Source organism: Lethenteron reissneri, chromosome 63 (genome assembly GCF_015708825.2).
Source record: "Lethenteron reissneri isolate LAM-NWPU_2019-01 chromosome 63, ASM1570882v1, whole genome shotgun sequence".
Classification (NCBI taxonomy): Eukaryota; Metazoa; Chordata; class Hyperoartia; order Petromyzontiformes; family Petromyzontidae; genus Lethenteron; species Lethenteron reissneri.
In genome coordinates, this window is record NC_083841.1 from 9746537 (window position 1) to 9890715 (window position 144179).

The 144179-nt window shown below is 49.7% G+C and overlaps 2 protein-coding genes and 2 long non-coding RNA genes across 6 annotated transcripts in view; all 4 read right to left on the reverse strand.

Moving 5' to 3' along the window:
* Nucleotides 1-9367: 9367 nt before the first annotated feature.
* On the reverse strand, nucleotides 9368-19944 carry LOC133358647 (uncharacterized). Of its 2 annotated transcripts, none has more exons than XM_061577039.1 (4): nucleotides 18844-19944; nucleotides 18509-18699; nucleotides 16582-16685; nucleotides 9368-9658 (listed from the first exon to the last, which is right to left on the reverse strand). In XM_061577039.1, exons 1-4 carry the CDS (start codon nucleotides 18875-18877, stop codon nucleotides 9412-9414), a joined length of 576 nt encoding a protein of 191 aa, XP_061433023.1. In that variant the 5' UTR covers nucleotides 18878-19944; the 3' UTR covers nucleotides 9368-9411. The 2 variants fall into 2 exon arrangements, with proteins under 2 accessions (XP_061433023.1, XP_061433025.1); XM_061577041.1 differs by lacking the exon at nucleotides 9368-9658 and adding an exon at nucleotides 11808-12247.
* A 28856-nt stretch (nucleotides 19945-48800) lies between these two features.
* LOC133358648 (uncharacterized) lies at nucleotides 48801-60933 on the reverse strand. Its single transcript, XR_009757106.1, has 6 exons — nucleotides 60866-60933; nucleotides 54502-54638; nucleotides 53344-53426; nucleotides 52201-52276; nucleotides 49879-49998; nucleotides 48801-49203 (listed from the first exon to the last, which is right to left on the reverse strand). It is a non-coding gene; the product is annotated as an uncharacterized LOC133358648 (long non-coding RNA).
* Nucleotides 60934-73072: 12139 nt separating this feature from the next.
* On the reverse strand, nucleotides 73073-118181 carry LOC133358856 (UMP-CMP kinase-like). 2 transcript variants are annotated; one of them, XM_061577310.1, is made up of 8 exons: nucleotides 117652-118181; nucleotides 117366-117491; nucleotides 113960-114142; nucleotides 113764-113843; nucleotides 113171-113267; nucleotides 98854-98967; nucleotides 98221-98409; nucleotides 73073-73246 (listed from the first exon to the last, which is right to left on the reverse strand). In XM_061577310.1, the coding sequence occupies exons 1-8, from the start codon at nucleotides 117736-117738 to the stop codon at nucleotides 73232-73234; spliced, it is 891 nt and encodes a 296-aa protein (XP_061433294.1). In that variant the 5' UTR covers nucleotides 117739-118181; the 3' UTR covers nucleotides 73073-73231. The 2 variants fall into 2 exon arrangements, 1 of the variants encoding a protein (XP_061433294.1); XR_009757132.1 differs by lacking the exons at nucleotides 73073-73246; nucleotides 98221-98409; nucleotides 113171-113267; ... (2 more) ...; nucleotides 117366-117491; nucleotides 117652-118181 and adding an exon at nucleotides 101300-110297 and having other exon boundaries at nucleotides 98856-98967.
* An 18172-nt stretch (nucleotides 118182-136353) lies between these two features.
* Nucleotides 136354-144179, reverse strand: part of LOC133358850 (uncharacterized) — a 9235-nt gene continuing 1409 nt past the window's right edge. Inside the window, exon 3 of the long non-coding RNA XR_009757129.1 lies at nucleotides 136354-136992. This is a non-coding gene — a long non-coding RNA (uncharacterized LOC133358850). The remainder of the gene's footprint in view (nucleotides 136993-144179) is intronic.

Below are 144179 nucleotides of genomic sequence, written 5' to 3' on the forward strand. Positions count from 1 at the left end.
TGCAGGTTCTCCACAAGGCACGTGATGCCCTCTAGTGGACGAACGCACAACTACAGCTGCTGCTGCTGCTGCTGCTGCAACGCAAGGAACAAGACAACCGGCTGTACAGCCTCCACATCGCCACTTCTCCACGCACACAAAGCGAACCTTCTCAGAGTGCATCTCATCATCATTAACTCAGCGCAAACAGCACCCTGAAACAGGCTTCATCTCTCAGTGTCTCATCAGCAGTCAGGCTCGCTTGAACCAACACTGGTGAACTGCCAGATGTTACTGACAGGGAACCACTCTGTTAGACGAGCCTTTTGCCCGTCCAAGGACGGGTGTATTGCAGTAAATGTGAAACTTGCAAGCGACAAAGCAGACCGCGACGTGATATTTATTGCATCCACTCGTGTGCAATCTGTAAGGCCGCGGTGACACGGACCTATTTCATTTACAGGTTATCATCCCTTGTTCATCATGACGTCCTTTTTACTTTGATGTCTCAACTGCGTTATGCAGATCGCGTCACGTGAGGGTTGTTCTGCCTTTGTTGTCGTGAGGGTTGTGAGTTGACGCCGAGGAGGGGGGAGGAGGCGCCTCGGCTCCCCATGTGGAATGACGTCACCCACTAATTATTATGAATGGGGGGGGGGGTGTCCATGTGGAGGACGTCACCTGCTCATGAATATTAATGAGGGGGGCTGGTGGATGTGGAGTGACGTCACGAGCGTTAAGGACAGACATTCCTGGGTGATGAGAGTAGATCTATGGGCCTGCTTCAGCACAGGACCGTGTAGCGCAGTGGCAGGAGCCTGGCGCTGCTGCTGCTGCCACTGCGGTGCACGGCGGAGACGCGGCGCCCTCTCGTGGGCGAGTCTCTGGGGCTGCAGATTATTGGGTGAAGCTGCGTTGGCAGCGACGCACGAACGCAATTCAAGACGACAAACTCAACACATTGGCCAATCACCCTGTGGCCTGAAAGAACCTCGACAGGCGGGAAAGTCGCGCCATGGGACTTGTGTCCAGCCCAGCGGCTCTCCTCGTCACCAGCGGGGTGGAGGTGGTGGAGGTGGTGGTGATGGTGGTGGTGGAGGTGGTGGAGGTGGTGGTGGAGGTGGTGGTGGAGGTGGTGGTGGTGGAGGTGGTGGTGGAGGTGGTGGTGGTGGAGGTGGTGGTGGAGGTGGTGGTGGAGGTGGTGGTGGCAGAGGTGGTGGCGGTGGCGGAGGTGGTGGTGGAGGTGGTGGTGGAGGTGGTGGTGGAGGTGGTGGAGGTGGTGGTGGTGGAGGTGGTGGAGGTGGTGGTGGTGGAGGTGGTGATGGAGGTGGTGGTGGAGGTGGTGGAGGTGGTGGAGGTGGTGGTGGTGGAGGTGGTGGAGGTGGTGGAGGTGGTGGTGGAGGTGGTGGAGGTGGTGGAAGTGGTAGAGGTGGTGGAGGTGGTGGCGGTGGAGGTGGTGGAGGTGGTGGTGGTCGTGGTGGAGGTGGTGGTGGAGGTGGTGGTGGTGGAGGTGGTGGTGGAGGTGGTGGTGGTGGTGGTGGAGGTGGTAGTGGAGGTGGTGGAGATGGTGGTGGTGGTGGAGGAGGTGGTGGAGGTGGTGGTGGTGTTGGTGGTGGAGGTGGTGGTGGTGGTGGTGGAGGTGGTGGTGGAGGTGGTGTGGAGGTGGTGGAAGTGGGAAGCGAACCCTGGAGGTCTCCTCCTTCTCGTGAGCTAAACGACCTCACCTGCTAAACTTTAACCGAGTGTCCATGTCGTGAGGTATCCGAACTCTGCTCACTGCAAGGGAGTAAAAATCGACGGACGCTCTGCACGCGTGACGTCATTTGTCCGCCCTCGCTGCTTCCTATTGGAAACCGCATTGCTTACGATCTACGAGTTTATAAAGGTCTTTAACATAGTTGTAAGTGATCATACGGATTCAACATTTGTCGTAGTTATTTTATACGAGCAGATTCGTACATAATTATTCACCAATCAATAGTCAAATGTAGAGTATAATTTCACACATGTATAAATCACCTCACTACACCCCGCTAATAACCTAACGAGGAAGAAGGTCGCGCAAACGAGTCGCCTTGTAACGAGTGCGTGGTCTCGGTGCGTGCGTGGTGAAGTCGGCGCGGGAGGTCGGGGGGCGTAGACGCCGCCGCCGCGTGTCGTCTGCGGAGTCCCTCTCGCGTCTGTGGCCACAGCGAGACCCCCGCGACTCGACGGCGGCGCCAAGTGGAGACCTCGGGTCGGCCCTGTGATGTCACCGCCTTGCCACGCGGTGGCGCCACAGCGCGGCAGCAGCGGCAGCAGCGGCACCTCGCGGTTTTGTTGGTCGTAGCACCGAAATAAACTTACTAGCGTAGCAGCTACACGCTGTGGGGGCTCGGTGCGTGGGTGTAGAGGGGCTTGTGAAACGTGGACCCCCCTAATGGAATATCTGCGCCGGTTAGAAACGTCTAGGCTGTCCTGCCTACGATCCATCCTGGGGTTAACCAGGCTGGATCGTGTGAGGAGCTCACAGTTCCTTGAAAGATCTGGACAAAGTCCCTGCAGGCAAGGCTGCGTTGGCTGGGTCATGTAGCCCGCATGCCCAGCCACTGCATGGCCAAGCAGCTTCTGTTTGGCCGGATAGACGGGCCTAAACGGGCACGACATGTTCTTTGGGTCTTTCGGTAAAGTCACGTAGACAGGTTCAAAGAAAGAAGCAGTCACGAAAGCGTTAAGTCAAGATTTGGGCACGACATGGGCTGGAGTAGAGATTAACTGATGCGGTACGGGAGCATGTGGAGCTGAGTGGTCTTGCCTCTCTCCATTGTACCCACTACATTAGTATGTTGAAGGGTGTGTGTAAGTGTGTGTAAGTGTATAGAGGTGTGTGTGTATGTGTGAGTGTATAGAGGTGTGTGTGTAGGTGTGAGTGTATAGAGGTGTGTGTGTAGGTGTGTGTAAGTGTATAGAGGTGTGTGTAGGTGTAAGTGTAAAGAGGTATGTGTAGGTGTGTGTAAGTGTCTAGAGGTGTGTGTGTGTATAGAGGCGTGTGCGTAGAGGTGTGTGTGTGTAGGTGTGTGAGTGTATAGAGGTGTAGGTGTGTGTGAGTGTATATAGGAGTGTGTGAGTGTATAGAGGTGTGTGTGTGTATAGAGGTGTGTGTAAGTGTCTAGAGGTGTGTGTAGGTGTGTGTGTGAATGTATCGAGGTGTATGTGTAGGTATGTAAGTGTATAGAGGTGTGTGTAGGGTGTGTAAGTGTATAGTGGTGTGTGTAGGTGTGTGTGAGTGTATAGAGGTGTGTGTAGGTGTGTGTAAGTGTATAGAGGTGTGTGTGTAGGTGTGTGTAAGTGTCTAGAGGTGTGTGTAGGTGTGCGTGAGTGTCTAGAGGTGTGTGTGTAGGTGTGTGTGAGTGTATAGAGGTGTGTGTAGGTGTGTGTGAGTGTATAGAGGTGTGTGTGTAGGTGTGTCTGGAGTCTGGGACTAGGAAAGGCACCGGGCAGAGATGATCTCCCAAGCGAAATGCTCAGGGAGGGTGACGTTTGTGCACAGACTGCCCTACATGACATAACAACAGTTTGGACCACTGGACGGGTTCCGCAGGATTGGAAGGATGCCCTGGTGGTCCCCCTCTTTAAGAAGGGGGACCGCACAGACTGTAACAACTACAGGGGCATATCACTCCTCAGTGTGCCAGGAAAGGTCCTGGCAAGGATTATTCAACATCGCCTTGCTAGGCACGCTGAGGAGAGGCTTGCGGAGCCCCAATGCGGTTTCAGGAAAAGGTGGTCCTGCACGGATGCCATATTTTTTGTCCGTCTGCTACTGCAGAGGTGTAGGGAATTCCAACAAGACCTACATCTCTGCTTTATTGACCTGGTCAAAGCCTATGATACCATCAGTAGGCCTGGGCTCTGGGTTGTTCTTCGTGCTTTCGGAGTCCCTGACCCTCTGCTCACGCTCATTAAGGACCTTTATGATGGTGAGCGGGCCTAGGTAAAACTACGTGGCCGGGAATCAGAGCCTTTCCCTGTACACCTTGGGGTGCGATAAGGATTTCCTCTGGCTCCCACATTATTTAACATCTATTTTGACCGCGTAGTTCGTCAAGCCTTCAATAGCTGTGCCGGGGGAATTTCCATTTGGTACAGATATAATGGGAGGCTGATCGATGCCCGGGTGCGATCAAGGGATGGCTCCCTATTGGTCAACCACGTTATGTATGCCGAAGATTTGGTAATAGCTGCTCATTCAGAGGAGGAGTTGGAGACGCTGCTGCTGAGACTGGAGCGTGCCACTAAGAGGTGGGGCCTTACCATCAGCCCCACCAAAACTAAGCAACTGTCTGGGTATTTTGTACCATCGGGCACTCCACCCCCACAACTCCCAATCGGTGATGGGGCAGTAGTGGAGAGAGTGGAGAGTTTCCCATACCTGGGCAGTGTGTTTATGACCGGCTCCAGTTTAACAGCAGAGGCCTCACTCCGAATCAGTCGAGCGGCAATATCTTTTCATCGGTTGCGTAACGCTGTGTGTAAGCTACACGGTCTGTCGCTCCGCACAAAGCTTCAGGTCTTCTCGGCCACAGTCATTCCCTCCCTTCTCTATGCTTGCGAAACGTGGACCCTCCTAATGGAACATCTTCGTCGGTTGGAAACATTTAGGCTGGCCTGCCTACGATCCATCCTGGGTTTAACCAGGCTGGATTGTGCGAGGAGCTCACAAATCCTTGAAAGATCTGGGCAAAGTCCCATCGATGAGCTCCTCCGGCAGGCAAGGCTACGGTGGCTGGGTCATGTAGCCCGCATGCCCAGCCATCGCATGCCTAAACAGCTTTTTTTCGGCCGGATCGAGGGGGCTAAACGGGCGCGGCACGGGTTAGAGAAGAGATGGAGTGATGTGGTACAGGAGGACGTGGAGCTGAGTGGACTTGCCGATGACTGGTACCAGCGGTGTCAAGATCGGCCTCTGTGTAGGAGGCTCGTGAAGGACGCTACTGGGCAGTTGGAGGCAGTCGCCCTCCAACAACAACGGAGTGATGGAGGAGCGACGCTCACAACAACGAGCGGAGCGCCGGGTGGCTAAAGCACAGCAAGTTGGTACAGTAGGGGGCACAGGTGGTGCATCAGCCAGTCATCTCGGTCATCTCAGTCAGTCGACCCGTGGCATCTGGGTCTGCCCCGTGACCTCCTGCCAGCGGGCGTTCAACACTTCACGTGGCCTCAAGGTGCACATGGCCTGGCACAAGCGTCGTGGTGACGTCACCGCCACTTAGTGGCGAATGGCGGTTGTTGTTGAGTGTATAGAGGTGTGTGTAAGTGTATATAGGTGTGTGTAAGTGTATAGAGGTGTGTGTAGGTGTGTGTAAGTGTATAAAGGTGTGTGTGTAGGTGTGTGTGAGTGTATAGAGGTGTGTGTAGGTGTGTGTAAGTGTACGGAGGTGTTCGGGTGAGTAACCCTGGCAGCGCAACGCTGCTGGCGTCTCGTGCTGCCGCCTGTACCGCACCTTGTCCACCAGAGGGCATCGCCTACCCACGGGTTGTGTGGCGTCAGGGTGAGAAGTGGAGGGTGGGGGCTGCTGCTGCAGCGCTCAGCAAGGGGTCGTGCTTGGTGCACCACTGCCAATTCTTTATTGCATCGATCTATCTCATTCTTTGTCTCTGCTTCTATTTCCTTGCGCCCGAGTATGCACCGCTACTTGTGGTACCCTCTCTGTACTCATTAACCACTAAATCTTCTTGTTTCTTGTGTGAAGCCCTCTCCAATATTTTATTTGATTTCTGCAAAAGGGCTGCTGCCATGACTGTGGAATGGTTGTCACGATTGACTTAAAATGTCGCGGTTCTATCTCCCAGCCTGGCCTTGAAAACATTGACCAGGATTCTTACAATGCCGTTTTTGTCCACCCACAGTCCATCGGTGGGTCGCGTGCAGTGGGCTAAATGGCGAGTACTCCCACCTCTTTCAAGACGTATGATCAGTGTGGAAAAGTCGGCCAAAAAATACCCACCGGATCGGCACTCTAGACCTCCCTCTCGTGGAGGTTCTTTCACCAGCAGTTGCATGAGCAAGTAATTGCAGGGCTGCAGAATTAACCTCACGTGTACAACAATAATCTGGTTTCCGTGCATTTCAGAACTCCTTGATCCAGACCCCAGCATCCCAGTGCTGCAGGCTCAGTGCTCTGCATCGGTGTTACCATTGCGCCGTTGCTCCTCTGCAACCCCGTGCCACCCGTTGCCGCGTGTATCGTCGCTGCACCCTGTGCACCGCACGTGTCCCCAGCCCCTGCCGCTGCTCCGCCGGGACACCGGCTTGATGCTGACGATGTCTCAGGAGCAGGCCGCCTGCCTCCTGGCCAACGCCTTCTTCTGCACGTTCCCCCGGAGCAACGCCACCGGGACCCGGAGCGAGGACTCTGCCTGCCCCGACATCAACGTCAACAGGTGCAGCAGCAGCAGCAGCCCATCACTGTGCATTACACACTGTACACCGTGTGTCATGCAGTACACACACACAGATGCCATGCTCTCTCTATGTAGAGTATTTCTTGCTGTATATGTAGCGTCGGAAATGCAAAGCACACACCACACTGTATGTTTACCTGTAGTTGCAGGCACGAGTCGACAGGGGGTGCCACCCTGAGTTAGAGAGAGAACCGGGACCGTTGAGAGGCCGAGTTCCCCCCCCCGACCCCAGGTGAGGGGTTGGGGGTTATTCCAGAGCCACCTGGAAGGTTCCAGAAAGGGGGCGGTACCGAGAGTGGAGAGTCCCTGAGGTGGGTATAAAAAACGGACCCCAGGACGGCCCGAGGCAGTGCTCTGAAGACGAAGACTGAAGACCAGCTAGGCTCGGACCCTGGGACCCCGGGACCCCGGGACCCCGGGACCCGACGTCCTTTTATGGGCCGGGGCCGAGCACGGACCAGTGGTCGAGACCCGCACCTTGGCTGGGTCGGGTCAGCATAGCCTCCCCGAGGCCACCCTTAGTCGGAGGACTCAGAGCCCGTAGCCCCAGTGATAGGGCACGTTAGCCCGGAGGCCATACCTCCCCAAGTAGTGGGAGTAAAATGGGCTTCTATTATAAGATTTAAATAAACCGTGTTGCCTCTAAGCTACGTCTCCAGTCTCCGTGGGAACCCACTACATATACACAAGAAATGCTGTTCTACACATAACGGCCATGCCACGTTTCAGTTCAAAGTAACGCTGCAGTACGTGCACAGGCTATGCTCCTTTACACATACTCTGTATTATACGGCACACACTTTTATGGTGCTGTATACACGGTATATGATGTGTTACACATAGGCCATGCTGTATTATAAACTCCGTGCAAAGTATCAGTTTATACGTAGCCAATGTCACTGTACAAAGACAAAGATCCCCCTCATAGCCTTAACATATTTTTGAGGCAAGTGGTGTTAGTGAGGACCTAATGAGGACTGGCACAGTACACAGGGGAGTGGGTAGCCAACACCACGCCCAGCCGCATTTGTCTCCCTCGTGGTGATGTGTACACACTGCATCAGGTACTCATTTGAGGCTGAGTCGACCAATGGGAGGCCCAGGACTGGTTCAGATATTTCCCACTGTTATACCGGTAGGAACAACAGGTTCCACACTGCCCACCAGGGATTATTTGTCTGTCGTGCATATGGGGAGGGGAGGGTGGGGCTGGGTGGGGAGGGTGGGGAGGGGCTGGGGGAGGAGGGGATGGTGGGGAGGGGCTGGGTGGGGAGGGTGGGGTTGGGTGGGGGGTGGGAGGGGTGGGGCTGGGTGGGGAGGGGCTGGTCACCCCGTCGTGCCCTTATAAAACTCAACGTTTAACCTACACACTACACTATACACTACACGATACACTACACTTATACAAGTGTAGTGAGTTCTCAGGGAGACAGACGACGTAGTTGAGGCACACTCTTTTATTTAACCAAAAGGCGGTAACATTACTTGAAGGGGTAACGACCCCTTCACCCGTACTCAATGGGAAACACCCCTAGCACTATCCCCTGACTTCTATTCCCAGTCCTCCGCTATGAGTGCTAGGGGAGGCTATCTGATCCGGCCCTGGTCAAGCACGGATCCCGGCACCCAGCTAACCAGGCCGTGCTCTTGCAAGAGCAGCGGTCCTCGAGCTCTTGGGGCCGCGCCACTTGCCCTGCTCGGCCCTGACAAGGACAGCGAGCCAGGGGAGTTCCAGGGCCTATTCTGCCGGTCTTCAGTCTTCACGGGTAAGCTTCTCACACACGGCCTCGAGCTCTCTGGCTCCCCGACTTTTATAAGAATCCTCTCCGAGGGGTGGGGCTATGGGGGATCACAACGCCCCCATGCCCCCCCAGGGTTAACCGATGCGGACGTGGATGTAGACACCCGTGTGTGGGTCCAGACACCCTTGTGTTTCTGTCCACCTTTCTTCCCGTAACAACCCCTACATTTGTATTTAGTGTTGAAAAACTGGCAGGATTTTACGTACTTTGTGCTTATTAAATCCTTTATATTAAGTTAACTTGCTTGCTTGCTTGCGTGCTTGCGTGCTTGCTTGCTTGCAACCGTGTAAATCTTTCGGTCGTTTTTTAACCCACTTCCCGTGATCCAATCGAGCTGACATTTTGCACACAGACTCGTTGTGCGTGACAATTAATTTTCGTGAAAACATTTTTCCAAAATTTTACACTGTGTAGGGAATTTTTAAAAAATATTTATTTACCAATTGCTTAATGGTGGCAGACAATCATCTGACCCATAGGTGGCAGCCATCTCAAGCCAGAGGACGAGAGGACTCTAGCCGCCACGCATATAAAGGATTTAGAGTGAAAAACTTTGTTTTTACGGGTTAATTTTTATGCTCAGTTATTTTGTGACTTGCTTACATTTTTACACGTTGCACTAATTTTCTTTTGTTTGTTGTTGTAACTTGCTGACCCTGTGCCTCGACTGCAAATCTGTGAAAGAAGAGCTTCATAGCTTATCGGATTCCTCTTCATCCAGTCTAAATAATTTATTCTGATTTTGGAAACCAATGCAGAATAAAACGGGGGGGGGGGGGAGGTAGAACACACTCCACATTCCACATGGAGAAAGTGGCCCAAGTTTGGGCATCAAACCCAGGTCCCTCTGTGAGTTCCAGCCCTGCCACCTGCCAACGAACACATGTACAGTTCAAACCCCACGTGTACATTCGGTTATATACGGATGTATTTTTATAATTGGTTTCTGGGTGAGGACAAATAATGAAGCAGCCATATCTTTGCTATGTAGCCTTTCATCCAGTGTGATATCGCCAGACTGATGCCCATTTTGTAACCAGACCCACGATGGGCAAAGGTATGCTGCGTTACTGCAGCATCGTTATTAACCTGGTTAATCTATCTCCGCACGATGGTGGGGGGGGGGGGGGGTGGGAGTGCGATCTCTGCTATAGCAGGAAGTTGGAACGGTGTCGTGCGCATCTATTTACAGAGCGGAGCCGGCGCTGCCCCCATCCTCCGCGCTCGCCCAGGCCTCTAAATGGCTGACGGTTGTTGTGGAGGAAGAGGAGACTCCGGTGGAGGAGCTGTTGGTGCAGGAGGAGGAGACCCTGGTGGAGGAGCTGGTGGTGCAGGAGGAGGAGACCCTGGTGCAAGAGCTGGTGGTGCAGGAGGAGGAGATCCTGGTGGAGGAGGAGCTGGTGGTGCAGGAGGAGGAGACCCTGGTAGAAGAGCTGGTGGTGCAGGAAGAAGAGGAGATGAGGGGGGAGACAGAGGAGGTATGGACGAAGGAGCAGGAGGAGGAGATGGTGGTGCAGGTGGAGGAGACATTGGTGGAGAAGATGGTGGAGAAGGAGATGACAAGGAAAGAGGATCAGGCGATGGTGATGCAGGAGGAGAAGAGGAAGTGAGGGAGTCTGGCCCGCATAGGGAGAACCATCCGTTCACTCCTCCGACGCGTGCTGCTGCTGTGTGGTGGCCGGTCCACCACACAGTAGAGGTGGTGGTGGTCACGGATCGTTGTGAACCACGACCACTATCACCATACCCACCACACACACCCTGCACCCATTCACTCCCCTGTGATACCCACCACCCACCGCACACCACACACACCCTGCACCCACCCACCCCATGATCCCACCCCCACCACATTCCATAAAAAGGGTTAGGGGTTTAGAGGGTTAGGGATTTATAAAGTTAAGGGTTTAGAGGTTTCGGGTTATTTCAGGGATAAGGGGTTTAGGGATTTCGAGGGTTATAGGGTTTAGAGGTTGAGAGTGTTAGGGGTTGAGGGGATTCGAGAGTTAGGGGTTTAGAGGGTTAGGGATTTAAGGGTAAAGGGGTTTAGAGGATTAGGCTATTTGGGGTATAGAGGTTGAGAGTGTTTTAAGGGTGAAGGGTTTAGAGGTTTAGGGTTTTAGAGGGTTAGGGTTTTCAGGGTAAAGGGGTTTAAGGATAAAGGGGTTTAGAGGGTTAGGGGTTTATAGGGTTTTGGGTTTACAGTGAGGGAAAAAAGTATTTGATCCCCTGCTGATTTTGTAAGTTTTCCCACTGACAAAGAAATGATCAGTCTATAATTTTAATGGTAGGTTTATTTTAACAGTGAAAGACAGAATAACAACAACAAAATCCAGAAAAACGCATGTCAAAAAGTGTTATAACATGATTTGCATTTTAAATGAGGGAAATAAGTATTTGACCCCTCTGCAAAACATGACTTAGTACTTGGTGGCAAAACCCTTGTTGGAAATCACAGAGGTCAGACGTTTCTGTAGTTGGCCACCAGGTTTGCACACATCTCAGGAGGGATTTTGTCCCACTCCTCTTTGCAGATATTCTCCAAGTCATTAAGGTTTCGAGGCTGACGTTTGGCAACTCAAACCTTCAGCTCCCTCCACAGATTTTCTATGGGATTAAGGTTTGGAGACTGGCTAGGCCAGTCCAGGACCTTAATGTGCTTCTTCTTGAGCTACTCCTTTGTTGTCTTGGCCGTGTGTTTTGGGTTATTGTCATGCTGGAATACCCATCCATGACCCATTTTCAATGCCCTGGCTGAGGGAAGGAGGTTCTCACCCAAGATTTGACGGTACATGGCCCCGTCCATCGTCCCTTTGATGCGGTGAAGTTGTCCTGTCCCCTTAGCAGAAAAACACCCCCAAAGCATAATGTTTCCACCTCCATGTTTGACGGTGGGGATGGTGTTCTTGGGGTCATAGGCAGCATTCCTCTTCCTCCAAACACGGCGAGTTGAGTTGATGCCAAAGAGCTCCATTTTCGTCTCATCTGACCACAACACTTTTACCCAGTTGTCCTCTGAATCATTCAGATGTTCATTGGCAAACTTCAGATGGGCATGTATGTGCATTCTTGAGCAGAAGGACCTTGCGGGCGCTGCAGAATTCCAGTCCTTCACGGTGTAGTGTGTTACCAACTGTTTTCTTGGTGACTATGGTCCCAGCTGCCTTGAGATCATTGACAAGATCCTCCTGTGTAGTTCTGGGATGATTCCCCACCGTTCTCATGATCATTGCAACTCCACGAGGTGAGATCTTGCATGGAGCCCCAGGCCGAGGGAGATTGACAGTTATTTTGTGTTTCTTCCATTTGCGAATAATCACACCAACTGTTGTCACCTTCTCACCAAGCTGCTTGGCGATGGTCTTGTAGCCCATTCCAGCCTTGTGTAGGTCTACAATCTTATCCCTGACATCCTTGGAGAGCTCTTTGGTCTTGGCCTTGGTGGAGAGTTTGGAATCTGATTGATTGATTGCTTCTGTGAACAGGTGTCTTTTATACAGGTAACAAGCTGAGATTAGGAGCACTCCCTTTAAGAGTGTGCTCCTAATCTCAGCTCGTTACCTTTATAAAAGACACCTGGGAGCCAGAAATCTTTCTGATTGAGAGGGGGTCAAATACTTATTTCCCTCATTAAATGCCAATCAATTTATAACATTTTTGATATGCGTTTTCTGGATTTTGTTGTTGTTATTCTGTCTCTCACTGTTCAAACTAACCTACCATTAAAATTATAGACTGATCATTTCTTTGTCAGTGGGCAAACGTACAAAATCAGCAGGGGATCAAATACTTTTTTCCCTCGCTGTAAGGGTTTAGGTGAAGGGTTCAGTGGGTTAGAGGTTTGGGGGTTTATGGGTTAGGATTTTAAAGGGTGATGGGTTTAGACCGTTATGGTTTTAAGGGTAAGGGGGTTTTGAGAGTTGGGTTTTAGAAGGTCTACAATCTTGTCCCTGACATCCTTGGAGAGCTCTTTGGTCTTTGCCTTGGTGGAGAGTTTGGAATCTAGAGGTAAAACCTCTGACCTGACACGGGAGATTGAGAGGTAAAACCTCTGACCTGACACGGGATATTTAGAGGTAAAACCTCTGACCTGACATGAGAGATTGAGAGGTAAAACCTCTCACCTGACATGAGAGATATAGAGGTAAAACCTCTGACCTGACATGAGAGATTTAGAGGTAAAACCTTTGACCTGACATGAGAAATTTAGAGGTAAAACCTCTGACCTGACACGAGAGATTTAGAGGTAAAACCTCTGACCTGACACGAGAGATTTAGAGATAAAACCTCTGACCTGACATGAGAGATTTAGAGGTAAAACCTCTGACCTGACATGAGAGATTTAGAGGTAAAACCTCTGACCTGACATGAGAAATTTAGAGGTAAAACCTCTGACCTGACACGAGAGATTTAGAGGTAAAACCTCTGACCTGACACGAGAGATTTAGAGGTAAAACCTCTGACCTGACATGAGAGATTTAGAGATAAAACCTCTGACCTGACATGAGAGATTTAGAGATAAAACCTCTGACCTGACACGAGAGATTTAGAGGTAAAACCTCTGACCTGACACGAGAGATTTAGAGATAAACCCTCTGACCTGACATGAGAGATTTAGAGATAAACCCTCTGACCTGACACGAGAGATTTAGAGGTAAAACCTCTGACCTGACACGAGAGATTTAGAGATAAAACCTCTGAACTGACACGAGAGATTTAGAGGTAAAACCTCTGACCTGACACGAGAGATTTAGAGGTAAAACCTCTGAACTGACACGAGAGATTTAGAGGTAAAACCTCTGACCTGACACGGGAGATTGAGAGGGAAAACATCTGACCTGACACGAGAGATTTAGAGGTAAAACCTCTGAACTGACACGAGAGATTTAGAGATAAAACCTCTGAACTGACACGAGAGATTTAGAGGTAAAACCTCTGACCTGACACGAGAGATTTAGAGGTAAAACCTCTGAACTGACACGAGAGATTTAGAGGTAAAACCTCTGACCTGACACGAGAGGTATAGAGGTAAAACCTCTGAACTGACACGAGAGGTATAGAGGTAAAACCTATTCACCCACCCACGCAATCTCGAACCCACCAATTCACTCATCCTCTCACCAACCCACCTTCACCCACTCACGCGCTGCCCCACCCACTCACTCACCTCAACCATTCACAAACCCACCCACTCATTCACTCAATCACCCACCAACCACTCAATCTCTAAACCCATTCACCCACCCACCCACTCAGCCACCCACCCACTAACTCACCCAATCAATCTCTAACCCACTCACCTACCCACCCACTCACCCAGCCACTCGTCTATTCACTCTCACACAACACACCAACTCAAGACACCCATGACTTACCCTATCACCCACAATCTCTAACACACTCAGTCACCCACTTACCTACTCCCTCAACCACTGAGCCACACTCACAGACCCACCCACTCTATGTGTAGTCCTCACCTCTTCTGGTAATGTGAGATATTCTTCCTCCCAGCGGTATTTTACCCAGTAAGGCCCACTGAGCTATAAAGATTGTTTTCAGAAGCACCCTCGCCACAAATGATAGTTCAACAAAGTCGCTGTATACATTTATTGCACCCAATTACTCTTATTACATGTTTCTAAATGTGGAGTGAAATACACAGGCATCAGGGTTGGGATCGAACCACAACATTCTGTATAACAGGCAAGGTAGTTAACATCTTGCCACCGTGGCGCTCAATTCTTTGACTCACCCACTCAACTACTAAAGCCACCCACCAACCTACTAACCGACTCAAAAACCCACTCACCCTGCCACGCACTCAATTTCTAACCCACTCACTCAACCACTCATCCACGCACCCACCTACACACGCACTCACTAACTCACTCACCCAACAACCCACCCACCAACTCACCCACCCACTCACTGACCAACTCACGCACCAACCCACCCACTCACACTGTGACCTACTCCATATCTAACCCAACAACTCACTCACCCAGCCCCTCACCTACTAACCTAACCACCCACCAACTCACTCACCCACCTACGCACTCAAATACCCACTCACCCAACTGTAAACAAATATTTTTTTTACAAGGTAAGGCCCCCATAGCTATATAGATCTTATTCAGAAGCAACATGGCCACAAATGATGGCTTAACCAAGTGGATTATCACGTAGACATTTAAAGCATCCATATCCTCTAAATGCACGTTGATAAATATGGAGGGAAAACCCAGAGGACTCGGAGAAAAATCCATGAACCACGAGGAGAACATGCAATCTACAAATATACAGGCATCACGATCGAGACCGAACCCACAACCTCCTGTACAAAAGGTAAGGAAGGTAGTTAACATCTCGGCACCATGGGGCTCCACTCTCTGACTCGCAGCCACCCACTCACCTACCCATTCAGCCACCTACCCATTCAGCAACATACCCACTCAAAGACCCACCCACTAAAAAACCCACACACCTTTCTAACCACTTACCTACGCACCCACCTACACACCCACTCACTGACTCACTCCCTCAACAATTCATTCACCCATCCACTCACCATTTCACTCCCCCAATCATACACCCACCCATCCACCCACTCTATCTCTAACTCACACACTCACCAGTCCACCCACTCACCCAGCCACTTACCTACTCACTCACCCAGCCACCTACTCGACCTGCAACAGGCCTACCGACCCAACGAGCCACCTACCCCCTAAACTAAACTACTTTATACTAGGCGAAGCAGTGAACATCTCAGCACCTTGGCGCCTCACTCTCTGACTCACTCACACGCTAACTTACCCACTAAACCTCCCACATCAACTCACCCACCCACTCGCTGACCCCACTCAGTCAACAACTCACCCACCCACCCAACCACTCACTCAGTTAACCACTTGCTTACCCACCGATTCACCCTACGACCACTCACCAAGCTACACACTCACCTACCAACACACCCATTCACTCACTTGCTCACCCACCCACTTACTCGCCAACCACTAACTGACCCACTCACCCACCTACAAACTCACGAACAAAAAACACACCCACTCAACCCATCGCTCACCTAACCCCTCACTCATCCACTTACTCAATCACCCACCCACGCACTCACCGACCCACCAACTCACTTCACCCACCCAACACTCACCCAACCACCCACTCAATCTCTAAACCACACACCAACCCTGCTACTGAGAGAAAACCTGGAGGACCCGGATAGAAATCCACACGACCACAGGGAGAACATGCAAACTCCTTATATACAGGTGGAAGGGATGGGATCAAATTCACAAACTCCTGTATACTAGGTGAGGTAGTTAACATCTCACCACCGTGGTGCCTCACTCTTTGACTCACCCACCCACCCACCCAATCACACACTAACTCACCTGCTCAACCTTCGATATTCACTCACCCACCCACTAACTGACCCACCCACTAACTGACCCACCCACCCACTCACCCAACAATCTACTCACCCACCCACTCACCTATTCACTCATTCACTCAACCCCTCACTCACCCACTCCCCCACACAATCACGCACTGACCTACCCGCCCACCCACACAGTCACTCACTAATTCACCCACTCACTCAACCATCCACCCACTCATGCTCCCATCCACTCACTTATCCAGGCACTCACCTACTTACTCATCCATTAAGCCACTCACCCACTCACCCACCCAATCACCTAGTTACCCACACACTCAATCTCTAACCCACCAATTTACTCATCCACTCACCAGCCCACCTCTCACCCACTCAATCACTTCAAACCATTCACTCACCCACCCACTAATTCACACAATCACCCACCACCCACTCAATCTCTAACCCACACCCACCTACTCACTCACCCAACGACTCACTCAACAATTCACTCAAATTCAACACACCCACTTCTCTAACACACTCACTCACCTACTCCCTCAACCACTCACTCACCTACTCCCTCAACCACTCCCTCACCTACTCCCTCAACCACTGACCCACCTACTCCCTCAACCACTGACCCACCTACTCCCTCAACCACTGACCCACCTACTCCCTCAACCATTGACCCACCTACTCGCTCAACCACTGACCCACCGACTCCCTCAACCACTGACCCACCTACTCCCTCAACCACTGACCCACCGACTCACCCACCGACTCACCCACCGACTCACCCACCGACTCACCCACCGACTCACCCACCGACTCACCCACCGACTCACCCACCGACTCACCCACCGACTCACCCACCGACTCACCCACCGACTCACCCACCGACTCACCCACCGACTCACCCACCGACTCACCCAGTTAATCACCCACTAGTGGAGTCCTCACCTCTTCCAGTATTGTGAGATATTCTTCCTCCCAGCGGTATCTTCACAACAACGCCCGGTGGGGTGGGCAAGCCTCTCAACGAGCCGGGCGAGCGGGGCAACAGTCTGGTCATGTTGGGTTCATAGCGCAGTGCGGCACACACATACACACAAGCAGACCACACACATATGAACACAATAACAACATTGGGAGCCACTCACGCGATAGGGATGGGCCGCATGGTCCACTCCAGCTCGATGTACGGCTTGCCCGGATACAATGTTAACTACCTCGTCTGGTATACAGGAGGTTTTCGGTTAGATCCCAACCCTGACACCTGTATATTTGGAGTTTGCATGTTCTCTCCGTGGTCAAGTGGATTTTTATTCTGGTCCTCTAGATTTTCCCTACACATTTATAAACAGGCATTTAGAGTAGTTGGCTGCTATAAATTTCCACATAAGGCACGTTGTTGACCTATCATTTGTGGCCAGGTCACTTCTAAAAAACAGAGCTATGTTACTCAGTGAGATGGTTGAGATACAAGTGATGAGCCTGTGTGTGAGTGGTTGAGTGAGTGAGTGGTTAAATTAATGATTGAATGACTGATTGGTTGAGTGAGTGGCTGAGTGAGTGAGTGAATGGTTGAGTGAGTGGCTGAATTAGTGGTTGAGTGAGGGAGTGGTTGATGGAGCGATTGGTTCAATGAGCGAGCGAGTGTTTGAGTGAGCGAGTGAGTGGTTCAGTGAGTGAGTGGTTGAGTTAGTGAATGGGTGGCTGAATAACTGAGTTATTGAGTGAGTGGTTGAGTGAATTAGTGAGTGGTTGAATGAGTATTTGAATGAGTGAGTGAGCGAATGAGTTAGTGTTTGAGCGCATGAGTGTGTGGTTGAGTGAGTGAATAAGTGAGCAGTTGCGTGAGTGTCTGAGTGAATGAGTGGTTGAGTGGGTGGTTGAGTTAATGACCGAGTGAGTGATTGATTGGTTGAGTGAGTGAATGGTTGAGTGAGTGAGTAGTTGAGCAAGTGGTTTAAATTTCGATTTAAAGCTTTCGTGACTGCAGGGATTCATCTTCTTGGTTCTTTCGGTAAAGTCACGTAGAATGGAAATAATAAAATAATACAAATAAAACATAATCAAATAATTCTCACGACGTTTCGGCCACAACACAAGCAGCCGTCCTCAGGTGAAGAACAGGTCTGTCAAGGAGACAGAGTCTGAATGACAACCCCAGGCTTGGAGCGTCTTTTTTAAGCTGGGATGGAGGGGGGGAGAGTGCCTTGACAAAATAATTTGCGAGAGAATAATAAGAGAATAAAGTTTAACTGGAAGCATATTACTGCAGATACATATTATTAACATTCCTTCTCTTTATTAATGCTACCACTACCCCCTCCCTTTGATGCTGCTAATCCTGCATAATGCACGGGCATAATGACTTTAAACCCCTCGCCAAACCTCCTACGCATTTCACAAGTAGTACTGATCGCATATCTGCATTTCCCATAAATATGCTAAATTCCTCTTGATATGCAAATTATTTTGTCAAGGCGCTCTCCCCCCCCTCCATCCCAGCTTAAAAAAGACGCTCCAAGCCTGGGGTTGTCATTCAGACTCTGTCTCCTTGACAGACCTGTTCTTCACCTGAGGACGGCTGATTGCGTTGTGGCCGAAACGTCGTGAGAATTATTTGATTATGTTTTATTTGTATTATTTTATTATTTCCATTCTACGTGACTTTACCGAAAGAACCAAGAAGACGAGTGGTTTAAGTTAGTGGTTGAGTGAGTGAGTGGCTGAATGAGTGAGTGGCTGAGTGAGTGAGTAAGTGGTTGAGTGAGTGGTTCAAGTTAGTAGTTGAGTGAGTGAGTGGCTGTATGAGTGAGTGGCTGTATGAGCGAGTGACTGAGTGAGCGAGTGACTGAGTGAGTGAGTGGCCGGCGCGCACCTTGGCTGCGTTGTCCAGGGTGTCCCGCTGGTGCCGCCCCACTGTGTTGCTGTACTCCGTCAGGGTGAGAGCGGCGGTGCCGCGCAAGCAGCTGCTCCAGCGACTACGCCATCTTGCCCAGCCCCTCCTGGCGAGCACGCAGCATGCCCTGGAGCTCCCGTCACATGGTGCTGGCAATCTGAGACACCCGCCTGTAGCACACACGCGATATGGGAATGGATTAGGGCAGGGGTCGGCAACCAAAATAACAAGAAGAGCCATTTCTTTCCAATTCGGTACAAAATTCAGTATTTCAAGAGCCGCAATGCATCTGAGTACATACTGTACATACGTACATATCGTCAAGAAGCAGCCCGTAAAGAGCCGCATGCGGCTCCGGAGCCGTAGGTTGCCGACCCCTGGATTAGGGTGACCCGGGTGACGAGATGTTCACTGCTTTGCCCGGTATTCAGGATGTTGTAGGTTTGATCCAAACCCTGATGCTTACATATGAGGAGTTGCGTGAATTTTTCTTCGGATCCTCTGGTTTTGCCCTCCACATTTATAAATATGCATTGACAGTATTTGGCTTATTTACATTTCATCGTGATAAGCCACTTCATTGGGCTATCATTTGTCGCAAGGCAATTTCTGAAAAAAAGCTATATAGCTCAGTGGGCCTTACCTGGTAAAATAAAATAGGCGAGTGGGTAGGTGAGTGAGTGGATAGGGAAGTGGGTATGTTAGTGGAAAGGTCAGCGAGTGGGTAGATGAGCGAGTAGGTAGGTGGTTGAGTGAGTGAGTGGTTGAGTTAATAATTGAGTGAGTGATTGTTTGAGTGAGTGGCTGAGTGAGTGAGTGGTTGAGTGATTGAGTGAGTGGTTGAGTGAGTGGTTGAATGAGTGGTTGAGTGAGAGAATAACTGAGTGAGTGAGCGGCTGAGTGGTTGAGTGAGTCATTGAGCGATTGTGTGGCTGAGTGAGTGAATGGCTGAATAAGTGGCTGAGTGAGTGAGAGCGTGATGGATGAGTGAGAGAGTGATGGTTGAATGAGTGAGAGAGTGATGGTTGAGTGGTTGAGTAAGTAATTGAGTGAGTGGTTGAGTGAGTGAGTGGGTGGGTGGGTGGTTGAATGATTGGTTGAGTGAGTGAATAGCTGTGTGAGTGAGCGGCTGAGTGGTTGAGCGAGTCGTTGAGTGAGTCTGTGGCTGAATGAGTTTGTGGCTGAGTGAGTGAATGGCTGAATGAATCACAGCTATGATAAAAATGGACATCAGCATATAAGTGGTCTTGTTTTCACTCACTAAATGAAGTTAAAAATAAAATTGTACACTCACAGGATCGAGTAAAAGATGACAGCGAATCGGAGTAAACTGAATCGCGGCAATGATGAAATTTTGCATTAGCATAATATTGATTTATAAGTCTACAAAAGGACTTTTTGCAGAGCGATTTAACACAAAAGTCTGATAGACTACATGAAAAAATTAAGATAAAAAGTACATACAAATCGGGCATCAATACCGTTGCTTTGTATGATCTGTGAAACGCCGAGGATTTTAGATTAAATCGCACATTTTGAGCTTGCTGCCGGATCGACTGAGTGGAATCAATACAATTAGTCTCGATTCATGATCAACAAAGACCATATATGGGAAAATCTCTGATCGGTGATTTTGATTGCATCGTATTGCAGCGCCCCTTTGATGATGTTATAAAGCACATGCCCCAACAGTATGTTAAAGACTTACTTACACATATTTGGACCATCTTATCTGACAGGCACTATTTTACTTTACTTTACCGAGTGTTAACATCCCCAGTGTTTAACAGTACTCTCTTCATTGTTCAGCCAGCACTGGTATAAACATGGGCATTTTCGTTATTTTCTATCATGTGTATCAACAGGTGCTTGTACACACACATGTCCACGTACACTTGCACCCCACACTCTCTTTTGGCCTCCCCTCCCCCTCTCTGTCCAATGCGTTGGCGTGTGCAGCAGTAGTTGCTTGCGCACAACCACGTCCACGCCGCCGACTCTCGTGTACCACGTCGTGCATTCTTTTGGGCCCGCCCCCCCTCCCTCTCCCGATGCGTTCTACATGGCACGTCGTGCCGTCTTTGAGCCCCGCCCCCCTCCCTCCCGATACGTTCCATTCATTGGCTACCACATTCTGATGAGCTCCCCCCCCCTCTCCTCCCCCCTCAACTTGCTTTTAAGGGATTACATCTTGAATCATTGCCTCACTTGATGCAGCAAATCTGGCTGTGACGGTCTCACCTGATGACGGAGACTTGTGTTGCCTCCAAAACGTCGTGATTTTTATTGTTTTATTTTTATTAATTTCAACTTTTTTACCTACGTGACTTTACCGAAAAAACTAAGAGTATGAATCCTTGCAGTCACGAAAGCTTCAAATCTAGAAATAGTATGTTAAAGGCTACATGGGGATCTTTGTGTGCGAGTAGCTCACAGATCCTTGAGAGATCTGGACACTGTCCGATCATCAGCAAGCTCCTCAGGCAGGCGAGACTGCGTTGGCTGTTGTCTGTGCATTATGAGGTGATAAATATCCCACGCAGAGGAGTCTGCTTACAGGACAGATAAGAGGTTCTTCACTGACCGTGCCCCGTGTCACCTGAACGTTAAATGGGGTCTCAGTAATTCAGTGTCCATCGCTGAATCATCTTTCACCATCACCACGCGTCCATTAAGGCCAATGCGACGAGGCCATAAATAGACGCCGCGTTATAACGGGGGGGGGGGGGGGGGGGGAGCAGGACAAACGTCGTACTACGTGACATCACAACACCCTGCACACAGCCATAGTGGCTGATTAGGGTGCGCATCGTTCACGAATATGTGGTTTAAGTGGTTGAGAGTAGATTTTGGTGTAAATTGATCACGATGCATTGCGTAGCCTGCATTTAAAATTTAATGCGTGGGTGTGTGAGCAGATATGAGTGGGTGAGTGCGTCAGTAAGCTGGTAGGTGAGTATGTGGGTGGATGGAGTGGCTGGGCGGGCACGGCATGGGCTGGAGTGGAGTGGACTGATGCGGTACGGAAGGATGTGGAGCTGAGTGGGCTTTGCCGACGACTGGTACCAGCGGTGTCGGGATCGGCCTCTGCGGGGGAGGCTCGTGAAGGACGCTTCTACTGGGCAGTTGGAGACAGTCGGCCTCCAACAACAACGGAGGAGTGACGCTCACAACAACGAGCGGAATACCGGATAATAAATATGCAGCAATTTGGCTCAGTACGGGGTACAGGTGGTGCATCTGCCAGTCATTTCAGTCAGCCAACCCATGGCACCTGGGTCTGTTCCAGGACCTCTGGTCAGCGAGCCTTTGACACTTCACGTGGCTTCAAAGTGCACATGGCCTGGCACAGGTGCCGTGGTGATGTCACTGTCACTTATTGGGGAATGGCGACGGTCGATAACGCAGCGGTGGTTGTGAGCAATGCCATTTTGAGGTGGGGGGGGGCGCCAACCCTGACCATCTGTGAACATCACGTCGCCTCACAGCCACCACAGTGGCCACAGGGAGTTCTATATGGGTGCGAGGGGCTGGTAACCCCCCTCCACCTTCAACTAAATCACTACACATTTACATGCGAGCCCTTGGGTCTCTCTGCGAGTCGATGGATCTGTGTGGTGAGTCTATGGGTCTCTGTGAGAGTCCGTGGGTCTCTGTGAGGCGAGTCTGTAGCGTGGAAACACGTATGCACACACCGCCTGTCCACTTACCTGCAGTTACGGCCAGAGGTCTGTAGGCGGGGCCAGCCTGTACAAGGGGATAGAGAGAGAGCCTGGATTCCCCTCCCCTACCCTAGGTGAGGGGCTGGGGGGGCGTTCCAGGATCCACTGGAAGATTCCAGAAAGGGGGCGATACTGGGGACGGAGAGTCCCTGCGGTTCTCTGGTCGGTTCGAGGCAGTGCTACGAAGACGAAGACTAGCTAGGCTAGGATCCTGGAACCCGGGACCCGACATCCTTGTAAGGGCCGGGGCCGAGCGCGGACCAGTGGCCCGGACCAGTGGCCCGGACCCGTACCTTGGCTGGGTCAGGTCAGAGTAGCCTCCCTAGCTAGGACCCTGGGACCCCAAGCCCGACGTCCTTGTAAGGGCCGGGCCGAGCTTGGACCAGTGGTCGGGACCCGTACCTTGGCTGGATTGGGTCAGTTAGCCTTCCCTAGGGCACAGATAGCCGGAGGGCTGAGAGCCAGATTACCCAGTGCGAGTGCACACTAGACCAGATGCTGTACCTCCCGAGATAGTGGGATTTAAGGGAGTTCTGTATTGTAGTTTACAAGAAACCGTGTTGCCTCTAACAGACGTCCCCAGTCTCCGTGGAACCCACTACAAGTCTATGTGTCTCTGTTTTTGTGAGTCTATAGGGCTCTGTGCGAGTCTGCTTGAGTTGGTGGTTCTCTGTGTGATGAGTCTTTGCGTTTTTGTATGACTCTATGTGTGTCTAGGTGGTGATTCTATGGGTCTCTGTTTGGTGAGTCTATGGGTCTCTCTGTGAGTCTATAGGTGCAAGTACATGGATCTCTCTGCGAGTCTGTGGGTCTCTGTGGGGTGAGTCTATGCGTCTCTGTCTGATGAGTCTATGGGTCTATGTGGTGAGTCTGTGGGTCTCTGTGGTGAGTCTATGTGTTTGTGTGGTGAGTCCATAGACCTCTGCGAGTCTTACTCTGCGAGTCTGTGGGTGTGTTTGAGTCTGTGTCTCTGTTTGGTGAATCTATAGGGCTCTGTTTGAGTCTGTGGATCTCTGTCTGATGAGTCTATGGGTCTCTGTGGCGAGTCTATGGTTCTCTGTGCAAGTCTGAGGGTCTGTGCATGGTGAGTGTATAGGTCTATGTGTGATGACTCTATGGGTCTCTATGTGATGGATATATGTGGTGCACATATCCTGGCACAAGTGCCGTGGTGTCGTCACCACCACTTAGTGGAGAATGCTCCTCCCCCTGCTCCTGCTTGTTGTTGTGCTCGGGAAGGAGAGACAAAACTAGACTAAAATCTCAACGATTTTCATTTTACCAAGTAAGGTCAACTGAGCTAAACATCTAATTTTATTACACGCTTTTATTTAACTGACTCTGTTGTTGTCGTATCCTCAAATCTTGTAACTCAATTTTAACCCACTTCCCAATGTGGTATCGACTGCAAACTTGGTATACTTATGTCATACTGATGACAAAACTAGATTCTATCAAAAAAAGTATTTTTAAACATTCATTTTTATATGTTATGATTCGGCTTGGGTCTAATTGTCCACGCTCAACTGACGTTGGCTGTAAATCACCACGGTCCCTTATGTTATCGCAAGCCTCGGGGCCACTTCCTGGAGTCGTGGAGTTCTGCCATTACTCGTACGGTACATTTCATTAAAGCGAGTTAAAAAAAAAAGTACTTTTAAATATTACTTATTCAGAAGCGACTTGGCACCAATGATAGCTCAACGAAGTGGTGCATCATCACGTGTAAATTACAGCAGCCAAATACTTTAAACGAATATTCATATTCTTGGTTCTTTCGGTAAAGTCAAGTAAATAGAAAAAAATATATATTAATAAAATAAATATAATAAATTGCTTTTATTATTTCAATATATCTCATTTTGTATTTTTATAAAAAAATATTTTAAAAAAATATTTATTGTTTTCTATTTACGTGACTTTACCGAAAGAACCAAGAATATGAATTCCTGCAGTCAAGTCAAAACTTTAAACGAATGTTTCTAAATGTGGAGGGAAGACCCGGAGGACCCGGAGAAAAATCCACGCAACCACGGGGAGAGACACAGACACGCAAACTCCAAATATACAGCAGGCATCAAGGTCGGGATCGAACCCAAACTCCTGTATACCAGGCGAGGTAGTTAGGGGGGAAAGCAGAGACAGCGAGAGGGGGGAGAATTAGTCAAACTCACACTCAATATTACTCACTAACCATGATACACTCACCATGATACCATCATACTCACGCATTCACCATCTTACTGACACACAAGCCCACACACATCAACAGTCGCCATTCACCACTATGTGGTGGTGACGTCACCACAATAACTCAGGTGCCATGGGTTGACTGCTCTGCCTGGCTCGGTACAAGAGGAGGGCTAGACCCTGGTGCTATGGGTTAACTCGTGTGCCACCACCTGCACAACCACCACAACAACCACACAATTAGAATCACAACAATAACCACGACCAACAAGTGTAACCACAACTATAATGTAACCACAACTATAATGTAACCACAACTATAATGTAACCACAACTATAATCCCCATCAGCCACACGGCCGTCTGGGAGTGCCTCTCAGCAGCAGCAGCAGCAGCAAGGCTGAGCTCTGCTTGAAGCTGCGCCGCGAACTCCGCAGAACGTGACGGCTGTGGGCCAGGCGCCTCCTCTGTCTCCCCCCACCGCCGCCGCCACTGCTAATGTGGACACACCGCGCGAGGTTCTCACCTTCAGGCTGAGTCAACGTAGAGGAGGCCCAGCAAGCCGCCGCTTCAGAAGCTTTCGCGAGTCACTGACAGTGGCCGTGAGCAGGAATTCAAATCAGCCGCTCACCACCCACAATCCACAGCGCGCGCCGCCTCCACTCGGCCCCGGCCTAAGCGGAAGTAGCAGCGGGGGGGAGGGGGTGGAGCTTGGGGTGTGAGGGGGCGGGTCGCGAGGGGGAGGGGCATTGGCGTGGGTTGCCAGGAAGGGGGGTCGCGACGGCGGGTCAGGGGGGGCATGGGGGGCAAAAGGGGGGTCACGATGGTGGGGAGGGCGGGGGGGGTCACGATGGTGGGGAGGGCGGGGGGGGTCACGATGGTGGGGAGGGCGGGGGGGGTCACGATGGTGGGGAGGGCGGGGGGGTGTCACGGGGAGGGTCAGGGGGGTTGCAGGGAGGGGCAGGAAGGGGGGTCGCGAGGCGGGGCATGGGGGGTCACGAGGGGGGCAGGATAGGGCATGGGGTGGGTCACGAGGGGGGGCATGGTGTTAGTCACGAGGGGGGGGGGGGCTGGGGGGGACAGGGAGTCGCGAGGGGAAGGGTAGGGGGCATGGGGGGTTGAGTGGGGGCAAGGGGGGGCAAGCGAGGGTCGCGAGGGGGGGGGCGGCATGGGGGGTCACGAGGGTAGGCAGGGGGGCATGGGGGGCATGAGGGGAGCCGCAAGGGGGAGGGCGGGGGGCATGGGGGGGTCACGAAGCGGGGGGGCCGGGGGCATGAAGGGGGTCGCGAGGCGGCATGGGGGGGATCACGAGGGGGCGCGCGGGGGTCATGGGGGGGGGTCGCGAGGGGGGGCATGGTGGGAGTCACGAGGGAAGGGCTGGGGGGACATGGAGAGGGAGTCGTGAGGGAGGGGCATGAGGGGGTCTCGTTGCGACGCTCGCCTTAAGGGTGTCGGCTGGTGCGTAATTCAAGCACGTGGTGCTGCTGGTGGTGGTAGTGGTGGTGGTAGTGCTGGTGTTGCTGCTGGTGGTGGTGCTGGTGGTGCTGCTGCTGGTGGTGGTGACTGCGCCCGCACATTCATACAGCGATTTTTAGCGCGAGTCGTGGGCAGCAGAGTGCATGGGTACGCACGCGCAAGGAGTCATCTCTGAGCATTTTTGGCGCGTGCACGTGGTGGGCAATGAGGATGGGTGGCTGTGCGTACACGTGGTGGGCAGCAGGTCCGGGTGTGCGCGCGCCCGCAGTCCCCGCAGCGTGAGTGCTGGTTTACGCGGGGGTGGGGGGGGGCAGATTAACGTGAGGCGGTGGAGGGCCAGCCACGAGCCATGTTTCACAGGGAGGGAGCTGGTGCGGGGAGGTCAATGACTCGATCGGTGGCAGCCCGGCATGAAAAAGAGGAGGTCGAGGGGGAAGAGGAGGAGAGGGGCATCAGCCTCCACAAGACTCTCTGTGTGAGTCTGTGTGTGTGGAACGGATGTGTAGCTGACAGCGCGCCGCGCTATGAACCCAGCGACCCCGAGTGGGATTCCCTCTCAAGGCCAACAGCAGTGACGTTTATCTGAACCGGTGCTGGGCCTCCTCTAGATCGACTCAACCTCGAATGAGTACCTGGTGCGGTGTGTAAAGATCGCCACTAGGCAGACAAAGGCAACCGGGCGTGGTGCTGGCAATCCAACCCCCTCGTGTGTTGTGCCGGCCTTCATACGTACTGCTGGCTAACAGCACTTGCCCCTACAGCTTGTTATGACTCTACGGGGATGTTTGTCTTTGGTGTCCCATACTGGCAGGGGGAGGAGTGGTGGTGTTAATGTTGGTGGTATTAGTAGTGGTGTTAGTGAGGTGGCCGGATGCCCTGGTGGTCCCCATCTTTAAGAAGGGAGACCGCACAGACTGTAACAACTACAGGGACATCTCACTCTTCAGTGTGCCGGGAAAGGTCCTGGCAAGGATTATTCAACACCGCCTTGCCAATCGGACTGGGACCTGTTCATCCCGGGGGTGCTGGCCGCGTACAGGTTGGCCTCTCATGCCTTGACGGGGTTCTGTCCTTTTTACCTCATGTATGGGAGAGAACCCGAGCACCCGATGCATGTCCAACTGGACCTTGGGCCTTCTAAGAAGGGTTCGCCTGTCCCTGCCCCCTTGAGTGTCACGCTCGATCAGCTGCGCGAGGCACGGCAGGCAGCTGTGGAAAATTCGGCCGGCCGGCAGGCGGCTAACGAGCATGAAGCTAGCTGTCCATGCAATGCAATCCTCAAATTTCACCGAGTTGGAGTTCTGTAAAAAAAATGGGCCAAATTTCCTCAAATCTGAGGTGAGAGACTGACCAACGGTTACAGGAAACAATTAAGGTGTTTGGGTTAGATCGCATTATTTCTAAATGTGTCACAACTCTCCACCACCCGACACGGCCAATCAGTAAAAAATGTGTCACTTTGACATAAGACAAATATTTCACTACTTTAGCGCACTAGTGTGTTGAAGAGTGGATCCACAACATTTATAATTTGAGTACAACGTTTCGCTGGAAATTACATCCAGCATCTTCGGGCGATTTGCCAGAATATTGAAGCCATTCACCTGATTCCGGTCTTAAATAGTGCAGGATGACGTCATCATTGTTGAACCCCATCAGGATTCGAGATCAGAGGCGGAGGTGGGGGTGTATGCATGTGACTCACCTGTAAGGAATTGCAATATGTGTTGTATATTACTTAATAATACGCTTCCAGGCTGCGCTGAGTCTATAGCTATCACAGCGATTAAAATAATTTTAATTCTTCTCAATTTCAATTGATTAACTAATCTTGGCCAGTAATAATTATTTCTGCATAACACTTCAACTTTATCAAAATCAATTGAATGTCCTTGTTGGCAAGCATGCTCTGCCACTGCTGACAGCTGTGTTTGGGATAATTTAATGTTCCTTTGGTGTTCTTTTAGTCTCGCACTAATGTTACGTCCCGTCTGTCCAATATTACATTTACCGCATAAGCAATTGATCCGATATGCACCTTCTGTTGCTAACTTCGGTAATTCATCTTTAGTACAAGACACGAGTTTTTATTACACACTTTTATTTAACTCACTTCGTCTGTTGTATCCTCAAAAAATAAATATTGTAACTACATTTTACACACTTCCCAATGTGCTATCGACTGCAAACTTTGTATAAGTATGTCATACTGATGACAACACGATATTCTATCATAAAAAAAAATCCAAAACATATTTTAAAACTTTTGACACGCTTTTATTTAACTTACTGTATGTGTTGTCATATCCAAAAATCTTGTAACTCAATTTCAACCATATTCCCAATGTCGTATCGACTGCAAACTTCGTATAGCTATGTCATACTGATGACAATACTATATTCTATCGTTAAAAAAAAATTTGAAACAATCTTTTTAACGGCTCTTATTGTCCACGCTCAACTGACGTTGCCTGTGTAGTGACATAGAACGGTCACTACTGTGTCGGCCCGTACGAGGGCTGGGGGCCCCAAGGGGGTGCCTGGGGGGTCACGTGGTGGAGGGACCCGGACCTTCCCAGAGGTGGGGGAAGGGAGGCGTGGCCTGGGAAGGGAGGCGTGGCCTGGACAGAGCCAGCCACGCCTGGGCGGAGCCGGCCACGCCAGAGGAGATATAAGCGTGGTGTGAACGCAGAGCGAGGCGATGGGGCCGACGCTGCTTCCCCCTCACCAACCCCCCACACAAACACACACGCACACACCCCCACATAGAGCCTCGGGGGAAGTCGCCTGGCCCACAGGTTTTCAACCAGGAGCCCCCCTCGTAGGGAGGGGAACGTTCTGCACGGTTTTCTCTGAGGCCAGGGAATTGACGGAGGCTTTCCCCAGGCTGAATTACACTGCGTCGCCGTAAATTAACATGGAAATGCACGATCACGGCGAGGCTGCGCAGCCACCGCGGATAGAAAACACACACGGGTCGGCGGGCAGGTAAGGGGGGGGCGGAGCCACGAACGGCGGGAAAACGGAGCCGTCCCTCTGATTGGTCGGGCGCTCGGCAAACAAACCGGGAGAAGTACGTAGCTGGAAAGCAACGGCAACGATCTGATTGGCCAGCGGGTTGGCGCCGAGTTATCTTTGATGTAGAGAACAATAAAAGGGGCACGGAGGGTGAAAGAGGCTCTCTTATGCTCGAGTGGGGATCGGGGTAGTCACCTAGCCGGCCACTGGAACGTCCGTGAGACGTGTCTCAGCGCAGCCAGGCCCCAGGAGGACTCCGTGCAACCTCACCCCTCCTCGGCTCCCCATACATCCGAGGTGAACCGTGAGTACGTGAGAGAGAGTGGTAATTTAGAGTAAAATCGGAAGGAGGTCTAATTCCAAGGAGACCATTAAAATCGGGTTTAGACGGGCGGGGGCTAACCTAGACCTGCCCTGCTGACCCAGGCTGATCCGGGTGAGAGTATCTCGCAGACGCGCCGGAAATAAATTGTAAGCGATCGATAAACAGCCTTGTGTGATTTTTACGAGCGCGAGGGAAGTGCGTGGTGGCGTGTGTGTGCGCTCGCCGTAACATGTGTGGTTTGTGCTTCCACGGGTGCACGTTTCGTTCTGTGGCTGAGGACACCCGTGCTGCGTACGGGCTCACACCCACCGCGAACACCCGCCCCCACGGCCCTTTAAACGAGTGCTATTAACCACCCACGGCAGCCGCGCGTGTGCGAGCGACGTCACTGCCCTCCGACCTCTGACCCCTCGTTCAGCGCGTGTGATTGGTTCCCGGGGTTGTGTGAGCCGAGATATCGCGTTTGAGTGGCGGTGCGTATACGTGTGAGGGCTGTGGTGTGCCAAGGGAGTCTCCTACTAATGTTTGAGGGAATGCACGTAGAGAGTGGGTGTAAATGACCCGAGGTGGCCCAGGACCAGCCAGGAGTTATGTTTCGCAGGGGGGAAACGGCAGCAGCGAGGGGAGAAGAAGAGGAAGGGGGAGAGGAATCGGGGGCCAGCAGCCTCAACAATACTCTTTGGTTCTTTCGGTAAAGTCACGTAGTTAGAAATAAAATAATTTCTTTTATTTGATAAATAATTTATTTTATTTTATTTCTGCAGTCACGTAAGCTTCAAATCAAGCTTTAACAGACTTTATGTGATGTTATTTTAACTGCGTTTGGTATTACCTTTGAATATCTGCACCTTTTGAGGAACGCTAGTGAAGAAATCAATTTAACCCGCTTAATGCGGAGTTTCTCCAATCTTCTGGTTTTGAGAAAAGTATGCTCCCCATAGAGGTTAGTCAGTTTAACACGCATGCTTTAGCGTCCAGTATTATTCATAATAAAGGTTTTTGGGTTAGATCACGTTATTTATAAATGTGTCGAAGATGCTGGATGTCATTTCCAGCGAAACGTCGTACTCAAATGGTAAATGTTGTGGATCCACTCAACACACCGGTGCGCTAAAACAGTGAAATATTTGTCTTTTGTCAACGTAACACATTTTTTACTGATTGGCTGTGTTGGGTGGTGGAGGGTTGTGACGCATTTATAAATAACGCGATCTAACCCAAAACCTTTTATTATGAATAATACTGGTCGCGAAAGCCGACGTGTTGAAAAGGAAACACTTAGTTGAAGTCATTGCTGCTCAAGGGGGTGTCACCAGTTTCTGAATCTAAAGGTTCACGTGTTTAGTGAATGTAGAATTATTTGAGGATAATTAAATGTTCAAAAATAATCATGTTTTGTGTAATTTGTTTAATCAGGTAATCTTTATCTATTATGATTTAGATTAAGATCTAATAACATTTTAGGTTTGAAATACGTGACAATCCTAAGGGGTTCACAACCTTTTTCTCGGCACTGTACCAGAACTGTTAACACGTGCTGGCTTCTCTGCATCATCTAAAGTCCAACTACTCTTCCACCTCGAAAAACTTCGGGGAGTTAACCTGCTGATCCTCAATAATTTGATCATTCTCCTCCTGCTTTACACTGCTTCCATCGATGTGAACCTTGGGTTTTGGAGTTTAATCTTCATCTTTATATTTCACCTTCAAGTCTTCTCATTTCACCTTTACTCCGAGCCACGTTACCTAGTTAGGATTTTATGCTGGATCCTATTTCACGAGAGATGCTCATTACAGCACTTACTTTCACATCGTTTTCAGAATCTGCTCCTGTGGACTTTCTGATTCGTGATTTGGTGTCTTAACTTTCCAAACGCTTTCCCACACACAGTGCACTTTGAAGGGTTTCTCTCCCGTGTGTGTTGTCTGGTGTTTAAGAACTGAGCGGTTGCAAAGGTTGCAAGCTCACAGTGTTCAATTTCGATTTAAAGCTTTCGTGACTGCAGGGATTCATCTTCTTGGTTCTTTCGGTAAAGTCACGTAGAAGGGAAGTAATAAAATAAAACATAATAAAATAAAATAATTCTCACGACGTTTCGGCCACAACGCAAGCAGCCTTCCTCAGGCGAAGAATGAGACACTGCCAAGCTAGGAGCTTATATATAAGCTAAGTTGGAGGTGGAAGAAGAAGAGAGCCTTAACAAAATAATGTGCATATCAAGAGGAATTTAGCATATTCATGGGAAATGCGTAGGAGGTGGGCGGGGGGGGGGGTTTCGAAGTCATATTATGCCCATGCATTATGCAGGATCAGCAGCACCAAGGGAGGGTGCAGGGAGTAGCATTAACAAAGGAAAGGAATGTTAATAGTATGTAGCTGCAGTTACTAAACAACCACGTAGAAAACTAAAGTATAAACTACATAAAAACTAAAGTATAAACTGCATAGCACCATCAGTATATTTACTATACTCTACAATAAGCTGAGTTACGAACAGCAAGTAATACATTACAAATTTCTACGTCGTAAAAATTATTTAATATGCTTCCATCTAAACTTTATTCTCTTACATCACACGAGCATACACCGTACTGCCATAGATAAACCCAACATTAAATGATATACTGTCTTGCTATAAACCACCCTATACCTTATACATTTTAATATAACACTATATATTATTCTACCCACCCTAATGTGTATCACACTGCTATATGTTTACTATACAATTACGATACTATATATTACTTTGTACATTGTATTAAGCATATAAATGTTATACTATTTGTTATTATACACTATACCATTGACCGTCGTGTCAATGGGTGAGTCGTGGGGGGAAAAAACTTGCAGCGGAGCAAAGAATCCATTCCCTGCGGAGAATACAATGCCAGTGAGTGGAACGCGGTCTGAAAGTCACCGTAAACGTGAACACAATCAGTTAAGATCCGAAATGGTTTATTACGTCCTTCCAATGATTGCTAAGCCAGAATCCATCTTCTCGGTTGAAATTGTCTCTGTGTTTGTATATGTGGATCGCCTCATGAATGAATCTCTCATGATAGCCAGATGGCTTGCAGAGAACCTCTGTCTTGGAGAAGTCAATGTCATGTGAGCCCACTGAGTTGTAACAGTGATCTGCCACTGCTGAGGTGTTTGTCCTACCGTGTTTCAGGTCTGCTTTATGTTCACGGATGCGGTCCGAGACATGTCGTTTGGTTTCCCCAATGTAACTGCTACCACAGAGGCAACTTAGTTTGTAGACGCCAGGGTACTGTATGTCTGGAACCACATCTTTTACAGACGGGACCAGATCACGGATTTTACGTACTGTGTTGAATCGGACCTGGATCTTGTGTTTCATCAGGATTTTGGAGATCTTTTTTGTGACCCCAGCAATGTAGGGTAAGGTGATGGTCTACAGGAAAGCCACCCATACGGATGCTTACCTAAAACCGGATTCCCACCACCATCCATCCCAGAAGAATTCTATCATCAAGACTCTATACCATAGAGCCCAATGCATCTCCGACCAGGAACACATTGCCAGTGAACTCAAGCACGTACGCCAAGTTCTTAAGGCTAATGGTTACTCCGACTACACAATCCGCAAAGCCATCACTCCAACCATCAAGAAGGATCCTGTTGAGGAGCCTTTCAAGACCATCACCTTACCCTACATTGCTTTTTTCCCCCCACGACTCACCCATTGACACGACGGTCAATGGTATAGTGTATAATAACAAATAGTATAACATTTATATGCTTAATACAATGTACAAAGTAATATATAGTATCGTAATTGTATAGTAAACATATAGCAGTGTGATACACGTTAGGGTGGGTAGAATAATATATAGTGTTATATTAAAATGTATAAGGTATAGGGGTGGTTTATAGCAAGACAGTATATCATTTAATGTTGGGTTTATCTATGGCAGTACGGTGTATGCTCGTGTGATGTAAGAGAATAAAGTTTAGATGGAAGCATATTAAATAATTTTTACGACGTAGAATTGTAATGTATTACTTGCTGTTAGTAACTCAGCTTATTGTAGAGTATGGTAAATATACTGATGGTGCTATGCAGTTTATACTTTAGTTTTTTATGTAGTTTATACTTTAGTTTTCTACGTGGTTGTTTAGTAACTGCAGCTACATACTATTAACATTCCTTTCCTTTGTTAATGCTACTCCCTGCACCCTCCCTTGGTGCTGCTGATCCTGCATAATGCATGGGCATAATATGACTTTGAAACCCCCCCCGCCCACCTCCTACGCATTTCCCATGAATATGCTAAATTCCTCTTGATATGCACATTATTTTGTTAAGGCTCTCTTCTTCTTCCACCTCCAACTCAGCTTATATATAAGCTCCTAGCTTGGCAGTGTCTCATTCTTCGCCTGAGGACGGCTGCTTGCGTTGTGGCCGAAACGTCGTGAGAATTATTTTATTTTATTATGTTTTATTTTTATTATTTTATTACTTCCCTTCTACGTGACTTTACCGAAAGAACCAAGAAGACTCACAGTGTTCATAAAGGTAGCCAGAATCAGAATGCTTATACTGGTAGGAACCTCCTGGTTACACCAGTCCACAGGGGATTATTTTGTCCGTCCGTCGTGCAGGGAGGGGCTGGGTGGGGAGAGAGGGGCTGAGTGGGGAGGGGAGGGTGGGGAGGGTGGGGCTGGGTGGGGAGGGTGGGGAGGAGCTGGGTGGGAAGGGTGGGGAGACGCTGGGTGGGAAGGGGCTGGGAGGGGAGGGGCTGGGTGGGGAGGGTGGGGAGGGGCTGGGTGGGGAGGGGTTGGGTGGGGAGGGTGGGGCTGGGTGGGGGGTGGGAGGGGTGGGGCTGTGTGGGGAGGGGCTGGTCACCCCGTGGTGCCCTTATACAACTCAACGTTTAACCTACTCACGCCGGCTTGTGACCACCCTCAGTTGGGCATATTTGCGAAATACACCACGTCGCCATTGACCCTGGCCATTGACCGAGCAACCCAACGTTCCTACCAGCTCCCTCCGCAGGAATGTGTTTTATTCTGGATAAATCCAATGAGCTATGAAGCCCTTTTTTCACAGATGTCCAGTAGGGGCGGGTCAAAAAGTTACAACAATACAAAAACACAATCTGAGTGCAATATATATGAAAGGAAAGCAAATCACTAAATTAATACGTAAAATAAAATATATATACAAGCGATCCCCACACCTATGACCTAATTGGTTCCTGGACAAGTAGCAAGTTGAGCCGTCGTAAGTCGAAGCCTTATTTCACAAAGGCGCAATGTTATACATTGAGGGTCCGTTCCTGGAAACCCATTACATACCATTAAAATACCAAAATTGACCACGGAAATAAATTTAAATAACCCTAACAAACATTTATTGTAACTTAACATAACTCTGACAAACATTTATCAAGTAGAATCAAACACTTTCAATAAAAAATCTTAATTATTTTTCTGCACATGCATCATATTTACTCTTCTCAGACATAGCGAAAGGCGAACATTTTCCTAAATTTGAATAAAATGAAAACGAGTTAAGAGCGTTGCTAAAGATACGTTCACTCGAGGCGCAGCTGCGGAATGACGGGCTATACTGTATATACGCATATGGCGGAAGAGCAAAGCAGCGCCATTAGGCGACAAGTCTGCGCATTATGTGCCAATCGACTCGCATGACATGCGCAGACTGAGCGCCAATCGACTCGGCATCGGTAGCAGTCATAGATATACGTTTTGGTCCTTACTTTGGGGGGTCTTACTATGAGAAATTTCGTAAAAGCAGGAAGTTGCAAGTCTAGCCGTCGTAAGTCAGGGGTTCCCTGTAAGTAAAAATTTCACAAGTAGACCAAATCACAGGCTGCAAGGAAGCAAAACAACATCAAGAACAGTTCCAGACCACACTAACATAACACAGTCCCTGTGATGCCACGGAGCCACTCTGCCAACCCCCTCGCAAGCCCCCCATACGAACGCACGCACCCCTCCCCCACCCACTGAACACCCTCTCTCTCTTGTTCGTCCATCATAGTTGATGATGCCCATGGCACGTTTGTCATTTTGTTGGGTTTTGATGAGTGTGCAGATGGCTGAACAGGCCAATCCGAGCCCGGAATTATCTGTGGCACACTGTACAGGTCAGGGAAGATGTAGAGCTCTGAGGTGCAGCCACAAGTCCTTTCTTGGTATATTTGCGCTGCTGCCTCTTCAAGATAGCACAGGAGCTTCTCCTACTCTCACAGAGGACTGCACCGTCCTGTTCTTTTCTTCTCCAAGCAGGTCGGTCCTGTGCTAGGGGTTCCCAGCTTTTCAGGTCGAATCCAAAGCTCTTCAAGGAAGCGTTAAGGGTGTCCTTGTAGCGCTTTTTGGGGCCACCTTGTGCTCGCTTGCCATTTTTCAGCTCGCCAAAGAAGACTTGTTTTGGAAGTCTCGCGCAGGGCATTCTGGTCACGTGGCCAGTCCATCTAAGGCTTCTAAGCTGTTCCTTCGCAAGCACGGTGTAGATGCTGGGGATATTGGCCTTGCTGAGGACTTCCGTGTCAGGGATTTTGTCTTGCCACTTGATCCTCAGCAGTTTCCTCAGACACCTCAAGTGGAGATGATTCAATTTCTTGGCATGGCTCCTGATTGATGCCAGTCCTTTCCAATACTGAGTCACGTAGACGTCCAAAGGCTGCACTGGCCATGACAATCCTGATGTTAACTTCATCATTTATGTGCACAGCGCGAGACAGAGTACTACCTTCACCTTTACTCCGAGCCCACTGTCAAAACGGTAGATGAAGCTAATCCCAGTGTCGTGGTTCTGGAATGAGTCTTGCAGCATGGCAGAAAACACCATGCTGTAGACTTGTAGTGTTGGCGCTAAAACACAGCCTTGCTTCGCCCCGTTTGTGATTGGGAATGGATCAGAGAGTTATTGTTGGTCTCTGACGCTGGCCATCATACCATCATGGAGATTGCGCACGATGCCAATGAACTTGTCTGGACACCCATACTTGGCCATTATTTTCCATAGGCCCTCCCGGCTGACTGTGTTAGATCAACGAAAGCCATATATAGATCAACATTTTGTTGTTGGCATTTCTCCTGTAACTACCGGGCAGTAAATACCATGTCAGTGGTTCTGCGGTCTTTTCTGAAACCACACTGACTCTCAGGTAGCAGACCCTGGTCTAGGTGGACAATTAGGCGGTTCAGAAGGATTCTTGCCAAGACTTTGCCAGCGATTGATAGTGTAATGCGGTTGTAAATGGCCCTCCGGAGGTGCCGTCATGGGGGGAGGAGTTAGGTCACGTGGGGGGGAGAGGGGTTGAGTATAGAAGGAGGGGAACCGGAAGAGGAAAGGGAGTGACGGGGAACCAGGAACAGAGGAAGGCCACGTAGGGCGAAGCGGGGTGTGGCGAGATCGCCACGAACACGGGGAGGAACGAGGATCGGCACCGTTGGCCAGCGGTGACCGACCCGAGGCAGCAAGGAGGGCTGCAGTCGGCAGCGGGGCTGCAGAGAGAGAGTGGGCAGCGGGTCTGCATACAGTGGCAGCCAGAGGATCTGCACATAGGGGTAGCAGCGGGAGTCTGCATAGGGGTAGCAGCGAGTCTGCAGGGAGGAGGTTACAGTAGATGAAGCAGAGAGTCAGAGGGGAGAGGAAGCTATAATAGCAGTGAATAGCCGGGGGCTACAAATACAGAGTTATAACAGAGTGCCGTGTGGGTGAAGACGAGAACCCAATAAAAGACACGAAGACAGAAAGAAGTGTCCGAGTCCTTTTATTACACTGGAGTCAGAAGTGAAACGGCATGGCGAAACAACTGAGGAAGAAGAATATCCCATCTCCGGCGTCGGCTTCATCATCGGACGACGACGATCTTCCTCCTGAGGTCGGCTTCACTTCGGCGGAGGGAGAGATCCGTGAGGGCCCGGGTGTCGAGGAGGTTGCCGCTGCGTCCGACCCATCTGCGTTGAAGGACGAAGATTTAAGATGGACCCGGATGGCGGAGCAACTGGCAACCCTAAAAACCGTCATCACGGAGTTGTGTGACCTTGTCACGCCAAGGGCGGCGTTGGAAGGTGATGGTGGTGATCGGCAGGAGCCCGGGTCGTCTTCGATGGCGCCGCCATCGGCCACGCGGCGTGAAGACGCCATCTTGGGCGTGGCGCACCACGGAAGGCGGGAAGCCGCCATTTTGGGGCCGCCGCGAGGATCGTCCGCCATCTTGGCGACACAGCGTTGCGACGCCTTGCTGAACTTACCGCCGGGAGAGTCAGCGACGGACGGAAGCAAGCCAAGGAGTCGCAGTCGTCACCTTACAACCGTCAAAGAGTTCTCCATCGGGGGCGATTGGAGTGCGTTCGCCTGTAGATTTTTGGCGGCGGGACGTACGGCAAGGTGGACGGACGCTGAGGCACTGGAGGTGCTCCCGACTCTTCTTGATGATGAGTCCGTTCGTTTTTTTCGCTCTATAAAAGCTGCGAAGAAGAAAACTCTGCGAGGGGTGTTCGATGAAATGGCGGACGCGTACGAGCCACCGGATGACGCCCATCGCCGATTCGTGCAGCGGCAACGCGCACCTGAGGAGTCACCTGTAGCGTACAGGGGCGCCGTGTTGGAACTCGCTATGGCCGCTTACCCGGAGACGGAGCCAGACCTGCTGGAACCACTCATCTTGGGGAAGATGTTGGAGTTGTCCCGAGATCTCGGCATTCCTATGCCGGCGTGCGGTCACGAAAAACTCACGTCCCGGACCGCGGCCAAGTGTTTGGACGCCCAGTTCAATCTCCGCCGCTGGAAACAGGTGACGGCGTGGACGGGCGGTCCTGTCGTCGATGGGGGGGCCGTAGGGTGGGACCCTACGAAGGCCGTGTACGTGCCGGATGCGACCGGCCAGAAGGAGTTGTCGGCTGCCTCTGCTCTGTGGCCGGCCCGGAGCGGGCCGGGGCCGCGGGCTCCGCCGCCGGTGCGGCCGCGTCGGGACGGGGTGCCCGCTGCGCGCCGCCCTGACGTCGACTGCTTCCGCTGCGGCCGTCGGGGCCACTATGCCAGGGACTGCTGGGCCCGGGTTCCGGGGCCGCCCCAGCAGGAGGCCTCGACAGCGGACGCCCCAAAGAAAGACCCTCCGGCACAGGCAAGTCGGTGCGCACCAGACACCCGGCAAGGCCCGACACCTCACTCATCGCCGTTGGTATGCGACGCGGATGTTGTAAAATACGGGAGGCCAGTATCTGCGCCTTGTCGTTCGATAACGCAGTGGCGTAAGCTGGCTCGGCGGGTTGTCGCGGCCGCTACCGGGTCGTCCACTGTACCGGGGTCGATTCAAGGGGTGGACGTACGTATTTTGGTGGATTCCGGGGCGTCCGCGACCATTATTTCGGATGTGATATTCCATCTTTTGAACATCCCACCGGGGGCCGTGAGGCCGGCTTACGCTTCCTGCATCGCTGCGAACGGGGGTAGTATGGGCATTGTGGGACAGGTGGACGCTAACATTTCTATCGGGGGTGTCTCGGCCTCGGGCGTTGTGTTAATTTCAAGGTCCCTGGCGGTTCCTTGCCTGTTGGGTACGGATTTTTTGGCTAAGATGCCCATTCTAATTAGAATCAATGAAAATTGCATTGAACTACCAGGGGGCCGGAAATTGGCGTTTTTACAGTCCGCCTGGGGGCGGCCGGCTCCGGTTGCCCAGGTGCAGGCGTTATCGGAAGTTTCGGTTGATATTCCACCTGGCTCGCAGATGCTCATTCCCTTACGATACCGGAAGCCGGTTCCGGGTCGGCAGGGTGCTTTTGGGATTTTGCCGTCACCGTCCGCCGCTGTTACGGGCGGATTGGCACTGGTGGGGGCGCAAACCATTGTCCGTCCGGATCAGCGCCCGTTTTTGCAGGTGTTAAATGCGAGTACTGAAAGCGTGTGTGTGCCGGCTGGTACCGTTGTGGCACACGCCACTACGGCGTTTACGGCTCAGAGTGACATTCCGGACGGGGGGCTGGTGGGTGGTGTTTCACACGATGGAGGGGTGGACGATCGTTGGATCGCCGAACTATGTGCGGAAAATTCGGCCCTTTCCACCGAGCAGCGTTGTGCGATTCATAAATTATTATCGAGCTATTCCGATGTGTTTAGCTCGGACGATTTGGACTTGGGACGCACCTCACTGCTCTCTCATCATATCGACACGGGGGACGCTGCCCCTATCCGCTTGAACTCGCATCGGATGAGTCCGGCTGAGCGTGAGCATGTTCGAGGGGCGGTGGAAGACATGTTGAAAGCGGATATTATATCTCCGTCTAATAGCCCGTGGGGCGCGCCTGTTGTGTTGGTTAAAAAAAAGGATGGTAAATTGCGATTTTGTGTGGATTTTCGGAAGTTGAATAAAGTGTCGGTGGCAGATGCGTATCCCCTGCCGCGTATGGACGATTCTCTCGACGCCTTGTCAGGGGCTAAGTTTTTTTCAACGCTAGATCTCTCTTCGGGCTTCTGGCAGCTCCCCCTTGACGAGCCCTCGCGGGAAAAGACAGCTTTCCGTACGCCGCAGGGGTTATTCCAATTTAACTGTCTGCCGATGGGGTTGAATGCAGCCCCTGCCACTTTTCAGCGATTGATGGAGTTGGTATTGACGGGGTTGCAGTGGGAGACATGTCTCATTTATTTAGATGATATTATTGTCTTCAGCCGCACATTTGATGAGCATTTACTGCGGTTGGAGGCTGTGTTTGCCAGAATGCGTTCTGCTAATTTGAAATTCAAGCCTAAGAAATGTCATCTACTGCAACGCTCCGTTCGATACTTGGGACATATTGTTAGTGCGGACGGGGTGGCCACGGATCCAGAGAAAACTGCGTGTGTCAGGGATTGGGCGACCCCGGCCACGGTGGGTGATGTGCGTCGGTTTTTGGGGTTCGCCTCATATTATCGGAGGTTTGTTCCGAATTTCGCTACTATCGCCAGGCCTTTGCATCTCCTTACTGGGAAGGGGCATAAATGTGTGGGGACCGCCGGAGGAGGCGGCGTTTCGGAGCCTGCGCGATTTATTGGCTACTGCGCCGACGTTGGATTATCCGGATTTTGAACATCCCTTCATTCTGGATACTGATGCGAGTGACACTGGTATTGGGGCGGTGTTGTCCCAGTCAAAAGGTGGTGTTGAGCGTGTGGTGGCGTATGGGAGTCGGGTTTTGTCTCCCGCGGAAACCCGTTACTGCGTCACTCGCAGGGAACTTTTGGCTATTGTGTTTTTTCTCCGCCAATTTCGACCGTATCTGTACGGTCGGTCGTTTATTGTCCGAACGGACCATGCGGCCTTGCAGTACGCTCTTAAGATGGACCAGCCATCCGGACAATTGGCGAGATGGCTGGACACGTTGCAAGAATTCTCCTTCCAAATTCACCATCGGAAGGGTGTGCGTCACGCTAACGCGGACGCACTGTCCAGGTTGCCGCAACAATCCCCTTGTGCGTGTGCGTCGGGGACGCATAGGTGTGGACCGACTCAGCCCCCCCCTCAGCCTGTCGCGCTGGCAGTGGATGTTCTCGGAACTCCGCTTACACCGGGACCGGTTGATGGGGGACCGGCTGATGGGATTTTGCGTCTTCCGAGGTCTGTGTGGATTCGGGAGCAAATGTTGGACGATTCTTTGGTGTCGTTACGAAAACGAACGGAGAAGGCGGGTAAGGAACTCGGTGCGGGTGGTATTTCGGAAACTGCTCTCCGAGATGGGTTACTGATGTGGAGGGAAGGGATACAGGGACACTGGCGTCTCGTTGTGCCTGCGTCATTGCGGTATGAGTTGATTAGATCTTTGCACTGTGACACACTTTTACATCTGGGGGTGCAGAAAACCCTATTGACGCTACAACGAGACTATTATTGGCACGGCATGACGACGGATGTCGTCGGTCACGTTCGCGCGTGTCCCGATTGTGCCCGCCGTAAACCGCCTAAACATCCATATGTTCCGCCGATACAATCGATTCAAGTATCTCGGGTTAATGAGCTGGTGGCGTTAGATATTTTGGGACCCTTTCCGCCATCCGCTAAGGGAAATAAGTATTTACTGGTGGGGGTGGAGTACCTCTCTCGCTGGCCGATGGCCTGGCCCTTGCCTGACCAGTCAGCGGCGTCTATCACTGACGCCTTTCTATTTGGGTATGTAATGGACAAGGGGGCGCCGGAGAGGCTCCTTACAGATCAAGGGCGTAACTTTTCGTCCAAATTGTTGGGGGAGGTGTGTGCGGCTCTTGGAACTAAAAAGATACGGACGTCCCCCTACCACCCACAAACGGATGGTATGGTGGAACGGTTGAATCAGACTCTGTCCGCCATGCTGTGCCATACAGTCGGGGAAAATCAATCTGATTGGGATTTGCATATCCCTGGGGTGCTTTCGGCGTATCGCATGACGCCGCACGCGGCTACTGGATACTCGCCGTTCTTTCTTATGTACGGCCGTGAAAATGTGCCGCCGATTAATGAGCAGTTGGGAACCGGTGCGAGGGGACCTGTTAAGCCTCTTCCTGAGTATATTCAGGACAACGTTCGCCGTGTCACTGAGGCAAGGGAAAGAGCCCGCATGGCTACGGCCAAAGCCCAGGCCAGGAATGAGCGGTGTGCCCGACGTTCGAAGGGAGAGTGCCCCTGGAAAAAGGGGGACCTGGCCTGGCTTCATTGCCCACAGGTGCGGCCAGGTACCTCTCCTAAATTACATAAACCGTGGCAAGGTCCGGTCCGCCTCATTGAGGTTCCCAACCCACAGTCGGCGCGTGTTCAGGTTGGTTCGCGGCGCTGGTTCGTGCATACATCCCGGTTGAAGCCATACATTGCCCCGCGGCCGGATGCGTCATCTCCCGAAGTTGCCTTGCCGGGGTCTGTTGCTGCCGACTCGCCCTTGCCTGTGTCTGCTGACCTTGCGAGAGCGCCTGTAGTACCCTTCACAGACAAGCCGGCCGTGACGCAGCAGGAAGGAGGACGTTCCGCTCGTGGGATGCCGACCGGAGCCGCGGATCCAACGGGACCTGCAGCTCTTCCTATCCCTCCGCGGACGCGATTACGGGATGTCTCTGGACGCGACCGGGACAGTGGCGGGCCTCCAATGGCGACGGATGAACTCACTCCCGTCGCCCTTAAAACCCTTCCACGTTCCCGCTCGGCGGGTGGGCTGCCGACCGTCCGGGACGGCCCGGCTACCCGTACTCGCTCGAAATCCCTCACGTTTCGTTAGATTGTGTTGTGTTGTGTTCATTGTATATTGTTCTTCAATGCTTCGTGTCTTTTTACGTGTTGGCCCTTTACACCCGCATTGCTTTTCAGGTTGCAATTCAGCCGAGGTCGGCTGGATTTTCTTTATGGGGGAGGGTGATGTAATGCGGTTGTAAATGGCCCTCCGGAGGTGCCGTCATGGGGGGAGGAGTTAGGTCACGTGGGGGGGAGAGGGGTTGAGTATAGAAGGAGGGGAACCGGAAGAGGAAAGGGAGTGACGGGGAACCAGGAACAGAGGAAGGCCACGTAGGGCGAAGCGGGGTGTGGCGAGATCGCCACGAACACGGGGAGGAACGAGGATCGGCACCGTTGGCCAGCGGTGACCGACCCGAGGCAGCAAGGAGGGCTGCAGTCGGCAGCGGGGCTGCAGAGAGAGAGTGGGCAGCGGGTCTGCATACAGTGGCAGCCAGAGGGTCTGCACATAGGGGTAGCAGCGGGAGTCTGCATAGGGGTAGCAGCGAGTCTGCAGGGAGGAGGTTACAGTAGATGAAGCAGAGAGTCAGAGGGGAGAGGAAGCTATAATAGCAGTGAATAGCCGGGGGCTACAAATACAGAGTTATAACAGAGTGCCGTGTGGGTGAAGACGAGAACCCAATAAAAGACACGAAAACAGAAAGAAGTGTCCGAGTCCTTTTATTACAATAGTATAGAAATGCCTCTGGTTGTCGCAGGCCTGCCGATTGCCTTTCCTCTTATGGAGATGGATTATAGATGCATCCTTGAACTCCTGGGGAACGGCTTCTAATTTCTTCAGAGACTGGAAGAGGTCGGTCAGTTTCTCGACTAAGCGAGGCCCTCCAGCCTTGTAGATTTCTGCTGGAATGACATCGGACCCTGGAGCATTGCCTGATGAAAGGAAGTTTATGGCTTTGCTGGTTTCCTCAATGGATGGTAGAACAGCAAGGGACTGGCTTATTTCAACTTGAGGCAGTCTCGCAATTGCCTCCTCATTTATGCATGATGGCTGGTTGAGGACTGTGAGGAGTGTTGTTCCATCTGCATTCAGGAGAGGTAAAGTTCCTGATTGTTGCGGACCATAGACCTGCTTGAGTGCATCATAGAGGCACTTGGTGTTGTTACTGTCAGCGTAGGATTGAATCTCCTCAGCTTTTACGCACAGCCAGTTGTCTTGCATGACTCTGAGTCTCTGCTGGACAACTCTGCGAATGTTGAGGAAGGCAGTTTTCTTTAAGCTTGAGCTGCTGTCATTCAGATATGCTTCATGCAGGCGGTGTTTTTCGTCAAGGAGTGCTCGGATTTTTGCATCGTTCTCATCAAACCAATCTTGATGTGTACGTATGGGAACACCAAGTGATTCAAGGGCTGTAGAATGCAGCACGGTCTTGAAAGCAGTCCAGTGTGCCTCAGCGTCTGTATGCTCGAAGCTTAGAGACTCCAGGTGATGGTCTAGAGCAGGGGTCGGCAACCTACGGCTCCGGAGCCGCATGCGGCTCTTTACGGGCTGCTTCTTAACAGATGCATTGCGGCTCTTGAAATACTGAATTTTGTACCGAATTGGAAAGAAATGGCTCTTCTTGTTATTTTGGTTGCCGACCCCTGGTCTAGAGCCTAAACAAAGGCCAGTCTGGTGTGTTCATGTTGTAGGCGAGTGATGTTAAGACGCTTGACACGCCTTTTTCCTTGAAGGCGTCTGGGAGGCTTAATCCGGATGTTAAGTTTGGAGATGATGAGGCGATGGTCAGTCCAACATTCAGCACCACACATTGCCTTGGTCACCCTGACATCGTGCCGGTCGCTCCTCCTCATGATGACGTAGTCAATCAAGTGCCAGTGGTGTGAACGAGGATGCATCCGTGAAGTTTTCTTGCGCTTTGGTAGTTAATTCATCATTGTGCCAAGGTTGTGCGCGCCAATCCTGTTGTTGTTCATTCATCGTGTCTAGGTTTTGCGCGCGAATCCTGTTGTTGTTCATTCACCATTGTGCCCGGTGTTTGCGCGCGAGTGCGTGTTTGCCCCACGCGTTTTACGCAGTGGGGTCTCGTTGCGACGCTTGCCTTAAGGGTGTCGGCGGGTGCGTAATTCAAGCACATGTTGCGGCTGGTGGTGGTAGTGGTGGTACTGGTGGTGCTGCTGGTGGTGGTAGTGCTGGTGGTGCTGCTGGTACTGCTCGTGGTGGTTGTTGGTGGTGGTGACTGCGCCCGCACCCGCGCATATTCATATGCCTATTTTTAGCGCGAGCCGTGGGCAGCAGCGTGCATGGGTACGCGTGCGCCAGGAGTCACCTCTGAGCATTTTAGGGGAGTGTCCGTGGGGAGTGTGTGGATAACTCCAGGCGGCGGAGGGCCAGCCTCGAGCTATGCCCCAGAGCGGACGTGGAGGCGGGGGGGCCGATGACCCGATCAGCGTCAGCGCGGCGGTAAGGAGGGGAGAAGGAAGGGGGAGAGGAGGAAGGGAGCATCGACCCCCACATCCCTCAATAAAATTGTACATTAAAATTTAACTATGGATATGTAATGCGAGCGTAAACGGGGTTTGCTGCTGGGCTCTGGCCCGATCACACGGCCCGGGGTATTGGGGGGCGGAGCCCAGTATGGGGGGCGTGTGGGAGGGGCCGCCATTCACCTCGGGTCCAATTGGAAGCGAGGTGAATGGGGGTGGAGCCAGCAGAGCAGTATGGGAAGGCCGGATCTGACGATCAGGAAGGGGAGGAGTCAGGGTCACGTGGTAAAGAGGATATAGGTGGGAGCCCGGAAGGGATCAGGGTCAGTTGCGGGAGTTAAGAGGCTGTGCCACGTTGGGTGGCCGGAGGGGATCCGCGCCATCGGCCACGTGGCTGAAGGATCTTTGGCACGCCGTCGGCCAGCGGGGTGCGGAGTGGGGGAGCGGAGGAGCTGTTGGAGGAGCGCGCGTGGGCGCGCACGAGGAGACGCTGGTCCGCTGTCAGGACCAGCGGGGTGCGAGGAAGAGCGGAGGAGCCGACGAGGGAGCGCATTCGGGGCGCGCGCGAGGAGACGCTGGTCCGCAGTCAGGACCAGCGGCGTGCGAGGAGGAAACTAAATAAAGACCAACGGTGACCAGCAGTGCCTAACGAAGTCTTTTATTACAGATACATGGGCAAGGATGAAAGTTAAAACCACATTTGCAAACGGTTAATGGGGCAACAAGGCAAAGGCTGTCACCAATTCCAATCCTTGTTTTTGGTAGGTTTAGGTTTCTTGGGTTTGACAATGGGGTTAATGTATTATACAAATATAGCAAAAAATTTGCCAATGCTGTTCATTCATCATTATCATGTTATGCATGGACAGGGCCCAATTTAGATGTAATCTTGCATAAAATAACGTGCTATTGGATTTAGTGTTTAATTAGTAGCTGATCTATAAAGCAGTGTCACAGTAGTCAAAAAGTGGTAGAATGATATAGCTTCAACAATTTTCAGGAGCAATCAGATAAGAATTTTTTTTTGTATTTCTGATTAGCACGGTTAACTACATACAGTGCGAAAGATATTCAACAAATATACATACAGAAACCCATTATTGTCCTTTTCTTGGAGATCAATATAGTTTTTAATCAAAAAGGAAACCCTAGTATTTGAAGCACATTCAGCATCGGGCTGTTGTTGAATAAACATTAATTTATTAATTACTTTAAAAGAGATTTAACAGACCAAACGGGTTTCCTTAAAACCTTCTGCTGCTAAACCACTCAGATTATATGGCTTACCAAAAATCCATAAAGGTGCACCCCTTCGTCCCATCGTCTCCACCATTGGCTCACCCACCTACAAACTAGCCCGATTTCTGATACCTTACAACCATTCACTGGTAAGACCACCTCAGCTGTACTTAACTCAGCTCACCTGTTATCGTCAATTAAAGACATCTCACTGTCCCCAGATTTGCTCGTTAGTTTTGATGTAGTTTCTTTGTTCACCAAAGTTCCTGTGCCAGATACCATTGCAATCATTTGAAGATTTGGTCCAACAAGGATTGAATGCTGATGTGCCGGCCCTGGTGAGACACTGCCTCACCAATACATACTTGACCTGGAACGGAACATTCTACAAACAAACTGAAGGCACCCCAATGGGTTCTCCCTTATCTCCGGCTGAAGCCAATATTTTCATGGAAAATTTTGAGATGGACGCCATCCAGGCATCCACTCTATGCCCATACTTTTGGAAGAGGTACGTGGATGATCCCTCAACCACATCAATTCCATATACCCAGCCATCAAATTCATCATGGAGGTAGAAAAGGATGGCATACTACCTTTCTTGGATGTCCAAAATCAAAAAGAGACCAAATGGCTCAATGAACCATTCTATCTCCTGGAAAGTAACCCATACTGATGCCTACCTAAAACCTGATTCCCACCACCATCCATCCCAGAAGAATTCCCTAATCAAAACGCTACACCATAGAGCTCAATCTATCTCCGACCATGAACACCTAACCAGTAAACTCAAACACGTACACCAAGCTCAAGGCGAATGTATATTCTGACAACACAATACGCAAAGCCATCAACCCAAACGTGAGGAAGGAGCCATCTGAGGATCCAATCAAATCCATCACCTTGCCATACATAGCAGAGGTAACCAAAAATATTTCCAAAATCATGAACACAAGATCCAGGTACAATGTAACACATTACATAAAATTCGTGATCCGATTCCATCTGTGAAGGATAAGATTCCTGACATGCAATATCCCGGCGTCTACAAACTAAGCTGTATCTGCAGTAGCAGTTACATTGGGGAAACTATGCGACATATCTCGGACCGTGTTCGTGAGCATAAGGCAGATTTGAAACACGGTAGGACCAATACTTCTGCCGTGGCTGATAATTATTTTAATGTGGCTGGTTCACACGAAATTGATTTTTCTAAGACGATGGTACTTTGCAAGCCTACTGGTTATCAACAAAGATTTGTTCATGAGGCCATACATATATCCAGACACAATTTCAACTGAGAGGATGGTTATAAACTCAGCAATCATTGGAAAGATGTCATCAGCCACTTTGGGACATGACTTGATTTGTTTTCTTGTCAACCTCCACCGTCAGCAGTGTGGGTATGTGCAGAGAGGTGCAATGATTGCCTGGCGGCCCTTTGATTGGAGTAGACCCACTGCGTTGGCATTGCTTTCTCCTACATTTAAATTATCTGCCCCGCCCATGCTGCTGACACACTTGGGCTACGCCCATCTCTAAACCATTATAAACAGTTTGCCTTTAGAGGCTAATCCCCTTTTCCTGATGACCACTTGTGTTGTGATCAAAACTTCGTGGTTTTTGTTTTTATTGATATCTTATTATATTTAAATTGCTGAAAAAACCAGTCTGTAATGTAGACTGTGGCCTGGTTCTTAATCTGAGTGAGCGTACTGGCAGTCTATTATGTAGAACAAGTCTACATTATAGACTGCCAGTACGCTCATGTAGAATAAATCTACATTATAGACTGCCAGTACACTCACTCCGATTAAGAACCAGGCTACAGTCTACATTAGTGTTTTTTTGTTTCTTATTAACTTTATTTTGTATTCATATTTTTCTATCTACGTGACTTTACCGAAAGAACCAAAGAATAACAATGTCCAATAGTTAATCTATACTAAGCATTACCTTATACATAACCAACACATTATAATGCTAAATTATGTTTAAACGTCACCCCTATTACTTGCGGATTGACAATACATCACTAATCCACTGCTATTACATGATATTTACAGAAAGTTCTTACCTACACTCACATGCACTCTTGTAATGAGGAGTGTGTTAATAAGGTGAATACCAGAGATTACTTGTCTCAAGCTCTTGGTTGCACATATTCCAAGACCCCATTTCACATGTGCTGGACCCTCCTACTCTCCTTTGTCCAAAAAGTCCACCCACACCTCCACATCCACAAACTGCTGGGGGTAGTCTCGCTCTCCCGCAGAGTCCGAATTCTCCTCCTGCTTCACGCTGCGTTGATCAACCTGGTCGGCGTATCTGGGAGTAGAATCTTCATATTCACATTTCACCTTCAATTCTTCACATTTCACTTCTTCACATTTCACTTTCACTCCTGACCACGTTGGAAAGCTGTTTTTTTTATCTGCTTCTTGTTTCATGCAAGATGGAATGATTGCAGGAGTTTGACTTTCAAATGGGGATTTCACTTTCCTCTCACTGTGGCTCTTCTCATGTCTAGTTCGCACTTCTGAAAATGAAAATGCTTTCCCACACACAGTGCACGTGAATGGCTTCTCAACCGTGTGTGTTCTCTTATGTTTCTGAAGATGTGTTGACTGTAAAAATGTCTTCTCACAGACGGTGCACTTAAAGGGCTTTTCACCTGTATGTGTTTTATGATGATTCTTAAGAGTTTTTGAATGAGCAAATGCCCTCCCGCACACAGTGCACTTGAAGGGCTTCTCACCCGTGTGTGTTCGCTGATGAATATGAAGAGTTTCTGAACGAGCAAATGATTTCCCACAAACAGTGCACATGAAGGGCTTCTCTCCTGAGTGCGTTCTCTGATGATTTTGAAGGTGTATTGACTGTAAAAATGTCTTTCTGCACACAATACACTTGAACGGCTTCTCGCCCGTGTGCGTTCTCTGATGTTGCTTCAAGTGTCCATTGCTATCCGTGCTGTATGAACAATGTCCACATTGGTGCCTTTTAGCACCGGGCTGTGTCGAGGCTCTCTCCTTCATGTGCTTGATTCTGCAGATATACATAACATTATACACACACATTAACAAGACAAGGATCCCCTTTATAGCTATAAAATACTGTTGGGGCAAGTCCTTTTAGCGAGCACCTATGAAGGTCTGCACGAGGGGGTGGGTGGCCAGCATCATGTCCGGCTGCCTTTGTCTCCCAATTGGCGATGCTTACACATAATTTTAGGATATGTAGACCTAGGTGAGGCCCAGGAACAGTTCGGTTCATCGTCACTGGTGTAGGCCCTGAGTAGGAGTTGAACTTGGGTCTTCGGGTTCAGAGCGCAGCACAACAACCACTCCACTACTGCTCCCCACATTACACACACACAGTACACTCACACAATATATGTACTTATTACACACTTGAACACAAAGTATGCCGACACGAGTATACCGACACAAAATATACTGTTTGTGCAAGTGTTGAAAGCACCCATTAATGCTGGCATGGCACACAGAGATGTAGTGTGGCCAAAACCATGCCCGGCTATTTTTGTCTCCCAATGATGTTTACAAACTGCACGAGGTACTCGTACAGAGATGGGATGATTGCACCACTGACTTTCAAATGGTGATTTCATTTTCCTCTTTTTGTGGATCTTGTCATGCCTAGTTCGCACTTCTGACCTTGTAAATGCCTTCTCACACGCATTGCACCTGAAGGGCTTCTCACCTGTGCGTGTTCTCTGGTGCTGCTTAAAGTGTTCAGTGCAATCCGTGCTGTATGAACACTGGCCACATTGGTGCCTTTTAGAACTAGACTGTGTCGAGGCTCTCCTCCATGTGATTTATTCTGCAGATATAAATACAAATTATACACAATATACACATACACATTGCAAATAACTCACATAGCCTTAGCAGACTGTTGGGGCAAGTACTTTTAAGCGAGCACCTAAGAAGGCCAGCACATAAGGATGTGCTGGCCTTCTTATGTGCTAGACAAAGGTGTGGGTGTTGACCATTCATCCCCTTGGATGAATGGTCAGCACCACATATTTGTCTACCCAGTGGCATAATGCATTAGGTACTGATTTGAGACTGAGTCGACTCAGGGAAGGCCCAGGACTGATTAATATAATCGTCACTTGTGTTGGCCGTGAGCAGGAATCGAACTCAGGTTTTTGGGATCATTGCGCAGCGCGCTAGCCACTGCACTACCGCTCCCCACTATACACACCTCTACACAGACACACAATACAGTCAATGAGTTAATGTGGTCGATTAACTACTACAGACACTACATATACACCAATACCCGCCATTCGCCACTAAGTGATGGTAACATCATGACAGCGCCTGTGCCAGGCCAGGGGCACTTTGAGGCTACGTGAAGTATCGAAGGCTCACTGACAGGAGGTCATGGGACAGACCGAGGTGCCATTGGTTGACTGAGATGAATGGCAGATGCATTAGCTGTGCCCCCTACTGTGTCAACATATACACACAACACTACACACAGAAAATACTCAATCACAATCAGTTAATGTAGCCAAATTAACTACTACAGATACTACATACTACACTACATACACAATACTCTTTCACACAATATTCACCCACACATAAAACACTACACACTGGGGAGACAAAAGCGGCCAGGCGTGGTGTTGCCACCTACCCTCATGTGCTTTGCTGGCCTTCATAAGTGCTCGCTAACAGCATTTGTCCAAACAGTCTGTTAAGGCTATACGGGGGATCTGTGTCTTTTTGTTTGTCCATGAAATGCTTACACGGCAAAGGCGCAACTGACTGCCTCGCATCCCTCGCCCGCCCCGCATCACGGTTTCAGCAACACAACACCATCACTTGAGAAGCTTCGAGTGATACTTCCGTGTATATCATCGAAAGGACAAAACTTACCACTTGTGATAACCAAATTGAAAAAACAGAATGCTTGACCGCGACAGGTCGAATCCGTGAACAATAAACCCATGAAAGCCAAGGGGTTTCTGAGCTCACTCGCAACGAGTTAATGTAGCCAGATAAACTACGACAGATAGTACATACACCCACAAAACTCACAAATACTATATACAATACTCACTCATACAATACAATCAAGGAGTTAATGAAGGCAATATTAACCCCTTCCCGTTCTGAGAAGTCTGCAAGTATCAAAGTAGGTCTTGTTCACTGCTGAATCTCGGAACGTGCAAGCGGTTAGCGTTAATTTAATTTAGAGAGGCGTAGCGCTGCTGTTTTTAAAGACATTGTACTGTACTCACCACAGAGAACCATAGCGACTTCGACTGTACTCTATGATAGCCAGCGCCAAACTGTATCACACACCCTCTGGCATGGCCATTTACTCGCGATTCCATTCAGAATCGATTTGATTCTGTTTGTAATAAATTATGTTCTGATGACGTAAACGTACGGAATCAAAAGAAAAACTTAAAAAGTCCACGTACGTCGTCGGAACGGGAAATGGTTTTAATAGGCTATATGGGGAGTCTGTCTTTGTCCGCAAGATGCTTGCACGGCAAAGGTTGAGGTGCCACTGACTGCCTCGCGTCCCTCGCCTGCCTCGCCCACGGTATGAGCCAATGATACAGTACTTCTTGATACAGTACTTCTTGGTACTGTATCCGCGTGAAAGGCCAAAACTAACCTTCGTGATATAAAAATTGGTATACAAAGAGGTTGCCCGCAATAGGTCAAAACCGCGAACAATAAACCTGTGATATTCAAGCATCTCCTGTACTGTGTGTGCATTGTACATGTATGTTGCGTGTGACTTGTGAGTGTGATTTGTAGTGTGCAAGTGTACTGTGAAGTAAACAAAATAAAAATTAAAAAAGACATTGGGGAGAACTGCAGAAAGGCAAAGGCACACATGGCAGCCACTTTAATGGCAATGTTAAAAAATTACCGTATAGAGTCAACATTACTTCATGTATAACCATCACATTTTTCGTGCAGATTATGAATAAACTCCTTTAAAAAAATTCTTTAAAAACAACGGTTTTATTAACAACTTCGTTTAACTCACGGTCGAGAAGTACGTCAATGGCGCCTGAGATACGCGGCGCCTGCTTTGTGTGCAAGCCGATTCCACAGTTTTTGACCTACACAAATATATATAAATAATAAGGTGTCCATACAAAATGTACATTGCTTTCAAGTAGCTAAATAATTGATTAATTGATGCCGATTTTGATACAGGCATGCTTTGTCACAGGACCTGAGTATGTGTGCAAAATGTGGAATTGATTGGACAACGGGAAGTGGACGAAATTTTGATTACAAGATTTGACGACGACAAACAGAGGAATCAAGTTAAGTAAAACCATTGAAAAAAGGCACTCCTTTGCAATGACATTTTACTACAACATAGATTGCATCAGATTTACTGAAAGCTCATGTCTGTGCTTTTCACGAACATGATGCTATTGCCTGTTACATGTTAACTTATGAATATAAAAAGAGAGGAACTGTGCAGACATCTCTTGGCAACTTTTTCAAGAGAGTAGAGAGGAAACACGAGCACCAAAGGGAGTTAGCATCTACATCTGCAGAACATAAAGAACTAGTGGCATCTACATCTGCAAAACATGAAAAACCAGTGGCATCTACATCTACAAGAGATTATACAATTTTTAAAGCCATTCGCCATGCTTAGTGTATATGCCGTACAAAATGTGTAGAGGAGTATTGTTAGCAACCACGAGGGGGCGAAGAGAGGGAAGTGCGAGCGAGTTGACAGCGGAGGATGACGTCCAATCACGGGTGCGGTAAGGGAGTACCCTTCGGGAACAAAGGCGGGTCCGAGCTAGGGGGAGGAGCGGCTAAAGGGGTACTTAAGGGGGACCCCCGTGATGAAGGCGGGGTCGTTGTGGGGAGCCAGGATAAGGATCGGCTGGAAGAGGTCTCTCCCTCCTCGTCGCCGGGCGGTGTTGGATGAACCCCCATCCCGTGCAGACGAGAAGGAGAGCGAAGGGGATAGCCGAGAGCAGGGCTCCGAGTATTGAGTAAGAACCAGCTGAGAGAGGGTTCTCTCTCCTCGTCGCTGGGCAGTGTTGGATGAACCCCCGTCCGGTGCAGACGAGCGAGAGAGCCCCAAGGGATAGCCGAGGGGAGGATAATAATAGAGTTCGGGGGTCCAGGATAAGGACCAAGAATAGAGAACACCTACCTCTGGTGTGAGTAAATGTCGTGTGAACAGTGTTAATAAACGGCATCAGCCCTTACAGTGAATTCCGTCTTCGCGTGGTTGTTCTGCACAACACGTTTGGAACCGACAGGAGTAAAGTTGGACTTAGGAACAAATAGACTTACGAACAGACCTCTGGAATCTAACTTGTTCTTCAGGAGACGAGGTCCTCTACAGTAATAATTGATTATCCAGCAGCTTCGGGGGGGAAGGGGGCACCAGATTTTAAAAAATGCCAGATAATCACATCATAATTTAAAATAGCTTATATTTTCACATTCTTTTATAACATTGTTTTAAGGTGTTGTGTACATGTGCTTTTTGTGTTTTAAAATGTTTTACTATCAAATTGGAATAAACATACAAAGACAAAAATAAATATCCTACTGTAAAAAGTTACTGTTTTTACTGTGCCGTACTTAGCATTCCAATCTCAAAACTATTGTTTCAACAACAGGTGTTTGATGATGGCCGAACTGATGCAACCTTGAGATCGGTGCTCCGTCGAATGCTGAATTACACGTCCTTTTTGCCGGATCATTATTTAAGATGCTGTATGTAGTGTATATTGTACTGTATATAATATTTGACACTAAAATCAAGCATAGCTACTTTTTTGTCACGCACAGTGCCGATGGCTGGACTAGTATAGCCTTTGAAGTGGTTTTGCCGGTTCTGTCAGATCTATATGACCACCACAGGGAGAAAATGTAGACTCCATTCACTCACACTCAATTAATCTTACTCACACAAACGAACACACTCACTCACACTCTTACTTACACAGATTAAGACACTTACAGACTAACACACTCAATGTCCCTCATAGACTAACACACTCTCAGACAGACTAACACTCAAACTAGCCCATTCACTCACTGCCACACTCACACACTCACACAACACAGACTAACACATTCACTGTCCCACTCACAACACTCACACAGACAAACAACAACCTCCGCCGCCATTCTCCACGAAGTGCCAGTTATGTCACCACGGCACTTGTGCCATGCTAGGTGCACTTTGAGGCCATGTGGCATGCCAAAGGCCCACTAGCAGAAGGTCATGGAACAGACCCAGGTTTATTGACTGAGATGAATGGCCGATGCACCGATTGTGACCACTGTGCCAACTCACTGCGTTTTAGCTGCCCGGCGCTCTGCTTGTTGTTGTGAGTGAAGCCCCTCTGCCCTCCGTTGTTGCTATCTGTGGAGGGAGCTGAAGGTTCGAGTTGCCAAACGACAGCCTCGAAACCTTAATGACTTGGAGAAGATCTGCAAAGAGGAGTGGGACAAAATCCCTCCTGAGATGTGTGCAAACCTGGTGGCCAACTACAAGAAACGTCTGACCTCTGTGATTGCCAACAAGGGTTTTGTCACCAAGTACTAAGTCATGTTTTGCAGAGGGGTCAAATACTTATTTCCCTCATTAAAATGCAAATCAATTTATAACATTTTTGACATGCGTTTTACTGGATTTTTTTGTTGTTATTCTGTCTCTCACTGTTCAAATAAACTTACCATTAAAATTATAGACTGATTATTTCTTTGTCAGTGGGCAAACGTACAAAATCAGCAGGCGATCAAATACTTTTTTCCCTCACTGTATTCTTATTATGATGAGATGCAGGTCATGTAAAAATTCTCTACACCTCAGCTGTAGCATACGGACTGAGAAAATGGCATCAGTGCAGGACTGCCCTGGTCTGAAATTACATTGGGGCCTCCGCAAGCTTCTCCTTAGTATGTCTGGCAAGGTGATGTTTAATAATTCTTGCCAGGAACAAACACTCACTCACAGAGAATAACACACACATTCAATCACACACTCAGTCAAACCACGAACATAGTCAAATCCACTCACTCACAAGATCCCTTGTATAGCTGCCATTGTCTCCCTAGTGGCAATGTTTATTACACACCGCACCAGGTATTCATTTCAGTCTGAGTCAACCTAGGGGAGGCCAAGGACTGGTTTAGATTATCGTCGCTGGTGTTGGACATGAGTTGGAATCGAACTCGGGTAGCCAGGTTCGTAGAACAGCGCGATAACCGCTAAACTACCGCTCCGTACACTGACTAACACACTCGCTCAATCACACACCCACTCACAGTCTGCAGAGCAGGGTGTGAACATAAACACTCAAAATATATTATTTGGGTCTTTTGGTAAAGTCACGTAAATAGGTTCAAAGAAAATAACAAAAACCAAAAACTACGACATTTCGATCGCAACACCAGCGTTCGTTATCAGGAAGAGGGGGTTTGGTTCTAAAGGGTTAGCTTCTAAAGGTAAACTGTTTATAAATGAGCGTAGCCCAAATGTCAACAGCCAATGTTAATGTAAGAGGTGGGCAGCGACTGCGACGGTGGTGGGTTTTCCTATAAATCAAAGGGCTGCTCGGTAAAAATTAGCATGATAATTTAAGATCGTTCAGTAGCTTCCACGGCGGGCACCCTGAGCTGGCTATGTTAATGTGAGAGATTAGCATGTTAATGGCAGATCGCAAAGCAAAAACCTCGAGCTCGGTGAGCGAGGTGGCTGTGTTAGGGTGAGAAATTGAACCTGTTAATTTAACATCAGAGAGCCTAAAATAACAACTAACATCGGAAGGTGGTAGGATGGGAACATCACAGCCAGTTACGACTTAAACTGATTCATAACGTCCTTCCAATGATTGCTTAGTTTATGTCCATCTTGTCGATTGAAATGGTGTCTGTGTCTATATATATGGATGGCTTCATGAAGAAATCTTTGTTGATAGCCAGTGGGTTTGCAAAGTACCTTCGTCTTAGAGAAATAAATTTCGTGTGAGCCCACCGCATTAAAACAATGATCAGCCACGGCCGAGGTATTGGTCCTACTATGTTTCAGATCTGCCTTATGTTCACGAACACGGTCCGAGACATGTCGCTTTGTTTCCCCAATGTAACTACTGCCGCAGACACAGCTTAGTTTGTAGACGCCAGGGTATTGCATGGCAGGGATCACATCCTTCACAGATGGGATCAGATCACAAATTTTATGTACTGATCTAAATCGCACCTGGATCTTGTGTTTGCTCATGCTTTTGGAAATATTTTTGGTGACCCCTGCTATGTATGGCAAGGTGATGGTTCTGATTGGGTCCTCAGATGGTTCCTTCCCAACGGTTGGGGTGATAGCTTTATGGGTTGTGTAGTCTGAATATCCATTCATCTTGAGAGCCTGGTGTACGTGTTTCAGTTCACTGGCTAGGTGATGATGGTCGGAAATACATCGAGCTCTATGGTGTAGAGTTTTGATGAGGAAATTCTTCTGGGAAGGATGGTGGTGGGAGTCAGGTTTTAGATATGAATCCGTATGGGTGGCTTTCCTGTAGACAGAGTGTCCCATTGAGCCATCTGGTCTCCTTTCGATTAAAACATCCAAGAATGGTAGCTTGCCATCTTTTTCCACCTCCATGGTGAATTTGATGGCTTGGTGTATGGAATTTATGTGGTTGAGGAATTGGTTCAGAGCTGGTCGGCCATGTGGCCAGATGACGAACATGTCATCCACGAACCTCTTCCACAAGGATGGACGTAGAGTGGATGCTTGGATGGCATCAGTCTCAAATTTAATTTTTACCAGGCAGCCCTTTGATTGGTGGGAAAACCCACCACCGTCGCGGTCGCTGCCCACCACTTACATTAACATTGGCTGCTGACATTTGGGCTACGCCCATTTCAAACATTTATAAACAGTTTACCTTTAGAAGCTAACCCTTTAGAAGCTAACCCCCTCTTCTGGATGATGAACGCTTGTGTTGCAATCGAAACAACGTAGTTTTTTGTTACTTTCTTTGAACCTATCTATGTGACTTTACCGAAAGACCATAAGAATATGGGTGAGTGGGTGGGCGGGAGAGTGGGTGGGCGGGTGAGTGGGGTGGCGGGTGAATGGGTTGGCGGGTGGGTGAGTGAGCAGGTGGGTGAGTGAGCGGTTAGGTGAGTGAGCGGGTAGGTGAGCAGGTGAGTGGCTTGGTGAGTGGGTTGGTGAGTGGGTTGGTGAGTGAGTGGATGGGTGAGTGGATGGGTGAGTGGGTGAAAGGGTGGGTGGAAGGGTGGGTGGGTGAATGGGTGGTTGGTGAGTGGGTTGGTGAGTGGGTTGGTGAATAGGTGGGTGAGTGGGTTGGTTATTGAGTGGGTAAATGGGAGAGTGGGTGAATGGATTAGTGGGTGGTTAGTGAGTGGGTAAGTTAATGGGTGAGTGGGTGGGCGAGCAGGTGCGTGGGCGAGGAGGTGTTTGGGTGATTAGGTGGGTGGGCGAGTAGGTGGATGGGTGGGTGAGTAGGTGGATAATAGGGTGGGTGAATGGGTGAGTTGGTGGGTATATGAGTGGGTAGGTGAATGGGTGAGTGGGTGAGTGAATGGGTGGGTGAGTGGGTGGGTGAGTGAATGGGTTAGTGGGTGAATGGGTGGGTGGGTGAGTGGGTAGGTGAGTGGGTGGGCAGGTGAATGGGTGGGTGAATGGGTAAGTTGGTGGGTATATAAGTGGGTAGGTGAATGGGTGAGTGGGTGGGTGAATGGGTGAGTGGGTGGGTGATTGGGTGAGTGAATGGGTGAGTGAGTGAGTGAATGGGTGAGTGGGTGAATGGGTTAGAGGGTGAATGGGTGGGTGGGTGAGTGGGTGTGTTAATGGGTGGGTGGGTGAATGGGTGGGTGTGTTAATGGGTGTGTGTGTGAATGGGTGGGTGGGTGAATGGGTGGGTGAATGGGTGGGTGGGTGAATGGGTGAGTTGGTGGGTATATGAGTGGGTAGGTGAATGGGTGAGTGGGTGAATGGGTGGGTGGGTGAATGGGTGGGTGAATGGGTGGGTAAATGGGTGGATGAATGGGTGAGTGGTGGGTGAGTAGGTGGGTGAGTGGGTGGGTGATTGGGTGAGTGAATGGGTTAGTGGGTGAATGGGCGGGTGGGTGAATGGGTGGGCGAGTAGGTGGGAGGGTGAGTAGGTGAGCGGGTTGGTGAGTGAGCAGGTAGGTGAGTGAGCAGGTGAGTGGGTTCATGAGTAAGTGGGTTGGTGAGCGAGTGGGTGGGTGAATGGGTGAGTGGGTGGGTGAATGGGTGAGTGAATGGGTGGGTGAGTGAGTGGATGCGTGAGTTGGTGGGTGAGTGGGTGGGTGAGTCGGTGGGTGAGTGAATTGGATAGTGGGTGAATGGGTGGGTGGGTGAATGGGTGGGTGGGTGAATGGGTTAGTGGGTGAATGGGTGGTTGAATGGGTGGGTGAATGGGTGGGTGTGTGAATGGGTTAGTGGGTGAATGGGTGGGTGTGTGAATGGGTTGGTGGGTGAATGGGTGGGTGAATCGGTGAGTTGGTGGGTATATGAGTGGGTAGGTGAATGGGTGAGTGGGTCGGTGAGTGGGTGGGTGAATGGTTGAGTGAATGGGTGAGTGGGTGGGTGAGTGGGTAGGTGAGTGAATGGGTTAGTGGGTGAATGGGTGGGTGTGTGAATGGGTGGGTGGGTGAATGGGTGGGCGGGTGAATGGGTGGGTGAATGAGTGGGTAAATAGGTGGGTAGGAGAATGGATGGGTGGGTGGATAGGTGAATGGGTGGGTGAATAGGTGGGTGGGTGAATGCGTGGGTGGGTGAATGTGTGGGTGGATGGGTGGGTGAATGTGTGGGTGGGTGAATGGATGGGTGAATAGGTGGGTGGGTGAATGGGTGGATGGGTGAATGGGTGGATGAATGGGTGGGTGAATGGGTGAGTTGGTGGGTGAATGGGTGAGTTGGTGGGTATATGAGTGGGTAGGTGAATGGCTGAGTGGGTGGGTGAGTAGGTGGGTGAGTGGGTGGGTGATTGGGTGGGTGATTGGGTGAGTGGTTGGGTGAATAGGTGAGTGGGTGGGTGAGTGAATGGGTGGGTGAATGGGTGAGTTAGTGGGTATATGAGTCGGTAGGTGAATGGGTGGGTGGGTGAATGGGTGAGTGGGTGGGTGAGTGGGTTAGTGGGTGAATGGGTGAATGGGTGGGTGTGTGAATGGGTGGGTGTGTGAATGGGTGGGTGAATGGGTGGGCGGGTGAATGGGTGGGTGGGTGAATGGGTGGGTGGGTGAATGGGTGAGTTGGTGGGTATATGAGTGGGTAGGTGAATGAGTGAGTGGGTGGGTGGGTGAATGCGTGGGTGGGTGAATACGTGGGTGGGTGAATGCGTGGGTGGGTGAATGCGTGGGTGGGTGAATGCGTGGGTGGGTGAATAGGTGGGTGGGTGAATGTGTGGGTGAATGGGTGGGTGAATGGGTGGGTGAATGGGTGAGTTGGTGGGTATATGAGTGGGTGGGTGAGTGGGTGGGTGAATGGGTAAGTGGGTGGGTGAGTGGGTAGGTGAGTGAATGGGTTAGTGGGTGAATGGGTGGGTGAATGGATGGGTGTGTGAATGGGTGGGTGTGTGAATGGGTGGGTGGGTGAATGGGTGGGTGGGTGAATGGGTGGGCGGGTGAATGGGTGGGTGGGAGAATGGGTGAGTTGGTGGGTGAATGCGTGGGTGAATGGGTGGGTGAATAGGTGGGTAGGTGAATGGGTGGGTGGTTGAATGTGTGGGTGAATAGGTGGGTGGGTGAATGCGTGGGTGAATGGGTGGGTGAATAGGTGGGTGGGTGAATGCGTGGGTGAATGGGGGTGTTGGTGGGTGAATGGGTGAGTTGGTGGGTGAATGGGTGAGTTGGTGGGTATATGAGTCGGTAGGTGAATGGGTGGGTGGGTGAGTTAGTTGGTGGGTGGGTGAATGGGTGACTTAGTTGGTGGGTAAATGGGTGAGTTGGTGGGTGGGTTAATGGGCGAGTTGGTGGGTGGGTGAATGGGTGAGTTGGTGGCTATGTGAGTGGGTGAGTGGGTGGGTGAGTTAGTTGGTGGGTGAATGGGTGAGTGAATGGGTGAGTGGGTGGGTGGGTGAGTTGGTGGGTGAGTTGGTGGGTGGGTGAGTTGGTGGGTGGGTGAGTTGGTGGGTGAGTTGGTGAGTTGGTGGGTGAGTTGGTGAGTTGGTGGGTGAGTTGGTGAGTTGGTGGGTGAGTTGGTGGGTGGGTGAGTTGGTGGGTGGGTGAGTTGGTGGGTGGGTGAGTATAATAGTGGAATGTTTTGATGTCTGATTCGGAGTTAAACTACTGGACTGGTGGCATCCAAACATTCCAATACTGAAAAAGTTCCTGCAGATTACTCAATCGAGGATTACGCGCAGAAGCACCCCCCCCCCAACCGACTGCAAAACCAACTGGGCAGGACGCTTCTGAATTAGAGTAATGAGACTTAGTGAGTTAAAGTAGTCAGCCAGGTGAACACTAATTTAATTTAAAAAGAAAATGTAAGCAAATTAAACCAAGCGAAGGCAAGCCCTGCATGGCTAGGCCTCGCGTTGCAATGTTCTAACCTAGACATCGATTCCATACTTGCTGATACTCAATTGATATCCCTACGAGAGAGAAGAAGCGATACTTTACCCGGGTAAACAACAACAACAACAACCACCACATTGTGAATATCTCACCTCGGAACTCAACGAGTGACGGGAAGAGCTGCAGCTCCTCGGATCTCGTGATCTCAGGCCAAAGGGAGTGGCGGGGGAGATGACATGACGTCACCAGCGGGCGACAACCCCTCCCTCCGCGGAGCGGCGGCGTAACTAAACATATTATATTTTAATTATATTATTGTATTAGACCAAACCCATATATAGAGTGAGTGTGGTTGGCTTTGCCCAATTAAGTATTTTATCGAAACATGAATCGACAGTAACCAAACAGACATTACGTCACGCGCAGGAGCGCGGTGGGCGGGGAATTCCTTCATAACATGACGTAATAGCTGGCTACATTTCACCCTGGCGTCTCGCGCCGATGACGTGACACGGAGTGGGAACGTCAGAGACCAGGAGAGAGCGGGGTCAGGCGGTGATTGTGGTGAGGAGTGTTTTTAGAGTTTAATTTTACGTAGATTACTTTTACATTTCTTCCTCTATTATACAGAGATCCCTTGGGTGCCTGAGCTCAGCAATAACGTGAACATTATTGTGTGTGTACACTGTACATTATGTGTAGGCTATGTGTGTGTACAGTGCGTGTTTACACTGTGTGGTGGGCAGTCCGGGTAAAGCTACATGGCTGGGAGTCGGCCATTCCCTGTTCACCTTGGGGTGGAAGAGGAATGTCCTCTCGCTCCTACATTATTTAACATTGTGTAGGGGACTGAACAGAGAAAGTGCTAAAAGGCACGCGTTGAGATAATTGGATACAGGTGGCCGGAAGGCAGTGTAATCGTTATTCAATCAAGGACACACGTGTCAGAGTAAAGTGGGGTGGCCACCATCCTACAGGGGCGGGACTGACCGAGTATCTGAGGGGGAGCGAGGCGCGCAATCGGGGCGCTTGCTTTGGAACGAATCGACGACCAAGGTGTAAACCATTGGGACTGACTGCTCAAGAAACAACTTGGTATAAACCATTGGGCTAAAGATAGCCGTAATAATTACGAGTGTGGCGGTTGTTACACTCGGAACTGTAAATACATTACACTAGTGGCAGTGGTGGGAAGCAGTCTACGGTATCCCAAAAGAAGACTGGCAGAGAAGCTCCCTTGGAGGAAGAAGTGTCGTCCCTAAGCACCCTGGGTCCCTGAGAACCAAAACCCAGTGTAAGCCGGACCCTGTTGGCATGTACGTTCCAAAAAGAGATAAAGACCCCGCCTCAGACCGGGGGAACCAGAATCGCCGAGACAGGAGAACTGGCAATTGATCGGCTGCTGACGGCGAACGTTGAAGCAAGGGGAAGGAAGAGCCGATGCCGCTGCCTCCACCCACCACGTGGCAAGCTGAAGCTCCGGGGATGCAGCCGCCGCCTCACCTCACAGTGCAGCGAACAGACACACCTGAGCTAGAGCCGCCGCCACTCGACATGTGGTGAGTTAGGGCTCCGGGGAGGCAGCAGTGGCCACTCCTCACGGAGCCGATCAACCTGTTTGGCCGCTGTTACAAGCTGCATCACGGACCTCGACCACCTTGTCCACGCAGGAGCTACGCCCAACGGGGATCCCGGATGGAGATGTGTCGCACGAGATACCACCGCGGACCTTCACTGAACCAACCTGAGGTCCGGCGGAGCGCACACACGAAGGCTGGGTCCCATGAAGGAATTTACGGCGACCGGAGGTGATTGGGTGGCATTTGTCAAAGGATTCGAAGCTACCATCAAAGTCCGCAGATGGAGCGAGAAGGAGGCCCTTCGAGAGCTGCCCACGGTGTTCGACAATGGAGCGCATGGCGGCCTTCTGCACGATTTCTGAGAATCAGCGTCCCACACTACGACAGGCCTACGAGGGGATGGCAGAGATGTTCTGCCCTTTGTCTCGCGTAAGGCATCGATTTTCATCGCGGCGGAGAGGAGGTAATGAGTCACTGATGGCATACTGTAGCGCCTGGTTGGCACTCCCAATTGTGTTCCCGCAGATGGATGAGGTTGCCCGGGACGTGCTGTTGGCAGAGCGGATATGAGGCCTCATCCATCGGAGCGGCTTTGCGTTACCGATTGCGCCAGAGAGCTAATAGATTTTGATGTGCTTCGTTAAGTGCCTCCGAGCACACGAAGAAGGAAGAGCGCCATTTTAGATGGTAGCACAGGTGTCAAAAATGATGGAGAACGGAGGAGCCAGAGGACCAGCGGAGCCAACAGAAACAGCAACGACAGTGGCCACTGCCGGGCCCAGCATGGGTAATGATCTTAAGGCGACCTTGGAGTAGATGGCAGCGGCCATCCGGGAATTCGGCAGTCCAAGGCATGATCAAGAGCGGCAGCGACCATGGCAGACCCACGGGGGGAGGCCGGGCCACATCGCAAGAAGATGCCAGGGTAAAGTCAACCCGAGACAACCAAGCCAGCTCTGGACAACATCACGTGACTTCCCAAGAAAGAATCGGGCTAGCTGCGACACCCCCGACACCCGGCCAGACCATACACACATCATCAAAACCCTCATCACCATTTACACCTGCACACCACTCGATCACGGTGACCCACGGCGACCCAGGGAAAATTTAGACAACATCTAAATAAAAATGGAAAAAACTTGCGAGACGGGTTGTAGCAGTGGTCATGGGGTTATTGGTACTAACAGGAACGATAGGGGGAAATCCCGTAGGGGTGTTGGTCGACACGGGAGCATCAGTCACCATTATTTCTGCGCTCGTGTTCGATATGTTACCAACAGTTAAATGCCGCCTAGAACGGGTTTATAGTAAATTTGTTGCGGCAAACGACGGTAGCTTGGGAATTGTCGGTAAAGTTAAAACAAATCCACATCGAAAAAATTAGTTTATTGGGCCCGGTATTGGTCGATTCGTCCCTAACAATACCATGCTTATTGAGAACCGATTATTTAAGTCGGCTACCCATTATAATACTGATGGACCAGGGCTGTATAGAGATTCCATTGGGAGGATGTATTTTTTGCGGCCTGACGCAGACAGGGAAGGCCACCAGAATAAACACACTGGTGGGAGAGTCGATGATGATTCCGCCACTAGCACAGGCGTTGGTCCCCTTGCGATATCGATCACCATTAATTACCTCATGGACAGACACGCCGATTATAGTGTCACCACTAGTACCAAGTTTATTCGGTATTCATTAGTGGTGGCGGACACCATTTTAAGACGGAACCAACGATTGTGCATACAGGTTTTGAACACATAGGAGCATGCGATTGCACTGCGAGAAGCAAAGGTAACAGCCTAAATTTCTCCAGCAAGTGAAATACTGGAGGATGAAGTGGTTGCGGAGATACAAGAAGTGATGGATGGGGTAGGGTCCCCCTGGGCGGAGGAAATCATTCAGCGGAACCTTGAGTTGACTCAAGCTGAAAGAGACCGACTTAAAAGTCTCCTTCACGAATTTGATGATATTTTCAGTAAGGGCCTGCATTATCTAGGGTATACTGACTTGATGCAGCACAACATTGAAATGGGGAGTGCTCAACCCATAAGACAGAACTCGTATAGAGTGGGACCGACAGAAAAGGAGCAGATCCGTCGAGCTACAGACGAGATGTTAAGAGCAGAGATAATTTCTCCATCGACTAGCTCCTGGGGAGCACCAATAGTACTGGGTAAAAAGCCAGATGGCTCCATGAGGTTTTGCGTTGATTTTCGGTGACTAAATAAAGTTATGATTGTGGACGCGTATCCCCTGCTCTGTATTAATGACTCACCGGACGCATTAGTGGGAGCTAAATATTTTACTATGTTGGATCTGTCATCAGGATTTTGGCAGCTCCCCCTGGATGATGAATCCAAATTAAAGACGGCTTTTCGGACACCGCCTCATGGAACTAGTACTATTGGACCTACAATGGGAGATATGTTTCATCTATTTGGATGACGTCATTTTATTTAGTAGGTCGTTTGAGGAACACCTGGTGAGATTACAACAAGTTTTCTTAAATATGCGAGCTACTAGACTGAAACTGAAACCATCAAAATCTCATTTTGTACAGAGTTCCTTTAAATATTTGAGATATGTCGTCAGCGGGAAGGGTGTAGCAACAGAGCTGGTTCGCTACCATAGTGAAACCCTTGCACACCCTCACCAAAAGGGGTGTGATTCCGGTGGGGGGAGGAAGAAGAATCGGTACTTCAAGTGCTTTGTTCGAGGTTGACTGATGCTCCCACACTAGCATATCCGTATTTTTCACTACTGTTCATTCTAGATACTGATGCTAGTGATGTCGGTATGGTGCTGTGTTTTCACAAATACAAAGGAAGTGGTAATTGCATACGGTATCGCATGCACTTCACCGCTCCCTGACTCGCCGGAACAGGTGACGTCAATAAATGCAGCAATACAGTGGTACCCCGGAGATCGAACTTAATTCGTTCCAGAAGGCCATTCGAAGACCGAATTAATATTCCTCTTAAGAATTAATGTAAATTACATTAATTGGTTCCAGATACAAGAAATTTCTCATTATAAAGCATTTTTCACGAAGTTTACAGTCATTACATGCATAAAATCATACAAAAAAACAAGAAACAGTAAATAAATGGAATAAATATATGGAATAAATGAACATTGAACTTCACTTTACCTGTAGTAAGGAGAGTTGATGGCTTGGGGGAAGGTGGTGAGGAGGAGGAGGTGGTGGTGTTATTGTTTGGAAGGGGAGTCCCCTTCCAAATAATGTCGGGTAACTGCCCTTCTGGGGTTCTTTCTCTTTTGTGCCTCTTTTCTACCACTAACTGTGAGTCACTTGAGCTCTTTCTGACTTAAAACTTATCTAAAGAGGTTTGTTTCTGCCTTCGTTTTAGGATGTTTCGAAAATAATACCGAAATATCGTTCAAACACCGATTTGTTCGAGTTCTGGTGCGTTCGATCTCCGAGGTTCTACTGTATATGAAATTGATCTTGCCACCCTTAGATCATGATCCTGGGCTGATAAGGATCACATGGATCAGACTACAGAAAGATGATGACTCACTGGAGTCCTTTGCTGCATTAGCAGCTGAATCTGCTAAAAATGGTCAAGCAGGGGCACCATTTGTAAAATGGCGAGGCTTTTTGATGAGGTGGGACGCTAGGATGCAGTGTCGTTGCCTGGTGGTACCCACCCCCCTACTATAACTGTTGTTATTAGAAGTGCAAGGCGAACAACTTATGCACTTGGGTTACCGTAAAACATTGCTCGTGCTGCAATCTCGATATTTTTGGCCGGGAATATTGAAGGATGTGCGAGAGTGGGTAAGTCGTCAAGATTGTGCAAAAAGGGAAACCTTTCCAACCCATACAGCCTCCTCTGCAGTTGATTGCGGTATGAAGGGTGAACAAGCTGGTGGCATTGGATATCCTGGATCCATTCCATTAAACATCAAGGGGAAATAAATATTGCTTGTTGGGACGAAGTATTGCACTTGTTGGCCCATCACATGGCCACTATCAGACCAAACAGCTGCGCCTATAGAAGAGGTCTTTCTCCACTGGTATGTATTGGATAAAGGCCCCCAGGGTCGATATTTTTCTGCTAAACTGTTTGAAAACCTTATAAGGAACCATTGACACAAGGTATCATTCAGGTCCAGAAAGGCCAGGTCTGGGGGTGTCATGACGAAAGCCAGGGACAAAGACGTCCTCATCGGGAAAATACTGCTTCTGCACTCTCTTCCCCTCTTCTCAGGAACGACCACAATGAAGATCAGCAGGAAGGGGGAGGCCGACGGAGTCATCCAAGAAAGTGTGGGGGATGAGCATCGCCAGAAGAGACATATAATTTAATCACCCACACACATTAACGAATGCCAGTGGATGTCAGGTTAGGTTGCGTATTGCCTTATGTTAAATGTTCCCCCTGGCAGGGTAGTTAATGTTAAGGTTAGTTTAGTTTACCATACCTGCGGTACGCAATGGTAATTTTTGGTCAATGCTTTCCTCTGCTTCAACGGCCTACTTTATGCGTTGACCTAGAAGTTTAATATGATTCATCCCATGCCCCCTGGTAAAATTCCCTTGTGAGATCCCATAGCCCACTTGTGTTCAGATCTCTATTGTCATAATTTGAGTTGTAGCCAGGATGGCTATGTTTTTCATCTGGGGGGTGATGTAGGGGACTGTACAGAGAAAGTGCTAGAAGGCATGCATTGAGATAATTGGAAACAGGTGGCTAGAAGGCACTGTAATCAAGATTCAATAAAGGACACACATGTTATAGTAAAGTGGGGGGCCACTGTCCGATAGGGTCAGTGCCGAGCGAGTATATAAGGGGAGTGAGGCCTGCGATTGGGGTGCTTTCTTGGGGACTAATCGACGACCAAGGTGGATGACATCGGGGGCCAACTGTTCGAGATCAACTAAATGGAAACCATCAGGGCTGAAGATAGCCGTAGTAATTATGAGTGTGACGGTTGTAACACTCGGAACTGTAAATATGTTAAGTCGGACATAAATCTCTACTTCTACAAAAATGGACGTCTCAAAGGAGCGTATTTACAATTGTAGCGGTGTGGATGAATGCTGTCGCTAAGGGATTAGCCGAGCAACACGAGTTTGATTCCCACTCACGTCCACCAACACCTGTGATGATTATCTGAAACAGCCCTGGGCCTCCACTCGGTCGACTCAACTTAAAATGAATATCTGGTGCAGTGTGTAAACAGTGCCACTGGAGAGACAAAGGTGTTCGGGTGTGGTGCTGGCCACACACCCGCTTATGAATTTATTGTTAAGACTATATTGGAAATATCTGTTGCGTGTGTAGTGGGTTCTAATCAGGCGCACACCAAGACTTGGAGGCAACACTTTTATTCACTAACACAACCAACACTGCTCAACGTTCCAAGGTTAACTATGTACATTCCGGGTAACTATGTACATTTCGGGTTAACTACGTAAGGTGGTGGCCACTGTTCCTAACCACCTCACCACTTTAATGGAATCACTATATGGTTGAACCAGAACAGCCGATACGCCGTCGGATCATCGTGTGAGCAGAGACTTAAGAGCGAGGATCGAAGAAGGCGGCTTCATTCCCGGATCGAATAGCCACGCTCCTTCTCGGGACTCGGCTTATATCCCTCCCCTGTGGCGTGACCGGGCTCCGCCCCTGGTCACACCCCATTCTCGATCCTTCACTGAAGCTCTGGGTCCACATCACCTGGCCCGCTCACCCCCTTATGGGGGTCCCTGTGCCCCCTCGTCTGTTTTTAATTGACTGCTAGTGTAGAGTAATAATTAACCTATTTTTTTATTAGCGTTTTTATCCTTTGTGGTTTTGCAGAGCATGTTTTGGAAGCGTGTTAGCATGCTTGGTACCTATCGCGCATGTTCGTGTATTTGAATGTGTGTTTGTGTGTATGTATGTGTAATTGGCCTGGCACAAGTGTCATGACATCACTGCCACTTAGTGGCGAATGGCGGTTGTTGTTGTATTTGTAATTGTTGGTTTTGCTATGCCTTAAACATTTGAGGAAGTAACCACCACTTAGTAGTTAATGGTGGCTGTTTTATTTACTTAATTTGTTACAGCTATAAAGTATATTGACCCGATTAAACACCAAGGTATATTCAAAGCAATATATTTTTCTTTTTTTATGGAACATTTGTAATGACATAGCGCTGACCGTTGTACAGCAGCCGCAGGTGGGCACTTAGCGCACACACCACTGAGCATATACGCGGGTGTACCGGCAGGGCAGAGGAACTGGGGCAAGGGTCACGGTAGACCTCGTGGGGAAGCCCCTGGAACCCTCTGGAGGGTTCGAGAAGGGAGGCGTGGCTAGGGTCAGAGCCAAGCCGTGTCGAGGGGAATATACGCAGCAGAGAGCTTGAGCTCCGGGCTGCCGGTTCTGGGATTGGACTCGTCTTGTCGTCGCTGTCGCTGTCGTCGTCACCGCCCTTGTCGCTACCGCCTTCGCCCGATCATTGCGCGGCCAGACAGTCGGCTGTCCCAGTCGACACTGTCGGTGCAACACGGACAGGGTCGTGTCTGGGACGGGTCTTGCGTCAGTGTGGTTGTGAGAGAGAGAGAGGCTGCCCGAGTGGTGACATGAACTCAACAACAATAAAAGGGAAGGACGGTGCCTTTTGTGACTTCTTCGTCTCTGAATGGGTGTGTTTGCGACGCACGCTACCCACACACACAGACGACACTCCACATTTGCAAGCATGGAGAGTGCTGAGGATATGAACAGCATATACGCAGCTGAAGTTACATCTGTCCATCCAAGTATTCAAGCAAATCTGAGCCTGGCTGTGGACCTGCAAGTTGCAATTGAACATGAATTTGTCCATTTTGCTAAATTTCTGCCTAATACAAAGTTTTATTTTGAACACCCTTTGCTATTTTAGCAGCATTTTGCTTAAGAGAATATTTATTCAGTAGCCAGAAATACCCACAATTGTTTACGTGAAATTATGGTTACCATTTATATTGATGATACGCGGGCCTCCAGGCATAATACTGACTACTTGTGTAGTGTAGCACAGTCGGAGACGAGGTAGTTACAGGAGGCACCTTTATTGTAACACCCATCGGCCATTCACACAGGATCGCCACATTTGGACACATATGGGGCCAAAACAGACATCAGAAGATCCACATGGAGCTGAGGCTGAAATCGACATGTGAAGGTCAAAGTGCTACATGAAACAAGAACCAGAACAAAATTCCAGATATTCATGTGTGTGTGTGTAGACCCACAGGTAAGTGATGCTACAAGTCACTACATCACCCCCCCTCCCCATGTAAAAATACAGCCGTCCCGGCTGTGACAATACAGAAAAAAATACAGTGTGCCTCCAACAAACAACGTCAATAAGTAAACCGGCGACCGATAATAAATACCGCGAGAAACACATGTACACACCGAGAGGGGGGGGGGGGAGAATGTATGGAACGAGGGGAACCAACAACAACACATGTACATCAAGAAGAACTGGTCAACCCGCTTATCCCTCAGTACAGCCCACCCGTGTGAAATTTTACGCATGCACCGACATATGAATGTGACTGATAAAGGTGTAGGCAATCAACAAGGTGTGTGAGAGTCATGTACAGCGGCCAGTCTTCGAACGAGTTCGCGTGGCCGAGCCCCCAGAGGAGGCGAGCACGCTCTCCCTGGAGGTCCTGAGGGAACTTGAAAAAAGCCCAAAAAGGGCACGGCCCCTCCCCAGGAGTTGAGCAACAGGAAGAGCCAGAGTGACGGACGGGCACTCCACTCCCCCCCTCAAGTCCAAATCCGGTCAGCACAACTGGCGACTCCAAGGGTGGCAGGTGCTGGAATCATGTGACGAGAAGAAGAAATCGAAACCTCCTGAGGCACAGCACCACGAACACGTGCCACAGCTCGTCGGACACGACAGCCACCCGGCTCCAGGGTAGTGGAGATGATTGTATTCCGCCCGGCGAGAGAGAAAAAAAATACACAGATTCCGACACGTTGGATGCACAACCATCACCGGTAATCAAACCGAAATCACACACCAACACCACATGGATGGCAGTGTCTCACACCGCCCTGCTACCGTTCCACCCCTCAGGTGGCAATAGGGCAAAGACCGAAATGTCTATCACCCACCTACACACACCATTTCACATTCTGGACGTCTTCCTACGTCCCGGGTTGAGAAGTCGTACTTCAGGGTCGACCCATGTACTGGCTCAAGGAAGTCACGCTTCAAGGGAATGATAGATAAAGGAGTGGGGGGTCGAGGGGGGGGGGATGTGGGAGGAAATGAGAAGTGAAAGAGGGGGTAAAAGATAGATAATAGATGACAGAATGGTAATGAACGACTGACGAATAGAGAGGTAAGGAACAGAAGGGATAGGAAGGGAATAAGATAAGGAACAGATGAGATAGGATATGAGATGGGTGGTTATAGAGGACTAAGATACAGAGACACAGTTTTAGAACAGGAGAGTAGAGAGGAGTCAGTGGAACAGAGAATAGAGGCAGAAGAAGATGCAGAAGAGGAGGCGGAAGGCAGGGAGTATGTGGGTGACTGAATGATGTAACTGCGATTACACATGAACATCTCGTCCCGTTTAACTGAAGCCAGTGGCCTTTTTCCAGTCCAGACAATCCTCTTTGTGTATCAGAAAATATCTAAAGCAAATCAATGTGTATATTTGCAAAAACATGTTATAAGAGATTATACATCCCTCACCATCATTCTGCAGACCAATCAGCACTGGAATATTAATCGTGCAGCAATAAACCATTGAACACCTTGTTGTGAATCGCTGCTGTAAGTCGTATGTACTTGGTGGCGCACACCTGTGAGTAAGTGCTGTGGAGGCAGTAGCAGCTGTCGGTCGATCACACATGGATTTATCAAAACTCCTTTCTACCCTGTGGGTGGAAGTCGAGGATCCATACACTGCCTCTGCCAGACAACGCGACACAGCAACGTGTTTAGACTAATCTCCATCTGTTCGGCGCTCCCTTCTACCCGTATGTGGGCGTTAGGGAGGAGCCGTATTTTGGCTCCGTCAGAAGGCAGTACAGCAAAGTGTGCGGACTAATCTCCTTTTCTTCCACATTCCCTTCCCCGTGGGTGGGTGTTGAGGAGTCGTATCCTGGCTCCCAGGAGAAGAGGATACATCAAAGTGTGTGGACTAATATCTGTCGTTTTCATCTGTATGGGATAGTGTTGTCTCTTCTCTCATACGTAGGGGTATTGTCTGGGTGCTCCAATCAATAATATTACAAATAAACTAAAAGTATTCATAGAAACTCTATGTCAGTATCTCTAATAAACATAAAACTATTCAACGGTCTTTTTGGTATATCCATTATCGGACACCCTGTACTTTATACCTCATGCTGCTATATAATGGCCATTGCTAATCCAGTCTCTAATTTACAATTGGTCACTCAGGAAAATTTAATTATAGCATCTCTCCCTGCGTTGCTCTGAATAATAAATTAGATTTGTCAGAATCTTTACACTCCTTAGTAATCCTGTCTATGGGCAGTGGGCAGTGTTGGTATATGGGCAGTGTTGCGTCTGCAGACAGTGTTAGTCTATGGGCAGTCTTGATTTTAAGCTTTCGTGACTGCAGGAATCCATATTATTTGGTTATTTCGGTAAAGTCACGTAGTTATAAATAAAATAAAATAAATCACGACGTTTCAGGCGCAACACAAGCGTTCGTCATTAGGTAGGACAACCACAGCAAGAAAAAAATTGCTGAAGTGGGCGACAGAGCTTCCGTGGCAAGAGGTTACAGTGAGGGAAAAAAGTATTTGATCCCCTGCTGATTTTGTACGTTTGCCCACTGACAAAGAAATGATCAATCTATAATTTTAATGGTAGGTTTATTTGAACAGCGAGAGACAGAATAACGACAACAAAATCCAGAAAAACGCATGTCAAAAATGTTATAAATTGATTGGCATTTTAATTAGGGAAATAAGTATTTGACCCCCTCTCAATCAGAAAGATTTCTGGCTCCCAGGTGTCTTTTATACAGGTGTAATGAAGGACTCTTTCACAGTGTCGATCTCCGTTGTCCTTTATTTGAGTTCGTGTAAATCTCGCTCCCACGGCGTCCTCGCTCAGGCCCGCGTCTCCTCCGTCGAGCACTCCGCAGCCACACTGCTGCTCCGCCCTGCAGCCACACTGCTGCTCCGCCCTGCAGCCACACTGCTGCTCCGCTCTGCAGCCACACTGCTGCTCCGCTTCTCGCTTACGGCCAGCCTTCCACAGCCCGCTAGCCCCCCTGCGCCCGGACACCGATGGCCCACGGTGCCGAGGTCTCCCAACACGTGGCGATCGCGCCACCCTCCCAGTACTGCCCAGCATGGCCTCCTCCCGTTTCCACTCCGTCTTCTCTCCCTGATCCCTTCCGGTTCTCTCCCTAAATCCTCTCCCCCACGTGACCCTAACTCCTCCCTCTCCTCACGTGACCCAGACTCTGCCCCCCTCAATCCTTGCTCGCATTACACGACCCCCCCCCCCCCCCTGATGAAAAACCCAGCCGTCCCCGGCTGCAACAGAACAAAATAATGCGAGCAACTTTCAACCATCGGGCAACACCGGACCACGGAGATTATAACAAGATGATAACAAAGAACAACAAGAACAATCAACGAAAGGAAAGGGATTTGGAACGCGTGCGGGTCGCCGGCCCGTCCTGAACGGGCGGCGGCCCCCCCCACAAACCGAGAACACGACGGGGTTTTAAGAGCGACAGGATTAGAACCGCCCGCCGCTGTTGGAGGCCCGTCAACGCCAAGGTCCCGTTCCCCAGAGAGACCCGAGTCCGGGGTCTCCCGCAACCGTGTCTGTGGTGGGGTTGGAGGGGCAGCGGGGTCAAGTGTCCCCGTCGCCGTGGTAGGCCCACCCAGAGCAGGATTCGCTGCATCCGCCTGTGTCACAGCCGGTTCGTCTGTAGAAGGCACGACAGGCGCGCTTGCAGGGTCAACAGGCAAAGGCAGAGGTACGTCGGATGCAACAGACACCGGCAAGGCAACATCAGGAGATGACGCATCCGTCAGCGGGGCCACGTAGGGTTTCAACCGAGACGTATGGACGTACCAGCGCCGCGATCCGAACCGAACATGCGCGGACTGCGGGTTAGGAACCTCAATAAGCTTAACCGGCCCCTGCCATGGTTTGTGCAGCTTAGGGGAGGTCCCCGCCCGCACCTGCGGGCAGTGCAGCCAGGCCATGTCCCCCACTCGCCAGGGGCATTTCCCATTCGAGCGCCGAGCGCAACATTCGTTCCGGGCCTGGGTCTTGGCAGTAGCCAATCAGGCCCCCTCCCGTGCCTCGGTGACGCGTCGAACAGTGTCTTGAATGTACTCGGGGAGAGGCTTAACAGGACCCTTCGCCCCCGTACCCAGCTGTACGTCCACCGGCGGCACATTCTCGCGGCAAGTATATTAGAAAAAATGGAGAATACCCTGTCGACGCATGAGGCGTCATCCGATACGCGGAGAGTACCCCAGGGATATGCAAATCCCAATCAGCTTGGTTCTCGTTAACCGTGTGACATAGCATGGCCGACAGCGTCCGATTAAGCCGTTCCACCATGCCATCCGTCTGCGGGTGGTAGGGAGACGTACGAACCTTCTTGGTTCCCAGAGCAGCGCACACTTCCGCCAACAATTTAGAAGAAACCCTTGATCCGTGAGCAGCCTTTCCGGCGCCTCTTTATCCATTACATATCCAAACAGGAAGGCGTCCGTGATAGACGGCACCGACTGGTCGGGTAAGGGCCAAGCCATCGGCCAGCGGGAAAGATATTCCACCCCGACCAGCAAAAATGTATTTCCCCTAGCGGATGGCGGGAAGGGTCCCAAAATATCCAACGCCACCAACTCGTTAATCCGAGACACCTGTATAGTCTGCACTGGCGGCACATATGGGTTTTTAGGCGGCTTCTGCCGGGCACACTCGGGACACGCCCGAATGTGTCCGACGACATCCGTCGTCATGCCGTGCCAGAAGTAGTCTCGCTGCAACGTCAACAAGGGTTTCTGCACCCCGAGATGTAATAGAGTGTCGCAGTGCAGAGTCCGAATCAATTCGTACCGTAACGACGACGGTACTACCAGACGCCAGCGATCGTGCAACCCCTCCCTCCACATCAGCAACCCATCCCGAAGAGCGGCCCCCGGCGTCCCACCGGACAGCAGTCCCCCCGTTCCCTTCGCAGCCCGACTCCGTAAGGCCCCCAGCGAGTCATCAAGCAACTGCTCGCGAATCCATACCGAGCGCGGCAGGTTCAGAACCCCATCGGCCGGTCCCGGGCATACGGGAGCCTCGGGCACCTCGACAGCTGACACAACAGGCCGAGGGGGTTGCTGAACCGGCGTACACCTATTCGTACCCGAAGCGCAAGCGCAAGGGGACCCCTGCGGCAACCTGAAGAGCGCGTCCGCGTGACGCGACCCCTTCCGGTACTGAATTTCGAAGGAAAATTCCTGCAGGGTTTCCAACCATCGTGCCAGTTGGCCAGATGGTTGGTCAACTCTCAGGGCATATTGCAAAGCCGCATGGTCCGTGCGAACAATAAACGACCGCCGTATAGATACGGGCGATATTGGCGGAGAAAGTAGACAATAGCCAATAGTTCGCGGCGAGTATCGCAGTAGCGGGTCTCTGCCGGAGACAGCACGCGGCTACCGTAGGCTACCACGCGTTCCACACCGCCCTTGGACTGTGACAGAACGGCCCTGATCCCGGTGTCACTAGCGTCCGTATCCAGAATAAAAGGGCGATCAAAATCCGGATAGTCCAATGTCGGCGCCGTCGCCAAACGATCACGTAGGCCTTCAAACGCCGCTTCCTCCGACGGTCCCCAGCTGAACCTCCGGCCCTTCCCCGTAAGGAGGTGCAAGGGCCTAGCGATTGTAGCAAAGTTTGGAACGAACCTGCGATAATATGAAGCGAACCCAAGGAAGCGACATACGTCCCCCACCGAGGCCGGGGTTGGCGAGTTGCGAACGCACGCCGTCTTCTCTGGGTCCGTGGCCACCCCGTCCGCACTGACTATGTGTCCCAAATAGCGCACGGATTGTTGCAGTAGGTGACACTTTTTGGGTTTAAATATCAAATTGGCGGAGCGCATCCTAGCAAACACCGCTTCCAATCTCTGTAGATGTTCTTCAAACGTGCGGCTAAAGACGATAACATCGTCTAAATATACATAATCAACGTTTTTGGGTTTAGATCGCGTTTATTTATAAATGTGTCGTAACCCTCCACCACCCGACACGGCCAATCAGTAAAAAAGTGTCACGTTGACAAAGACAAATAGTTCACTGCTTTAGCCCACCGGTGTGTTGAAGCCACAAAATTGTAAATGTTGTGGCTTCAACACACCGGTGGGCTAAAGCAGTGAACTATTTGTCTTTGTTAACGTGACACTTTTTTACTGATTGGCCGTGTCGGGTGGTGGAGGGTTACGACACATTTATAAATAAACGCGATCTAAACCCAAAAACGTTGATTATGAATAACATTGGTCGCGAAAGCCTACGTGTTAAACTGATCGTCTAAATATATCAAACATGATGTGTCTCTGGGAGTCTTCCGCTCCATCCCGGCGTCCAAGAAGAAGACACTGCGGGATGCGTTCACAGAGATGGCGGAATTTTATGACCCGCCGACATCGGCCACCAGAAAATTTATGTCGCGTCGCCGAGCACCGGAGGAATCGCCGTTGGCCTATCGGGGGGCGTTGATGGCGATGGCCATGGCCGCCTACCCCGACACAACGGCCGAGCATTTGGATCCGCTCATCCTTTCCCGCATGCTGGAGTTGTCTCAGGAGCTCAACATCTTTCTACCAGTGTGCGGCCACGAACCGCTTTCATCGCGGTGGGTGGCGCGCTGCCTGGACGCTAAGTTTAATATCAAGCGTTGGGACCAGATGGCGGCGTGGACGGGGAAACCCGAGATCGACGGGCCGCCTCTGGGGTGGTCTCCGCGACGGGTTGTCCACTGCTCCGACGACTCGGGCGAAGACGACATGCTGGCTGCTGCTGTCCCGCGTAGGATTCCGGGACGGCGGCTGCGCGACCAGTGGGGCGACTACACGGGCCGGCCGCGTGCGAGGGCCGGGTCGTCCGACCACCGGCCGACGTTGGCCGCGTGTTTCAAGTGCGGCAGACGGGGCCACTTCGCCCGTGACTGCCGCTGCCGACCTCTGCTGTCGCCTCTTCCGCCAAGGGGACCTCCATCTCCTCTACCTGCTGCGGAGCTGCAACAACCTCGGGCGAGTCGGCACAAATCGGACACCCGGCAGGTCGTGTCACATCACTCATCCACTCGCACTCATTCTTACACTCCTAAGGATAATTTTACTTCTCCTGCTCCATTGACACGCTCTGCTACACAGTGGAAGAAATTGGCTTGCAGGATTGTGGCTGCGGCATCGGGCTCGTCGACGGTACGAGGTACCATCGACGGCGTTGACGTCCGTATCTTTTCTGATGTTATTTTTCATTTGTTGTCCATTCCTGCGTCGCGGATACGCAAGGTTAATGATGCGTGTGTTGCCGCCAATGGGGGGAGCATGGGTATCTGCGGACAGGTGGATGTGAGCATCGCTATCGGAAATATTACCGCCGCAGGACCTGTGTTAATTTCTTGCTCGCTAGCTGTTCCATGCTTGTTGGGTACGGATTTCCTGCGCCGGATGCCGCTGAGAATACGGGTCGACCAGGACTGTTTGGAAATGCCGGGGGGTCGTAGGATGGCGTTCCTGCCTTCCCTGCTGGCCAATGCGCCTACAGGTAACGCAGTTACTGCTGTCGTTGCGGCTACGGTGGAGGTTCCATCGGGAGCGCAAATGCTTTTCCCGCTGCGTTACCAAATGGGAAGGGATGCGAAGGGCGTGCTATTATCCCCATCGAATTCGGTATCAAAATCTTTTTCTTTGGCGGCGGCACAAACGATCGTGCGCCCAGGTCTGGCACCTTTCATACAGGTCTTGAATGGGGGACCTGACCGCGTTGTTGTTCCGGAGGGATCGGTGCTGGCTCACGCCACTACCGATTTCGCCTCTTGTGACAAACCGCCGTGCGCTCGGATGCCCGCGGATGGGCCTCCGCATGATCGTTCACAAGAACGCTGGATCGCAGATTTATGCGGAGAGAATTCTTCCTTGTCAAATGAACATAGGAACGCCTTGCGTTCGCTATTGCTGCGGTACGCTGATGTTTTCAGCAGAAATGATTTGGACCTCGGCCGCACGTCGCTTTTGTCGCACCATATTGAAACCGGTGCGGCGCCTCCCGTCTGTATGCACCCTCACCGCATGAGCCCGGCGGAAAGGGAACACGTGCGTGGGGCAGTAGATGAATTGCTGGCGGCGGATATTATTTCGCCGTCCAACAGCCCTTGGGGCGCGCCCGTCGTTCTGGTTAAGAAGAAAGATGGTGGTACGAGGTTTTGCGTTGATTTCCGCCGGTTGAACAAAATTTCGGTAGCGGACGCGTACCCCTTACCGAGGATGGATGACTCATTGGATGCTTTATCGGGTGCTAAATTCTTTTCCACCCTTGACCTGTCCTCGGGCTTCTGGCAGCTTCCCCTCGATGACGAGTCAAAAGCCAAAATGGCATTCCACACGCCGTAAGGTCTCTTTGAATTTAATCGGTTGCCGATGGGCCTGAACGCGGCTCCGGCCACGTTTCAGCGGCTCATGGAATTGGTGTTGGCGGGACTGCAGTGGGAAACGTGCCTCATATATCTAGACGATATAATTGTCTTTAGCCGCACGTTCGAGGAACATCTCCAACGCCTTGAGACAGTTTTTCAAAGAATGCGTGCGGCTGACCTTAAGTTTAAACCGAGGAAATGCCACCTTCTGCAACACTCCGTCCGTTACCTGGGTCATATTGTCAGTTCGGACGGTGTATCCACTGACCCTCTGAAAACGAAGTGTGTACGTGAGTGGCCCACACCCACCTCGGTGGGTGATGTTCGGCGGTTTATTGGATTCGCTTCCTATTATCGCCGCTTCGTTAAGAACTTTGCGACGTTGGCAAAACCATTACACGTTCTAACTGGCAAAAATCAAAGGTTTAAATGGGGTGCGGAGGAAGAAAGTTCCTTTATGGCACTTCGGGACCACCTTGCCACGGTGCCTACGTTAGATTACCCAGATTTTTCACAGCCGTTCACCCTTGATACGGATGCTAGTGATATCGGCATTGGGGCCGTTTTGTCGCAACGCAAGGACGGGGTTGAGAGGGTGGTGGCGTACGGCAGCAGGGTTCTATCCCCTGCGGAAACGCGATATTGCGTGACAAGGCGGGAACTTTTGGCAATTGTCCATTTTGTTCGATTGTACCGGCCGTACCTGTATGGACGGAAATTCCTGGTCCGCACTGATCATGCGGCTTTGCAATATTCCCTCAAATTGGATCAGCCGTCAGGCCAATTGGCCCGGTGGTTGGAATCGTTACAGGAATTTTCCTTCGATATAACATACCGAAAGGGGGCCCGTCACGCGAACGCTGACGCGCTCTCAAGGCTGCCGCCCGTTCCTCCGTGCACTTGCCTGACGGGCACGCACTGCTGCGCGGCACCGCCCACGTCGCCCTGCCCGGTTATGGGGGCGATAGCGAATGAGGACGACGCAGGGGCGAAAGCGAAGGAGGAGGAGCAGCAGGTGTCGGTGGACACCGATGATACCTTACGGTTGCCGCACGCGGTCTGGTTGCGCGAGCAGGAGGCCGATGCCTCGCTGTCTCCGCTACGTAAATTGGTTGGGAAACAGAAATCGCAATTGGCGGGCTGGAAGTGGCAGATGTTCCGGGGTAAGTCGGGATTGTTAATGTGTACCGACGGGTTGTCTGACCGACCACGCTTGGTAGTGCCTACTTCGCTTCGCTACGACCTGCTCCATGCTCTGCACGCTGATAAGTTGATGCACCTCGGCGTCCAAAAGACTGTGGCCGCAATGCAAAAGGATTTTTTCTGGGCCGGTATGACGGCAGACATCAATGATTTTGTCTGCTCGTGCCATGATTGTGCGAAGAGGAAGCCGCCTCGGAACCACTATGTACCACCGTTGCGTTCCATTGAAGTGTCCCGTATCAACGAATTAGTGGCTCTCGACATTCTGGGGCCGTTTCCCCCGTCGGCTAGGGGCAATAAATACCTTCTGGTCGGGGTGGAATATTTTTCTTGATGGCCGATGGCCTGGCCTCTGCCCGACCAAACGGCAGCATCTATCACCGACGCTTTCTTGAACGGGTATGTCATGGACAAGGGGGCACCTGAGAGGCTGCTCACAGATCAAGGGCTGAATTTCTCCTCTAAATTGCTTAGGGAAGTTTGTGACGCGCTAGGTACAAAGAAAGTTCGCACCTCCCCATACCATCCACAAACAGATGGTATGGTGGAACGATTCAACCATACCCTTTCGGCTATGCTTTGTCACACTGTCAGTGACAAGCAAACCGATTGGGACCTGCACATACCAGGCGTCTTAGCGGCATACCGCATGGTTCTGCACACGTCCACGGGATACTCACCATTTTTTTTTATGTATGGCCGTGAAAATGTTCCACCCATCGATGTGCAACTGGGGACGCCGAGTAAACAACCGTCCCGCTCCCTGCCTGACCACGTGCGTGACTCGCTTGAACGAGTAACGGAGGCGCGAGAGGCTGCCCGGTGTGCGACGGCCCGTGCTCAGGCAAGGAACGAACGGTATGCGCGTCGATCACATACTCGCATGCCTTGGTCAGTGGGAGACCTGGCGTGGCTCCACTGCCCCCAGGTACCGGCGGGCACATCCCCTAAACTGCACAGGCCGTGGCGGGGGCCTGTGACGCTGGTAGATGTTCGGAACTCGCAAGGTATCCGCGTTCAATACGGAAAACGTCGGTGGTATGTTCATTCCTCGCGACTTAAACCCTATGTTGATGCGCGTATCGGTCCTTCTAGCTGACCTGCCGGGTTCTGCCGGGCCGACTACGCCGCTTGACACACCCGTTGATCCCAGGGGGGACTGTGTTGTGCCTCCTGCAGATGAACAGGTTCTGAGGGCTGAGGAAGCCCCCGCTGCCCCCCCTCCAACGGGGCCCGCCCTGGACGTGACCAAGCACCAACAACCTACTTCTTCTTCGAGCCTGCCACCTCCTGTCCATCCGGAAGCAAAGCGACCTTGCGCTGGGAGCGGAGAGGGTCCCGCGTCGCGTACGCGGTCGAAATCTCTTCCGTTTCGTTAACGTTTGATCGTTCGCTGATTTCCCTGTCGTTACTGCGCTGTAGGGGCGCCCTAATGTATGTCGTGATTTTTTATTATTATGGGTGACTGTTTTAAATGTTGTTAGGCGCGGGAACGCCGGTTCACCCTCGAATTGTTAAACGCACCTTGGTGCCCTAATAAGATGTTGCGGAATTGGTTCTTCACCCTTTTCCCAGCCGAGACGGCTACATTTTTTCACCGGGGGGGGGGGGGGGGTGATGTAATAACAGCCATAGAGGGTTCACGTGGGGATTGGCTTGCCGGTCCTGCTTGTAGCCAATAAGGGTTGAGATAGGGACCATGGCCCAGGCGTGATCACGGCATGTCATCAGGAGTGATTGGCCTAGCCATTCGGGGCCCCAGCTAATGGGGAGCCGGATGAGGGGCGTGGTCCCGGGATTGACAGGGAACCATCGAGAATGGTCGAAGCTGTCCATGAACGATTGGCTGGGGGGACCACGTGACGAAGGAATTAAGAGAGAGTGAGAGAGAACGATCGAGAGCAGACTGGAAACTGACAAGAGCAGGGTCACGCGCGGACGGGGGCTCTGGGTGCCACGTGCGCGGTGGGGACTTAGTGCGAAGTCTGTCCTCTCTCCGTTGTCTGCCAGCAACGAAGAGTGAGTGAGTAAAGTGTATTGTGGAGTGGAAATAAAAAGGACTGATTCCGAAGCCGTCTCAAGAAGGATTATTACAAATAGATTCGTCGGTGCAAACTAAAACTCTTGAAATCCTCATTACGAATCGACATGTTTACAGAGAGAGAATATCGTGTCAAACCTGTTTCTTTGTCAGAGTCTCTCCTAAGAATTAATTAAAGCAGAGCCAGAATACGCTCTCCCACAAACACCCGCCCTCACCCACCATTGTCTCAAACATTTCGTTAACAAATATAATCTTGCCGACGAATCGATTGACGTATGCTTCGCCTTCGGGGTACAATAAGTGCTTTTATTGCCCGTCATATGAATATCGTTGAATGCTTGTTTTAAAACTCTGCCTGTCGCCGAATGCACTCGGTACGCGGTGGAAATAATGAGAATATCGTGCCAAAGTGAAACAACACAAGCCTTGATGGTTAAGAGTATTGCTCACCGAGAGAAGTCTCCCCAATGGTACCATCGATAATTCCGAACACGAGAGTCGCATCTTAGAGTGTCATATGTTTGTTTAGAATTAAAATGATTTAACACAGAAGTATTTCGAGTGTTCTTTCCAAGTCCATGCAAAACTGTCTTATTCATAAGAACTGTAACCTGCGTTGAGATATGAATTTGGAGACCTAACATAACATAAACACACTAAGATAATCAATAAATGTTAATCAAAGATAATCGTTTTATCCTGATTGATACAACTCTGGATAACGAAGCTAAGCCTTATTATCATAACTGCAGAGGGGTCAAATACTTATTTCCCTCATTAAAATGCAAATCAATTTATAACATTTTTGACATGCGTTTTACTGGATTTTGTTGTTGTTATTCTGTCTCTAATTATTCAAATAAACCTATCATTAAAATTATAGACTCATCATTTCTTTGTAAGTGGGAAAACGTACAAATTCAGCAGGGGATCAAATACTTTTTTCCCTCACTGTAGTTGTTGTGTGGTAAGGACGCTGAAGCCAGTCGTGTAGGGGCTGAAGCCAACTCCTTATTTCAGGGCTTGCGCTGAACTCGGGGGAAGGGGTTAACACAGAGTTATTAACTAATCTCCCCAAGGGAAGGGTACTGGGAGTTCCCTACACTTGACACAGGCTATCAGTCTCTTCCCACAGCACTGACCGAGGGTTCAGCCAATTCGGCCAGCCGGGTAAAGCAGCCCTTTAGCCTGGCTCTCAACCATCTATCCCGGAGCCCCCTACTCCTTTAACACTCACTCCTCTGGCTCACGGCGAAGACCCCGTCTACGTCACAGGTCTCCCCTCAAATACCCCGGGGGGCATGACATCACTTTTCCTTGACGGCATTCCCCCCGAGGTGAGTGTGACCTGACGTCAGCACTCCACTCATCAACATCGGTAAGAAAGGGGGGAGGGGCAAGGGGGGAAGAGAGAGAGAGGGGGGTGTGGGGTAGGGGGAGGGGGGCGCTGCGTGAGTGCTCGGGGGAGAGAGGACGTGAGGCCGGGAGGGGGAGTGGGTGGGGCTGGGGATGCAGGGGGAAATTAACTCAGAAGAATAGGCGAGTACCCGGCAGATATTATGGAAACTATGGGCAGTGTTAAGGCGATCCGGAATGTTAAGGCTATGACCAGTATTGAGTCTATAGGATGCGTCCTCGTTGTCATGGCAACGCGAGTCCCCAGGTGGGAAACGATTTTGGTCGGCGTTGGTATAAACTCGATTCCGCAGTGTTGCGGTAGCCTGCCAACCGATTCGTGTAATAACGATTTGATTCCTGAATTTATTATATTTTTGGCGTTGTAATGCATGGAGAATCGATATCGGGTTTGGGTGTCTTTTTTAATCAGGAGTCGACAATATAACAATAACCACAACTACAGCAGGGATGTGCGGTCAGGGGAGGCAGAGCCTCACCTGTCATACTCCAATGAAAATAGCTGGTACGAAAAGTAAAAAATAAAGAATAAAATACAAATTAAGATTTTTCCACTGATCTGTGTTATAAATGTCATTTCTGTACGATTCCAATCATTTTTATAGTCAAAATCGCCAAAGACGAGTGGTGAGGCAGGGACGAGCTCAGCCTCCCCTCTGATTGCGCAACCCTTCAGTAACTGGATGGAGCGTGGGCAATAAGCGCGTGCCTGTTACTATCTCAGTATGCCAACAATGTAATGTTTGTAGACCCCTTCATTTCATGGCTCCCCTTCCATACTCCAGGTAACATATTCCACGTATGTGTATAAAGATATTTAGGCTCGCTGGTCTCGTCATGAAACTGCAATGAAAAAGCACCAGGGGAGGCAGCTATCATATCTGCCTCACTGAGGGGGACGTGTCTAACACGCCCCCCTCAGTGAAGACACGCCCCCTCAGTGAGGCCACGCCCCCCTCAGTGTGTGACTCTGGCTAGGCCTCGGCAAGGTAAGGTAATTTACCCTTTTTACCGGGTAAAAGGGTAAAGGTAAAGGGTAAAGGTGTCGACATGCCAAGGGGTAAGGTAAAGGGTAGGGTAAAGGTAGCTCAGAAGAATTACCCGGTAGGGTAAAGGTAGCGTGAAGTATTACCCGGTAAATACGGTGTCTTGTTTAACGCTAAAAGCTCCGTGACGTAGTCCGGGCCTCCATTTAATAAGTAATATTAAAAAAAACTTTTTAAAAAACACGCTTTTATTAAATGTACTCGTAATGGCAGAACTCCACGACTCCAGGAAGTGGCCCCGAAGCTTGCCATAACGTAAGGGGCCGTGGTGATTCACAGCCAACGTCAGTTAACCATGGACAATTAGACCCAAGCCGAAACATCTAACCTATATAATTCATTTTTTTGTCTGTCTGTCTATCTGTCTGTCTGTCTGTTTGTCCGTCTGCGTACGCTCCCTTCCGGGGGATTTAGCTCTCGGACCGTGGGGTTCGCCGATATTAAATTTTGCAGGTGGGCACGCCCCCGGCCCGCGGTAAACTTAGGCATTTCCGATTTTTCGTCTCTAAACTTTAAATCGGACCGATTATCGATTTAGTGCGATTGCTCTTTATTTAGTTATTTATTTATTTAATATTGCCGGCCGGCGCGGACCACGGCGGTTGCCCCTGGCAACGGGTAGCAACAACTTCGCTGCGGGGTGGACACCATTTTTAATTCCCGTTACAAATATGCGCACGCATTAACACGCGACTCTGAGGTAAATTCATCAAAGTTTCACGTCCTCTTCACTCCCCTTCCACCCCAATGTGTGCAATTACTATTATAGGGTCGGTAGATAATAAAATTATAGCGATTAGACAGTATTATTGTACATACACTCCACTCTCACACTCTCAGACTCACACACATACACTCACTCTCACACACACACATACACTCACACTCACACACAAACTCACTCTCACACTCAGACTCACACACACAGACTCACTCTAACACTCAGACTCACACATACACTCGCTCTCACACTTTCAGACTCGCACACACTCAGACAGACTCACACGCTCAGACTCGCACACACTCGCGGCGTTGCTCCGTGTTCGGTGGGGGGGGGGATGTCACGAGTGGGCGTGTTTACCTTCCCCCCACCCTCACCGATATCTTCAAACAATCGCGGAGATTCTTATTCCCGTCGAAAAGCTACGAGGTTAGTCACGCAACTTCAAAGCTCAGTTAAAACATTTAAATATTTATGTTTACTATTTTGTATCACTCTTATATATTAAAAGATGTTAGGGATTAAGTTATGTTTGATGATAGTAAATATACACTATGCACCACGATTTTTCCCTGGGTAAAAAGTGTTATTTTTATATTGCTTAAGCCTCCTAAGTATATAAGATGGCTATTATTCCCCATACATGTTGCTTTTGTGACCAGAACTTTATATAAAGGAAAGAATTACACAAATGCACACGTTTTCTCCTAGCAAAATAGGTCCATTTGTAAATATCACTGTCCGTGTCAAAAAAAATTAAGTTTGAGGGGAATTTTATCCCATTTGTAACTTTTGAGATGTCAGCGTATAGAAAATAACACTTACTACCCAGAGACTAACACATGTGTAGTTTTTGGTAAAAAAAACATATATTTTTACGATTAAAATTTTGGTCACTGTCTGTATCTCAAAAACTAAGTTTGAGGGGAATTTTCTCCAATTTGTAACTTTTGAGATGTCAGCGTATAGAAAATAACACTACCCAGGGACTAACACATGTGTAGTTTTTGGTAGTGAGGGTGAGTGGTTGTTGTGAGGGTGAGTGGTGAGGGTGAGCAGTGAGGGTGAGCAGTGAGGGTGAGTGGTGATTGGTGAGGGTGTGATTGGTGAGGATGAGTGGTGAGTGGTCAGGGTGAGTGGTGAGGGTGAGTGGTGAGCGGTGAGGGTGAGTGTTGAGGGTGAGTGGTGAGTAGTGATGGTGAGTGGTGAGCATGACTGGTGAGTGGTGAGGGAGAGTGGTGAGGGAGAGTGGTGAGGTTGAATGGTGAGGGTGAGTGGTGAGGGTGAGTGGCAAGTGGTGAGGGTGAGTGGTGATTGGTGAGGGTGTGATTGGTGAGGATGAGTGGTGAGGGTGAGTAGTGAGGGTGAGTGGTGAGCAGTGAGGGTGAGTGGTGATTGTTGAGGGTGTGATTGGTGAGGATGAGTGGTGAGTAGTGAGGGTGAGTGGGGAGGGTGAGTGGCGGTTGTGAGTGGTGATTAGTGAGGGGTGAGGATGAGGTTGAGTGGTGAGGGGAGGTTGAGTGGTGAGGGTGAGTGGTGAGCGGTGAGGATGAGCAGTGAGGGTGAGTGGTAATTGGTGAGGGTGTGATTGGTGAGGATGAGTGGTGAGGGTGAGTAGTGAGGGTGAGTGGTGAGCGGTGAGGGTGAGTGTTGAGGGTGAGTGTTGAGGGTGAGTGGTGAGTAGTGATGGTGAGTGGTGAGCATGACTGGTGAGTGGTGAGGGAGAGTGGTGAGGGAGAGTGGTGAGGGTGAATGGTGAGGGTGAGTGGTGAGTGGTGAGGGTGAGTGGCAAGTGGTGAGGGTGAGTGGTGATTGGTGAGGGTGTGATTGGTGAGGATGAGTGGTGAGGGTGAGTAGTGAGCGTGAGTGGTGAGCAGTGAGGGTGAGTGGTGATTGTTGAGGGTGTGATTGGTGAGGATGAGTGGTGAGTAGTGAGGGTGAGTGGGGAGGGTGAGTGGCGGTTGTGAGTGGTGATTAGTGAGGGGTGAGGATGAGGTTGAGTGGTGAGGGGAGGTTGAGTGGTGAGGGTGAGTGGTGAGCGGTGAGGGTGAGCAGTGAGGGTGAGTGGTAATTGGTGAGGGTGTGATTGGTGAGGATGAGTGGTGAGGGTGAGTAGTGAGGGTGAGTGGTGAGCGGTGAGGGTGAGTGTTGAGGGTGAGTGGTGAGTAGTGATGGTGAGTGGTGAGCATGACTGGTGAGTGGTGAGGGAGAGTGGTGAGGGAGAGTGGTGAGGTTGAATGGTGAGGGTGAGTGGTGAGGGTGAGTGGCAAGTGGTGAGGGTGAGTGGTGATTGGTGAGGGTGTGATTGGTGAGGATGAGTGGTGAGGGTGAGTAGTGAGGGTGAGTGGTGAGCAGTGAGGGTGAGTGGTGATTGTTGAGGGTGTGATTGGTGAGGATGAGTGGTGAGTAGTGAGGGTGAGTGGGGAGGGTGAGTGGCGGTTGTGAGTGGTGATTAGTGAGGGGTGAGGATGAGGTTGAGTGGTGAGGGGAGGTTGAGTGGTGAGGGTGAGTGGTGAGCGGTGAGGGTGAGCAGTGAGGGTGAGTGGTAATTGGTGAGGGTGTGATTGGTGAGGATGAGTGGTGAGGGTGAGTAGTGAGGGTGAGTGGTGAGCGGTGAGGGTGAGTGTTGAGGGTGAGTGTTGAGGGTGAGTGGTGAGTAGTGATGGTGAGTGGTGAGCATGACTGGTGAGTGGTGAGGGAGAGTGGTGAGGGAGAGTGGTGAGGGTGAATGGTGAGGGTGAGTGGTGAGGGTGAGTGGCAAGTGGTGAGGGTGAGTGGTGATTGGTGAGGGTGTGATTGGTGAGGATGAGTGGTGAGGGTGAGTAGTGAGCGTGAGTGGTGAGCAGTGAGGGTGAGTGGTGATTGTTGAGGGTGTGATTGGTGAGGATGAGTGGTGAGTAGTGAGGGTGAGTGGGGAGGGTGAGTGGCGGTTGTGAGTGGTGATTAGTGAGGGGTGAGGATGAGGTTGAGTGGTGAGGGGAGGTTGAGTGGTGAGGGTGAGTGGTGAGCGGTGAGGGTGAGCAGTGAGGGTGAGTGGTAATTGGTCAGGGTGTGATTGGTGAGGATGAGTGGTGAGGGTGAGTAGTGAGGGTGAGTGGTGAGCGGTGAGGGTGAGTGTTGAGGGTGAGTGGTGAGTAGTGATGGTGAGTGGTGAGCATGACTGGTGAGTGGTGAGGGAGAGTGGTGAGGGTGAATGGTGAGGGTGAGTGGTGAGTGGTGAGGGTGAGTGGCAAGTGGTGAGGGTGAGTGGTGATTGGTGAGGGTGTGATTGGTGAGGATGAGCGGTGAGTAGTGAGGGTGAGTGGGGAGGGTGAGTGGCGGTTGTGAGTGGTGATTAGTGAGGGGTGAGGGTGAGGTTGAGTGGTGAGGGTGAGTGGTGAGCGGTGAGGGTGAGCAGTGAGGGTGAGTGGTAATTGGTGAGGGTGTGATTGGTGAGGATGAGTGGTGAGTGGTGAGGTGAGTAGTGAGGGTGAGTGGTGAGGGTGAGTGGTTGTTGTGAGGGTGAGTGGTGAGAGTGAGTGGTGAGGGTGAGTGGTGAGCGTGAGTGGTGAGGGTGAGTGGTGATTGTTGAGGGTGAGTGGTGAGGATGAGTGGTGAGTAGTGAGGGTGAGTGGTGAGGGTGAGTGGTGAGGGTGAGCGTGAGTGGTGAGTGGTGAGGGTGAGCAGTGCGGGTGAGTGGTGATTGGTGAGGGTGTGATTGGTGAGGATGAGTGGTGAGTGGTCAGGGTGAGTGGTGAGCGGTGAGGGTGAGTGGTTGTTGTGAGGGTGAGTGGTGAGGGTGAATGGTGAGGGTGAGTGGCGGTTGTGAGTGGTGATGGGTGAGTGGTGAGGGGTGAGTGGTGATGGGTGAGTGGTGAGGGGTGAGTGGTGAGCGTGAGTGGTGAGGGTGAGTGGTGAGGGTGAGTGCTGAGTGGTGAGAGTGAGTGGTGAGAGAGTGGTTAGTTTTGAGGGTGAGTGGTGAGGTTGAGTGGTGAGGGTTAGTGGAGAGTGGTGAGTGGTGATTGGTCAGTGGTGATTGGTGAGGATGAATGGTGAGTAGTGAGGGTGAGGTTGTGTGGTGAGGGTGAGTGGTGGTTGTGACGGTGAGTGGTGAGGGTGAGTGGTGAGGCTGAATGGTGAGGGTGAATGGTGAGAGTGAGTGGTGAGGGAGAGTGGTGAGGGAGAGTGGTGAGGGTTAGTGGTGAGGGTTAGTGGTGAGGGTGAGTGGTGAGGGAGGGTGGTGATGGAGATTGGTGAGGGAGGTTGGTGAGTGGTGAGTTGTGAGGGTGAATGGTGAATAGTGAGTGGGAGTGGTGAGTGGTGAGGATGAGTGGTAAGGGTGAGTTGTGAGTGGTGAATGGTGAGGGTGAATGATGAGTACAGTCAATATGCACTGCTGTTATCATACCAGGTACCACCACCACAATATGTACTCCTCTCATCATAGCAGATACCACCACAGCAGTATGCACTGCTGTAATCATAGCAGGTACCAACACAGCAGTATGCACTGTTGTAATCATAGCAGGTACCAACACAGCAGTATGCACTGCTGTAGTGATAGCAGGTACGACCTCAGTCGGTATACACTGCTGTAGTGATAGTAGATACTGCTATCGAGTTGGTAGATACCGCTATAGTAAATACTAAAACAGTCAGTATATACCACTACAGTCAGTCAATACTGCTACAGTCAGTATATACTACTATACAGTCAGTACATACTGCTACGGTGAGTAGCTACTAGAGTCAGTAGATACTATTATAGAGTGAGTAGATACTGCTATAGATTTTGTAGTTACTACTATAGTCAGTGGATACAACTATAGAGTCAGCAGATACTATACAGTTAGTCGTTACGAGTATATAGTCGGTAGATACTACTGTAGGCCCAGTAAATACTACTATGGTCAGTAGTTATTACAGTCACTAAATACTACTACACAGTCAGTAGCTACTACTGGCTCAGTAGATACTACGGTACAGTCAGTAGATACTACTACAGAGTCAATAGATACCACTTCCTCTGTTGTATGTAAGGTGTTGTTAGTATATATACCTACGAGGGGTAAAGATATTTTTTGAGGGGGGGGGGGGGGGGAGACCGCAATTTTCGGAAACATTTTGACATCAACTATTTACCCCACACTTTCTACAACTTTTTGGACTTGTGAAAGCCTCTTATATATTTGTTGGTGGAGAAATGTACAAACAGCCCACCGGGCTTTGACAATACCTTAGTATCTGTGTATATATATGTAAGGTTTTTAAGAAATATATTTTTCACCCGGGCAAAGCCGGGTACTTCCGCTAGTAACATATAAAAAAGAATGTTAAGAAATATATATTTGTTTAATGATATAATATAGTATTGTCATCAGTATGATATAAGTATACGAAGTTTGCAGTCGATAGCACATTAGGAAGTGGGTAAAAATTGAGTTGCAAGATTTGAGGATACGACAACAGACAGTGAGTTAATAGAAAGCGTGTAAAATTGGAATCATCGAGAATATTCTATATTAATAAAGCACTCTACCTAGCATTTACCGTTATAAACCTTGTTGATGTGTAGTCCCCTAGTAATTACCCTGTAATCGGGTAATTTGTATGGGGTAAGGGTAAAAGGTAGGGTAAAGGTAGGCTCGTTGCTTTTCACCTTTTACCTTACCTGCTGAAGGGTAAAAGGTAAGGGTAGAGTGATTGTATTGTGGTAAGGTAAAAGGTAGGGTAAAGGTAGGCTCGTTGTTTTTACCTTTTAACTTTTACCTTACCTTGCCGAGGCCTAACTCTGGCTCTTACACTAGCCAATGCCTCCCCAGCCATTGACCTCACTGCACGTCACTGAACCACAGTATAATCATAACTTCCACATTACATCCATAACCATCACATTATAGCCACAACACTCTCCATTCGCCACCTCCAACTGCCCAGTAGCGTCCTTCACGAGCCTCTTCCATAGAGGCCGATCTTGACACCGCTGGTACCAGTCTTTGACAAATACACTAGGCTCCACATCCTCCTGTACCACCGCATCAGTACATCTCTTTTCCAGCCCTTGTCCACGCCCGTTTAGCCCCCTATAACCGGCTAAACAGATTCTGCTTGGTGGCTGAGCATGCGGGTTACATTACCCAGCCAACGCAGCCTTGCCCGCTGAAGGAGCTCACTGATGGAAATGCGTTCAGATCTGGACTCACACATACAACAACAACAACAACAACCGCCATTCGCCACTAAGTGGCGGTGACGTCACCACGATGCTTGTGCCAGGCCAAGTGCACCTTGAGGCCACGTGAAGTGTCGAAAGCCCGCTGGCAGGAGGTCACGGGGCAGACCCAGCAGGTGCCACTGGTCGACTGACCGAGATGACCGAGATGACTGGCTGATGCACCACCTGTGCCCCCTACTGTGCCAACTTGCTGTGCTTTAGCCACCCGGCGCTCCGCTCGTTGTTGTGAGCGTCGCTCCTCCGCCCTCCGTTGTTGTTGGAGGGCGACTGCCTCCAACTGCCCAGTAGCGTCCTTCACGAGCCTCCTCCACTGAGGCCGATCTTGACACCGCTGGTACCAGTCATCGGCAAGTCCACTCAGCTCCACGTCCTCCTGTACCACATCACTCCATCTCTTCTCCAGCCCGTGCCGCGCCCGTCTAGCCCCCTCGATCCGGCCGAACAAAAGCTGTTTAGGCATGCGGTGGCTGGGCATGCGGGCTACATGACCCAGCCAACGCAGCCTTGCCTGCCGGAGGAGCTCACTGATGGGACTTTGCCCAGATCTTTCAAGGATTTGTGAGCTCCTCACACAATCCAGCCTGGTTAAACCCAGGATGGATCGTAGGCAGGCCAGCCTAAATGTTTCCAACCGGCGAAGATGCTCCACCAGGGGGGTCCACGTCTCGCAAGCGTAGAGAAGGGAGGGAATGACCGTGGCCGAGAAGACCTGAAGCTTCGTGCGGAGCGACAGACCAGGTAGCTTCCACACAGCGTTACGCAACCGATGAAAAGATATTGCCGCTCGACTGATTCGGAGTGAGACCTCTGCTGATAGACTGGAGCCGGTCATAAGCATACTGCCCAGGTATGGGAAACTCTCCACTCTCTCCACAACTGCCCCATCACCAATTGGGAGTTGTGGGGGTGGAGTGTCCGATGGTACAAAATACCCAGGCAGGTGCTTGGTTTTGGTGGGGCTGATGGTAAGGCCCCACCTCTTAGTGGCACGCTCCAGTCTCAGCAACAGCGCCTCCAACTCCTCTTCTGAATGAGCAGCTATTACCAAATCATCGGCATACATAACGTGGTTGACCAATAGGGAGCCATCCCTTGATCGCACCCGGGCGTCGATCAGCCTCCCATTATATCTGTACCAAACGGAAATTCCCCCGGTACAGCTATTGAAGGCTTCACGAACTACGCGGTCAAAATAGATGTTAAATAATGTGGGAGCCAGAGGACATCCCTGTCGCACCCCAAGGTGTACAGGGAAAGGCTCCGACTCCCGGCCACGTAGTTTTACCCGGGCCCGCTCACCATCATGAAGGTCCTTAATGATCGTGAGCAGAGGGTCAGGGACTCCGAAAGCACGAAGAACAACCCAGAGTCCAGTCCTACTGATGGTATCATAGGCCTTGACCAGGTCAATAAAGCAGAGATGTAGGTCTTTTTGGAATTCCCTACACCTCTGCTGTAGCAGACGGACAGAAAATATGGCATCTGTGCAGGACCGCCCTTTCCTGAAACCGCATTGGGGCTCCGCAAGCCCCTCCTCAGCGTGCCTAGCAAGGCGATGTTGAATAATCCTTGCCAGGACCTTACCCGGCACACTGAGGAGTGAGATGCCCCTGTAGTTGTTACAGTCTGTGCGGTCCCCCTTCTTAAAGAGGGGGACCACCAGGGCATCCTTCCAGTCCTGCGGAACCCGTCCAGTGGTCCAGACTGTTGTTATGATGTCATATAGGGCAGTCTGTGCACAAACGCCACCCTCCCTCAGCATTTCGCTTGGGAGATCATCTCTGCCCGGTGCCTTCCCTGGTCTCAGACTCCGGATCGCCCTCAGTACTTCCTCAACAGCTGGAACCTCAGCCAGCCACTCACAGGGGGTGACCTCTTCCAATATTTGAAGCACCGCAGCCTCAGCAGGGTTATCCCCACTTTGTGCCATGATGTTTTCCTGGCTGAGAGAATTTCCCTCCCCCAGGACCTCACAGAAATGCTCAGAAAATCTGCAAACCTGTTCCTGGGGGTCGGAGATTGGATCACCGTTTTTTCCTCTAATGATGGTAATAGGTGTGGCGCTGCAGGTTACTTTTTTGATGGAGTTAAATAGTGATTTGTGATCACGGGCCACTGAGGCAGACTCCATCTCCTCAGCAACCCGCGACCACCACCCATCCTTACAACGCCTTACGGCTCTCCGAACTTCCGAGCGAAGGCTGCGGTAAACCTCCTCATTCTCTGACGTGGGATGCTGTAGGCGATGAGAGTGGGCCTGTCGCTTTTTCTCAATTAACCTGAACACCTCCTCTGTCAGCCAGGGTTTCTGGGGAGGTCTGGACCGCGTACCCAAAGCAGCCATTGCAGCTGCATGAGTCACAGTCCTAAACCTCGCCCATTTACCCTCGACATCAGGTGGAGTGGGGGACGATGCCAACCCCAGCTGCAAGCGATGATGAAATTCTCGCTTGCAACTTTCATCAGCTGAGACCAGGCCACTTTTGGTTGGAATGGGATCCTGGGTGTACACCCACCACCGGAGTGGAAGAAAGGCAGGCGCATCTTACAGATGACTAGTCGATGGTCAGAGGACAGATCAGCTCCACGGTAGGTCCTGGTGTCAAGGACATGGGTTCGCATCCGCTGGTCCGTCACTATGTAGTCCAGCAGATGTTCTTGCTTGGACCCGGCATGTATCCATGATGTTGTGTGGATGCGCCGATGCCGGAAGAGCGTGTTGGTAATTACAAGCCCATGGGCTGCACACATACACACACATTGACACACCCAACACATGGCCCGTCTCTATGGAAACCAAAACACGCCGCGCGTGCCGGGCGCGGGAAGCCGCGCGCGAGACCGCTGCCGCGTCACCTGCCCGGCTGAGCCCTCCCCGTGCGAGTATAAAGTGAGAAGTGTGGAGGGTGTGCTGTGCGGGTACGTGGAAGAGTGAAGCTCCCCGTGTGCGTATGTATAGTGTGTGTGTACACATGGGACAGTGAAGCTCACAGTGTACGTATGTATAGTGTGTGTACATGGGAAAGTAGAGCTCAGTGTACTATGTATAGTGTGTGTACATGGGACAGTTGAGCTGTGTACGTACGCGTAGTGTGTGTGTACATGGGAGAGTAGAACTCACAGCGTACGTGTGTGTGTGTATATATACAGTAGTGTATCTGTGTACACCAGCATGGTGCTGGTCACCTACCCCCTCGTGTGCCGTTCAGGGCTTCATAGGTGCTCGCTCAAAGCACTTGCTCCTATACTCGTTGGTTCTTTCGGTAAAGTCACGTAAGTATAAAATAAATCACGACGTTTCGGGCGCAACACAAGCGTCCGTCTGTGAAAACTATAGGGCGACCTTTGTCTTTGTTTATGTGGGGGGGGGGGGGTGTAGCGGTTAGCACGCTGCGCTACGAACCCAGTGACCCGAGTTCGATTCCCGTTCACAGCCAATACCAGTGGCGATTATCTGAACCGGTCCTGGGTCTCCTCAGCCTCAGATGAGTACTTGGTGCTGGCCACCCACCTCCTCGTCTCGGCCTTCATAGGTGCTCGCTAAGAGCAGCCGTTAAGCACACTGCGCTACAAACCAACACCAGTGTTTATTGATATCGGAACCGGTCTCAGTCCTCCCCTACGCTAACGTATACATACATTAGGAACTGATGTGGTGTGTAAACATCAGCATTGGGGGAGACAAAGGCGGCCGGGCATGGTTCTGGCCACACCACCTCTTCTTCATAAGTGCACAGTGCTGGCCTTCATAGGTGCTCGCAAATAGCACTTGCCCCAATATTCCGCAAAAGCTATATGGCGGATCTTTGGCTTTCTGTGAGATTTAGGGTTCCAGAAAAGCGTGTGTGAATGTATGACTGTCGTGTTTCTGTCCCTTGCCTCTGTACGTCTCTGTCTCCCTGTCCCCTGGTGATTGTAATCCAGAAGGTCCAGAATCCAGCGACTTTCAACAATTAATCTTATACACTTCAATGTATATAGTGGCTGAAACAACGTGTTGTACTAACCAACTGGTGTATCAATGTTGTGTAATAATAATCTCTAATTTATGTTGAACTTATGTCGCAATGTAGCCAACCGTGCTAATTGGAGTTGCAGGGAATGACAACTAAACACAAAAAGCAGTTTTAAAGAAATTGGTTTCCAAAGAGTATGGATTCCTGCAGTCACGAAAGCTTCAAATCAAGATTATATGCACTCTAGATTGTAAACGAATTTCTTATTGTTTCTATCTCCGTGACTTTACCGAAAGAACCAGAGAGTATAGAGTGCATACCTCCAGTGGCTTCCTCATATCAGAAAGAAGCGCGTTCAGATGGCCACGATGCGATAGCCGTCTTTGTTCGATGGCGAGTCAAACGCTGCTGCGATTATCGGAGTTCGCGTGATGATTTATGCTCCCTGACGATATCAGCAATGTATCGTCTGTGTAACATTACGTGTCGATTTCGTGTTATCGCAAATACCGATATTGACTGACTCCTACTTATCGCTCTACTTTGTCGACTTTAAGTAATGTTTTTGTATGCGATGTGTTCTCTTGTATTGTTTGTGCTGGTTGAATGGCCCTTGCCATTCTGACATTGGTTGTATAAAAAGTTTTTGGAATATTTTCACGTTTTTTTGCTATAGTAGCCATAAAGTCCTGGTCACAAAAGAAAAGTTTGTGGGGAATAATAGCCATTTTCCTATACTTTTGAGGCATAATCAATTAGAAAATAACACTACCCAGGAACAAAAATCGTGTTCCATAGTGTAATTAGCATTTGCAAAGTGTGACGCTTCCCAGGTCCTGCTATTCGCTGACTCTCTAACCATTGGTTCCCTCGGATCCCACTCTCTGCCCATTTGATGTCATTTGGATCCGAGGTGGTTAACAAAACTGGTCACTCTCGTGGGCCACGCATCCCGAACCTGACGCCTGTATACTTTGAGGTCGCATGATATCTCCCCATGATGGTCGCGTGGATCTTTTCTCCAGGTCCTCCAGTTTTGCCTGCCACATTTAGAATAAACATGTGTTTAGATTATTTGGATGCTTCTATAAATTCCCACATATGATATAAACTGCGATGAACTGTTGTGTGGCCAGGTAGCCTGTGAAAAAGGGCCAGTAGCTCAGTGGGCTTTACTTTGTAAGTACAAAATTCTAGTTGAACACACTGGACATCAACCCGTTAAACAGTGTCATCTCTCATGTCCATATGCCCATTATTAAATCATCAACATAATCACCATAACATTTCTACCTGATAATTCCATCACTGTGGTTCTGTCTATTTGCCTCTGCATCCATACACAATAGATTACACTGGTCAACACACGTTTTTCTGGCATAAGGTATTCCAACGGTTTCAAGGTAATTTTGGGGTGCTGATTCCAAATCTGGCATCAGTTTTTGTCTATCACATCAGGTTTTTGAGATATCAAGTATTGCATTTTCAATAAAAACTGCAGAAGAAAAATATTAAATAAATGTGGATATCTACATAAAATGATATTATAAACACACTATCCTAAAAATACAGCACCATATTTTAACATTAAAGCAGTCACTGACTCGCAACAACTTGCAATCATAAGTGACAAGTTAATTTCGGGTAAAATCAATGAAAATGGGGTATGCCGATAGCATAAAAATGAGATGTGATAGAGCAAATCTGAGATCAGATTTGGAATCAGCACCCTGAAATTAGACTAAACCAGCTGCAAAATACCAGGCCAGAAAAAAAACTTTTTTTTGTTGACCAGTGTTATTGATTATATCCGGTGGCTTAGGGGGAGATAGGGGCGCCGTTTTTTTTAAATTCCAGATAATCACATTATTTAAAAGCTTATTTTGCACATTGTTGAGTAACATGTTTTTTGGTGGTGTGTTTTTGTGCTTTCAATGTTTACTGTATAAAATTGGCAAAAAAACCATACAAATAGACAAAAATGCTGTAAAAGGTCTTTCTTTGCTGTACCGTACTTACCACTCCAATCTCTAAGATTCTGCATGTGGTGATGTACGTAGTACAACGCTCTTGTTTCAATGACCCTGTGTTTGACGATCGCCGGACTGATGCAGCCTTTAAACCGGTGCTTCGGTGAATGCCGTATTACACGCAGTTTTCTTCTTCGAATTGTACTGTATATTGTTTTTAGAAGTTATTAGTCATGAAACATGTATATACAGTATGTGCATTATGCTCATTGTTTAAGTTGTATGTAGTGTATGTACTGTATATGTTTGACACTAAAATCAAACATAGCTATTCATTTTTGTCACACACATGGTGCCGATCGCCGGAATGGTACATCCTCCTTTGGAGTGGTTTCCGGTGATCGCCGGATTGCATGCTGGTTTTGCCGGACTGGCCCAGGACCACCAGATAATGTTGGAAGCTGGATAATCGATCTACTGTATCTCTGTCTCACTGTCTTCATGTCGGTCCCTCACAAACTGTCTCTCTGTCTTCATAGTGGCCATGTTAATCCATTGTCCACGTGAAGATTTGGGTCCTCAAGCCAAACGAGTGCGGACACAAGAAGATGTGGAAACACAGAGACACGAAGACACCGGGACACGGAGACACAGGAACACAGTGACACAGAAGCACAGATATACAGAGACACACGGAACATATGTGGAGACATGGACAAGAGACACGGGGATGCGGAGAAATGAAGACACAGAGATAAAGAGCAGAGACTCCACTACTGCTACTGATGCTGCTGTAGATGATGATGTCAATGATGATGAGTATGCTATAGAGTGGTTTGAGAGCCAGCGTGAAGTGGAGCGAGAATTCCACCCCACGAGATGTCTGGAGAGGCAAATACAGGTAAGGATTTGATAGTAATGTTGGTCGTGTAGGTAATGGTGATGATGGTATTGGTGGTAGTGGTGGTGATAGAATTGATGATAGCAGTGAGATAGCCCAGATACCAACATTGAACACGGTATGAGTGGGGGTAACCCTGTGAGGGCTGTACAATCTCAAATGTTGGAGGAAGTAGGCACTCCCTGTGTCTGATGTGCCATCTGCTAAACCAGCGCGAAAAGCAATCAAGAGTCTGAGACCAGGTAAAGCGCCGGTCAGAGATGTAACTATGCGACATCATTACAACTGCCTGGACCACAGCACAAGTTCCCCAGGATTAGGATGATGCCCTCGTGGGGGTCCCATCTTTAAAAACTGGGACCGCACTATTTGTAACACCTACTGGGGCATAATTTTGCCTCTAATCTTTATAATTAATCATTATATATGCAATAGGTTATATATCTGGCAACCCTTCTTCATAGCACATAATTAATTACAAAATAATTTTGGCGGATGATTCAAGGATTTGTATGTACAGCGCGCTCATTAAAATGCTTCAACATCTCAAAGCATTTTACATATTTCGTCTCAACCATTTTGTTTCCATGCTGCAGTCTAACATAGGGGACAGCCAGTGGCAGTCGTCCCTCCGTGGTGTATGCAGCACCGGCCTGCAAGTGGGAATTAGTCTTCCAGTCGGGACGTGGATGCGTTTTATTTTTCCCCAAGTTGATTAATTCTCAAACAACATGCCCCCCCCCACCCTATCTAGATGCTGCCCTCATCTCGTGACTCACCCCTCCCCCCTTGCCCCCATGTAGGTGCTTCCTTCGTCTCGCTGCGTGCTCGTGTCGTGGCTGATTCCCGTTCGGCGCCACCTGTCTCTGTCGCTGCACTCCCTGTCGCTCGCGCTGTCCCTGCTCGACCGCTTCCTGGCTCGCGTGCCGCTCGCCTCCGACTGCCTCCAGCTGCTGGGCGTCGCGTGCCTGCACATTGCCGCCAAGCAGGTACGTCCCAATGTCATCGATGTTCCCCATCATTCCTCATCGTCACCAGGCTTAGCGACATTGATCTGCCCCATTCAATTCAACCGTTAGATCCCCTGAATGAATTTTCACATACACACATACATTGCACTTTAGCATTCAACAGACCGTCAGACTTAGACCCCCTGAATGGATGTTCACACACATACATCAATGCAATTCAACATTAAGCCGACTGTTAGACTGTTACCCTAAATTAATTTTCACTCACATATGCACATTATTGCACTTTAATGTTACGCCAACTGTGAGAACGTTAGACTCCTTGAATGGATATTTTTAACACAAAACTCCACTATTTCACAGGTGGAGGTGACGGCCCCCCGCGCCTCTCAGCTTCTGGATCTGTGCGGCAGAGCTTTCACCACCCAGCAGCTCAAAAACCTGGAGCGTCTCGTTCTCCTCCGTCTCAAATTCCGGCTCCTGGCTCCCACGGCTGCCGACTTCCTCTCCTTCTACTTGAGCAGGGAGCGCGGGGAAGCGGCACGGGGAAGAGCACTGGGGGAAGCAGAAATGGAAGCATCATTATCCCCACCACCATCACCGCTTCCACTAGCATCGTCATCAGTGGCAGCATCTTCAATATCAAAACTTCCACCATCAACAGCAGCACCAACAACACTATCTCCACCACCATCACCACAACTACTGCCACAAACACCATCAACAGAAAGAGGATGCACACTATCTCCGCCAACATCACAACAACCACCACCACTCCCACCACATCCATCGTCAGCAACAACGAAGGGATCAGTTGTACGCTGTTGTCTTGCATACAACTACGACAGCAACCCTAACCGCTACCCATATCCCAATCACACAACGCCCACTAACCACAACTCCACAACCACCTCCACTACTACAGAGAAGTCCTCTCTCTCCCCCGTTTGTTCCTTCTCGGCACTCAGCTGCCTTTCAGAGCAGATCCTGGAGCTGAGTTTTGCAGACTACGCCTTCAACTCATTTCCAGCTTCCACGCTGGCGCTGGCCGCGCTCGAGGTGGCATCGCGTCTCCTGGGGTGGTCTGGGACCAACGATGGAGACACCAGAAGGAAGAAGCTCCCGCTGAAATTAAGCAGGGCTTTGTGGCTGGACTGTGTGGGGAGGCTGTGTCTCCTCGTGTCCCTCAACCAAAATATTTTACCCACGCCACACGAGCTGGGCCTGGCAGGGACGAGCAGGTTCTACGACCTCGATATGTAGACGGTAGGGGAGGGGGTCTTGAGATTTAGGGAGACCGGGTTTCGGGGTAATGAGTCTCAGGGAGACAGAGTCAGGGTCTTGAGACTCAGGGAAATGGGGTCTCGGGGTCTTGAGACTCGGGGAGACCGGACCTCAGGGCCTTGAGACTCAAGACCGGATTTCAGGGTCTTGAGACTCGGGAAGCCCGGATCTCAAGGTCTTGTGATTTGGGGAGACTGCGTCTCAAGGTCTTGAGACTCAAAGAGACTGGATCTCAGGGTCTTGAGACTCAAGGAGGCTGGGACTCAGGTGAGGGTGATCACTTGTCGCTATCTTGCCAAATTCCTAATAGATATAAATTTACTGAAATGAGATAGTGTATAAAGGAGACCGAGATGCACCTAGACGAATAGACAGGTATTGTTCATTGCAACTTAGATTATCCTAGCTGCATTGAACGTTGTACTGCATTGTTTAATGATCTTGTATTACCTTTTACACAGTGCACTGTGTTTATTCTCTATAGGTTAATATAGCAACCCAAGAGCGAGTGAGTTTTTGATGTAAAGTATGAGAGTTAGAGATTCAAATCTGCATGTGGCTAAAAAACCTGATTTCAACAGACAACTTAGTGCGGGCGTAAAAAAAAATGTCGGCATACATATGAAAGGATTCAGCTCATACCGTGTTCAACAGAGGTCTCTTTATTAGATGACCCACAGATGTCCCCAGTTACAACTCCTTCCTCTTTTGCTCTCTTTTTTATCCCCTGGTCCACATTCCTTGCCACTCATTGCCCAAGGCTTTTTTCCGCAGAAGATTACTTGGTGAATAAGCATCTCCGAGTTCCCTAAGTAATCGCTGCCCCAGGATATAATGAATTGGCCAGGTGCGGAGTCTCCAACACATACATAACAGCCGCCATTTGCCACTAAGTGACGGTGACGTCACCACGGTGCCAAAATTATCTCCGGTCATCCTCGAAGTAGTTTTTAGCTAGCCATCATACCGGAATGCTCTTCCTTCCGATATTTGGAAGCCACTGGAGCTACGCACTTTCAAATCTAGATTCAAAACTAATTTCTTGAGAACTGCTTTGTGTTTAGTTTGTTGTCCTTCCCCCACACCGATGGTTAGCACGATTGGCTATGTATGGTGCGAAATAAGATCAACATACAGGCTATGTGCACTTTGAGGCTATGTGCACTTTGAGGCTATGTGCACTTTGAGGCCACGTGAAGTGTCAAAGGTTTTCTGCTGCTGGCAGTGATAGGACAGGTGCCATGGGTTGACTGAGATGACTGGCAGAGATGACATCGTATGTACCGAAGCCCTCAGCCATGCAAGTCAAGCTAAAACTACCAGTTCGGCCGTCCACATACTCACTTTATCGATGGTGGGCCAAGACAATATGACCACATGGCAGTTCATCTCAACTAGTGGTTTCACGTGCATAAGCGCAAGGCTAAGAGCTTCTATGTAACGGGTGAGAGTTGAGTGTGACCGATCTTAATTTCCAATGCTATTCCTTTTGCAAACTTCATTTTATAACGTCTAAAATTACAAAAAAATAAATGCACAATGAAAACGTCACCGAGTTCCAAGTCGATATTCTGCGAGGGGGGGGGGGTGCTGGGGGGATTACATTTCGGTGGTAGCTCGACTGCACATGGCCTGTAACGCAGCACCGTGGAGGCAGCAGCGAGGGTTGGTGGATCACCGCCACAAATGACGAAACGTTGCTGAAGGTGGCACACGCCTGTAATCCAGCAGTGTGGAGGAGAGGGTTGGTGGATCACACACATGTTGCAAAACGCCCTTCCCGTGGGCATCGAGGTGCAAAGTGTGAACTGATATCTGTCCCTTCTGTATGGGATAGAATGTTGTCACCCGCTCGAAGGCGTGGGGTTTCTTCACGCACTCCACTTTCCTGCTACATGTACAATGAACACTCATCACTAATTGGCTGAACACATCTTAATATACAGTACAAGGAACCAAGCCTTCCAGCTTGGCCTGCAGTTCCTCTGCAACGATTGTGAGACATGCAATTTCTATGCACGAAGAAAACACAGAGAAATAAAACGAATCATTAGATTTTCATTTATATTTTCAAAGGAGAGGGGGGAAGGGGAACCTGGGGGTAGTAGGGGAGGGGAATAACTGACGAACCAGTGCAATTCAACCCAACCACCCCACCACATCTACTGATGTTTAATAATAAATACATACTATGATTGTTCTTTGGTTCTTTCGGTTAAGTCACGTCTAAAGATAAAATAATAAATTAAAATAATAGCATATTACGACGTTTCGATTGCAACACAAGCAATCATCATCAGGCATAAAATAAATAGCAACAAAAATCTAACTTGTGATGTCTGTCTGCTTGTATGTCTGTCTATAGTTTTCTAGTTAGATTTTTGTTGCTATTTCTTTTATGCCTGATGATTGCTTGTGTTGCAATCGAAACGTCGTAATATGCTATTATTTTAATGTATTCTTTTATCTTTAGACGTGACTTAACCGAAAGAACCAAAGAATAATTCCTGCAGTCACGAAAGTTCCAAAATTAAGATTGATACTATTGAAGTATTGGAATTGACGGCAGGAACTTCTTGACGGGTAACACACTTTTATTAAATCTTGACGTGTCACAATACAACGGGTGGTCTCTATCCTTTTGGACTATACACTCCACTTAACTCGTGTAGACTCTATGCTTCTGGCTACACACAATACACTTGACTCGTGTAGACCCTATGCCTCTGGCTACACACAATACACTTGACTCGTGTAGACCCTATGCCTCTGGCTACACACAATACATTCGGCTCGTGTAGACTCTATGCCTATGGCTACACACACTACACTCGCCTCTGGGTTACACAGAGTCCCGGTCCCGTTAGGACAGCGGGACTAGGTACCGCAGGGCCCTATGTCTTCATCCCCGTCTTCATTCTTCGCTGGTTACATACTGCCCTTACGCCTGTGTGCATCCCCTTTTATAGCCCCTGCTCACGAGAGACGGAGCTGATGCGGACGTCGACGTGAGCATCGCTCCTTAGTGAACCAATCACGACGCACTCTCTCTACGATCCGTTTTCCCCAGCGCGTGTTAACACTACTCCACCAATCACACCGCGCTGCCACCCGGTCACTCCCTCTCAGCGCGTCACCGGCCCACAGCCAATCAGTACCCCGTAACCCACGACCCCGCGCTGACCCCTGATCCTCCACCGTCAGCGCGCGTCACCACATACACAGCCAATCATTACGCGCTGGCATACGATCCCTAATCCCAGCGCGTATCACCACTACATCACCCCCTCCCACATAGCTTGCAGCCGGCCCGGCTGTTAACCAACAACACAACCTAACGTCAACGCAGTAATAAAGAAACCCCACCCCCCAGTGTGCCCCGTAACGCAACAACAACAACACAACAACAACACTTAAATAAGAAGCAATATACAGCCCGACGAACAACACAATAAAAGCGAACACCAGAAAACGAACGCGCCAAGTGTCTCTGTGACTAAACGCAGTGACGAGGCGCTCCGGCTGCCTCGACTCCTCACGTGGTAGGTCATAAAAAGTAGCGCGACCTAGCGCGAGTCCGTCTGGCTGGTCCGTCATATGGGACGGGACGCTGGCGACCGTCCGGTGGCTCCGGCAGCTCTAGACGGCGCGGATCGGGCCTGGAAGGACCGGCCCCGTCGCGAAGATCCGGCCGCCGGTGGTCGGCAGCTGTCAGTTCCGAGACACCTGGGAGCGGATCAGGCGGAGACATGTGAGGATCAGGCAAAGACATTTCCCCCTTAGGGTCGTCGGTCACGTCACATGCTCGGCCCTCACGACACAAGGGGAGGCCATATGGAGGCGAGAACGGTTTCAGTCGGGAGGGGTGGACGTACCAACGGCGTTTTCCCCATTTTATCTGAACGCACTGGGGGCGTGCAACCCGCACGACCTCCACGGGTCCCCGCCATGGCTTCAACAATTTAGGCGACGTAACCAAAGGTGCCTGAGGGCAATGCAGCCAGGCCCTGTCACCTGGTTCCCAGTTGTGCACGGACACCTTCCGTGCACGCAACCGCTCGTTTGCAATTTGGCGAGCCCGCGAATTAAGCCGTGCGGCCTCCCTTGCCTCTGTCAGCTTATGAATATTAAATTTAATATGCTCTGCCAATTTTGAATTAGTTCGTGGTGCGGGCAGGCCCAGCTGCGTTTCCATGGGCGGGTCGGCTTCCCGACCGTACATCAGATAAAACGGGGAAAATCCCGTAGCTGCATGGGGGGCCATTCTATACGCGGCGAGGACCCCAGGGACCTGCAGGTCCCAATCAACATGTGCCTCACACACCTGCTGGCACAGCATAGAAGTCAATGTCCTGTGGAGCCTCTCCACCATCCCGTCCGTCTGCGGGTGGTACGGGGAGGTACGCACCTTCTTAGTACCCAACAGGTCGCACACCTCTTGCAGTAATTTACTCGAAAATTTTTTCCCTTGGTCGGTCAGCAAGCGTTCGGGAGCCCCCTTGTCCAGGACGTAGCCCTGGACAAAGGCGTCCGTCACAGCCGCCGCCGACTGGTTGGCGAGTGGCCACGCCATAGGCCACCGGGTAAAATATTCGACTCCCACCAACAGGTACTTATTACCCCTAGGCGTGACTGGAAAAGGCCCCAGAATATCGAGTGCAACGAGCTCGTTAGTGCGCGAGACCTGAATAGATTGCAGCGGTGGATTAGCTGCCACGGGCGGTGGTTTCCGTCTGGCGCACTCAACACAACCCTTCAGAATATTCACCACGTCACTCCCCATTCCCGGCCAATAATAGTCACGCTGAAGCAGGGCAAGCGTTTTGTTAACTCCCAAATGCAAGAGGCGTTCGTGTGCGGCCAAGACAACCTTCCCTCTCACAGCAGAAGGCACCACAATCGCGTGCCACCGGGACAAACTGTCCCATCTCATTAACAGGCCTTGCTTAAGTACGTAGGAGCCAGTTCGTTCATGGTCACCTTCGGAACCCCCCGTCCTGCGGCGCAATGCTAGCAGGGAGCTGTCCGCCATTTGGAGACGGCCCCACTCAATCAGCGACAGTGAGAGCAGCGGGTCCTGACCCCCTGGGGTAGCGGGAACATCCCCAATTGGTGTGCCCGCGGTCGCAACCAACGCCTCCATACCTTCCGTAACTGGCGGTTTACAGCGCGCCGATCCCGATAAGCACGCACATTTGTGACAAGGCAACAACCGCGACAGGGCATCGGCATTTGTGTGTCGCAACCCCTTACGGTATGTAGTCGTGAACTGATAGTCCTGGAGGACTTCCAACCACCGCGACAATTGGCCCGAGGGCTGGGCGACCCGCAATGAATATTGGAGCGCCGCGTGGTCCGTCCGGACCGTAAAGTGACGACCATAGAGATATGGTCTGAATTGTTGTACGAAAAAAACAATGGCAAGCAGCTCGCGACGGGTGACGCAGTAGCGCTGCTCTGCCGGCGACAACACTCTGCTACCATAGGCGACCACCCGTTCGACCCCTCCAACGACTTGGGACAGCACCCCCCCAATGCCCGTGTTGCTAGCATCCGTGTCTAGCAAGAAGGGACTCGCAAAGTCCGGATAGCGCAAGGGTGGGGCCCCTACCAAGGCGTCCCGGAGGGAACAGAATGCAGCCTCCTCCTCCGGTCCCCATCGGAACTTCACTCCTTTCGCCGTTAGAGCGTGCAAGGGTTTTGCAATGGTGGCGAAGTGCTCAACGAATCGGCGATAATAAGAAGCAAAGCCGATGAAACTGCGCACGTCCGAAACTGACGTGGGCGTCGGCCACGAACTGACACAGTCCGTCTTCGCAGGATCGGTAGAAATCCCCGAAGAGTCGACAATGTGACCCAAGTATCTAACGGATTTACGAAAAAGGTGGCATTTGGCCGGTTTAAACTTTAATTTAGCCGATCGCATTCGCAAGAACACCCCTCTCAATCGCTGGAGGTGTTCTTCAAACGTTTTACTGAAAATGACATCGTCAAGGTAAATCAGGCACGTATCCCATTGCAAGCCTGACAAAACCAACTCCATAAGGCGCTGAAACGTCGCAGGAGAGGAGTGAAGTCCCATGGGTAATCGGTTAAACTGAAACAGGCCCCCTGGAGTCCGAAATGCAGTCTTAGGCTTAGACTCTTCGTCGAGTGGCAACTGCCAGAATCCGGATAATAAATCAAGAGTCGAAAAGTATCGCGCACCAGACAATGCGTCGAGGGACTCGTCCATCCTGGGGAGCGGATACGCGTCGGCCACAGAGATCTTATTCAGGCGACGGAAATCGACGCAAAATCGCAAGGACCCGTCCTGCTTTTTAACGAGCACAATAGGTGCTCCCCAAGGACTGGAAGAAGGCGAAATAATGTCGGCTTCTAGCATATCGTTAACGGCCGACTGAACATGTTCCTTCTCAGCAGGACTCAGTCGGAAGGGATTTAGCCTGACCGGTGCTGCATCGCCCGTTTCAATGTGGTGGCGTAGCAGGTCCGTGCACCCAATGTCATACTTATGTTTACTGAAGACATCCGAAAATTCAATCAGCAACCCGCGCAGCGCACCCAACTGTACCGCTGACAAATCGTCCGAGTCCGCGCACAGCGAATCGACCCATTCGAGGTCCTCCTTCGGTTTTACGTTTTGCTTGGGGCTCGGATCAGCCTGCGCAACCAGCCGCTCTTCCGCAGGGACCCGCGCCGCGTGAGCTAGCACGGTGCCCTGCTGAATGACGGCCGGCCGCGACCCAGCGTTTAAAACCATTACAAACGGATCCCTGTCAGCCCCAACCAAAGTGTGAGCCACCGACAAATCGAGACCTCCAACAGCCCTATTAGAAGGACCCAAAAGCATGCCTTGTTCCGAGGCCTCCCTCACCCATGGTTTCCGCAACCGGAGGGGAATTAACATTTGTGAACCCGGGGGCACGTGCATGGTCTGTGTCGCTAACGCTTGTATCGTAGCGCACGCCATCCGAATTTCAGTAGGGCTCGTCAAAAATGAAATACGGCGACCCGATGGTAGTTCAATGCAACGCTGATCAATGAGAATTTTGATGGGCATTTTTGCCAAAAAATCAGTGCCCAATAGACAAGGAACCGCCAGGGAGGACGAAACGAAAACGGGTCCCGACAATTTGATATCTCCAATGCAAATGGACGCCCTAATCTGACCGATAATGCCCAACGATCCCCCGTTAGCGGCGTAAAATGGCACATCCACCGGAAGAAGCGGACGACATTGTACAGGGAGAATGTTATAAATGAGGTCCGATATAATAGTCGCCGATGCCCCCGTGTCCACTAACACCCTGACCTCGACCCCATCAATAGATCCCGTGACGACGGATGAACCCGCTGAGGCAGCCACTATTCTGTGCCCCAACTCCAACCATTTAATGTCACCCCGGTCCCGGTTGAACCCCCCTCGCCGAACCGAATCCCCGAACCCTACTCGGCTCTCCTCCGCCGCAACGCGACGGCCCATGCGTGTCGAGTATGCGGGCCGGGCATGTGAGGTGCCGCGACTTGCCGGGGTTTGCAGGGATGACTTGGGGCCTTGTTCGTCGTCCAGCCGAGGTCCCATGGCGCGCTGACGTGGGGCGCGGCAACCGGAGGCCACATGGCCCCGGAGGCCGCAGTTATAACACGTGATGACAGTCGTCGGAGATCTCGGTTGCTCCAGCTTGCGGGCCGATCGCAGAGGCGAACGACCCCCCGACCTCCAGTCCCCCGGTCGTCCCGCGATGAACGCCTCCTCTCGTGGGCTGACGACTTGGGGCACGGTGACTACCGGGCCCGGAGCTGAGGCCACGGCAGCGTTGCAGACGACCCCTTGTTTACGTTGAAGGACCTCGTGCGCTTGTATGCTCGTAGCGACCCGTAAGGAAGAAATATCGGTCTCGTCGGCCGTGTTGATGGGGACCCCCAGGTCCTGCGCCAACTTGAGCAGTTGCTCCAAAACCATGGCATCTTGGCCCTCCTCGTCCATACGAGGGAACGCGGCGTTGGCGAGAGCCAGCAACGCCGTGCGATAGGCGAGCACGGTCTCCGTGTCCGCCTTCCGTCTTGCATAAAAATGATGGCGACACGCCGAGGGAGGACCATAGACCTTGGCCATGAGAGCCAGCGCATCCTTGAGCGTGGAGCGGTCCGACCTGCGTGCGGACGTGAAGGCCGCGAGCGCGTTGTCGTCCAGCATGGCAGGCAGTGCCCGCAGTGCCGTAGCGTCGGACCAGGCGGACATCTCCTGATGCGCCAAAAACCTGCGCTGAAATTGGCCCCAGTCCCCGCCTTCCGCCTTGAAGGCTGACAACGTGGGAAGGCGCTGTTGAAAGATGAAGTCGTCCTCCTCCTCGTGCTTCCTCTCCGCCGCCCCGTCGGTGTGTAAGATGGCGGCCCCAGTGGTAGGTGTTTGATGGCGGTCCGCAGCGCGCGTTGGTGACGTAAGCGGGCGCGCTTGGAGAACCGCTGCCACGTGGTGATGGCCGTTCCCGCCAAAAGTCGGCGCAGATGAAATGGCGGGAATCGCCAAGTCATTTTGGCGGGAATCTGCGGGGCGACCCTGTAGAACGTCCGCCGCCGTCCCCGCTCCTCCCGACGAGCTGATCTCCGCCAGGATGGACGCGGCGGCGAGCAGCAGCTCCGCCAGGCGGGAGTGCGCCTCGCGGAGCACGGCGTCAGTCCCCCGTCGCTCGTCCGGCGCCGTCGGCGGATCCTGCAGCGTGGGCAATTCCTCGTCATCACCCCCCGATGCCAGCTGGCCCGAGTCGTCGAGGTTGTCCCCGCGGTCAATCCCGTGGGTCCGACGGGTCTTCCTTGTATCCATGCTTGGAAGACCGTTTCACTTCTGACGCCAGTTGAAGTATTGGAATTGACGGCAGCAACTTCTTGACGGGTAACACACTTTTATTAAATCTTGACGTGTCACAATACAACGGGTGGTCTCTATCCTTTTGGACTATACACTCCACTTAACTCGTGTAAACTCTATGCTTCTGGCTACACACAATACACTTGACTCGTGTAGACCCTATGCCTCTGGCTACACACAATACACTTGACTCGTGTAGACCCTATGCCTCTGGCTACACACAATACATTCGGCTCGTGTAGACTCTATGCCTATGGCTACACACACTACACTCGCCTCTGGGTTACACAGAGTCCCGGTCCCGTTAGGACAGCGGGACTAGGTACCGCAGGGCCCTATGTCTTCATCCCCGTCTTCATTCTTCGCTGGTTACATACTGCCCTTACGCCTGTGTGCATCCCCTTTTATAGCCCCTGCTCACGAGAGACGGAGCTGATGCGGACGTCGACGTGAGCATCGCTCCTTAGTGAACCAATCACGACGCACTCTCTCTACGATCCGTTTTCCCCAGCGCGTGTTAACACTACTCCACCAATCACACCGCGCTGCCACCCGGTCATTCCCTCTCAGCGCGTCACCGGCCCACAGCCAATCAGTACCCCGTAACCCACGACCCCGCGCTGACCCCTGATCCTCCACCGTCAGCGCGCGTCACCACATACACAGCCAATCATTACGCGCTGGCATACGATCCCTAATCCCAGCGCGTATCACCACTACACTATGATTGTTTGAGAAGAACCGCCTTCCTTTACACTAGGGTGCTTCAGAGAAGCTTCACACGCAACAAGCAGCTTATATCTCGCATCTCATTATCTCAACACATTTGGAAGGGGTGACCAAGTGCCAGCTGTCCCTGTGAGGCACAAGGTGACTCCGCAACAGACCTGCAAACAGGCATAACTATGCTAGTAGGGGGAGATGATTGCTGTTGTGGTCTCGCTGAGGGGTACCCTCAGTGGCAGCTGTCCCTGTGCATTAGTATGCTGTCCGTAGGGGGTGATCATTGCTACTCTAGATATAATCCGAATTGAGTAATTTGCGGTGGCAATTTTCAAATTTGTACAAAAATTTGGACTGTGGCACCAGTACAAAATGGCAAACTGCTCTTGCAACTGATGTCACAGAGTCTTTAACGTCCATTGTGAGTGAAGAAGATGGTTCAGAGTATTAGTATTTCGCGGTTAATATGCACATCCACAGTATTAACCAGGGTGACCTGCTGGATTCGAACTGTGAACCTCTGCAACAAGTGGCGAATGCTGGGCCACATCACAGTGTTGTTCTCTTGCGTGTCTCAAAAGCATCTGGGTATATCGAGGTATGTGTGGCTATCCCTGGAAATTTAGATTGGCAACAGATGATCTGAAGCTTTCCCACACTTCAGCCCCTCGTAAAAAAAACCCTCCCAATTTGATCCCGATCGATCTCTCGGCGTCACGAGACGAAGAATCCATTCGTAAATCTCGCAAAGCAGTGCAGCCAGTGCAGCCGAGAGTGATGCTCATCATGTGACAGTCAAACCAATATTATAATTCTCACAATTGTAATTTTGCCAAGTTACGCAAAATACTTAATGTGATCAGGATGTTTTGTGCACTCATTGGTAACTCAGCTGAGACCATCAACTCTGTCTGAGTCTGTATGTCTCTGTCAGAGTGTGCAAGTATGTGGGTCTCTGTGTGAGTCTGTGGGTCTCTACGTGAATCACTGGTGCCCACAGAGACCACCAACTCACTAGACTTGAAAACCCAGTTTAATCGCAGGCAGCAGAACCCAGAGCCGAGGTGAGAGCCATCTCAATAGGGGCTCGCAAACGAGGCTTGCTATGACGTCATCCCTCCTCTTCAAAGATCCGCGTGACATCTGCAAAGACCTGATCACACAGAGAGAAAACACCCTTTGCTTAACCCTTTGCTTAACCATGCTAGGTTTTTATGAGCAATATTAAGATTCATGATTGGTTTCTTTTCGACCAGATAGTGTTTCTGCATTGACTTTTCAAGCCATGCTGGCCCACGATTGGGAGAGGACACAGCTCCACCACTTTTCACCCATGCACTAGCATTGCCCATAGACTAACATTGTACCACAGACCAGAGGTCAGCAATCAAAATAACAAGCAAAATTTTTCGAATTCGGTCCAAAAAAAAATCTATATTTCATGTGAATACGAGACAGTGGCCCTTAAATAATGTCACGGAGTCCATGAAGAGCCGCATGTGGCTCCAAAGCCGAAGTTTGCCGACCCCTGCCACAGACTGTCATTGTCCCACAAATTAGCATTGCCCAGAGACTTATATTGCCCATATATATATACACATTGCCCCCAGACATATATTGCCCATAGATTAACACTGCCCATAGACTAACATTGTCCATAGACTAACATTGTCCATAGACTAACATTTCCCATAGCCAGGCTGGGCCAGGAATGGGCAAGGCCATAACAACCCCCACCTTTCACTCCAGCAACTGAAGAGCAAAGAATAACAAACAATTACACATGGGTATCATGTCAATTGGGTTCCAAAAGTCCATCCCCTCATCCACATCGTGGACCTGGGCAATGGGTATCCGTGTAGGAGTCAGCCTAACAGGGTAAAGTAAGGCATATTAGGAACCCTGATAATACCTAACTGACAGGGATATGGCACAAGTCCGGCAACTGCAGAACAGACAGAAGTGGATACCTGTATCTTAATGGATATGAACATCGGGCAGCAGCAGTATCTCTAACTTCTTAGGCAGAAGATCCTTCTCTCTGGGTCAACGGCAAACAGGTTCTCTTTCACTACATTCTACGCCTCCCCTATCCAATGGGGGCAGAGTGTTCTGGGTAACCCAAACGTGTAATATGAAAATACAACTTTACAGCACCCGGGTTTCAGCACTCATTCCGTTTGGTGGTCTGTATTCTGATTTACCAGGTGAGTTGATACTCGATGCCAACAACTCGATGCATTTAAAAATGGACATAAGACTAAATGGGAGGAGAGATCGTTGAAAACGTAAGCTGCAACTCCACACCTAGTTTTCGGTCGATCCATTTCAATTAAACCTGTGGCTGCATCTATGAAACTTGAGCGAGGCTACTGCTATTGCCTGCTGAACGTATTTGATCTCGTGCTTTTGTTACCTTCAATCAACAGCGAACAGCAGTGCACCCGTCACCACCCAACGACACAGCCAAACAAATGAAGCTGTCACGTCGTGGGAAAATGTGCCCCAACTTATTTGGTTTCTTGACGAAGCCTGGTTGCAATGAAGAGTAAGCAAAACATTTTTGGACAATGCCATATGAGTGACATTGCGCTGGAGATTACACGCAGCATAATCATCAGGCCTTACTACATTCGCCCATGGCGCGACAGGTGTTATTTGTCTGGCCACACCATCAGTAGGGTGGTGGAGGGTTCTCAGCTGTAATTGACATTATACCACCCGAACGAGGATCTGGCCCCTCCAAAAGGAAACCAATTACGAGCCCTGTCTCTCTCTTTCGTACGGCAGAAGGTAAAAGCTAGTATTGAAACGAGTTATTACAGGCAAACCTCGCTTAGCGCTCAAGATGCATTCCTGGAAAAGTGAATGGCATTATTTCTCACATATTAGCATTATATGAGGGCTTCATTGGGGTATAGGTAATAGCGTTAATAATAGAAAGTCAACATTATTTCATGAGTAAAACGTATTAATTAAAACATCAGTACGTATGATGTCCAGTACTAACAAGCGCATTCTACTGTATTCCTGCAAGGCTGCAGTGGGGGAGCTGCTGCACTCCAAATCCAGGTCATTCTCAAAGAGCTCCAGGAACCTCTGTGATCCTAAGCTCATTAAGATAATTAATAATTAGAGATGTGAGTCAAAATTTTTGTGGTGAGGTTTATTTTATGTAGAGCCTGAGACTCTATCCTTGTCTCGTGTGTTCTCACCTGGCTAAACAAATATATTTATTAAAATGTAATCACGACTATAAATCGTGATAATCGAATCATGGGGGGTGGGGTCTCGTCAGCTCAAAGCATAAGTCACTCTCAATGGGCGGATATGTTTCCTTGGCCAGCGCTGCTGTGTTATAATGAATCAGCATTCTATGGGGTCACACTAAGCAATGTATAGTTGAATGCGAAGTTTTTAAAACCAATCCAAGGAGGCAGCAGTAGGTGCTGTGAGGGTCACAGCAACAGTCAGAATGTTGCATGGATGGAGTGTTCATGGTGACGCATTTAATGGTTTGGACTTCACCAAACTCGCAGTTCGGCAATTGTCTGATCTTCGTCCATTTGTGGAAGGTGAACGCGCACCTCAAATGTTGTGTTCGAACGAGGTCTAACGAGGTCTGTAGTGGTCGTGGGAGAGAGGAGCCCAGTGTTTCAACAGTAGGGTCCTCAATGAGGTGTTTGTTTATTGCCACGTCCATAGTTGCCCACGATCCCTTCCCAGTGAGGGCCGATGTCGATCTTTTGGGCTGCGAGAGCAGAGGCGGGTGTCCAAAAAGGTTTTCTGTATTTCAGCCAATGGCGTGTAATGTGAGAATCACCAACACGAGAGGCAGGAAGGTGGGAGAGGTATTGGGGAAAGGGAGCGAAGCCTCACCTCAACAGTGGGTTGGGACGAGTCGACCCTCTTCAACAACCCCCTCTCATGGAACGTGTCCAGCACGGGCCGTGTCTCCCTTTCAAATAGAGCCAACCTAGGGGCAAGGTCCCATTTACAACACACTAATTAACTTGCTCATTAATACAATGTCAGAGCTCAGCTATTATTCTCCTCGCACCTGATTAGTGGTGATCACGTGGCCCAGTGGTAGTGTGTTGGTAGTCTAGAAAGGCTGCGAGGTACCTTACACATGCACAATGGGGGTGGTGTTGTGATCTAGTGGTAGTGCTCCAGTGGTAGCGGTGTTTGCTGCTCATTGTGGAGGATTCGCAGTTCAAATCCGGCAGGCCGCGCCAGTTAACACCGCAGTATGGGTAGTATTAGAAATTGAAAATACTACAACTCCACGCCATATGCATCAATCACAGTGGACATTCCAGATAAGTTGGGTAAATGAGTGGGTGGGTGAGCGATGATGGTGTTCCTGATGATACTCATGATAATGTTGCTAATGGTGGTAATGATGCCGATGTTGATGATACTGATTATGATGTTGCTGATGGTGATGATGGTAATGTTACTGCTGCTACCTCTTCGTGATGATGTCGACTTCATCGTCTGAGCGAGCAGAAGAGCCCAGAGATCGACTCAAACATCGACTGAGGCTCTCCTGCGACACCATCATCATAATCATTAATAGCAGCATCATCAGTACCAGCAGCAACATCAGCACCAGCAGCATTATCAACAGCATCGGCTGCTGCTTTTGTCTCTGAGTGTCTGCACCTTGGCGCTGCACTCCAGGCTAAGCACGAATCGTGTCTCTGTGCATCTCCCCGCGTCCAGCTCCCAGCTCCACGCATTCTCCAGGTTCCGTGGAAATCCGTCCAGCAGAAACCCCCGGAGACACGGGGACACAGAGACACGGGGATGTGGGGATCCACCCCACGCACCAAGGGACCTCATCTCCTACAAACACAGAGACAAGGAGTGAGGCATGGGGAGGAGGATGAGGGACGAGGGAGGAGGGAGACATTGAGGGTGGGGATATAGTAGGGAGGGAGACACGGAGAGGAGGGAGATGATAATGTTAGTGATAAGGCTGATGATGATGGTGCTTTTAATGTTGATGTTTCTGTTGACATTAGTCTTGATGATGCTTGATAGCAGCGACGCTCATAACAGTGGGGAGCGCTGGTCAGTCATCTCAGCCAACCCAGAGCACCTGAGTCTGTCCCGTGACCTTCTGTAACTAGCCTTGCACAAGTCCTGTGGTGATGTCACCAGCATTTGGTGAACGGCGTTGACGACGGTGTTGTGGATATGGTAAAGCATCAATCGAATACAGACTGACCAAGGCGCGAGTCAGGGTCCTCCTTTAATCTCACCGACAATACGTACAAAACGGTTTACCATCTGAACCTGTGTTGTCCCCCCCAGTTCTGAGTGTCTCTCCTAAACACATGGTGGCTTTCCCTATCTTCACCTTTGAAGCAACTACTCTCAACATTTTAACAGTGCAACATTCTAATGCTAAACAGACATGCATGTGTGTGTGTGTCTGTCGTGCCGACCTTCATAGGTGCTCGCGAACAGTATTTGCCCCAAAAGTCTAAATGTTGTCTTAAAACTTTCGTGACTGCAGGAATTCATATTCTTTGGTTCTTTTGGTAAAGTCACGTTGATAAAAAAAATTAAGTGAATAAAAATAATAAAATAAAAATACACTGATGTAGACTTTAGCCTGGTTCTTAATCAGAGTGTACTGGCGGTCTATAATGTAGACTGTAGCAATGGTTATTAAGCTGGGTGAGTGTACTGGCAGTCTATGATGTAGACTGTAGCCTGGTTCTTAACCTTGGTGAGCGTACTGGCAGTCTATAGTATAGACTGTAGCATGGTTCTTAACCTGAGTGAGCGTACTGGCAGTCTATAATGTATATTTATTCTACATGAGCGTATAATGTAGACTTATTCTACATAATAGACTGCCAGTACATTCACTCAGGTTAAGAGCCAGGCTACAGTCTACATTACAGACTGCCAGTAGGCTCACTCAGTTTAATAACCATTGCTACAGTCTACATTATAGACTGCCAATACGCTCACAAAGCTTAAATACCAGGCTACAGTTTACATTATAGACTGCCAATACACTCACCGAGGTTAAGAACCAGGCTACAGTCAATATTACAGACTGCCAATACACTCACCGAGGTTAAGAACCAGGTTACAGTCTACATTATAGACTGCCAGTACACTCACCCAGCTCAATAACCATTGCTACAGTCTACATTACAGACTGCCAAAACACTCACCAAACTTAATAACCAGGCTATAGTCTACAATTATATACTGCCAGTACACTCACTCCGATTAAGAACCAGGCTACAGTCTACATTAGCGTTTTTTTGTTTTCAGAAATTTTATTTTATTATTTTTATTCACTTTATTATTATTATTTTTATATCTACGTGACTTTACCGAAAGAACCAAAGAACCCCAAAAGTCTGTTAAAAACTATACGGAGATCTTCATCTTTGTATCTACCAATTATCTCAATCAACCCATGGCACCTGGGTCTGTCCCATGACCTCCTGACAGTGAGCCTTCGACACTTCACATAGCCTCAAAGTGTACTTAACCTGGCACAAAGGGCTGAGGTGACATCACCACGACTTAGTGCCAAAAGGCGGTTATTGTTGTTGTGAATAGCGGTGGCGGAGTAGTCTAGTAGTTAGCGCGCTACTCTACAAACCCATGAGAAATCCGAATCTGATTCTCGCTCACGGCCAACACCGGTGACGATTATCTGAGCCGGTTGTGGGCCTCCCTTAAGTCGACTCAGCATTAAATGCATATCTGGTGCAATGCATAAAAACGCCACGGATTAAATAAAGGTGGCCAAGTGTGGTGCTGGCCACCCACCGCTTCGTGTACCGTGCAGGCCTTAATAGATACTCGCTAACAGTACTTGCCCTAACAGTCTGTTAAATGGTATGAGGAGGATATGTCTGTATGACTGGATTGAGTGGAGTATGTTCTCCCCCTGTTTTGCAGTCAACATTGGGCTAAGTTTTTCTCAATCCTGGCCAGCTGGCCTCTAAGACATAATAGTGTGTGTGTGCAAGTGAATATGTGGAGTTTGTATGTTCTCCCCCTGTTGTGCATGGATTTCCTCTACATTCTCCAGTTTACTCTTCCCATAGCTAAACTCAAACACAACGTACTTGGTATTTGCCAAAACCACATCCCAATGCTGAGAAATCCCCAGCTAATAACTCAATGGGAATCACACAGGAGCAACATCGCTCCTCCAACTCTCCAACTGCTACAAACTTGGCAGGAACCTTATGAAAAAGAGTCTTGGGACTTAATTCATGGTGTCCCTAGATATATACGTGATTATTAGTATTGAAGTATTACTAAATGCTTACTTTTGTTATATGAACGTACAAGTCTCTATGAATCCCTTATGACAAAACATATGATCTGTAAAGCACGCATGGTCTCCATCCATCAGACAAAGGGTCCCCTGATTAGCCCTAATAGGCTGTTGGGGAAAGTGTCGTTAGATAGGAGTACCTAAACCCAGCACGACACACGTGAGGGGGTTGGTGTCGAGCACCACGCTCAGCCGTCTTTGTCTCTTCTGTGCTGATGTATACTATACACTGCACCAGGTATTAATTTTAGGCTGAATCGCCCTAGGGGGCCCAGGACTGGTTGACACACATTCGCCAATATTATTGTCTGTCAGCGGAAATTGAACTCAGGCTTCTGCCGGGTTCGTAGCACAGTGCCACCGACCTGCACTCTGAAAAAAACAAATATCCCCCACAGAGACGTAAAAGCCAGTTGAGTGCTATCTCACTCACACACACTCCCTCTCCGCCCAGTTACCCCACCCCCCACGGAGCTGTCCCAATCGGACTCTTGAAGAAGCTTCTGGAACCTACTGGAACCTTCGTGCCCCCCCCTACGCCACATGTGACTCCATTGTCCTCCCTTCACCCCGAGATGATAGGCGTCATCTGCTCATGACATTGACTATGATGTTTATATTGGTGATCATCATGTTAGTGTTGTTGATGCTTATATTTGTAATGTTCGTGAATTTATTGACGATATTAGTGATACCGATTATGTTGATAGTGTGTGATGTTGCCGATGGTGAAGGTGGTGCCATCACCTCAGTGAGGATGTCGATGGTGATGTGTGAACTGACAATGTCCCCGTTCCTCAAACTTTTCTGCACGGCCTCGCACTTGGAGGCCCTCAGCAGAGACCCAGCCGAGAGGTGAGCATAGGGAAACACCTGGGCAGCAGCATCAGCCAACATCATTAGCCTCATCTTCAGCAGCAGAAACAGCAGCAACATGATTTTCATCAGCAGCAAAATCAGCTTGAGCAACATTAGAAACATCAGCCGAAGCAACATAAACCTCACCCGCAATCGCCGTTCCCATCGCTCTCACCTTGCTCAACAAAGCGCAAATCGTTCCTTTGCCGCTCCCAGGCGGCCCTAACACGAACACGACCCTGGGTAACGACCCCGCTGCCATGGTCCACTTGCCGCCGGGAAGGCCTAGCGCAGGCTTCCTGCAGGACTCCTTAGGAAAATCAGGTCGACTCGTGACGCGTCTCTTTCAACACTTTTTCGCCACCCCTAAATTACCGCCGTGAATCGCACTGAAATGAAACCGCGAGTTTGCTTCTCGGCCGATTAATGGGCGTCGGCGGCTCTCCTATCTCCCTGCGATCAAGACGCGGAAACGTGGATTAACACAGTTGTGGTCACAGAGTGGCGTTCGTGGAAATGGTAGTGGTCATAGGCGTTGAGGGAGGGTTCACATTTGGTAGATCAGATAGGCGAGGCCCACCAACAGAGGATAGTTGACTCATTCCGGCGATTCTGTATCATCTAGCAATTAATAGATCACGACTCATGATGGTGATTCTGTATCACCCAGCAGTGGATAGACAATGCCTGACATAGGCAGGTAGGTTGGAAATATTACAGCCAGTTAAGACTTTAGGGGTCGTCCATAAATGACGTCACGCGATTTTGGACGATTTTTGACCCCACCCCCCCCGTCACACGGCGTCACAAAAAGTCAGACATCCTCAAATATGAGGTCACAAAGCTATGCCCCCCCCCCCCAAAAAAAAACATGCTTCAAATCGCTTTAAACTATTGCCATTGTAGTGCGTATTTAATGTGGCGCTGCACTCTGATGTTGTAAGAGAAAACATTTATTAAAAAGTCTATTTAATTAAGTAGAACGTGTTGTCTATATTTATTTAAAGTTGCGCATTTTGATGTGACGTCACATTTCTCAAACCTTCACCCCCCCATCGTCACACATCGTCACAAATGTCTGACCCCCCCCCCAGGTGTGTGACGTCATTTATGGACGGCCCCTTACTTGGTTAATAACGCCCTTCCAATTGTTGAGTAGCATGATGACGTCATGGGGTAGTGGGATGACGTCATGTGACAGGGATTGTAAAGGGGTACTTCAGGGGGACCCCGTGACCTGAGCGGGGTCGTTGCGGGAGCCCGGGTTGTGTAGCGGCTGAGGAAGGCCTCTCCTGCTCGTGACCGGACGGAGTTGGCTGAACCCCCGTCCGGGTTTGACGAGTGAGAGAGCCATCAGGATAGCCGGGGGTAAGGCTCGAGAAAGTCGGTGAGAGCCGGCTAGTGAAAAGTGGGGTGTTGCTCTCTCTCGGTCGGATGGTGATGGGTGAACCCCCGTCCCGACTCGAGTGAGAGAGCCCAAGGGTTGGGACAAGCGTAGAGACGAGGTCCAAGGGAAGGACCGAGTGTAGTGTGCACCTACCACTGGTGTGAGTTAGTGTGATTATTAACAGTGTTAATAAACCGGCGTAAGCCCTTACAAGAAACTCCGAGTCCACGTGGTTCTACACCTCAATAACTAATGTCGGAAGTGACTGCAACTCTTCGTCGCCATGTCATAGTCGGCTGCGAAAAGGAAGAACCCACCTGTGGCGAGATTGGAGGACGAGGAGGGGCCCGCAACGTCCCCGGAGTCCGGGGCCCTGGTGATGCGCCCCATGGAGCCTGGCCAAGCTGCGCAGGGGGCGGAAGCGGCCAGGGCTAGCCTCTCACCATCGCAGGAGAGCTGGACCCTCTTTCTCAACCAGTTCGGTCAACTGCTCCAGTCGATCGAGCATCTCACCTCCATAGTGTTGGAGGTGGGTGCCCAGTCACGCGCGCTCATCAACCTTTTTGAGCGGGATCGGCCGATTTCCACCATCGCGCCTCCCGCCTCTTTTGAATCGGGCGCTATTTCACCAACGGGTGCGATGCACCAGTTGGGCGCCATTGTTTCGCGGGACGCGATGCAGCAGCCGGGCGCCATTTATTCCGCGACTCCGCAACCGGGCGCCATTTTCTCCGCGACTCCGCAACCGGCCGCCATTTTTTCCGCGACTCCACATCTGGCCGCCATTGTTGACGCTACTCAGCAATCGGGTATACATTATTGAACCGACGTTCAAAGCTTGGATACATGGTTTCTGATCGTTTACCACCAAGGTCTGTGCTTACAATAACATTTTACCGTGAGCAGCCTTGTTTGAGGGGACCAACAACATTCCTTCCATGGTCGTTCCCCGGTCGAGTTGTTTTTTCAGATGTAAGGGAACGAGCATCTGTGCACCGGGTGGAATTTTGACAGTTTGGTTGGCCAGCACTAGGACCGATGCATTAGCCATGCGGAATTGAGTCGGCATTGACAAAAACACTATTCGGCAGTCCAACGGTAACTCAATTCAGCCTTGAGCCACAAGGATCTTCAGCGGAATTTTCCCTAGAAAATCGGTCCCTAACAGGCAGGGTACGGCTAGGGACGTTGAAATAAGTATCGGACCCATTAACCGAATATCACCTATGCAGACTGTTGCCGATATCTGGCCAATAATCCCTAAGGACTGTCCATTCGCGGCAAAACAGGGGATGTCAATGGGCTGAATGGTGCACGATTTTGGCGGCAAACAATAAATAATTTACTAATAGGGGTTTTCCCCTTTTTTCTGGCAACAAAACTGATACCTTTTGCAAGGAATCATGCTTACATTAACCACAATACTTGCAGTCAAATGCAAACAAAAAACAATACTCTGATAATTTATGCATTGTCTTTGAAACTGATTGGTCCACACCAGAGACAGCTTTCTTTGGAGCCTCGTCTCATATGGTGTTCGACCAGATGACGCCAAAAGGCGCACAGTCCCAAGACAACGCACTACCAGAGTAATGAGGGCTCGGGGTGAGCAGCTACATCATGGGACCTCCTTTGCCAGTACCAAAATATACTAATAGGGCTTTTCCCCTTTTTTCTGGCAACAAAACTGATACCTTTTGCAAGGAATCAAGCTTACATTAACCACAATACTTGCAGTCAAATGCAAACAAAAAACAATACTCTGATAATTTACACTATGAGATCTCTTTTACCAGTGGCAAAATATAGTCGTAGGTTTTTACCCTTTTAAACTGGTACAAAACTGACACCTTTATTCAAGGCATCATGTTTGCAATAACCACAACACAAGCAGTCAAAATGCAAACAAAAAGAAGCAACTCTGATAATGATAATAATATGCACTGTCCTTGAAGTTGATTGGTTATTGCAAACATGATGCCTTGAATAAAGGTGTCAGTTTTGTACCAGTTTAAAAGGGTAAAAACCTACGACTATATTTTGCCACTGGTAAAAGAGATCTCATAGTGTAAATGCTTACCCCGAGCTCTCAATACTCTGCATATCAAGGGTAACTTGATATGCAAATTCTTTTGTCAAGGCACTCTTCTTCCCCCCTCCAACCCAGCTTAAATATACGCTCCAAGCTTGGTGGTGTTTCATTCTTCACCTGAGGACGGCTGCTTGCGTTGTGGCCAAAACGTCGTGAGAATTATTTTATTATCTTTTATTTTTATTATTTTATTACTTCCCTTCTACGTGACTTTACCGAAAGAACCAAGAAGATGAATCCCTGCAGTCACGAAAGCTTTAAATCAAAATTTTAACACGGCACAGTGAGGGACCTGGAGATTAACACCATCCCCGAAGCTGACACACCCCCAACCGAAATACGCGCCTCCACCTGACCAACGATGCCCATACTCCCTCCGTTTGCCGCAACACATGAATCGTAAACCAGTCGTACCCACGACGGCGGAATGGACAGGAGATGGAATATCACGTTCGAGATGATAGTTGCGGACGTGCCCGAATCTACCAAAATCCGCACGTCGATCCCCTGTATCGAACCCGGCACAGTCGACGACCCAGTAGCGGCTGCGACCACCCTCCGTGCCAATTTCTGCCACTGTGTCAGCGAGCGACGCGGATCCCTTAGAGTCCCCCCGTTAGAACAGGCCCCCGGAATGCATACCAACGGTGATGCATGAGATGACAGGCCTTGCCGGGTGTCTGATGGTTCCGACTTGCCTGACACGGTTGACTCTCCGACGTTGACGTCGCGTCCTTGGCCGGGGACTCCGGCTGAAGAGGCAGGCGAGGGCGACTCCGACAGTCCCGCGCGAAGTGTCCAAGACGCCGGCAGTGGTAACACGACGAGTCGGCCCGCCACCCGACCCCCACCCCCGATCCCTCAGCGGTGGGCCGGAGCGCGACTCCGCTCCCCCTCGAGGAACCCACTGGGCCGCCACTGCAGAGAGATCACCAGGCCCCCTCTCGTCCGGCACGAAGACGGCCTTTGACGGAGTCCACCCGGCGGCGCCTCCCTCCACGGTCGGGCTCCCCGTCCAGGTGGTCACCTGTGCCCAACGGCGCAAGTTGAACTGCACGTCGAGGCACTTGGCTGCCATCCGGGAGGTCAGCTGCTCATGGCCGCATATCATCATCGGAATGCCCAAGTCCTTGGACAGCTCCAACATCTTACCCAGTATCAAGGGCTCCAACAAATCGGGCTCCGTCTCTGGATACGCAGCCATGGCCAGCTCAAGCACAGTGCCCCGGAAAGCCACAGGCAATTCCTCGGGTGCCCGTTGCCTCTGAACGAATCTGCGGTGTGCGTCGTCCGGAGGCTCGTACGCTTCCGCCATTTCGTCGAATGCCCCTTTCAGCGTCGCCTTCTTCGCGGCCTTGATGGAGCGGAAGAATTTTAAAGACTTGTCGTCCAGGAGCGTCGGCAGAACTTCCAAGGCCTTCGCATCCGTCCACTTGGCGGATCGGACGGCCGACTCAAAACGCCACGCAAATGCGCTCCAATCTCCTCCAATTGAGAATTCTTTAATCGTCGTCAGGCGATGGCTGCGAGTCCCCGAGCTGCTGTCTTCCGATGCAGGCGTCTCCTGCGGCGGCGACAAGATGGCGTCTTCCCGCCGTGGCAGCGACAAGATGGCGGCTTCCCGCCGCGGCGGCGAGAAGATGGCGGCTTCCCGCCGCGGCAGCGACAAGATGGCGGCTTCCCGCCGTTCGTCCGCGACCACACCCAAGATGGTGGCGTCCTGCCGCGTGTCGGAGAGGGCGGGAAGCGTCGCAGAGGCCCCGATGGCGGACGGCTCGGCCCCAGAAGGCTCCCCGCTTGAAGGCCCGCCACGTGGCCGATCCGGCATCGTCGCTGGCGCGACCAGGGTAACTAAATCCAGCAGAACGGCCCGCAGCGAATCAAGCTGGACTGCCACGTGTCGCCAGCCATCCTCGGTGCCTGTCGACGCAGACAGGCCCGGCCGCCCCGACGACATCTTGTACTCCTGTCGTGTCGCTCGCCGCCACTTTATCCTCGCCTTCCATGGTCGGGACCGCCACCGCCAGAGGAAGGTCCTCTTCGTCTTCTGAAGATGGTGCCGGTATATTCTTTTTCTTGAGATGTTTCGATATCTCGTTCCACTTCTGACACCAGTGTAATAAAAGACTCCGTCAGGCGATGCTGGTCTCCGTTTGTCTTTTATTCAGGTTCTTCTCCGCAGCTTGGTGAGAAGGTGACAACAGTTGGTGCGATTATTCGCAAATGGAAGAAACACAAGAGAACTGTCAATCTCCCTCGGCCTGGGGCTCCATGCAAGATCTCACCTCGTGGAGTTGCAATGATTATGAGAACGGTGAGGAATCAGCCCAGAACTACACGGGAGGATCTTGTCAATGATCTCAAGGCAGCTGGGACCATAGTCACCAAGAAAACAGTTGGTAGCACACTACGCCATGAAGGACTAAAATCCTGCAGCGTCTGCAAGGTCCCCCTGCTCAAGAAAGCACATATACATGCCCGTTTGAAGTTTGCCAATTAACATTTGAATGATTCAGAGGACAACTGGGTGAAAGTGTTGTGGTCAGATGAGACCAAAATGGAGCTTTTTGGCATCAACTCAACTCGCCGTGTTTGGAGGAGGAGGAATGCTGCCTATGACCCCAAGAACACCATCCCCACTGTCAAACATGGAGGTGGAAACATTATGCTTTGGGGGTGTTTTTCTGCTAAGGGGACAGGACAACTTCACCGCATCAAAGGGACGATGGACGGGGCCATGTAACGTCAAATCTTGGGTGAGAACCTCCTTCCCTCAGCCAAGGCATTGAAAATGGGTCGTGGATGGGTATTCCAGCATGACAATGACCCAAAACACACGGCCAAGGCAACAAAGGAGTGGCTCAAGAGGAAGCACATTAAGGTCCTGGAGTGGCCTAGCCAGTCTCCAGACCTTAATCCCATAGAAAATCTGTGGAGGGAGTTGAAGGTGTGAGTTGCCAAACGTCAGCCTCGAAACCTTAATGACTTGGAGAAGATCTGCAAAGAGGAGTGGGACAAAATCTCTCCTGAGATGTGTGCAAACCTGGTGGCAGACTACAAGAAACGTCTGACCTCTGTGATTGCCAACAAGGGTTTTGCCACCAAGTACTAAGTCATGTTTTGCAGAGGGGTCAAATACTTATTTCCCTCATTAAAATGCAAAATCAATTTATAACATTTTTGACATGCGTTTTTCTGGATTTTGTTGTTGTTTTTCTGTCTCTCACTGTTCAAATAAACCTACCATTAAAATCATAGACTGATCATTTCTTTGTCAGTGGGCAAACGTACAAAATCAGCAGGGGATCAAATACTTTTTTCCCTCACTGTACATAGTTTAGTCCTTAGTCATTGTCTTCTTGGCGTTTCTTGGCTTGCCAAGAAGCATCTCTCGTCACTGTCCAGCAATAGTCTGCAAGCATTGATGAGCTCCGCTTGCCCTGATAGGGTTTCTTCATTGTTGCAATGCCCTGGTGAAATCACTCGCCATGCTCGTCGCTTTCTGCTCCACAGTTCGGTGGGAAAAAAATCTGGATGAGAGTGCAAAAAATGTATCTTTAGTGACATGTTTCAACCAATGCTTTTGTATGCCTTGAGGAGGTTTCCCACCAATTTCCTGTAGTTGTCTGCCTTGTTTCCGATAAAATTTGTTGTCACTAACTGGAAGGCTTTCCATGCCGTCTTTTCCTTGCCACGCAGTGAACTGTCAAATGCATAATCTCGAAGAAGTTCACGAATCTTTCATCAGACCCAGCTTGATGTGTAAGGGTGGTAACAAAATCCACCAATAACTGTCGGAGTGGCCAATCTATCTTGATGTTGTGGGAATCTCTCGCACGACTATCCCAATCGCAGAGAAAACAGCAGTACTTTGTTTATCCAGTCTGCAGACCAAGCAAGAGAGCAACAACCTTCAAATCACAACAAGGCTGACACTAATGTTGGTCATAGTTTATACACCTCAAAAGTAGTTTCATGTTGTCATAGGTTTCCTTTATATGGACTGCATGACCAACTGGAATTGATGGCAAAACATTGCCATAATGAAGCATAACAGCTTTAAGACTAATCTTCAATGAATCAATGAACAGTCTCCACTCATCTGGATCATTAACGATGTTGACGGCTGCCATCACACCGTCGATGTTGTTGCAGGCTACAAGATCACCTTCCATTAAGAAGAATGGGACAAGATCCTTTTGACAGTCACGGAACATGGAAACCCTAACATCACCTGCCAGGAGATTCCACTGCTGCAGCCTGGAGCCCAACAGCTCTGCCTTACTCTTGGGTAGTTCAAAATCCCTGGCAAGGTCCTTCAGTTCACCTTGTGTTATGAGGTGTGGTTCAGAGGAGGAGGATGGGAGAAAATCTGGGTCATGTGACCTTGATGGTTCCGGACCAGAAGTTTCATCCTCTTCCTCGTCTGACTCAAGTGAAAATGATTCTGGTGCATCAGGAACCGGCAGTCCTTCTCCATGGGATACTGGGCGTATAGCTGATGGAATGTTTGAATGATACACAATCCACTCTTTCTTCTCTGACACACCTTTCTCAACTGGAAGGGCCATGCAGAAGTAACAATTGCTGATATGATGTGTTGGCTCTTTCCAAATCATTGGCACTGCAAAAGGCATAGATTTCCTTTTCCTGTTAAATCACTGGTGAAGAGTTGTTGCACAAGTGTTGCAGCATATGTGGGGCCCACATCTTGTCCTGATCTCCAATTTTGCAGCCAAAATAAAGGTGATAGGCTTTCTTAACCATAGTGGTTATACTGCGCTTTTGTGATGCAAAAGTCACTTCACCACAAACATAGCAGAAGTTATCTGCTTTGTTCACACAAGTACGAGGCATCTCTGCTCACTTTGGCTAAACAAAAATGTGTCCCTTTGCAAAATAAACACTGACAAATAAGAGAGCACGACACTGTATGATTTCTAGAGCTGATATAGGGCAATTTGTTCAGCAGAGAGATATAAGCCGAGTTATGATTGCATCATCCATGACTTATAGGAATAACATTATGCAATTAATATCATATATGATGCAATACCAGGTTCAAATTGCATTATTCATTGTTTTGCTCAAAAAGCAAATACTGTCCAAACCCAGTCATATATTTATTCATAGATCCAGTCAAATATGTATTTTAGCCATTTCTGATTTAAATTGAGATCCCTTCCCTTTATAACTCACTTATCCTCCGCCATTCCCAAATCAAGGGTCGTATATACTGACCCAGTAGCATATCTTGAAAACTAGAGCCAATCAACAATTTTAAGCATAATTTTCATTCTTTGTGACCCAGAATTATTAAAGTTGGACTACATTTACTTCGGAAGCATTTTGGCTGGAGACCAGTGTTTCCGGTGCTCTCCCACACTCCACGAATGAATCCTGGATTTTGGTCTTGCATAAACCGGGCTCTTCAGCAGAGGTATTAGGTAACTACAGGCCCATCTCACTTTTGAACGCAAACTACAAACTCCTTGCCAAGATTCTCGCAAATAGACTGGAGAGGGCCCTTCTGATTATCATTGGCAAAGCACAGATGGGTTTTGTCAGGAACAGAGACTCTGCTGGTCATATGAAGATCCTGGTCAATGCTGTAAAAATAGCCACATGTAGTTACCCTAGATGGTGAAAAAGCGTTTTACAGGGTGGAGTGGCCCTTCCTATTCTGGGTTATGGAACAATTTGGCATCCCTTATTCTTTCACTGACAAATGTAGACTCCTATATGCTAACCCCTCGGCGACAGTAGTCAAAAACGGCTTAGTATCCTCAAAGTTTCCGTTATGTAAAGGCATAAGGCAGGGTTGCCCTCTTTCCCCACTACTTTTTACCCTGGCAATGGAGCCCTTCGCTGGGTGTATCCAGAGCAGCCAGCATATCTCAGGAGTAAGTTGTGGAGCAGTGGAGAATAAAATGTAATTGTACGCTGATGATGTCCTCATTACCTTCACAGATTCGGAGGCTTCAATCCCCACTATTCTGGCTCTGGTGGGAGAGTACGGAAGGACATCGGGATACAAGCTGAATGTAACTAAATCAGAACTGATGCCCCTGTCCCCTTCCTCCCCAAAACTCCCAGATGGTGTGTTGCTTTTTAAGTGGTGCCCAATCCATATCAAATACCTGGGTGTGACAATCTCTTCTTCTCTAATATCGCTTTCCCGGAAGAATCCCCCCCCCCCCGCCTTGCTCGAATAGATAGTTCACCTCACTTGCGGCATGGACAATTGTCCCCCTTTCTCTCCACAACATCCCATCTGGTGAAAATGATGGTTCTCCCAAAACTCTTATAACACTTAAGAATAATTCCTTCCCTGATGCCAAGACCCTTCTTTAAAAATCTACGGTCACATTTCCTCCTTCATCTGAAACCATAAACTTGCAAAGATAAACTATCACTCCCTTACCCTCCCTGTGAGGGAAGGTGGCCTGACTCTCCCAGGTTTGTTACAAAGACATAAAGCATCCGCCCTCTACATTCCCACCGTCACCTATGGTCTTGGGCTTTGGGTCATTACCGAAAGGATGAGATCGCGGGTATAAGGGGCTGGAATGAGGTTTATCTGCAGGGTTGCAGAGAAACCTCATTCACTCTCCGTGATCGGGTAATGAGCTCAGTAATCCGGGAGAGCCTCAGAGACGCTACTCCTCCTGATCGAGAGGAACCAGTTGAGGTGGTTCAGGCACCTAGTAAGGATGCCCCCCCCCCCAATAGATTCACCCTGGGACTCAACCGGGCACGTCCCACTGGGCGAAGACCTCGGGGCTGGCCCAGGTTACGCTGGCGGGACTATGTCGCTCGGCTGGCCTGTGAACGCCTGAAAAGTCCCCAGGAAGAGCGAGAGTCTGTCGCCAGGGAAAGGGAGGTCCGGACCGCCCGACTCAACAAGGAGATTGACAAAAGGAACGAACGGATATATGGAAATCATATTCTGATATAAAATCGTTCATGTCTGTCTGTCTGTGTGTGTGTGTGTGTATTTCGGCCCATACGCACTTTCATTGGACGGCGGTTGCCCCTGGCAACGGCTAGCCACGCCTTCGCCGCTTTCATTGGACCTGGCAACGGCTAGCGACGCCTTCGCCAAGGGCTGCAGTTTCATTGGACGGCGGTTGCCCCTGCCAACGGCTAGCCACGCCTTCGCCACTTTCATAAGCTCCGTATTTAATTAAATAATAGCCATTACTCAGTATTGTTCGAGCGCTAGGTGGGGGGGGGGGGGGACCGGCACCCGTACCCAGCGTCAGCCGGGTGGGAAAATCAGGCGAGGCAGGAGGCTCTGCACGGTGCTAGGCCTCGACACCCACCACGTGAATCTAAGGTAAATTCATAAAAGTTTCACGTCTGTGTGTGTGTGTGTCTGTGCCGTTTTCACATCGGCACTGGGGAGACAAAGGCGGCCGGGCGTGGTGGATCCAAGTCCCGGGCGAAGCCAGGTCATGTCTATGTGTGTATGTGTTTATGTGTATGTCTGTGTGTCTCTATGTATGTGTGTATGTATGTGTGTGTATGTGTTTGTGTGTTTGTATGTGTGTGTGTATGTATGTCGGTTTTTTTTATGTGTTTATGTGTATGTCTGCGTGTCTGTATGTGTGTATGTACGTGTGTGTATGTGTTTGTGTGTATGTATGTGTGTTTGTATGTATGTGTGTATGTGTTTCTGTGTATGTATGTGTGTGTATGTATGTGTGTTATGTGTCTGTCTGTGTGTATGCATGTATGTGTGTGTGTATTGTGTATGTGTTTGTGTGTATGTGTGTGTTTGTGTGTATGTGTATGTCTCTGTGTATGTATTGTGTGTATGTGTGTGTATGTGTTTGTATGTGTGTGTATGTATGTGTGTGTATGTCTTTGTATGTGTTTGTGTGTTTACGCTCGCATTACACAAATGTGTTGCAGGTCTAAGGCGTTCCTCGCGCAGCATTTCCGCTTTATTATTTCAGTCGTTTACTGCCGTTAGCACCCTCACAGTCGTGTGTGTCTGCAGCAAGCGCGTGTATGTGTACCTATGGACGCGCGCGCGTGTGTTGTGTAGGGGGAACGGTAGTGTAGTGGTTAGCGTGCTGTCTGTGTCTGTGTGTGTGTGTCTGTGTCTGTGTGTCTGTGTGTGTGTCTGTGTGTGTGCGTGTGTGGTGTGTGGGGAGCGGTAGTGTAGTGGTTAGCGTGCTGTCTGTGTGTCTGTGTGTCTCTGTGTGTGTGTCTGTGTGTGTGTGTCTGTGTGTGTGTCTGTGTGTGTGCCTGTGTTGTGTAGGGGGAACGGTAGTGTAGTGCTTAGCGTGCTGCCTGTGTCTGTGTGTGTGTGTCTGTGTGTGTGTCTGTGTGTGTGTGTCTGTGTGTGTGTGTCTGTGTGTGTGTGTCTGTGTGTGTGTGTCTGTGTGTGTGTCTGTGTGTGTGCGTGTATGGTGTGTGGGGAGCGGTAGTGTAGTGGTTAGCGTGCTGTCTGTGTGTCTGTGTGTGTGTGTCTGTCTGTGTGTGTCTGCGTGTGTCTGTGTGTGTGTCTGTGTGTGTGTCTGTGCGTGTGTGGTGTGTGAGGAGCGGTGGGTGTAGTGCTTAACGCTACGCTGCGCTACCAACCCGGCGAACCCAGTTCCATTCCCGCTCACGGCCACCACCGGTGACAATTATTTGAACCTCCCCTAGGTCGACTCTGCCTCAAACGAGTAACTGCTGTAGCGTATTAACATCGCCACTGGGGAGACAAAGGCGGCCGGCCGTGGTGGATACAAGTCCCGGGCGAAGCCGGGAAGTCGTCGCTTCCTTTTGCGTTCAGCGCTATTGGTGGTCTTTTCCCACGCACGTGTCAACTTGCTGCACTTAATTCGAAGTTCTTTTTTCTCTTCCATAGAAACAAAGTATCCATGTCTACATCAAGCAAGGGAAAGCGTAAAGCGCAAACCACGACAACTAAACAAGCCAACAAAAAAGCCCGTACAACCACCGACGAAGCACCCTCCATACCTGCACCAAAGCGCGTTATGACCGAACAACAAAAAAAGCTAAAACGTCAACGGGCGGCGTTTATACATGCGGCGCAAACGGCTAAAGCGTTGCAACAAAGCCGCCACAATAAAGCAATTGCCAAGGCGCGTTTGCGCACCCAAGCTACTGCAAAACAACTTGAAGCCAGACGCCAACGCAACCGAGAGCTCATGTCTTACGCACGTGCCAACGAAACCCCCGAAGAACGCGACGCGCGACACCTACGCAACCGTGAGGTTACGTCGGACGCACGTGCCGCGGAAACCGAGGAACAACGCGACGCGCGACGCCAACGCAACCGAGAGCTCATGTCGGACGCACGTGCCGAGGAAACCGACCATGAACGCGAGGCGCGACGCCAACGCAACCGAGAGCTCATGTCTTACGCACGTGGCAACGAAACCCCCGAACAACGCGAGGCGCGACGCCACCGCGAGGCGACGTCGGACGCACGTGCTAACGAAACCGCTGAAGAACGCGACGCGCGACGCCTCCGCGACCGGGAAGTTACGTCGGCCGCACGTTCTAACGAAAGCACCGAAGAGCGTCAAGCGCGACGCCGAGTGGATCGCGAGGCAACTGCCGTGGCACGGCAAAATGAAGATGAACGCCAACTCTCAACACCACGCGCTGACGATGCGCAGCGCAGAGCTGTCCGGGTCTCGACAAACTATCGAGACCTAATTGGCGCGGCATTCGTCTTTTCACCCCACGACCCATATGCCGATATGCGCGTTCTCCAACTTGGTCTCATGGACAAGCGGTGTGTCCAATGCACTGCTTTAACGTTTGCAGGAGAACCCAAGGGTCTATGTTGTGCAAGTGGCAAGGTTGTATTGCCTGCTTTGCCACAACCCCCTTCGCCGTTGAATCAACTGTTGTACGGGAATGGAGACTTGGATCGGCATTTCCAAAACAATATCCGGCGCTTTAACTCTGCATTTCAGATGACCAGCTTTGGTGCAGACGTTAAGGATCAGGGGGGCTTTATGCCAACGTTTCGCGTCAAGGGTCAAGTGTACCATAGAATAGGGTCATTGTTGCCTTTCGCTGATAATAATCCTCAGTTCTTGCAGATTTATTTCTGCGATGGTATCGACATCGCCACCAATGCTCGATTGAGCTTCACAGTTCAGAACGAACGAGATCGGTCCAAGGACCGTGAGGTGGTTGTGATGCTTCAAGACATGCTTAATGACCACAACGAGTTGGTGCGGCAGTTCAAAAACCATCTTGGGAATTTGACTACACCAGGCCAGCGCTTGATCATTCGTGGGGACAAAACACCTGGGGATGAACATCGTGGGCGCTACAACGCACCAACAGCACCCGACGTCGCAGTCATCATCTGTGGAGAAAACGGAAAGAAAAGGGACATTGTGCTTGAGAAATCAAGCGGTGTTCTGGTGCGGATTTCCGAATTTAATCCAACGTATGATCCACTGCAGTACCCCTTGATTTTTTGGAACGGGCATGATGGTTATCACTTTGATATATATCAAAACGGAGGGCAAAGCGCTAAAAAGGTGTCATGTATGCAATTCTACTGCTACATGCTCATGATTCGCGACGGTACTAAGAACCTATTGCTGTACTATCGTGAATTGTTCCATCAATTCGTGGTCGACATGTACGCCAAAATTGAATCTGAACGATTGGACTTTATCCGTTACAACCAAACAAAATTGCGCAGTGAATCTTACTTCCATTTGTGTGACGCGATGAATCAGGCAGACGCGGATCCTACTCAAATTGGGAGACGTGTCGTCTTGCCTGCTACGTTCACTGGTAGCCCGAGACACATGCACAAATACGCTCAAGATGCCATGGCGTATGTGCGCAAGTACGGCCGACCTGATCTTTTTGTTACGTTCACATGCAACCCCAAGTGGGAGGAAATACAACGTCATCTATTCCAAAACCAAAAACCTACACATCGTCACGATGTGATCGCTCGGGTCTTTCGTCTCAAGCTTAAAAAAATGATGGAAGTCATCTGGAAGGGAAAAATATTTGGTGACACCATTTGCCACATGTATTCGGTGGAATGGCAAAAACGTGGGTTACCCCATGCGCACATCTTGGTTTGGTTGGCTACAAAAATACGCCCCAATCAAGTGGATCTCATTATCACTGCTGAGATCCCAGATTCCAACATCGACCCTGCTTTGTACACAACTGTCACTACAAACTTGCTTCATGGTCCATGCGGAAGGGACAATCCTTCCTCACCGTGCATGCTAAATGGCGTTTGTTCCAAGCGCTACCCCAGGCAATTCATTGTCGAAACACAAACTGACAAAGAAGGGTATCCTTTATACAGAAGACGAGATTCCAACCATGGTGGTCATACATTCAAAAAGACTATCCGTGGGAAAGAATTTACGTACGACAACCGATATGTTGTGCCATATTCGCCGATTTTGTGCAACATGTTCCATGCGCACATCAATGTCGAATTTTGTCAGTCTGTGAAGGCTATCAAATACATTTGCAAGTATGTCTACAAAGGCAGCGACCAAGCTGTGTTTGAGGTCACTGGAGGCACTGAAAATTTTGACGAGGTTCGACAGTTTCAACAGGGCCGCTACATAAGCAGCAACGAGGCTATATGGAGAATCTTCAGCTTTTCCATCCATGATCGGTTTCCTGCCGTTGTCCATCTTGATGTGCATCTAGAAAACGGTGAACGCGTGTATTTTACAGCCGGCAACGTCGACAAAGTCCTTCAAGTGCGTCGCAATACTACGTTGACTGCATTCTTCTAACTTTGCGAAAGCGATGAGTTTGCGCGTACGCTACTGTACTCTGACATTCCGTCGTATTACACTTGGAAGAACTACACTTGGAACCGTCGTCTCAAGGGCCTACCAGTGGAAGGCTGGCCTGGCGTTTGCAAGGACCACGCATTGGGTCGCCTCTATACCGTTCATATGTCCCAAACGGAATGCTATTATCTCCGTTTGCTTTTGATTAACGTCAGAGGCCCAACATCCTTTGACTCCATTAAAACGGTCGATGGACAACTTTGTGATACGTTTAAACAAGCGTGCCAAGGTTTGCACCTTCTGGAAAGCGAACATCATTTGCACCAGGCCATGCAAGAAGCAGTAGACTGTCGAGGACCGTCAAAAATCCGCGATCTATTCGCTATTTTTTTGACTACGTATACTCCAGCTAATGCGAGAGACCTGTGGGATGCTTACAAAGATCACATGGCTGAAGACATTCTATTTCGCTATCAAAATGAGTCCAACGACCAAGGACTTAAATTGTCCGATGCTATGACTAATGAGGCTTTGATCTTGATAGAGAACATCACTTTGTCTATGGCGGGCCGCCCGTTGGAACACTTTGGTCTGGATACACCTCGACGAGACCTTCCAGTGCCCCTTTGTGCTGAAATTGTTCGGGAGCAGAACTACGATACTATTGCTCTCTCACATTTAGTGGACCACAATCTGCCTCTATTGCAGAATGTGCCTGCGCAACATACGGCATATGTATCATTGATAGAGAAGATCTACTCCGGACAAGGTTCCGTCACCTTCCTCGACGCACCTGCTGGCACTGGGAAGACGTTCCTCATCAACACCATATTAGCCTCTGTCCGGTGCAAAGGAGATATTGCGTTAGCAACAGCTTCTTCTGGCATTGCTGCTACTCTTATGGATGGGGGACGCACAGCTCATTCCACATTCAAGCTACCACTGAATTTGACACGTGAAGATGCCACTTGCAATATCTCCAACCAAAGTGGTACTGCCAAATTGTTACGTGCTTGCAAAGTCATTGTTTGGGATGAATGTACGATGGCACACAAAAGAGCTGTAGAACTCCTCGATGACACTTTACGCGATATCCGCGAACCCCGTCAAGTCATGGGAGGAGTCTGTGTCATTTTATCAGGGGACTTTCGTCAGACACTGCCTATCATTACCCGGGGAACCATGGCGGATGAGGTCCATGCGTGCTTGAAGAAAAGCCGCCTTTGGACCCAGGTCGATAAGCTAAAGTTGACTACTAACATGCGCCTATTGACCAGTGGGGATTTGTCGGCTCAACGTTTTGCCGACACATTACTCCACATTGGAAATGGGACTATGCAGCCAATCCATAACGATGACATTACACTCCCTATCGACTTTTGTCATATGTTGTCGTCTCCTAGCGACTTAAAAGACAAAGTCTATCCTGATATCGCCACCAAACCTATGGGAGATGATTTGTGCACTTGGCTATGTGCACGAGCTATACTGGCACCCCGGAACGATGATGTCAATGCAATCAATGCTCATATTTTGGGGTTGCTGCCACAGCCTGCTGTGACGTACAAGTCGTTCAACAAGACACTTGAAAATGACGATGCAGTACGCTTTCCCACTGAATTTCTTGACTCTCAAGAATTGCCAGGCATGCCTCAACACAAACTCACGCTGAAGGTTGGCGCACCTATACTTTTGTTGCGAAATCTCAATGCTCCAAAACTCTGCAATGGTACAAGACTTTGTGTCAAGTCTTTGTTTCCAAACTTAATTGAAGCAGTTGTGTTGACTGGCAGTCACGAAGGGGTTGAAGTGCTATTGCCACGGATCCCCATTATTGCCGAAGATGTCCCATTTCCCTTCAAGCGAACGCAATTCCCCATTCGTTTGGCTTATGCAATGACCATTAACAAATCTCAAGGTCAAACATTCCTAATTGCTGGGATTAATCTACAAACGCCTTGCTTTGCCCACGGCCAACTATACGTGGCCTGCTCTCGCGTCGGATCCGCCAAACACTTATTTGTCTACGCACCTGGCGGTATCACGAAAAACATTGTGTACCCACAAGTTCTCATTGATTAGTTTCTAAACTTCCGTAATCAATTATCTTTAAACACTTCACTTAAACACACTCTTTACTTACCTTTTTCTAACACTCCGTAATAAATTATTCGATACACTTTAACATCTTTCTCTGTCCCCACTTATGTACCCGCCACAAGCGCAACGCGTGCACATGCAAACCACAAAATACAAAGCCTCCAACTCAGACAACACGTGAGGACCCGTGAAACGGCGGGTTTTACTGCGAATTGCCAAAGTTGTCAATATGTGTGTCTGTTCAACATGTTAACCGTATTTCCCGACATGCAACAAACAGCAAATTTCGCATGGGGCTACTTTGCAGACTGTACACCATGCAAACATTCTCAAAATACACTTTTTTTAGGGGAGGGGGTGAGCTCAATAATGCATATATTTTGGTACACCAATTGACCTGTGACGTCAAATATGTCATGTGACCCGCGCATGTGTAAGCGTAACGCATTGCAGTGTCGTGGTTAGCGCGCCGCGCTACGAACCCGGCCACCCAAGTTCCATTCCCGCTCACGGCCACCACCGGTGACGATTATTTGAACCGGTCGTGGGCCTACCCTAGGTCCACTCAGCCTCAAAACGAGTAACTGGTGTGGCGTATGAACATCGCCACTGGGGAGACAAAGGCGGCCTGGCGTCGTGTATCCAAGACCCGGGCGAAGCCGGGTAGTACAGCTAGTATTCTGATAAAAAAGTGTTAATATGTAACTAGATTTAGACCCTCATTTGGAACAACCCTGTGGGGTCTGAAACTAAACGGTGCATCAAAACACTAGCATGAATTACTGCAAACCTTCAATAGTACTGCTATGAAGACCACCCTCGAAAATTTGAAAGCTCAACCCCTCTCATAGAAGCAGTGGCATCACACCCTCTTCACCCTCACAAGAACGGATCATTAAAGCTTAAACGCACTCGCAAAACGAGAGTTTGTGGCCAGATGGTCCTCAGTCTTCCTGAATCCGGCATGAAGGTGCGCATGGTGGGAGGTCGGGGGGAGGGGACGAGCGTTCGAGGTATTACCCCACAGATAGACATGAGGTAAGGGGCCGTCCATAAATGACGTCACGCGATTTTGTACGATTTTTGACCCCCCCCCCCCTTCGTCACACGGCGTCACAAAAAGTCAGACCCCCCCTCAAATATGACGTCACAAAGCTCTGCCCCCCGCCCAAATAAAACATGCTTCAAATCGCTTTAAACTATTGTCCTTGTAGTGCGTATTTAATGTGGCGCTGCACTCTGATGTTGTAGAAAACATTTATTAAAAATTCTACTTAATTAAGTAGAACGTGCTGTCTATTTAAAGTTGCGCATTTTTATGTGACGTCACATTTCTCACCCCCCCCCCTTCATCACACATCGTCACGAATGTCTAACCCCCCCCCCACCCAGGTGCGTGACGTCATTTATGGACGGCCCCTAATCACACGGCGGGATTCATATCGACGATAAATTCACTTGGCGCGTGTCGATTGCTTTATTTGTTAGACCTTGTTTTTGTACACTTCTCCCTCCCCCACTCTTTTCTCCCCCTTATTTTTGCTCATTTTCCCTTCCCTTCCCATTATGAAAAGTCCATGCTCCTGCTCGCAGTTCTTACGCAAGTGGGGTGGTGAACCCATTTTCTCTCCCTTTCCCCCCAACCCGAGAGCAGCGTTTTATGCTTAAGCCCACGGGTATTGTGTCCCCTTCCGTTTGTATTGCTCGTGCTCTGTACCGGGCTCTTTTCAGAATAGAAACAACAATAAAAAAAGCTCAGAGCGCAAGTGAAGCCCAGTTAAAACTTTATGAGATTGCACTCCATCACCAGCTATGTGCGCTGGCTTAATCAGTAATACTGTACACTTGGCATGTTGGATTCACCTAAAGTGCAGACTGTCATTGTGTACCGGTCTACAATATGGACTCCAGTGTATAGTCTATATGGACTGTGTTTCCAGTATATAATGTGGATTGTCAGTAGAAAAAATCTACATTGCGCCTTGTTAGTTTATAATCACTGTGGACTTCCAGAGTATACAGTCTATGATGTGGACTGTCTGTGCTCGCGCCAAGGGCCGGTCACGCGCTCCACACCAGGCGCCACGCGCTCCACCAGCATCGCGGCACCGCTCAGAGGGTCCACGACGGCCTGCACGTGCACCACAGCCGAGGTCTGCGCGCCTCGCGAATCTGAAAAACACAGGCGTCTGTCTGTCAGCACGAGCGGCGGCGATGCCTTCTGTCATTGCACGTTGAGTCGTGTATGGGAATCGGCGGGCTGAAACGCGAGCTTCTGTCAGCACTGGTGGGAAGACCTGTCAGCCAGCAGCATGCCTATGGGTGAGTCTATGGCTCACAGAGACATCCCATTGATTCGCATAGACACCCATCAATTCACTCAGGACACAGACTCTCAGAGACCCTCAGACTAACATAGAGACCGAAATAGACTCCCACAGGAACCCAGACACTCACACAGCAACAAAAGCAGAAACAGAAGCGGCAGTCGCAACAGCAAATAACAGAAGCAATAACTGCAACAACAATAGCAACAATAGCAACCTTGCGATGGCAACACTGCGACTTCTGCTGCTGTTGTCCAGCTGCTTCCGGCCGGGTCCTGAACTTGCGAGACTCTGGTTGAGCGAACCGAACGGTCTGGTCAAGCAATGCCTGTCCTCTTCTTTGGAGAATGGGGGGGGCATACCAGTAATTTCCCTTGGCTTGGATCGACGAACCAATTGTATCTGACCCAAATGTCGCCGATATTGTGGTGGGACTCACTAGCGGACTTGTCCCAGTATCCAATGGGAGTGCTGATCTGCCGACCTTCTGGTTCAAACTGCTCGAGTTCCACACTGACCGTGCTACGATCCGCTGTGGAAATACAAACCCCGAACCGACCTTGTTCGTCACTCGTTGCAATGCCTCGCACACTTTTGTGCTGCAGGTCTCATCAGTTCGACTCCTCTAGATTCACACGATCACGTAAGAGCACCTTCATCGCCATACTGCTGTCGGGCATGGATACATACCCTTGACCAGGGCTCAACTATGGATTGGTCAATGCACACTCTATGGTCAATAAGACAACGCGGATACACGATATGATCAACGATTGTCGACTAGAAATATTGGCCGTTACCGAAACCTGGATATGATGACTCACAAGACATAATTAAGCATGAGGCTGCACTTAACGGATAAGCTATTGCACATCAGCACCATTGCGAAAAGCCTGGCACCAGCAGCCCGCATTGTGGTGGGATAGCACTGATTCACTGTGAATACGTGTGAAAGTCCTGAGCCACTCAACAATCACGTCATTCGAGCTGCTGCTTGTGAAAACAACGAACAGGATGCGAGGGCTTATGCTCACTGTCATCTATTGACCACTGTCGGAATTCTTTTCCGAGCTTTCAGTTCTGCTAGGTTGTGGATCACTTGGGTCTCGCTGAATTTTTTGTGGTGATCTGACCGATTGGTTATTGTGGTGATATCCACAGTGATTGCGCCAAGATTATCGACAGTCAGTTTAACCCAGCACGTCAGTGGAGTATCATGTCACTCTGATCATATCTATCATATCTGCCGATGCCATAACTTTGACCAAACGTTATTGAAGACGTGGGTATTTCACATCACAAGCTCGTGATGTGCAAAGCGCCATTACGGATTATATTATTTGACCGACCGTCACAATGATATCATACAGAGACTGGAAAGGCCTGGGCAATGATGATTTCCATCCGTAGATCTTACCATGATCGCCGTGTATAGATTCTGCATCGATGGTTGATTCATTTGCAGCTCACTTAGAAAATGACATCACTGCTATTCTTGATGATCAAGATGATAGTTTCTAACTTGAAGTCAACATTTTCCAGGTCTGCCATCTGAGTTTAAATAACTTGGAACCAATGCACCAAGGTCGGTGGCAGGAGGTGACGATGTTCATCGCACGGCTGCCAAATAAGACATCACTGCTCGACAATGGTCACACATCGATTCAACTCATGATCAGACGTGCTTGCGCCACTGATTGTCTACCTGGCAAATATTTCATTCAGCAAGGACTGTATCTCAGTCTGGTTCAAAATAGCATAGGTAACACCGCTTCTGAAAAAAGTTGGCTTGAGCCTTGGTGACCCCACACACTATCGTCCGAGTATGATTTCAAAGGTAATACAACACATTTCTCTGAAGCGGTTACTTCCCCACGTCACTGCGACAGCCAGATTCAACCCGCTGAGACAGCTGTACTAAATACAGTATATCTGATGACCTCGACAAGATCGTAGATGACCAGTGTGCCGCAGCGTTGGTTGGCCTTGATCTCTCAGCTGCCTTCGATACCATCGACCATGGGATATGCTCATGGGACGGCTAATTTCAAGGTTCGGGTATGACATTGCGGTGGATTGAGTTATAGCTACATGGTCGATCACAGTTCGTCGAGCTGGGTGACGGAAAAAGTCATCGCCTATGCAATGCCTAGTTGGGCCCTTCCAATTTTATCATTGCATGACATCCAGTGCCATTAATATTTTGATAATAGAAAATGGTACACCACAGTCAAGTCAAAGTTAGATATAGAGAGCTTTGGTAACCTGGAATATTGTGCGCGAGGGATTCATGTATGTAAGTTCAACTTCTTTCACACCTTACATAGCGAACCGTGGTAATCGGATGTGTGGGTGCACGTGTGGTTTGCACCAAACGAAATGCAGTTTAATCCAGGAGCATCGGACGTTCTGCTGGTTGGCACTCGGGATCAGGTGAAAACATTTGTGGGAAAACATCAGGTGTGGCAATTTTAGACTCCAGGATTCAATTTTCTGCTGATCTAAAGAACCTCGGCATGATACTCGACCAGAATATAGTCAGGTCCTGAAATTTTCATATCAGGGCTCTACGGCACATTCGACCACTATTGAATCGTGACACAGCCAACACGGTGGCGTATAGCATAGTATTAACAAGTCTCGATTATTGTAACTCACTTCTCTACAAGACGTCTGGCGAAAAACATTACCAATCTGCAGCGTGTACAAGATTATTTGTTGCGACGAGTACTGCAAGATTTAATCATGTCCGTCCAGTGCTCGCTGAGCTGCATAGACTTCCGGTTGCCGAACGAATACATTAGCTTGCACTCTTTACACACAAAGTGCTTGCCACAAAATCTTGCGGATCTCGTAAAGGAGCATAAACCATCACGCAAACTCCGGTCATTCTTGCAGCGATTTTTGGCTAACCATCGAATAAAGACGGTCACTGCATCGTGTGCTTTCAGATGTACTTATGCGGCCGTCTGGAATTCCTCCTTTAAGTTTAGTTTGTTGTCCTTCCCACGCACCACCAATTAGCCAGGTTTGCTGCATACGGTGCGAAAGAAGTTAAACATACATATGTAATAAACCCCGTTGAGACAACGTCGGGAATTCAGAATTCTTTATTAAGTTTCGTCCACAGCTCTCACTACATCCGTTCCTCTACTCCTATTGCTCCTTCACGCTGTTGGCAGACAGCGTGAGAGGGGGAGAGAGAGACTGCCGCGGCCTGCCACGTGGCAGGCTCCGGACCACGGCACCAGCGTAGCTTCCCCCTTCGTTCCTCCGCACACTGACCACGTGCTGTCCTTCTCCGCCCCTTTTAATCCCTGGCCCACGTGATGCCCCGCAGCCAATCCTCAGCCACATCCCTGGAACTTTCCAGTAGCCACTGTACAGCTCCAGGGCCACGCCCCTAACTCGACTCCCCATTGGTTGCGGGCTGAAGCCAGCAGAGCCAATCATCATCCTCCAGGTGTAGCCTTCACATTACATCAGGGCCACGCCCCTGACTCGACTCCCCATTGGTTGTGGGCTGAGGCCGGCAGAGCCCATCCATTATCATCCAGGTGTAACCTCACATTACACATACATAGAGACAAATAGCCTCCCACAGAGACTCAGATACTCACACAGAGACCAAAAGCACCAAAGATAATGGCTGGCATGGAGGGATCGACCCCTTTCAGTGCTCAATGCAGTGACAATAAGAGCGTATCATGTGGCCACGCATTCCGCTTGTCGTTTTCTCTGGGTTTGACGCTGGCGGGGTCATAACGACACATGTGGTCACCCTGATCGGATTCTCAAAGGGGGTGGGGGGGAAGAGATGCTTCACAGCCTCTGAAAAAGACATCAGTAGGGGGGATGTTTGTATTGTGATCCCAAGAGACTGTATGCCCCCCTCACACTTAAAACAGAAAATACTCAATATGATTGTTATCAATGAACTAACTTTGATTGCAAATTAGGTTATTATAATTACTCTTATGCAGTCGTAATACTGTAATATTGTTGATTATTGAAGGATATGTATTACCTGTTACTCATTTCCCAAAACGTAGCCCAATTTAAATGTTTTCTGTTACAAAGGCCACACAGTGTTGCTATTGACACAGTACAAATGTTGAGTTGATTTTTCGTGACTGAGTAGGTGAGTTTGTGAGTGAGTGGATGAGTTTCCGTTTCCCACAGCTAAACCCACCCACAATGCACCAGGTAATCGCAAAAACAACATCCCCAATGCTGATAAATCCCATGCAAATTATTCAATTGGGATCGTGCCGGCCTTTATAGGTGCTGCTACTCACTAACAGCATTTTACCCAACAACCTGTTAGAGGCTATACGGCGAATAATTGTCATCGTACACAGTAATCGGTAGGCAGCAGTCTCCTCGTACAGTTTTACTTTGTGCGCCCGTTTCTGGTACCCATCTACCGCACAAAGCGAGGGAAACCTGTGTCTGCAGTCAACGTGATCTCCCTCCCCATCTTGGTCACGTGAATCGTTCTCAGAGTTCTTCTGGTTTTGCCCTCATCCAAATTAAGAAAACATTTGTTCAGATACTTTGGCTGCTGCTATAAATTCCCATGTGTTGATGATATCAGCCGCTGCTGCTGTTATGAGATATTATCACGTGTGACCACGTTGCTTAACAAGAGCTCATAGCTCACTGGGCTTTACCTGATAAATGTTTAGTTTATAGTGAAATTTTACATACCTCCACGATCTAACTCAAAATAAACGTAATAAAAATATTGGTCGTAAGAGCCTGCATATATAACACAGTTCCGCTGTTTGTGTCGGTTTAGCTATAAAAGGAGGAAACCGAAGAACCCGGAGGAAGTCCACGCACAACATGGAGAAACATACTAACTCCACAAACAAAACAACAAAAACCCCCCGTATCGCCTATATAGATTCTTGGGGCATGTACTGTTAGCGAGCAATCTTAACTTTGGAGCTTTCGTGACTGCAGGAATTATTCTTTGGTTCTTTCGGTAAAGTCACGTATAAAGAAAAAATAATAAATTAAATAATAACATACGACGTTTCGATTGCAACACAAGCAATCATCATCAGGTATAATGAAATAGCGACATAAAATCTAACCAGAAAAAATTATAGACAGACATATAAGCAGACAGATATCACCAAGATACACACAGCGGGCAACACAGGTACAGAGAGGGGTGATCGTCTCTGTGGGGTGGCCTTAAATAGACAGAGGGGGGCGGAGGCAGCGAGAGGGAGGGGTTAGAGACAAAATTTACATGTCAATGAGTACAACAAAAAGGAGTGAGCAGGCTTAGGGGGGGAAAGAGACACACTAAAATTAAATAACCTAGCAAAGTATCGAAATGTTATGTAAAACGACACAGAGAGTCGGTCAACACACAATTAACACATAGCCTGGTCGATTACGTATTTCAAAGATTGCTAAGTTAGAATTTAAGTGTGAAAATTTCAAAGAAAGACAAAACATAAAAACAAGAGGAACGGAGACAAAGCAGAACCTAAGAACGACAAAAAACGAGTGTAGACAGAAAAATTTACACTAAATAAACAGGCAGAGAGAGAGAATAAAAACCCAGAGAGAGAGAAAAAAGGTAAACTTGGAACTTCCCCGTAGAAGTGGTTCAATCTTAACTTTGGAGCTTTCGTGACTGCAGGAATTATTCTTTGGTTCTTTCGGTAAAGTCACGTATAAAGAAAAAATAATAAATTAAATAATAACATACGACGTTTCGATTGCAACACAAGCAATCATCATCAGGTGATATCTGTCTGCTTATATGTCTGTCTATAATTTTTTCTGGTTAGATTTTATGTCGCTATTTCATTATACCTGATGATGATTGCTTGTGTTGCAATCGAAACGTCGTATGTTATTATTTAATTTATTATTTTTTCTTTATACGTGACTTTACCGAAAGAACCAAAGAATAATTCCTGCAGTCACGAAAGCTCCAAAGTTAAGATTGAACCACTTCTACGGGGAAGTTCCAAGTTTACCTTTTTTCTCTCTCTCTGGGTTTTTATTCTCTCTCTCTGCCTGTTCATTTAGTGTAAAATTTTCTGTCTACACTCGTTTTTTGTCGTTCTTAGGTTCTGCTTTGTCTCCGTTCCTCTTGTTTTTATGTTTTGTCTTTCTTTGAAATTTTCACACTTAAATTCTAACTTAGCAATCTTTGAAATACGTAATCGACCAGGCTATGTGTTAATTGTGTGTTGACCGACTCTCTGTGTCGTTTTACATAACATTTCGATACTTTGCTAGGTTATTTAATTTTAGTGTGTCTCTTTCCCCCCCTAAGCCTGCTCACTCCTTTTTGTTGTACTCATTGACATGTAAATTTTGTCTCTAACCCCTCCCTCTCGCTGCCTCTGCCCTCCTCTGTCTATTTAAGGCCACCCCACAGAGACGATCACCCCTCTCTGTACCTGTGTTGCCCGCTGTGTGTATCTTGGTGATATCTGTCTGCTTATATGTCTGTCTATAATTTTTTCTGGTTAGATTTTATGTCGCTATTTCATTATACCTGATGATGATTGCTTGTGTTGCAATCGAAACGTCGTATGTTATTATTTAATTTATTATTTTTTCTTTATACGTGACTTTACCGAAAGAACCAAATAATGTTAGCGAGCACCTATGAAGTCTGGCACGGCACACGAGGTGGTGGGTTCCCAGCACCACCCCCGGCCCAGCCACCTTTGTCTCCCGAGTGGCGATGTCTACATATCGCACCAGGTACTCACTTTAGGCTGAGTCGACCGAGGGGGGGCCCAGGAATGGTTCAGGTAAACGTTACTGGTGTTTTGGTGGTGGCCGTAAGCGGGAATCGAACTCGGGTATCTGCAGGATTCGTAGCACAGCGTGCTAACCGCTAACCACTACTCTACTGCTCCCAACACTATACACACAAAGACAAAGATCCCCCGTGTAGCCTTAACAGACTATAGGGGCAAGTGCTGTTAGCGAGCACCTATGAAGGCCGGCACGGCACACGAGGGGGTGGGTGGCCAACACCACGTCCGG

Coding starts and splice junctions, on each gene's coding strand:
- LOC133358647 (XM_061577039.1), bottom strand. CDS start 18,877: ATGCGGCTCTTTACGGGCTGCTTCTTGACGATAT. Junction 18,700..18,843: donor GGGCTGCTTCTTGACGATAT/GTACGTATGTAC, acceptor TGTGTGCTACAG/GCGGGTGTCTCAGATTGCCA. Junction 16,686..18,508: donor CCCTGGACAACGCAGCCAAG/GTGCGCGCCGGC, acceptor CAACATGACCAG/ACTGTTGCCCCGCTCGCCCG.
- LOC133358856 (XM_061577310.1), bottom strand. CDS start 117,738: ATGGCAGCGGGGTCGTTACCCAGGGTCGTGTTCGTGTTAGGGCCGCCT. Junction 113,844..113,959: donor GCCTGGAGTGCAGCGCCAAG/GTGCAGACACTC, acceptor ATGGTGTCGCAG/GAGAGCCTCAGTCGATGTTT. Junction 113,268..113,763: donor GTCGACATCATCACGAAGAG/GTAGCAGCAGTA, acceptor CCTTGCCCCTAG/GTTGGCTCTATTTGAAAGGG.